Source organism: Hippocampus bargibanti, linkage group LG04 (assembly GCF_051943395.1).
Source record: "Hippocampus bargibanti isolate YZ-2025 linkage group LG04, ASM5194339v1, whole genome shotgun sequence".
Taxonomy (NCBI): domain Eukaryota; kingdom Metazoa; phylum Chordata; class Actinopteri; order Syngnathiformes; family Syngnathidae; genus Hippocampus; species Hippocampus bargibanti.
In genome coordinates, this window is record NC_142737.1 from 29,645,267 (window position 1) to 29,767,162 (window position 121,896).

The 121,896-nt window shown below is 43.8% G+C and overlaps 5 protein-coding genes across 7 annotated transcripts in view; 1 reads left to right on the forward strand and 4 right to left on the reverse strand.

The window, feature by feature from the left end:
* araf (A-Raf proto-oncogene, serine/threonine kinase) overlaps nt 1–11,091 on the reverse strand; it is a 41,025-nt gene extending 29,934 nt beyond the window's left edge. Inside the window, exons 1-6 of one of the 2 annotated variants that reach the window (XM_088995037.1) lie at nt 10,848–11,091; nt 9,834–10,040; nt 9,071–9,174; nt 7,094–7,196; nt 6,836–6,993; nt 16–99 (exon numbers count right to left, since the gene is read on the reverse strand). In XM_088995037.1, coding sequence (XP_088851163.1) covers nt 16–99; nt 6,836–6,993; nt 7,094–7,196; nt 9,071–9,174; nt 9,834–9,941 — 557 coding nt within the window. In that variant the 5' untranslated portion in view covers nt 9,942–10,040; nt 10,848–11,091. Of the gene's footprint in view, nt 1–15; nt 100–6,835; nt 6,994–7,093; nt 7,197–9,070; nt 9,175–9,833; nt 10,041–10,667; nt 10,769–10,847 lie in introns of those variants that run through there. The other variant, XM_088995038.1, reaches the window with a different exon arrangement.
* Nucleotides 11,092–11,258: 167 nt separating this feature from the next.
* Nucleotides 11,259–22,521, reverse strand: imp4 (IMP U3 small nucleolar ribonucleoprotein 4). The gene is made up of 9 exons (XM_088995039.1): nt 22,456–22,521; nt 21,908–22,016; nt 21,748–21,831; nt 21,546–21,655; nt 19,570–19,702; nt 13,942–14,096; nt 13,756–13,850; nt 13,549–13,622; nt 11,259–11,704 (listed from the first exon to the last, which is right to left on the reverse strand). The coding sequence occupies exons 1-9, from the start codon at nt 22,456–22,458 to the stop codon at nt 11,592–11,594; spliced, it is 876 nt and encodes a 291-aa protein (XP_088851165.1). The 5' UTR covers nt 22,459–22,521; the 3' UTR covers nt 11,259–11,591.
* A 21,962-nt stretch (nt 22,522–44,483) lies between these two features.
* rabl6b (RAB, member RAS oncogene family-like 6b) lies at nt 44,484–91,007 on the reverse strand. 2 transcript variants are annotated; one of them, XM_088995061.1, is made up of 17 exons: nt 90,858–91,007; nt 84,344–84,704; nt 83,686–83,820; nt 83,269–83,316; nt 79,999–80,028; nt 79,581–79,633; nt 79,337–79,425; nt 68,670–68,810; nt 68,174–68,279; nt 67,970–68,073; nt 67,509–67,891; nt 65,777–65,924; nt 57,480–57,683; nt 49,384–49,636; nt 48,851–49,034; nt 45,064–45,122; nt 44,484–44,971 (listed from the first exon to the last, which is right to left on the reverse strand). In XM_088995061.1, the coding sequence occupies exons 2-17, from the start codon at nt 84,471–84,473 to the stop codon at nt 44,789–44,791; spliced, it is 2,250 nt and encodes a 749-aa protein (XP_088851187.1). In that variant the 5' UTR covers nt 84,474–84,704; nt 90,858–91,007; the 3' UTR covers nt 44,484–44,788. The 2 variants fall into 2 exon arrangements, with proteins under 2 accessions (XP_088851187.1, XP_088851186.1); XM_088995060.1 differs by lacking the exons at nt 79,999–80,028; nt 83,269–83,316; nt 83,686–83,820; nt 84,344–84,704; nt 90,858–91,007 and adding an exon at nt 79,729–79,780.
* On the forward strand, nt 58,768–61,174 carry LOC148899658 (uncharacterized). Its single transcript, XM_088995063.1, has 2 exons — nt 58,768–60,075; nt 60,136–61,174. The coding sequence occupies exons 1-2, from the start codon at nt 59,703–59,705 to the stop codon at nt 60,930–60,932; spliced, it is 1,170 nt and encodes a 389-aa protein (XP_088851189.1). The 5' UTR covers nt 58,768–59,702; the 3' UTR covers nt 60,933–61,174.
* Nucleotides 91,008–112,420: 21,413 nt separating the features above from the next.
* LOC148899659 (activated RNA polymerase II transcriptional coactivator p15-like) lies at nt 112,421–120,140 on the reverse strand. Its single transcript, XM_088995040.1, has 5 exons — nt 120,044–120,140; nt 117,543–117,612; nt 117,159–117,278; nt 115,669–115,777; nt 112,421–112,925 (listed from the first exon to the last, which is right to left on the reverse strand). The coding sequence occupies exons 2-5, from the start codon at nt 117,609–117,611 to the stop codon at nt 112,846–112,848; spliced, it is 378 nt and encodes a 125-aa protein (XP_088851166.1). The 5' UTR covers nt 117,612; nt 120,044–120,140; the 3' UTR covers nt 112,421–112,845.
* Between the last annotated feature and the right edge of the window lie 1,756 nt (nt 120,141–121,896).

Consider the following 121,896-nt stretch of genomic DNA (forward strand, 5'->3'; position numbering starts at 1 on the left):
GGTCTGCAAGCTTACCCAGCAGGCTCTGGTGTAAATGGTATGTTACTCTGTGATGAATTTTCTGGCAATAGTATCTGAGGATACTCGTCTGTACAGGGACTTGATTACACCCATCCAAACGAGTAGAGAAGAATGAGACAAAAGACAATAGCATTAAACCGGGGTGGGCTCTAACATGTTCACACTGAACTGCATGTGAATTTCTTGAAATTGACTATTTCACAGAAACCGAACCGCTTATCCGCACAAGGTTCGTTCCTGTGTTTGAGAAGCCGGCGGGGTTCACCCTGAACTTGGAAAGCAAGGATTTAAATAATGATGAGAATAGCAATAAATTAAATTTGGAGGGTCGTAAACAGTTGTACGCTTTTTATTAATCCACTAAATATGGCATTCGACTAAGACACATTGTGAAGGACATAGACAGATCGGCGATCCGTTGGGTGTTTATTTTTACAAACTGGTTCATTTTAATGCACTTAAAATACAGTACATGTTCCACTGAGCCTTCTGTTGCAGTCACCAATTGCGATTGAGCTATTCGCCAGATCATTCTGGCCGTAAGTAGTGCCTAAGAGCAGCCCCCTCCCTCCCCCAAAAAAACCACCCAATTTTATCACAATATTAATCTAAGTTGCATTTTTATCATGTTTTATCTTCCACATACATTGTCCATATTTTGAAAACCTAACCTAGTATTCAGAGTACAAAAGACATGGTTTGTCAACCAACTGTACATTGGCGGATGGCAGAAAACAAGTTCTTCAACGATCCATCCATTTTCTGAAGCACTTTTCCTGTTGAACTAATTTTAAATCCATCCGCTTGACGTTGAAGTTGCAAGCTAACACGAAAAGACTGTCTGCCATTCTAATAAAGTGAGACAAGCAATAACGTTAACAAAAACAAAGGCGTTGGTTGACAAATCACAATTTCATATAATGCTGAACAGCTGTATCTAACAGTCAACAGCAGCTAAATATTCTGATGAGCCAGCCGCATAGCGCGCACACACACACACACGCGCACACACACGCACACGCACACACACACACATCTTGAATACAGTGGAGTTGAATATGGTGTATATGGGCTTCAAGTAGATATGTCATACGCAATTCTTTCAGACACTAAATTACGGCTTTGGTGCCAGCATTCCAAGCCGCTGCAAGTATTATCGGTCATGGCATCTTGGACAGAGATTCCACAAGCTAGTTCACAAGTGTATTGGCCTGAATATAAGATGGTTGTTTTTGCATTGAAATAAGACTGAAAAAAGTGGGGCTTATATTCTATCTTGCTGGCTATCTAGCTAGCTATTTAGCTGGCTACCTCGCTAGCACTTTATTTGCTATGTATTAGCTATCTAGCTGGTTCGTTAGCTATTGAGCTAGCTAGCTGTTAGCTATGTGGCTGGCTCATCAGCTAACTAGCTAGCTATTAGCTATCTAGCTAGCTATCTATTAGGTATATGGCTGGCTCATTAGCTATCTAGCTACAGTAAAGTCTCGTTATATCGCTATCGGATATATCGATAGTCCCGGTTATATCGATACTATTTCTATGCACGCACGGAGAAAATTACATGCAAACAGGGTCGGATATATCGATAGTCCCGGTTATATCGATATTTTTTCCGACTCCCTTGAATATCGATGTAACGAGACTTTACTGTATTAGCTATATAGTAATAAAATTTCAAAAAAATTTCAATTAGTATAGCAGTCCTCAACCTTTTTTGCCCACGGACTGTAATGTCAGACTATGTTTTCAGGGACCGGTTTTTACGGTGTGACGGACAAACAACAAAATAATATGATGCGACGTGCATGAAAACGGTGGTAGTATCAAAACATATTCATAAACACAAATCATGCACAAATCTGCATGTTCTGCAGAGTGGGCTTGGCATGATGAAATCTTATACTGTCAATTAAATGAAGCCTTCTTTTTCTTGAAAATCAGAGGCTCCTTTTCCTTCTCCTGGATGGGCCTTTCCCTTTCACATTGTAACTTTCAATTTTGTTTTATCGTATTTTTCGGATTATAAATCACAGTTTTTTTCATAGTTTGGTTTGCTACAACACCCGCCTCACCCGTAGAGCCATCCGGATCGCTGGCGATCCCACCCACCCCTCCCACAGCCTCTTCAGCCTGCTGCCATCGGGTCGGAGACTGCGGAGTCTCCGAGCCAAGACCAGCAGGCTCAAGGACAGTTTCTGCCACCAGGCAGTCCGGAGACTCAACTCCCTCCCAGCCCTGCCCAGCCTGCCCCTTCCCACTGCCACACTCAGCGAACTCTGAGTACACGCTAAATGCTGTACGATCATCCTGAACTCTATTTTTTGTTATTTCTCATTAGACAAGACCTCACTTCAACCCTTTCTAGTTGTTTGTTTTTGCAATTACGACATTACGTCACTTTATGTACGTCACTTCCTCACTTTACATATGTCACTACCTCACTTTACATACGTCACTACCTCACTTTCCATACGACACTACCTCACTTTACATACAGAAATTACATGTATTGTCTGTTGTCAATTGTATGTCTTTTTTAGCCACCTTATAAGTGCCTTGCATGTCTTGCACGCTGGGTCCGAGAGGACATTAATTTCATCTGTGCTGTATGTCATGCATATTAGCATATTTGACAATAAAGCTGACTTTGACTTTGACTTTTTTTGGGGGTGCGACTTATAAATCGGAACGACTTATATATGCTTTTTTTTATTACGGTATATCATTTCACATGTTATTTTCACATTAAACCGCAAGAGCGCGCTCCAGGCCTGTGCTGAAACATGTGGTGTTGAAACATCTGTGAGCCGTCAAAATCCGTGAGCGCAGAGACAGGAGCCTACACATTTCTATAAGAGGTGTTACAGGGGAATCCGTGACCCGTCAGTATCTCATCCCTGCGGTCGCGGTTTCTGGAGGGTCAGATTTTTCTGTAACACCTGTTATTTATAAACAACACTGAGAAGGGCTGAATAAAAATGGCACCGAAAAGAAAGTCATATTCTGCAGCTTACAAGCTGCAGATAGTGAAATATGCAGCCGAAAACGGCAATCGAGCAGCAGAAAGTTTGGAGTGAGCGAAAAACTTGTAAGGGACTGGCGAAAAGCAGAGGTTACGCTTACTGAAATGAAGAAAACAAAAAAAGCTAATGGGGCGGCCCAGTAGTCGAGTGGTTAGCACTTCACAGTGCAGAGGTCGCCGGTTCGCGTCCCGGTCCGGCCTCCCTGTGTGGAGTTTGCATGTTCTCCCCGGAGCCGCGTGGGTTTTCTCCGGGTCCTCCGGTTTCCTCCCACACTCCAAAAACATGCATGGCAGGCAGATTGACCACTCCAAATTGTCTCTAGGTGTGAGTGTGAGAGTGACTGTTGTATGTCTTTGTGTGCCCTGTGATTGGCTGGCAACCAATTCAGGGTGTCCCCCGCCTCGTGCCCGAAGACAGCTGAGATAGGCTCCAGCAACCCCTGCGACCCTAATGAGGAATAAGCGGCACGGAAAATGAGATGAGAGATGAGAAAAAAAGCTAATCGCGGGTGAAAAGCTAGGTGGCCGCAGTTGGAGGAACGAGTTCACGCATGGGTGCTTGAACAACGTGCTGCTGGGAGAGGTTTGTCAACGGTGCAGTTGCGTCTCCACGCCCAAGTCGTTGCCAAGGAGATGAATATAAACGGCTTTGCAGGAGGACCTTCTTGGTGTTGCCGCTTCATGCAACGCAAACGCCTCTCTATCAGAAATCTCGATCACAAATAAATTTTCCCCAAAAATGCGACTTATCCTCCAGTGCGACCTATATGTTTTTTCTTCTTAATTAAGCATTTTTTGGCTGGTGCGACCTATAATCCGGAGCGACGTATAATCCAAAAAATACGGTACTCATTTCACTATTTCCCAGATTTCATTTTAGTGGTAACCGATAAGGCGACCGAGAAATGCACAATCACCTCTGCCACGAGTGACATACTGCAGATGGGTGTAAAAGGGGATGAGGTCATTTTTCAAAATAAAATGTCTGGAATATATAAACGGAAGTAATGTAATTAATTTATTTTTATGTGTGGCTCGGTACCAAATGGCCTGCGGACCGGTCCGTAGCCCGGGGCTTGGACACTGCTGATTTAAGGTGGGGGCATTTTTAACATGGTCATTTTCACCCAAGGACAACAAGAGGGTGAAAAAATGATGTACAGATGCTCCCCACCATTCGAACGATACATTCCGAGCGGTCATTTGTAAGGTGAATTTGATCGCAAGTTGCTTCAGTGCTATATTTTGTATGGAATGTATGTTTAAAGGACAACCGACGTCTCAGGACAAGTTGTGTCCATAATTTGTAAAATGGCTTCAAATGACTTCTACTGAGCGTATTTTACAAAGATTCCACCGCATATAGCTATATCTTACGTTTTAAGACTCGCGCTGAATATTCCGGAAGTCTTGTTTTTGAGTTGGTGACGAGTCCGTATGTGACGTCACTGAAGGAACACCCCTGACCGAAAAAAGGGCACATTGTGCACGTCAATGTATTTTGCTGTGCTTGTTTGGTCTGAAAACATCATGTTGCACCAAAACGAGACAGAAGAGGGCGACCAAGCTCCATATAAGGAATTTATCAGCCTGTGGAAACGGCTGATTAATTCCTCACAGGGAGCTTGGTCGCCATTTTCTGCCTCTTTTGTGAGGCGCTACATTGCAGTCCAGATGCCTCAAAATGACACGGAAGGACTTCTTTAATCAATTGCAAACATGTATGCTTTCCTCTTCAGAACTACTATTTGAATCATATTCATAACTCGATGTGTAACAAGAAAGCATATTCTCCGAATCTGAAGCCATTGTTTTGATTCTACAGCAATGCAAGACGTCTTGGCGTGACGTCACGAACTGGGGGCGGGACTTTCTGAAAATGCCCAATTCGCAGCTCAGTTTTTTGCAGATTTTGGACACTCTAAGTTATTTTTATTGGTGTTTTGCATTTGAATAAAAATATCATACTGCGTGTTTTGGGTATTTTAGATGCTATAAAACGTTTTTCTGATGTCAGTTAAGAAACAAAAAAGTGACGTCGGTTGTCCTTTAAGTCAAACATTGAATGGGGAAGTATACAACACGGATGCTCGAAAAGCCGTAAAATAAATTCACACCTACTGTAGTATGATGACATATTTGTGTCTTCAGTCAGCCATTACTGCATAAAATTACATTTTGTAATGCATCGCGTCCTCCTGGAGCGTCAATTGGGAAGAGGATTTCCTCCCCGCCCACATACTCTACACAGCCAATCGTAAGCGAGCTCGGCGCCTCCTCCTCAGAGCATTAACTGAAGAGGGATTTCCTACCCACATACTCAGCCAATCGCAGCCAATCGTAAGCGTGCGCGGTGGATTGGGGCTTAAACTCATTGGCTACACTTCAGCATAGCGCTGATTGGTCAGCCTTGGTGTTCGTTGTGTGAACATCCAGCCCTTGAAACCTCCAATGTGTCTGTGTGCGTGCGCGTGAAGCACAGTATGCAGCCAATCGCAAGCGAGCTCGGCCGAAAAAAAAGGCGCGCAATACAAAATCTGACTTGCGGCATCTCTGTACATTTTTTGACATACTGTACTAGCAAAAATGTTCGGATGTAGCGTAACGTCGTAACTCGAATGTTCATAAATTGGGGAGCCTCTGCATATCAAATGACCTGGACGACAGTGATGATGACGTGCTCAGAGAGGAACCAGCAGAGCCAGAGGATGGGAGTGAGGACAGCAACACTGAACACAGCATGGGGGAGGAATAATGTTCTATCATTACAGATCTCAACTACTCTAAGTTTAACCAGTTTGCATTATTTTATTTTAATCTTTTTCCTGAAAGGACGACCAACACTTCCAGACAAGTTCCGTCCATAATTTGTAAAGACACTTCAAATGACTTATACGGAGCACATTTTACAAAGATTCCACCGCATATAGCTATATTTTACGTTTTAAGACTCGCATTGAATATTCAGGAAGTCTTGTTTTCGAGTTGATGACGATGCCCTAAGTGACGTCGCGGAGGGAACACCCGTGACCGAGAAAGCGACACACAATGCATTTTGGGTACTTTTTTTGTCTGAAAACACCATGTTGTTCGCGAAATTAGAAGGAAAACTACAAAAGTAACGCGATGGTGAATTGTTGTGTGTCACAGCCAATTGCGGTAACACACAAAAAGAAGGTGTAGGTTTACACAAATTCCCAGCGGACAAATCAGCCCATTTCCAATGGAGCTTGTGCGCCATCTTGTGCATTTTCTGGGCGCTACATTGGAGTCCAGATGGCTCGAATTGATACGGAAGGACTTCTTTAGTCGATTTCAATGCTTTCCTCTTCAGAACTATTTGAATCATATTCATAATTCGGATGAGTAACGAAAGCAAAGTAAGAAAGCATCTTCTCCGAATCTGAACTGTCTGAAGGCAATGTTTTGATTCTGGAGCAAGGCAGTGTGTGACCAATAGTGATGTCATGAACAAGGGGGCGGGACTTTCTGAATCTGCCCAGTTCTGAGATCATTTTGTGGCAGTTTTGGGACACTTTGTCATTTTTATTGGTGTTTTCCATTTGACTACTATAAAATGTTTTTCTGATATCAGTTAGGAAACAAAAAATTGTGTCGGTTGTCCTTTAAGATTTGTTTCAAGACTACAGTTACAATTATACTTCACTTTTATGATTAATGCAATTATTGCAATTGGTTTGTTTTTAGTTCATCTCTCTCACAGATATATATACACACACTTTTTTTCTCCAATCTGACCAGCACTTTTACTGAATTGAAAAAACTCACCGCTGTTTGCTTACTGTGACCATGTCCACGCAAACAGTAGGTACCTTGCTACTGCAATGCTGGTGAAATTTGTATCCACATGTCTGACATCTGAAGGCATTAAATAAGAACTTGCGACAAAAATCACAGTAAGCCAGCTTGAAGAAAGTTTTCCGTACCTGTGCAGAGTAAAATTGGATTATTAGTGCAGAAAATGAAAATTTATGTGCAAAAAAAATATTAAAACAAATCAAGACATCAGCTTTCCCTGCCACTTACATAGTTGTGCATGGTCAGGGGAATGTCATCCAGGACCTCGACTAATAGCTCCTCTCCAACCAAAGGAGTAATGTCCGTGTCCCAGTCTGTCAGTCTCTTCCGACTGTAAGAGTAATTAAATGACAAGAAAAACAATGAGTAGATTTGTGTACCACATAGACCCGGTAGTCAAGTGGTTAGCACGCCAAATACACAGTTCAGAGGTTGCAAGTTCAAATACTGCGCCGGCCTATGTGGAGTTTGCATGTTTTCCTTAATGTGGAGGGACCCGGAGAAAACCCACGCAGGCTTATATATATATATATATATATATATATATATATATATATATATATATATATACACACACACATATAAACATACATACAGTAAAGTCTCGTTATATCGATACTATTTCTATGCACGCACGGAGAAAATTACATGCAAACAGGGTCGGATATATCGATAGTCCCGGTTATATCGATATTTTTTTCGGACTCCCTTGAATATCGATATAACGAGACTTTACTGTATATATATATATGTACACTGCGCCCTGAAGCAATACGAACTGTCATCGCGTGGGCGGCATCGGGGTGGCGAGAACGCGTTGGCGGCATCGGGATGCCGAGAACGCGGCGGCGGCATCGCGCCGGCATTGGGCCTGCCGCCGCATTCTCGCCGCAGCAATGCCGCCGTCAATAGATGGATGAAAATACAGTAAAGTCTTGTCATATCGATATCGGTTACATTGATAATACTGCTTATTACGATACTATTTTCATTTCCCGTGCACATTTCTAGTCTTTTTATGTATAATTAGTTCCGTTTAGTACGATTCATGGTTATTACGATAATCCGGTTACTACGGTGCTCTTTTTCATCTCCCGCCGGCCATTTTGCTATGTTTATATCGATACAAAAGATTAAGGTGAATCGATATTTGCTTAGGGGTTTCTATACAGTACCACCATTATCGAAATCTGTATCGGTCGCGCCGTTGGTCGACTTGGTCACATGACTTGGTCACGTGCTATAGCGGGTCGGTCTTTTTAATGACAAAACGTAGCAGTTATCACATACAGATACAAACAGGAGCTGTTGTTACGCCACAGCTCAGTCTCTCGAACGCCGTTGTCTGGGCCTCCCAAGCCCCAGTCACGTGACCAGCTTCCGCGTTTTGACCCGTCTTACCGAGCACAATAAAAAAAGCGTAGCAGAGCTTATATACAGTACTTTTGTTTGACACCAATTTCAACCACGGGGAAACGAAAGAATTGTGATATCCAAACAATGTACAAGGCAATCGTGGCTGTGGAGGACAATCCAACAAGCAAATCCTTCATCGCGAAAGAGTTGACGTGCAGCAGAATACTTCAACGTAAGTAATGTAAATGTTGCAGTTTTTGTTTTCCATCCATGTATTTAATTGTGTTTCATTCAGATATCTTTATTTTTCATGTTTGTACATGCTGGCGTTCGTGGTTTTGTGTGAATAGAACGTGAGGATTTTGCATTGTTTGCAGTTTTTGAAAGGAAATAGTCATTAAAAAAAGTGTAAAGGCGTTGTTATTTTATGCATAAGTTTATTTTTCACTTCACTACTGTACAAAAAGCATGCTAGATACGCAATGCATGAACTCAATGATAAAATTAAATGCCATGTCAAAGATCCTCCATTTACGTATTGCCCCCCCCCCCCCCTTTAAATGCAGTTCGGCGCAGGACGGATATATCGATAGTACGGTTATATCGACATTTTTTCCGACTCCCGAGAATATCGATATAACGAGACTTTACTGTACCGTGAAATAAAAGCCAGACTTCTGAACGTTCGTCTCAAATTCATCTTTCGATCTGAAACCCAGATGTCTTCAGCATACCACAGTAATAATGGAAGTGACAATGCCTTTAGTGGGTTTGCAATTCAAATCAAACATTTCGTAGCCCGTTTTGCTTATGTATGTCAAACTTTTGCACAACATGATGCGAGCTTACCCTTCGAGAAGGCGGAATACAGCACAGCAGTCTTGGCTTAAGCCTCTCACTTTAAGTGCTTTATCTAGACTCTCATACACCGTCTGTCCTTGGCGAACATTCACCTGTGAAACGGAGTCCGCTTTTCAATAACAAAGGCAATGTATTTTAAATTCAGAATCACAATCATCTTTATTGGCCTAGTATTTAGAATACAAGCAATTTGTCTCCGGTAGTAGAGGCTGCACTAGTATCAAAAAGGCCATGATAATTAAGTGTGGAAGGACATTCCGTGATGCAAGTGTACTCGTGTGCGGTTGTACAATTTTATCTTGAAATTTCTTATCTTTAAACACCTTTTGGAAATTGAGTCCATATGAAATAGATAAATTCCCCGAACCATTTTCTAAACCTGTCAGTCAGTCCCGCTACCATGCCTCAATTCAAGTCCACGAACACTAGGTTGTGAGGCAAACACGCTCACCACAATATAGTGCATTATATGAATAAATGTGACAAGACGGGATACATTGAATTTAATTATAAATCAGAAGAGGGGAGCATGATGAAAAGTGCCACCTGCCAGACCAAATGCTAATTTTCACACTCATTGACAAAATGACAGATATGTCAAACTTTGTGTGAGTAATTACACTTAAAGCCTGCCAGTTCTTGCACAGTGGATGATCACTAATTCATTTGTGGTAGCATTAGTTTATTTTATTTTTACAGATGGACAAAACAGAGTGAATGATAAAGAGCACAGTTGAGTCACTTGTCTCACCACAGTCCTTTGCTTGTTGGGGAGGTAGACTCGGATGGTGCCCCCACCTCGGGGAGGATCCTCCGGACTAGTTTCTCCTGAGGAGGAGTAGGAGGATGTGGAGGACATGACGAGAGGATCAGGAGGGGGATTCTATACTTGAGACCAATACCTCAGATTAGAGTCATTGGGCCGTGGATATAAAAGAGTAAATTGGTTAGTTGCAACCTGCAAGAAAATAAACAGGTTCAGTTGTGGGGCTTGGCAATACATACCGGTATTCGTGTTGAAAAGAGCAAAGAAGCAAACAATGGATTGTTGAACATGCCCATTTTATAAAAGGATACCAAATCATTATGGCCAACAGTGCAAACGTGTGTATGCGCGTCTATGGGTGTGGGGGGCATGATTGCCTTTCTCCAATGGGCTGTACAGTACTTTGAATAGTCGGAATAACAGTTGAACATGCAATTACTGGACTCGCGATACGTCGAAGCTGCAAATTTAGAAGTCACAATGGAGTGACGCTAACGCGATGTGATTTTAGCCACTTAGCTTAGCGTTGGATTTGTCTCCTGTCTGTCTGACAATTGGAAGCCATGTTTCTCTTTACTGTGCCACTTAATCAATTTTTAAATGCTTGGCCAAATAGTTCAGCGGGCAATGGCAATTTACAGCATACGGTCGATGTTAATCGAGCATATCCAAGTGTTAACTTTGTTTGGAACGCAGTTGTCACTTGACTTAGCCGTGACTGTAGTGGAAGAGATTATGTAGCTACAAAATGGCTAGGGTACTTTTCAGCTATTCGTTAGCAGCCCAGTCTAGTACGTCTGCGAACTTCGGGGGTTTTACCAATGCGTCGGCTCCCGAGCTTTTACTTTCTCCACTTGTCTGTAACTTGGCCTTGTTCCGTCGTCATCCAAACCATAGCACATACTTGTTCCGAATTGTGTCTATTTGGAGTGTTAACAAATTGTACTCACGTCGCCAAAGATGTATTTTTCAAGTCAAGATATAAATTAAAACTCTTACCTGAGGCGGCCATCTTGAACTCTCGGATCTAAAGTCGAATCTGTCAAGAACTTCAGGGAAAGCGGAAAAACCTCAGAAATACTCTTTTCTCATTGGCCGCGGCTGTCGCTGCTCCCTTTCATTGGATACAGCGGAGATGGGCATTAACCAACTGCTCAGTCATGTAAATGAAACCTACTACACAGAGCGTCAAACTGAAACCTGCAATTTACAAAACGACAGTGGCGAGACCGGGGAAAATATATAAAACGTTGCCTACTTTGCATACTGTATGTTTTGTACCTACTGCATCACAATGGAATTCTCCTGGCCTATGTTCTCAACCGTGGTAAACACTTTTAATCTAAAAAATGATAGCTATAAGTGAGGATTTAAGAAGCAAATACAAACAACAACAGGGACTTTATTTAAAAAATAAATGTACTTCTCCCAGCTGGCCTGGGAACGCCTCGGGATCCGCCAGGACGAGCTCAAAGTGGCTGGGGAGAGTCTGGGCTTCCCTACTGAAGCTGCTGCCCCCCGCCCGGATAAGCCGCAGAAGATGGATGGATACATTTACAGAATTGAATGTGCACAGAAGTGTGTGTGTGCGTCTCCACACGAATATCATTGCTTGACAAATACTGACATCTACGGTGGACAAACCAAAACTATATTGCTCTTATGGAAGCTCACCAATGACACATTCGACAAGAAATTGTTTACAAGAGTTCAAATGTTAGATTATCGTCAAGATTCATGAAACTATTGAACACTGAGAAATCTTCTTTTCTTGGACGTGTGTGTAAATGCGTGGTGTCGCCACTCAACATCTGATGTGTTGTCATTTTCCAGGGTGCCCAGTTTGATCATATATACTATGAAAAGAAAAGAAAAAGAGGATTTAACATCAGAGAACACTTTCACATGTAAATGTCAAATAGACAGCAAGACAAAAAAAGTTCCAACTGAATGAACTAAATTTGTTTGTACGGGGCCGAAGTGGAACCCGTTTTCAGGACTTGGACTTCCATGGCGCAGATAAGCTCAATTGTGTCCAAAATATTTTAACAAAGATGTATAATTTTACTTTGAATTAGATGAGAACCTTTATTCGTCTCCCATTGGAGAAATTCCCAATGGCTATCTTCATATTGCCCTATTCAGATTTTTGTGGCACACATGCACACCAAATCACAATGTCAATTGACATGCACCAAAAATGTGGCATAATGCTGATGGGCGTGAATATGCTCCATGTGTCAGGGCTGTTGTTTTTATCTCATACCACTCAGACCGCATGAGGATTCATGTTTGTAGTGGGACTAAAGTCAAACATAAAGACAACACTGTTACATAAAATAACCTAGTTCACAGGGTGAAATAAAATTGAATTAAGCTGCAGTCTAAACACAGCTTTTGAGCATCCATATAAAATACCATTCCCTCCAACTTTGATATTCATATTGTATTTGACCAAAAAATCTAAATGATCAAGAAATAGGCTTACAAGATCACATTCAGTATTCATTTGAACAAGGATGAGAACAGTTACAATGGTCACAGGGAGGAAAAGGGACCATTAGTGAAGTGGGATGAGACACTTTACATTCAACAAGGTGGCTAAATAAAAATTTAAAGGGGAAGTCAATCCCAAAATTAAGCATTGATGGTAATGGAATTTGAATTAATGAATTCTGATCAATTCCCATCAGTTTCACCTGTTTTGAAATTGTGTTTTGTTCTACATGTACAGTGAGTGGTGTTCATATGATTTGTGTCATGGATATTATTTTACTTGTATGCTCAACTGTGTTTGATTGAGATGCCATCCAACATGGATCGTTTCGTGTCTGTTGTAATTAGTTATTGTACCAGCAGCGATACTAAGCCGTTTTTTTTTCTTTTCATGCAAATACATCACACACTTTTCTGCTGTGAAATGTAAAGTTCTCCACTGCGAGACTAAGAAAGGCAAATCCATCCATCCATCCATCCCAAACACATCCTGTTGAAAGCATTGCAGTTATCTGTCCTGGTCATGTTTTAGACCAGGGGTCAGGAACCTTTTTGAGTAAGAGAGCCGTAAAAGCAAAATATTTAGAAATATTTTTCTGTGAGAGCCGCACACGCACATGATTGGTAAAAATCCAGCCAAACTATTGGAATGTAAGTCAACTTGCCAGGTCCATACGCGAAGTTACTGCTAGTTAGCCTGCATTCTGCTCATTAGCTTGCATGCTTGCTTTCTGCTGTCTCTCGTATATTGATGCTAACGTAGCATGGGGATTTTCAAAGTGCCATTGACATTCGACTGTTTCATCAATGATATTGTTTCATTGCAAATTAGAATCACGGCAGAACCGGTTCTCTACAAAAAGGTGAATACTTCGGTCCATTCAACCGGAAGTGTACAATACTTTACATCTCTTTTTCCTTGTCAGGCTTATTCAAAAGGGGGCATTTACCTGTTTTGACATCAACGTAACCTAAGTCTTAAGTCCAACCTAAGTCAGTATCATCCAATCAAAATTGCGCTTTCAGCCAACCGCTAGGTCAGTATCATCCAATCAAAATCGCGATTTCAGCCAACTGCAGCCCAAACAGGAAATTAACAGCAAAAAAGCAAGAATATGTATTTAGCTTTATCTGTGAACCATGGGTTCCCGACCCCTGGTTTAAACCCACCCAAAGTTCAAAAGCAGGGTCGGGATATACTTACGCTTCATTTCAAATCTGGGCCCTACTTCCGTCAGTTGTATGTTCTTGTGGTCTGTTTTTTTATAGGTGTGATGTCTGTTGAAAAAAAAAAAAAAGGGGGGGGGGTGCGAATTTTACAGAGCATATGGTATATCCATTTACTGGTATGCCTTCTTGTCGCACATGATTCAATGCAGTCTTTAAAATGAGATGACACATTCACACTGACCTGAAAGAGATAAAGTCCTCTTGGTTGGCAAATGTGATTACACGCCTACTGTCCTCTTTGGGCACAGGAAAGAGATACTTCAGGATAGTGGATACCTGTGCGTGAAGGAATAATTAAGCGAGATCATGAGCAAATGGTGAGTGATTCTATCAGTGGCATGCGAACAGAGCGTGGTTGAGTACTCACCCGCTTGCCAAGCCGTGAGGTAAAGTTGTTAAATATGAGATGTGGGTAGGCCTCAGACATGGTGCCTATGTCTGGGACATCGTGCCTCATTACCACATTATAAAGTGTGAAATAAGCCGTGGGTCCAAATGGCAGGTGGCACACCACAAGGCCATCTGCAAAAATAGATGTAACTTTTATTCACGTCCGGTTGATATTGAAAAGTTTTATTCCAAGCCTTATTTTGTAAATTAGGTTCAGCCCACAGTGCTTGGAGGAAAAAGACTGTTGAATGGAAATGGAAAATGAAATTATGACAAATTATTTGCTGCCATACTTGCCAATTGTTTTTAAATTTTATTGTTACAAATGTAGACATTTCTGTTGCTGAGCATAATTTACCAAGAATTTGATTGGATTTGGATTGGATTTGCCTTTATTAGTATCGCAGTGGAGAAATTTACATTTCACAGCAGCAAAGTTATGAAAGAAATGAATGTAGAAAAGCAAAAGATTGATGAAAGATTGATGCACTAGAAGAGGTGATAACGATATGGCCAGTGTCAAGACATTTACTATACTATACTAATTTAACACTGTGATTACCTACAATTTAAGACTACTGTCTTCCCAACACAGTAAAGTGTAGGGCAGGGGTGGCCAACCCGAGGCTCGTGAGCCACATGTGGCTCTTTGGCTGCTTCAATGCAGCCCCTGGGCTTTCACACAACGTGTGTGTGCCTCTTTGCAGTAACATGATAAAAAAAATGTCCCCTCATCTCTGACTGGTTGGCCACCCCTGGTGTAGGGGTTGAGGTCTGCTATAAAGACTATAAATCCCAAAGAATCGAATACACCCCTACAAAGATTGAAAACGGTCTATAGATGCCATGAGATGGGGGGCAAAGCAATTTTTCCCCTCAAAATTACACTAACAAATTCAACATAGTTCCTTGACACTAAGATGACGTCAATGTTATTCTTTTCATGTTTCTGTGTGCGCAGAAACACTGCAAATAGCAGTATTTTCAGCAATAGAGAATATGTTAAAAAACTGTAAAAATGTAAATTTAAGAAGTATGGATGTGTCTTGGAGAGGTGGCGGTGGTGTTCTTGACTGGGTTATTCAACAAGCTCTTAGATTGTGAACAGATGCCTGAAGAATGGAGACGAAGTGTACTCGTGCCCATTTTTAAGAACAAAGGAGATGTGCAGAGTTGTACTAATTACAGAGGAATAAAGTTGATGAGCCATACAATGAAACTCTGGGAAAGAGTAGTTGAAGCCAGACTAAGAGCAGAAGTGAACATTTGTGAGCAGCAGTATGGCTTCATGCCAAAAATGAGTACGACAGATGCAATGTTTGCTTTAAGAATGCTGATAGAGAAGTACAGAGAAGGTCAGAAGGAATTGCATTGTGTCTTTGTAGATCTGGAGAAAGCGTATGACGGGGTGCCCAGAGAAGAGCTGTGGCATTGCATGAGGAAGTCTGGAGTCACGGAAAAGTATGTCAGAGCGGTGCAAGACATGTATCATGACTGTCAGACAGTTGTGTGAAGTGTGCTGTTGGTATCACTGAGGAATTCAAGGTGGAGGTGGGACTCCACCAGGGGTCAGCTTTGAGCCCCTTCTTGTTTGCTATGGTGATGGACAGGCTGACAGACGATGTTAGACAAGAATCTCCTTGGACCATGATGTTTGTAGATGACATTGTGATCTGTAGCGAGAACGGGGAACAGGTGGCGGAGAAACTAGAGATGTGGAGATATGCCCTGGAAAGGAGAGGAATGAAGATCAGTCGCAGCAAGACGGAATATATGTGTGTGAATGAGAGGGATCCAAGTGCAAGAGTGATGCTACAGGGGGAAGATATAAAGAAGGTGGAGGATTTTAAGTACTTGGGGTCAACTGTCCAGAGCAATGGAGAGTGTGGAAAAGAGGTGAAGAAGCGTGTCCAGGCAGGCTGGAGCGGCTGGAGAAAAATGTCAGGTGTGATGTGTGATAGAAGGGTTTCAGCTAGGATGAAAGGAAAAGTGTAAAAAACCATGGTCAGACCAGCTATGATGTTTGGACTGGAGACGGTGCCACTGAAGAAAAGACAGGAAGCAGAGCTGGAGGTAGCAGAGCTGAAGATGTTGAGGTTTTCTTTGGGAGTGACCAGGTGGATAGGATCAGGAATGAGTACATTAGAGGGACAACTCATATTAGAGGCTTTCGAGAGAAAGTCAGAGAAGCCAGACTGAGATGGTTTGGACATGTCCAGAGGGGAGAGAGCGACTGTATCGGGAGAAGGATGCTGACCTTGAACTGCCAGGCAGGAGACCGAGAGGAAGACCGAAGAGGAGGTTTATGGATGTGGTCAAAGAGGACATGAAGGTAGCTTGTGTGAGAGAAGAGGATGCACAAAACCGGGATAGATCGAGGACATTGATTCGCTGTGGCGACCCCTGAGGGGAAAAACCGAAAGGAAAAGAAGATCGATATAACCGATATCGATATAACGAGACTTTACTGCATATATATATATGGCCTAAAAGACCAGTAAGTAGGCCATATATATACACATGTGTATATATATATATATATATATATATATATATATATATATATATATATATATATATATATATATACAGTAAAGTCTCGTTATATCGATATTCAAGGGAGTCCGAAAAAATATCGATATAACCGGGACTATCGATATATCCGACCCTGTTTGCATGTAATTTTCTCCGTGCGTGCATAGAAATAGTATCGATATAACCGGGACTATCGATATATCCGATATCGATATAACGAGACTTTACTGTATATATATATATATATATATATATATATATATATATATATATATATATATATATATACAGTAAAGTCTCGATAGTCCCGGTTATATCGATATTTTTTCGGACTCCCTTGAATATCGATATAACGAGACTTTACTGTATATACATATATATACATATATATATATATATATATATATATATATATATATATACACACATACATATACATACACATATACATACATATATCCATCCATCCATCCATCCATCTTCTGCCCGTGTTTTTGCCTCGGCGACCACAGAGGCTGCATTCCACTTGGCTAGTCGATACGTGTCAGCTGTCTCAGGAGTCCCACAGGCTATATAAGCCCGGTAGGACTCCTTCTTCAGCTTTACGGCATCCCTTACTACTGGTGTCCACCAGCGAGTACGGGGATTGCCTCCACGACAGGCACCAACCACCTTACGGCCGCAACTCTGATTTGCCGCCTCAGCAAGGGAGGTACGGAACATGGTCCATTCGGACTCAATGTCCCCCACCTCCCCCGGGACATGTGTATAGTTCTGCCGGAGGTGGGAGTTGAAACTCCTTCTGACAGGGGATTCTGCCAGACGTTCCCAACAAACCCTCACAACACGTTTGGGTCTTCCAGGTCGGACTGGCATCTTCCCCCACCAACGGAGCCCACTCACCACCAGGTGGTGATCAGTTGACAGCTCCGCCCCTCTTTACTCGAGTGTCCAAAACATGAGGCCGCAAATCCGATGGTACAACTATAAAGTCAATCATCGAACTGCAACCAAGGGTGTCCTGGTGCCACGTGCACATATGGATACCCTTATGTTTGAATTAAGTGTTTGTTATAGACAATCCGTGTTGAGCACAGAAGACCAATGACAAGACACCACTCCTGTTCTGATCGGGGGGGCCATTCCTCCCAATCACGCCCTTCCAGGTCCCACTGTCATTGCCCACATGAGCATTGAAATCGCCCAGCAGAACAAGGGAGTCCCCAGAGGGAGCGCTCTCCAGCACACCCCCTAAGGTCTCCAAAAAGGATGGGTACACTGAACTGCTGTTTGGTGCATATGCACAGACAACAGTCAGAACCCGTCCCCCCACCTGAAGGCGGAGGGAAGCAACCCTTTCGTCTACTGGGGTGAATCCCAATGTACAGGCGGCGAGTCGGGGGGCAATAAGTATGCCGACACCTGCTCTACGCCTCTCACCGTGGGCAACTCCAGAGTGGAAGAGAGTCCAACCCCTCTCGAGAGGGCTGGTACCGGAACCCAGGCTGTGTGTGGAGGCAAGCCCAACTATGTCTAGTCGGAACTTTTCAACCTCGTGCACCAGCTCAGGCTCCTTCCCTGTAAGAGAGGTGACATTCCACGTCCCCAGAGCTAGCTTCTGCAGTCGAGGGTCGGACCGCCAGGGTCCCCGCCTTTGGCTGCTGCCCAGCTCACATTGCACCCGACCCCTCTGGCCCCTCCCATGGGTGGTGAGCCCTTGAGAAGGGGGACCCACATTTCCTCTTCGGGCTGAGCCCGACCGGGCCCCATGGGTGTAGGCCCGGCCACCAGGCGCTCGCCAACGAGCCCCATCTCCAGGCCAGGCTCCAGAGAGAGGCCCCGGTGACCCGCGTCCGGGCAAGGGAAAACTAGATCCATTTGTCTTTTTCATCATACGGGGTCTTCTGAGTCGTACTTTGTCTGGTCCCTCACCCAGGACCTGTTTGCCATGGGTGACCCTACCAGGGGCATGAAGCCCCAGACAACCTAGCTCCTAGGATCATTGGGACACACAAACCCCTCCACCACGGTAAGGTGACGACTCATGGAGGGGACATACATACATATATATATATATACACACATATATACATATACATATATATATATATATATATATATATATATATATATATATATATATATATATATATATATATATATACACATATATATATATATATATATATATATACACACATATATATATATACACATACATATACACATATATATATATATACACACATATATACACATACACATATATATACACACATATATACACATACACATATATATACATACACACATATATATATATATATATATATATATATATATATATATATATATATATATATATATATATATACAGTAAAGTCTTGTTATATCGATATTCAAAGGAGTCCGAAAAAATATCGATATAACCGGGACTATCGATGTATCCCGACCCTGTTTGCATGTAATTTTCCCCGTGCGTGCATAGAAATAGTATCGATATAACCGGGACTATCGATATATCCGATATCGATATAACGAGACTTTACTGTATATATATATATATATATATATATATATATATATATACATATGGCCTAAACTACCAGTAAGACTTTAGTTTGCTGACGAAGTTTCTTGGATAAGAAGCGAAACGTCGACACCTTCAAAGAAGTACAGATGACGGCTGAAGAAACCTTTTCATCCATTCAGTCTCGTGACTGAAACCTGCTTGCTGATTCGCAGAAAGACGGCTTATCACTTCCGCATCTCATCTATGCACATTGATTTGCCAAACGAAGACTTTAATCGCTTCCTACTTTGCAGCCATTCAATAGACCCACTGTGCCTTTTCTTTTGTAGGCAGCCTGACTACATTACCGTAAAATGACACACATGAAAAAACATGGACGACAATATAGATGACAATATGAATTAAACTCTAGCAGAATTACGGTGGAGTGGAAAACGTGAATATAAAACGTGAATATACAGTATCCTTTGTGAAAATAGTCCTACCATTCTACGTCATCAATGACAGTGAACTTTGAAGAATAAAAAAAAATCCAACCTGGCTGTCCTCTGGTTTCATGAATGATGACGAGGTCAGTAACGTTGTTGGCTTTGGAGGCTTGCACCAGCGTCGCAATCTCATGGTTTCCTCTGTTCATGCGTTGAGCTGAAGGAAACATCAACTTCACCTCCTGTCCGAAAAGAGCAGAAGATATTTATGTATCAAAAGACGTCAAGGAAAGCACTACTCACCAGCCACGGTTTTCACCAGATAAGTATTTTGTGGTGTTGGTGTTAGTGTGGGCTGTTGTCGCCAGTCGGTACAGAACTGCCTTATTATTTGTGAATGTTATAGTGACAATCCTATACTAGCCGAATAACATGAATAATCCTCTGATTGTACCCTAAAAGAATAACACGGTTCATTTACAAGAACACTCCAGCTCATTGAGATCGCACCATCATGCGGCTGTTGTACCGCAGATGGAATGGCCTGCATTTTCTCCATTGATCTCTGAACAGCGTGACACATTGTCATCGTCATCAAGTTGTATAGATGCTCAAGCACTCATAAGTTATTTTGTTGACATTTTTGTTGTAGTGTACACACTATTGTTGTTAACTTGTTTCAATTAATTGTTTGAAATTAGAAAACCCCCAGCGCAAATCCTTCACTTAAAGGACAACCGGCGCCTCCGGACAAGTTGTGTCCATAATTTGTAAAATCACTTCAAATGACTTCTACTGAGCGTATTTTACAAAGATTCCACCGCATATAGCTATATTTTACGTTTCTCGTACGACTCGCATTGAATATTCAGGAAGTCTTGTTTTCAAGTTGATGATGCCTGACGCGACGTCATGTCTGGAACGCCCCTGACCAAGAAAGCGACACACAATGCATTTTGGATACTTTGTTTGGTCTGAAAACTTCACGTTGATCCGTGTTGATGGCAAAAGTAGAAGGAAAAAACATAAATTATGTGATGGTGAATTGTTGTGTGTTGCACCAAGACTATTTGATACTAGTTGACACAAATTCCTAGCAGACAAATCAGCCCATTTCCAACAGAGCTTGGGCGCCACCTTGTGCATTTTCTGGGCGCTACATTGGAGTCCAGACGCCTCAAAATGAGACGGAAGGACTTCTTTAATCGATTGCAAACATTTATGCTTTCCTCTTCAGAACTATTTGAATCATATTCATAACTGGATGAGTAACAAGAAAGCATCTTCTCCGAATCTGAAGCCATTGTTCGTTTGCAAGGCAAGACGTCCTGGTGTGATGTCACAAACAAGGGGGCGGGATCTTCTGAAACTGAAACTTTCTGAGGTCATTTTGAAGTAGTTTTGGGACACTAAGTCAGGGGTGTCCAAAGTCGGTCCTCGAGGGCCGCTGTCCTGCCTGTTTTCCAGCTCACCCAGGAGCAACGCACCTGATTCAAATGATCAGCTCATCAGCCAGCTGTAAAGCAGCATCAAAATGGTCCTGATGATTTGAATCAGGTGCATTGCTCCTGGGAGAGCTGCAAAACAGGCAGGACCGACTTTGGACAGCCCTGCTTTAAGTCATTTTTATTGGTGTTTTGCATTTGACTAAAAATACATGTATCAGCCTGCGTGCTTTGGGTATTTTAGATGTTATAAAACGTTTTTCTGATGTCAGTTAGGAACCAAAAAAATGGTGTCGGTTGTCCTTTAAATGTGCTACTTTCATGATATGATATCACTGTACCGTGAACTTTTCCCATACATTTCACTTGGAAACCAAATATCCCTGACTTTTTATAAGGAGTTTAATTCAAAATCCAGAAGTAAAGAGCGGTTATTGTTCTTAATGGTAATTACCACTAACAAAGGAGCTGATAAAGAAACACAGACTGGACATAATGCACGCCAGCATGAGGAACAATTAATTTTCATTAATATTTCAGACTGCAATCTGAAATTCTCACTCTGACGATGCCACTAAGATACTTTGATGCAACTAAGCTACTTTGCATGTGCATGCGTTAAGTAGTTTAGGAGCCAAACCTTAGCAAACATTTTGAGTCTTGAACTTGGATCTCTGGAAGTAGTGACAAGGACTTTTGGATCTTCAACTCCAGCCCATTTGTACTCATCATCCATATGTGAGCTGACACCTGACAGAAAGAAAATGATGTAACATAAATGAATTGGATGAATAGTGTATAAGCATGAGAAATGTTGTTATTTGCATGAAAGCAACACGAACCTTCTGCACCGCCATCGTCATACTCCAGAAGTTTCTGGAGCTGCAGTGCATCTCTACGTACCTCAGTTGGAAGCAGACAGTTTTCTACAGGGTGGAAAAAATGTGAGGTCGATATCACACATGACACATGTCGTTTCTAGGAAGTGCAAACCATCCATACCATCGAGGGCACCCTTCAGCTTCTGTTTATTCTCTTCAATTGTTCGCAGCCTGTCTTCTTGTGCCTTCCTGTACAAGTACTCCCGCCTCAGTCTCACCTCTCTACGAAGCTATCAACATCGCATCAAATGGAAAGGAATATTAACATCGCATCAAATGGAAAGGAATATTAAAAATTATGGTCGTTTCGACATTGCTTGTAATCTACATTTCATGCCCGCGTGCCCACAGTTCGCCATCTCGCCATTCAAATAAAACGAAATAAGTGTTTTGATCATGACGCAAAATCACAACAGAAAACCAAGAGTTTTCCAACTAATTATCAGTAACGTGTTGTTGTCTACGACCGAAGTCGCCAACGTTTTTGTCCCAAAAACCACACGAGTAGCTAGGTTATGGTACAAGCACGACAGTCGGAGACGTTCACAGACAATACGAAACACACCAACACCCTTTTCTACTCACGTAAGCTTTGGCATTGGCACCAACTTATTCGCAAAGAGACCCGAATTTCACTATTCAAAAATGAGTGAGCGAGAAAACCCTTACCATGTTTATTTTTTGGCCGCAAAGTAGCAGCGAGTAGTTCCCACGTGGAAACGAGCGCAACAAACAACGTCGTTCTTCATTGGCTAAAATCGGAGCCAATAGGAGTATTTGATAGTGGTATACGGAATTTGATTCCAAAATAAGAGCGAAGGTGGGTGGGGCGACACCTTCAAAGTTAAGACAGCTCGGTCGATTCCGGCTCTGTCCAATTTTTGGCCCAAGGGACAGCAATCGAAATGTTGAAAAAGGCATACAGTAGAGAACAAACAAACAAACAATAAGCACCCCAGGACAATCAAAAAGAACAATGGGCCAATAAAGACCAGAACAATAAAACTAGAAATAAAATTATAAATAATAAAAAAGCCGATCAACTCAACTGTGAATGTGATTTTAAACAGATGGGTTTTCAGGTAGGATTTGAAGTTGGTAAGAGAGTCAATATTTCAGATGTTGGGTGGAAATGAATTCCAGAGTTTGGGAACAGAGCAACTGAAAGCTTGTCATGATCTGGTTGGCGACCAACGGGGGGCGCTGTCGGCCCCGCCTGCACCTGCACAGGTGCTGGTCGTCCCGATTCAGTTTGGCGACCAACGGGTAGCGATGTCAGCCCTGCCTGCAGCCTTGCAGGTGCTGGTCGTTTTAATCGCTGACACTTAAAAGGACACCCGGCACGACCATCCGGTGTCGGTTCATTGTTTGCTGCATGTTTGTTGCATGCATTGTGTATGCTGTGCATGTGTTTGTTTAACCTTGGCAGACTTTTACTTTTGGTCTTCTTTTGATACTTTGTATTTTTTCTGTTCAGATGATTTTGATGTTTTACATTTTGTTCCGGCTGACCTTTATTTTAATACAATTTGTCAAACAACCTCCTGCTCCCTCCTGCCTGCTTTTTGGGATGCGCACCTGTTGCGTCACACGCGTGTATGATTTTGAAGTGCGCCTTTCAACCCTTTCATGTCTTTCAATTCCTTGATCTCCTTGATGTGCGTATCACCCTGACGCATAGCACACGCTTGCAAATTGTATAAAAAGAGCTATCGCGGGACAGAGAGATTTGGGCGAACCACGGGGCAGAATCACATCAGACTCATCTCGGACTCAGACCCAGACAGACGCACCGCTCGCAGAGACCTGCTCAGCATCGCACGGAGTTTCACAGCACGACTTGCTCGACTCTACGCCACGATCAAGCTCTGCGCATCATCTGCCTGGAAGATCTGACAATGAACCTACTTACAAATAAAGAGAAACATCAAACTCTTTACACCCGCCATCACCACCTCGCAAAACCTGACAAAGCTCTGCACCCCACCGTGTTGAGATGGGCAGGGGGCACACAGAGGTGGAGGGAGGATGAAGATCTGAGGGACTGAGATGGAACGGAAATTTGAAGGTCAGACAGATGGGGGGCAAGGTTATGGGTGACTTTAAATGTATATAGAAGTACAGTGAGACCTCAACTTACGAACTTAATTGGTTCCCAGACAGAGTGTGTAAGGTGAAAAGTGTGTATCTCAAAAAAAATTCCCATGGGAATCCATTAAAATGGGAATAATCTGTTCCCGGGTTTCCATAAAATATACTTTTCAACTAAATAAGCCTTAAAACTACACACAACATACCTTATTCTATGTATAATAAATGTGCTATTGTATTGTAATGAAAGAAATACACTGCATTGTATCATAAAGTCACTTTATTTACATTTGTGATGGTCATTTATGGCTTGATGTAATGGTATTGGAAGTCAAAGGTCAAAGGGAATTGCTGTTTGGAAAGAGAGGTGCATTACATGACGACTGTAATTAAAGAAATAAACTGTGCTGTAAAATAAAATTTTATTTACCTTTTTGATGGTCGTTGATAGCTTATGGAAGGAGAGTCACCTTCCATAAGGACTGTTGGTAACTTAACCTCTGGTTCTGTTCGGTCGTGTGCTTCCGCCAAAGATCATTCCGCCAGCCGTGGTGGGTGTGTATTATGAAAATAGTGCTTATTATAAGGTTTAATTTTCATAAATTTGACGTTTGTAAGACAAAACGTTTGTAAGTTGAGGTGTTTGTAAGTTGAGGTCTCACTGTATTTTGAATTTGATTCTGGGTTTGACAGGGAGCTGGTGGAGCTGCTGGGGTAATGTGGTGAAAGGAGTTTTTTTTTTGTGATGATCCGGGCTAAGGAATTCTGAACCAGTTGGAGTCTATGGAGAAATTTTGATAGACGGCGAAAAGAAATGAGTTGTAATAATCGAAACAGGAGGTGACAAGAGTGTAGACAATGATAGCGGTGGTGTGAGGGGTGAGAGAGGAACGGAGACGATAGATATTACGGAGGTGGAAATATGCGCACCGGGTTATGGTATTTATATGGGAGTAAAATGATAGTGAATGACTAGATAGCTGTCAATGATGACACCCAGCGTCTTGACCTGATGGAAGGGGTCACAGTGGAACTATTAATAGTGACGGAAAAATTGTAGGCTTTGCGTATATGGTGGGTTTGGTACCAACAAGGAAAAGTTCAGTTCAGTTTAGAGGAAGTTATGGAAAAAAACATTTAATTTCTGAGAGGCAGTGTGAAAGGGATGAGGGTGGAAGAGAGGTAGACTTGGGTGTCATCTGCGAAGCAGTCAAAGTGTATGCCAAATTTACAGGGAAAAAATTGCCAAGGGGAAGAAGGTAGGTAATAATGAGAAAGGGTCCCAGGACAGAACCCTGGGGCACAGCAGAGGAGAAGGGAGGACTGTGAAGTGTAGGAGTTGATTTGGATGAACAGAGAGCGGCCAGTGAGGTAGGAGTGAAACCAGCATAGGGGGGGTGTGAGTGATGCCTGTAATCTGTTGAGCAGGGTGGGGTGGACAATGGTGTTAAAAGCTGCGGTCGAGTCGAAGAGGATGAGAATGGAGAGTAAGCCTCCGTCTGCTGCCAAAATGAAGATCGTTAGTGATTTTTATGAGGGCTGATTCTAAACTGTGGACAGAATCCAGACTGGAATTGATTGCAGAAATTATTGTGAGTGAGGTGAGAGTGAAACTGAGCAACACAATGTTTACAAGAAGTTTAGAGATGAAAGGAAGGTGAGAAATTGGGCAGAATTTATTGAAATCATTGGAATCTGAGCCATTTTTTTCATGATTAGAGTGACAGCTGCAGTTATGAGGGGGGGAGGTACAATTCCAGTCGATAACGAGGAGTGAAATATGGTGGAAATTAAAGAAAGCAGAGAGGGTAAGCAGGATTTGACCAGGACTGCAGGGGGGGGGGGATTCTTCTTGTCTTCTGACAAGAATAATTGTTGGATTTGGTGAGGAAGTCTGAAATTATTTGTCACATTCTGAACGAGGCAGAAACAGGTATAGCCTCATTGGAATGAAACAATTTGCTGGATCCCCAAAGTAGTCGACAGAGACAGTAGATCTGTTTAAGAGTTTTAATGCCGTGACGAAAAACGCACTGAGCGAACAAAAACAAACTAAGGGCGCTGGTCCTACAAACGAGGACCAGGAGTAAAACAAATAAACAAGCACCGAAATGAGAGTAGGGGTGTGCAGGGGTAAAACCAACCCACATACTCAACAATCGGAACGAACGCAAGAACGCAAGTGTAAATACTCCAAAAAGTCACAGATGACTCACGGAGGGGCCTCGGATAGGGGCTCGCACATGCATGCGCAGCAGAAAAGAATTTACCCTGGGCAATGGCAGTGGCGCGACATGTCAATTTACCGACGATCCAACGACCGAATGAATCCCCTTAAATACCCAGTGAAATAATGAGGTGATTGGCAGCAGTAGTGTACAAGCGGGGAGGCGCAACCTGCTGCCGAATCCGAATGTGACATTATTGAAGGATGAGTGAGTTGAAAAGAGGATAACAGTTGACAATGTTGCACTATGTACAGTTTTTTTTCTCTTATGGAACGGTTTTGCACATTTACATTTGCACAGTATACAGTTGACATTTTTATTTTGTTATGCTTAGAATATCTTGTTTTCTATCCTTTCACCCCACCCCAAGCGGGTACAGAGACTGGAAGGACTTTCCAGTTCTTGCAGTAAAATATCACAAGACCACCTCAGCGGCCCAAGAGGTAAAACAAATCCTGGGGGAGTAGAGTCGTTAAGCTGGGAAAAGTCTCCAGAAGTTTGCCAGGTCTCATTTAGATAGAGAAAGTCAATATTACGGTCTTTGAGGATGTCCTGGATTAGACAACCCTTCCCAGTGGCCGTGGGGATGTTGAGTAGGTGATGTTGCCATTGCGAGGAGCATTAGCTGACCTAGCCACTAGGTGGTCCACGGAAAGACCATTTTTTCTGCGTGGCTGGCGGAAAGAGGACCACAAGGAGGTGATGTCCTTGGAGCCATCGAGGTGAAAGCCACGACGAGACCCACGGTGAATGTACCTCCAGGAAGGCCAAAGAGCGATTTCTGGGAAGTGGAGTATCGCCGGCAGCAAGCTCGTCCACTCGGAGCGGATTTTAAGTAGGTCCGCCACCAAGTATTAGAGTAGATCTTTGACAGGTAGATACAGGAGCGACATGATACTGCATAGCAGTATCGCCCAGATATAGGCAGACTCCCCAGAAACCTTTATCAGCGGGTACGGATGGGTAGAGATGATACGCGCCCTCATCTGTGATCCGGACAAACGATTGCAATCATGAGACGATTGAGACCTAAAATGCAGTGGGATCGGATTGTAGAGTCCTTCCAATGAGTGTAGAGTTCTTCCAATGATAACAGCCAACCGTAAAAAATAAAAAAAAAAAGCTAAAAAATAATTGCGGGTGAGCAGTGGCACCCAGACGCACCAGCGTTCACTCAATTCCGAAGCTCAAAAGAAAAAAAATACAGCAATTTATCGAGTCCGGGCGGACCCATCCCTGACACCTCTTCATAAAAGTGAGTGCAGTCAGGCATAAAGGAATTGAATTAAGCTTTGAAAATAAATCAAACAAATAGAAGTTGTCCTCTACTTGAGACCAGGAATGACCCAAACCTACTGTCTTGCTTCAAGTACAAGACACCCTCCAGGTGTCACAGCTCCTCCCTCCTCCTTCGAGCAATCTCTCAGTGTCACGCCCAAACAAAGCGAGGAGAAGTCTCATTTCCTTTGAAGTGAAGTAATTAGCTGGATTCCTAAACAGCAGACATAGGCAAGCGTACCTTAAAAAAAAGGTTTATTTGTCTGTGTAACTACGCACCAACAAAAAAAAAAAATAAAGCGCTGGTCAACATGGACCAGAAAATACAAAATGCAATTTAAGAAAAAGGCGCTTGCACAAAAGGCAAAGAGAAAAATAAACACACGACTACAAACGAGATAAATAAACTATTCACGATCAATTAAGAGCACATGATTCAAAACTGCAGAAAAACAACGGACAGTAAGCTGCACAAAATCACTATGGCAAGAACAAGAATACCAGACCTGGGCACGAGCAGTGGCGAAACGAAACAATTCACCGGCAATCCAATGTCCAAATGACACTCCTAAAATACTCGGTGAATAATGAGGAAATTGGCAACAGGTGTTACAAATAGGGAGGAACAAACCCGCCACCTGCCACCAAATCTGAACATGACCCTCGTGGGAAATAAATAATGTCTGCCACACTGGCCTGAACTTGATTTAGCAAGTAATGTGCAGTTGCTTAACACTAAACAAGTCAGTAATCAACAATTTTCCTCAACTTCTCCACATGACCCTGTTCACCGTGGACAAACCATGGATTAATCCCGACATAAAAGCCGGAAAAGAAGGAAAAGTGAAGGGCTTTTGGGTCGGGCAACAGAGAGGAACTAAAGACCGTGCAGATCCAACTGAGGAGGAAGATCATCGAGGGGAAGAAGGCCTACAGGATGAAAATGGAGCATAGCTGCAAGCCAGCAATGTCGCTGGCGTCTGAAAGGGCCTGAAAAACATCTCAGGCCACAAAAGCCCAGTGACATTGAACGAAAAAGACAAAGACTGGGCAGATGAACTCAACCGCTTTTTCAATTGGTTTGACAAGACGCCTGTCGCCCCCAGCCCACAGTCAACTCCACCCATAGCTGCACCTGCACCAACTCTCACTGTGGACTTCCCCCCTGCCCCTTCTCACGACTAGCTTCCCGCAATGAACAACTGCCCTCCCAACCGTTGCCACACTCTCAGCAGCCACTCTGCCTCCTGGTTCCTGCCTGTCTGTCACAACTGCGCAGGTGAGGAACCAACTGAGGAGGATGAAAGTGAGGAAGGCAGCAGGTCCGGACAACATCAGTTCCCGACTCCTCAAGAGCTGCTCCGCCCAGCTGTGTGCCAGTGTCCAGCACATGTTCAATCTGAGCCTGATGCCGGGCAGAGTTCCACAGCTGTGGAAAACGTCATGCCTGGTCCCAGTACCCAAGATTACCAACCCAAAAGAGCTCAACAGCTACAGACTGGTGGCACTGACGTCTCACCTGATGATGACGCTGGAGAGACTCATCCTCGCCCGCCTGGGACCGCTGGCAAGCTCATCGCTGGACCCGCTACAGGTTGCCTACCAGCCCAGCATCGGTGTGGAGGACGCCATCCTCTACCTCCTCCACTCGGCACTGCTGCATCTGGAGAATGCTGGGAGCACGGTGAGGATCACGTTCTTCGATTTCTCCAGTGCCTTCAACACCACCCATCCAAATCGACTGGGGGAAAAGCTGCGGCATGCCGGAGTTGACCACCACCTCACATTTTGGATTACAGATTACTTCACAAACAGGCCACAGTACATGAAGGTAAAGAACTGTGAGTCGGACAGGCTTCTCTGCAGCACTGGAGCGCCGCAGGTGACAGTCCTGGCTCCATTCCTGTTCATCCTCTACACCTTCAATTACAACACATCTTGTTTTTCTATCCTTTCACCCCCCCCCCCCCCCCCCCCCCCCCGTCCACCCCATCCCCTTTCAAATTGCTGCTGTGGACTGCAAATTTCCCCATTGTGGGACAATGAAAGGTTTTCTGATTCTGAAACACTGACTAACCTGCATGGTGCAAGTGAGCAGACCACGCTCAATCACATAAAAGGTGGTAAAGACAAGAAAAGGCCAGAACATGCTGCGCCAACTGTGAAAGTAACGAACATTATCTTAGTCAGTGTACTGAAGTTACTAAAGTCTCCAACTGACAGATTAAAGAGTGGATACGGGTTAACAAACGCGGTTGGCGCTGTGCACATGCCCACTTAGCTACCCACTACACTAGGGGTGCTCATTGCGTCGATCGCGGAGTTAGTACTGGTCGATCGCAGTGTGACAGTAAAAAACATTTTGTCAGCCTATCAAACGTCCCGTCACTTGATTGACATACAGGGCAACCATTTAGATGACAACTGAATTTTGACCTTTAGGTCGCCATGCATGCGTAAACAACGGCGCTAAACGCAGCAAAATTTACAAGCTAGTCAGCGAATTCCCTCAGATTTTAAGCCCTTGCTAAAACATATGGTGATCAAAATGAGTGAGAAAGCTGGACCAAGTAAGGTGACAAAACATATTACTTTCATACGGAATGGGAAAATGTGGAGCGCCATTGTCGGACTGTTCATGGAAAATATGACATTGACTTCCCACCGAAAAGCCAGCTGAGAAAGAGAAAGGTGGACGAACTAAAATCCCAGTTGTCCGGACAGCAGTCATTTTTCACTCAACATACTTCAAAAGCGAAAGCCGCCACCAAAGCATCGTTCCGGGTGAGTCACGCCATTGTTAAAAACAATAAGTCATTCCAAGACGCAGAGATGCTAAAAGAAGCATTCGTTGAAGCAGCTGACTCCTTGTTCCGAGACTTTAAAAATAAGGCCGAGATATTATCTTCAATCAAAGCTCTGCAGCTGTCAAGACATACAGTTACACGGCGCTGTGAGGCCATGGCTGAGGATTTAACCCAGCAAATGTGGAAAGACATCTGAGATTGTGAGTGTTCTCACTGCTGAAGTCCAGGGCTCATGGACAGTTCTGGAACTTACTCACAGGGGGAAAGTACCCCAACATGAGGAAATGTGCTACCTCCAGTACTCACTGCTGAAGTCCAGGGCTGATGGACAGTTCTGGAACTTACTCAAAGAGGAAAAGTACCCCAACATGAGGAAATGTGCTACCTCCTTGACTGCATTATTCGGCTCCACTTATTTATGTGAGTCAGCCTTTTCCTACATGAAGATCATGAAGTCCAAATACCGTTCCACCATGACTGAAATCCAAAACCAACTACTAAATTTTCCCAGGGTTGATATGGAGGTGACTCTGCTGGCGCCAGTCCACAAAGTCCTTTGCCAGTCCCCTGTACTCCCGAACATCTTCCTCTGTAATGAGGCAGACAATCCCAGAGTCATCAGAGAACCTGAAGTCCGAGCTGAACAGTAATGGAGCCAGGACAGTACCCGTGGCGCGCCGGTGCTGTAAAGAAGCCTGTCTGATGTGCGTTGGTGTTCCACTCCAGCATGGCGCAGCTTGTCACCCAGTATGTTGCGCTGGATAGTGGCCGCTGGATAATTTATGCAGATAGCACTGCAAAAATTGAAGAACGTGATCTTCACAGTGCTCCCAGCATTCTCCAGGTGTAACAGCATTGAGTGGAGGAGGTAGATGCTGGTGTCCTCCACCATACGGATGCCAGGCTGTAGGCAAACTATAGCGGATCCAATGATGAGCTTGCCAGTGGCCGCAGGTAGGGGATGATGAGTCTCTCCAGCGTCTTCATCAGGTGAGACGTCAGCGCCACTGGTCTGTAGCTGTTGAGCTCCTTTGGGTGGGGCATCTTGGACTCTGTGACCAGGCATTACGTTTTCCACAACGGTGGGACTCTGCCCAGGTTCAGGCTCAGGCTGAACATGTGGTGGACAATGACACACAGTTGGTCGGAACAGGTACAGAGGAGTCAAGAACCGATGTTGTCCATACCTGTGCCCTGCTCACCTTCATCTTCCTCAGCTGGTTACTCACCTCTCTAGTTGTGACAGACATGTAAGAACCAGGAGGCAGATTGGCGGTTAGGGGTGTGGTGTCAGTTGAGAGTTCAGTTGTCTTTGTTGCTGGAAGCTGGTCATGAGAGGGGGCAGGGACGGGCGGTCCACAGTGATTGTGGGTACAGCTGCAGCTAGCTACTGGTGGTGATGCGAGAGAGAGGGCGACAGAAAAAGCGGTTTAGTTCATCTGCCCAGTCCTTGCCCTTCTCATTCAACGTCACTCGCCTTTTGTGGCCTGAGATGGTTTTCTGGCCCCTCGAGACACCAGTGACATTGCTGGCTTGTAGCTGCCATTCCATTTTCATCCTATAGGCCTTTTCCCCCTTTCTGATCTTTCTTCTCAGTTGGATTTGCACGGCCTTCAGCTACGTGAAAGCCCTTTTCTTCTCCTTCAGGAGGGCGTTCATGTCGGGGATAATCCACGGTTTGTTGCTGGAGAAACACCGCACAGTCCTTGTGGGTATGGTTATAATATTTATGTAAGCTGTGATGGTGTCAATGAGTGAATCAATGTCATCCACATGAACCTCCTGGTTGACTCAAAGCAGTCCCGCAAAGCCTCTTCAGCCTCTGTGAACAATCTTCTGACCATGCAGGTCATAGCTAGTTGCCTGTGCACCAAGGGTTTGCAAACAGGCTGGAGATACACCTTATTGTGGTCTGCTCTTCCAAGATGGGGACGGGGTTGGGTCCTTCGCATTGTCATAAAAAAGTCCAAAATGTTATTGTCTCTGGTGCCACAGGTTACATACTGTGTGAAGGTTGGGTGGAAGGACTGCAGGGAGACATGGATGAAGTCCCTAGAGATGATGAGCAAGGCGTTGAGGCACTGAGGCACCTCTGATGTAGTCGACGTCAACCCAGTGAATCCGAATAGCTTGCTGGGGGGCGGCCTGAAGTTTTGTATCCAAAGATAGACACTGAGGTGCAAGCGTTGGCAACTCTCTCAGGTGCTCGTTGACTAATTCTGATCCAGGTACATTGGGTGTACCTTCCTACACCGCAGATCAGATAGAAATGGCTTTCTACCGCAACAGAGCTCTTGGAAAAGGGAGTTGTAATGCTAGTAGACCCTTAGGTGCTCAGAGCTTCATGGCCCATTGGACAAGTGACTAAGGTTCATCAAAGTGATGACGGATGTCAGCTGGGGTGGACATTAAAGATCATTCGTACACCCGCCCTGTCACCCGTCTAGTGTGGTTACCTGCTTTACCCTCCGGAGAAGATTAGACCAAGTGATAATTTAGGAAGTCTTTGTAATAGAGCTAATGTGCCTTACACATTTGGGGGCAGTTGTAACAAAGGCTCAGCCCGCTCCTGTGTTTAATTATCACGAGATGTTTGTGTTGTTACACTTATGTATCGCATTATTGCTTGGGAAAGCAGAGACAAGGGCCTCACATTGACCAATATTTCTTACGAAGTCAGACGTCAAATCAGTCGAGTGAAGCACAGTGACGCAAGCTCTACAAGAACACACCAGATGCTATCTTTGGAGGCTCATGAGGATTGTGTGGCAGAATAATACCAAAGACATGGCAAACGGCCGGAGGCGTACTAATTTCCAAAGAGAAGGATGCGGCAGACATTAGTCAATTCCAGCCAATTAGCCTTCTCAACGTTTTTTAGTGTGTCAGCACGGAGACTTTCCACCTACCTGGAGAAGAACAAGTACGTTAATGGGTTGAAAATGATCGTTCGTCCCTGGTTCATGGGTGTTGATTGCAGAGGATGATTAAATCAGCAGGAAGCCAGGTGTTGGACAGAATAAGTTAGTTTAATTAATCTTGTAGACAGCAGGGGAATCGCCGGGTGTCGGCTGAGGAGGGACAGAAAGGAAAGAGGAAGAGGCGCGGACTGGGAAAGCATTTATATGACGGACAGGGTGCGACGCCATAGGATGTGATGTAATGGGATGTGACATCATGTAAAGGCAGGCAGGATGACGTATCAGGAAGTCCAAACCAAAACAAACTATGCGAAAGAGATGTTTAAAGATGTTCGTATAACAAATTACCCCAACATACGTTGATACATCTCTACAGAAGGCTGGCATCCCTGGGTTCTTTGGTTGCTTGGAGCACACCAGTATGATCTGGCACCAAATCTAAGCGGCAGAGAAATACAAGAGAGATCTTCATGTCATCTTCCTCGACCTGGCCAATGCCTTTGGCTCAGTTCCTCATAACCTTCTCTGGGAATCCTTCAACTTCTTCCAGGTTCCATTACCCATTACTACCTTGGTAAAAGCCTACTTCGGAGACCTGCAACTGTGCTTCACAACACCTGACTTTACAACATCATGGCAGCGTGTAGAAGTCAGCATCATGGCAGGTTGTACGATTTCACCCCGGGCCTTCACAATGGCCATGGAGGTCAACATCAGGGCCTCAAGGTGGGTGATGCTGTGTGAGCGAACCAGGAATGGGATCCACCTCCCACCTATCCGGGCATACATGACCACCTTGACCACCACTGCAGCTTGCACCAGGCGGCTACTTGGAAAATTGCAGGAAAACATCAAATGGGCCCGGATGAAAATCAAGCCGAACAAGTGACGCAGCATCTCAATATTCAAGGGAGAGCTAAAAAATGTGAAGTTCTGCATTGGTGCTGACCCAATAACAACGGTGTCTGAGGAACCGGTCAAAAGCCTGGGCAGGTGGTACAATGCAAGCCTAAGAGACAAAGATCAAGTGCAGCAACTAAAGCAGGACATCAGCAAAAGTCTGGAAAACATCAACAAGACTCCACTGCCAGGGAAGCTCAAGTTCTGGTGTCTGCAGTTTGGACTTCTCCCTCAGGTAATGTGGCCATTCACAGTCTATGAGGTCCCACTCTCAACGGTGGAGATGGAGCGAGCCATCACAAGATATGTGAAAAGATGGCTTGGTGTTCCACGCTGTCTGTCCAACATCAGCCTCTATGGCAAAGGGGCCCTTGAGCTTCCAATCACAAGCCTCACCGAAGAGTACAAGTGCTCGAAAGTGAGACTTCAGATGACCCTTACAGACTCCAGATACCGGAAGATCAGTCAAGCTCCACCCCCACTATCAATTGGACGGAAATTCACGCCATCCATCGCGGTGCAGCAGGCCACAGCAGCCCTAAGGCACAGCGACATTGTGGGACCCGTCCAGCTCGGACGAAGGGGCTTTGGCCTTACAAACAAACCATCTTGCTGTAAGGCCTCAACATCTGAAAGAAGGAAAATGGTAATGGAAGAGCTGTGCCGCAAAGAGGAAGCTGAAAGAACTGGGAAGGATGTCTCTCTTGCCAAGCAGGGACAGTGGTTGGAAGGCCTGGAGAAACGAAAGCTCAGCTGGTGGGATCTCTGGGAAATGGAGGCAAGCAACATCAGCTTCATCATCAGAGCTATCAATGATGTGCTCCCATCTCCAAAAAAACCTCTACCAATGGTATGGCGAAGATCCAACCTGTGACCTCTGTCCAACTCCAGGAACTCTCAAACACATCCTGACCGGTTGTAAGACCAGCTTCACACAAGGTCGCTACACCTGGATGCACAACCAGGTCCTTAAGAGTTTGGCAGTTGTCCTTGAGAGCAAGAGGAATACCATGAATTCCTTGCCCATGAGAGCCACCACTTCCAGCACAGCACCATTGACTTTTATCCGAGAGGGAGAGAAAAAACCCAGCCATCCTCCTGTAAAACTAGAGGTTGGACAGCTATCCAGGGCCCGGGATTGGAAGATGCGGGTTGACATTGGCCAGCAAATGTTTTTCCCAGCGGAGATTGCAGCCACCACCCTATGACCAGACTTGGTGCTCTGGTCCCCTTCACTCAAGGCTGTCTACATCACAGAAGTTACAGTCCCGTGGGAAAACTCAGTTGAAGAGGCCTATGAGCACAAGAAGCAGCGCTACACAGAACTCGCAGTGGATGCGCAGCAGCGAGGATGGAAAGCCAAGGTCTATCCCATTGAAGTTGGATGCAGACGGTTTGTGGCTTCCTCTACCATCGAACTGCTAAAAGACCTGGGCATCCATGGACAGGCTCTGCGGCACACATTTAGATCACTCTCCGAAGCGGCAGAAAGAAGCAGCCACTGGATCTGGATGAAGAGAAAGGACCTTTGTTGGGCTCATAGGTCAGCAACCTAAGACCCCCCCCCCCCCCACCAGCTTCTCAACATCTGATTTGGCATGGGACACTGGTGAGCGGTTAAGGAGTTAAGTGAGAAACCTACGTCAGAATTTTTAGATTAAAGTCAGAATTCTGAAAATAAAGTCAGACTTCTGAGATAATAGGACCGTGCCAACTTTATATTTTTTCTTTGCTAGCCCCAATCCTCTTGCGTAAAAATTACAGGGACTTGTGATATGAATGAATGTGCAGGCGTTACTTGAAAGAATAATGGCTTTACTTTAGACATTGACACACAAACAAGGAACAAGACACACGTTTCATTCATTTTTTGTTGAGGAAAATGTGCTCTGTTTGTACCCAAGTTCTACACTTCATCTTTTAAAATATCAGCAAGTAGGAGACATTAAAACGAGGTATACACTGTGTTGTCACAGTACAGTGATACCTCAGCTTACGAATGTAAGTTGTTCCCAGAAAGTGCGTGGAAGGCGAAAAGTGTGTCTTCCAAATATTAATTTGCTGTAGGAAACCATTAAAATGAGAATAATCAGTTCCCAAGTCATCATAAAACATAATTTTCTCCGAAATAAGCCTTAAAACTACACAAAATATACCTTATTTTATGTATAATAAATCTGCTCTTGTATTGTAATTAAAGAAGTAAACTGTACTATATAATAAAGTCGTTTTATTTACCTTTGTGATGGTCATTGATGGCTTGGCGTGGGAGGAGGTGGGAGGGAGGGAGTAACTAGGCATCTGTTTCCAAAAAAGGCCAGTTTCATCAGAATCAGAATCATCTTTATTGCCAAGTATGTAGAACACTCAATGAATTTGTCAGGCTTCTTCACCTCTTTTCCACACTCTCCATTGCTCTGGACAGTTGACCCCAAGTACTTAAAATCTTCTACCTTCTTTTGGCCTGTACAAGTGCATCAATACCAGGCGTCATGTCCTGACTAGCGGACACTTTCAGATTGCATTTAAGTGCTTGTTTGTGAGCTTTGAACACATTTTTGTTTTATTGATATTCATTACTGAGAAGATTTGAAGGTAGGTTGTTCCAAGCATGCACAAAACTTTAACAGCCAGGGCTGTTAATTTGGGGTACCTTGGTAGTAGGTACTGATAAAAATTTTGCAGACCTACGGAGGTAGGTCCTTCAAATCTGCATCACATTGCAAATCAATTATTTCTAGCTGGATTTCGACCGGTAGATCAGAAGCTTTAACTGTGAAGGGTGAGCAAAAAAACTGACAATTCTGTCTCAAGTTCACCAAATACAAGTAACGTCTGACTTACGGTCTGACAAAACGGTCATAAATCAAACGTTCGTAAATCAAAATGCATTCAAAATGGCTCACGCAAGGGTTATACGACAGGATAGTATACAATGTCAATCTGTTGTTTTTAAGCAACATTTTCTATTGAATACTATTATATACCAACATGTTGACAGTTCATTTATAAATCTTATAACTTTGTCTTTGTGACTTTGTGTCGTTTAGAAAAAAATTATATTTCGTATTATCGATATTTATTACTGTGTCAGCGCACACGCCTTCTGCTGACCCAAATACGCACGGATTCCCACACATGCGCGCTGTTGAAAAATCACTCTCCCTGCTAACGGAGAAGCCAGAACATGTCGCCCAACACACACGCTCGGACTGAGGCGGACGCCAAAGCAAAAAAGTTCTACCGGTTGCCCTCCCCCCGGCCGTACCTAGCGCCGATGTGCGGCCCAACCCAGCCACCTCGTCGCGCAGCAGAATGAAATGTCTCAAAGAGGCGGCTGCGCTGACCATGAGCCCAACGCGCCGTTTGCGTCGCGGTAATCCCTCCCGCTCGAGCGCCGATGCCTGGGGGCGGGGCCACGGCTCCCCGCTTCCAATGCTGTCAATTCCTTCATCAGGACTAAAACGGGACGCTGTCAACTTGTATTGTACTTTGTATTACCCTGGACTTTCTATATCTTTGCTGCTCGGTCCGAAGCCCCCTCGCCACAACCCGTAATCCTTTCGGGATTGTACCTTTTCTGCACCACCGTGTGCGAGTTGCTTTTCACCATTGGCGTAGTATGCGTGTCGGGTTTCCCATTGCCCCCCCCCACTCGTCGTTTTTGGTATTCTTTATTTTTGATTATTCCCCTGGTCCTCTTTTTGGGACCAGCACTTTGTGTTGTCTCTTAATAAATCATTCTGCTCGGACCTCTATTTCTGTCGCTTGCTTGGGGATTCAGACATTCAATTTCGCTCCGACGAGTTGGCTGCTCTCTGCCTAGTTCGGAACGTGACAGATGTAAACAAGAAGGACCATTTCGAATCTGTATTCTACTAAATGCATCGCAAAAACGCTGCACAGTTCAACAGCGTTGCCGGCTGTAGCGGTGGCAGCGGTGGAATTAAAAAAAAAAAAAGGTCTGCCCCTCACGGTCGTAAGTACGGGGGGCCGTAACTCGCGCCGGTCGTAAATCGGATGTTACCTGTACCTGAAAACGTTTCTCAAACTCCCACAGTAATCCTGCAAAGGTGGTCCATTTTTCATTGAGAATTCTACACTCTTTAGCTACTTTTCTCTGTTAGGATAATGACATGTTCACTAATAAGGGTGTTGAAAGACCACGGTTGAAAAAAAAAAAAACAGTTGTTTTCTTCTACGTTGACGAAACAGCACCACTCTGCCCCCAGTGGACAACAATTGAATTGCATCTCATTAAAAATATGATTTCCATGTGCTTCGTGCAATTTTTCCACTTTTAATATATCCTTATCAAACCTCATTGGAGGCCGGTTCCGGCCTGCGGGCCGTAATTTTAACACATCTGCATTATGCACAGGTGTCGAACTCCAGCCTCGTAAGCCGCCGTCCTACATGTTTTCCAAGTCTCCCTGTTGCAACCGATTCAAAGGAACTTGGAAAACAAAAAGGACGGGAGTACACACTCCGCTCCTCGAGGATCGGAGTTTAACACCTTTGAACACTATTCACACGGGTTATTGTAATTTGTATCATTTTAGGAGAGATCTGCTCAAAATGATTCCAGACAGGAGTTGTGAACGGTTCCACTATTGCAGAACAAATCTGATTTAAGATGCGAGTTGTGTGTGTCAGTGCCACATGTGAGCTCATTTGTTAAGAAAGTTATATTGTATCCTCATTTTGTGCAAAGCTGTAATATTGAGCGGAACTGGCAACCCACCTACAACGCGACATCACATGCTTTGACAGCGATCAAAGCCAGTCTGTGTATGATAGTGATGGGAATTCCGGATCCTTTCGGAGAGCTGGTTCTTTTGGCTCGTCTCACTAAAAAGAACCGGCTCTTTTGGCTCCCAAATGGCTCCTCAATGTTTTTGGTGCTTAAATTAATTAACTACCAAAAATCATGTAAATTGTGTGAGCAATGAATTACTCATGCAACAAATACACTATATCAAATATGTTTATTTATATGGCTTTATTTATAAGTGCACAGAGTGTCAAGGTAACGCGCCTCGTCAAGCATGAGAGATCCCAAAAATCAAGGAAATGAAATTGGATGGTTTAAGTCCTGGTACAAATTCCCAATTCGATCACTAGAAGGGGACAGAGTGATTCTAATACAGCCTGAAGCCAGCGCAACAAAACCTGAGTCATGTTTAACTGGAATATGAAAAAAAGCATCTACCAAATAAAGCATGCCAAAGTCAATGCCCTATAAAATCTCCGGGGAAATTACCAGGAGCTACGGAGAGATTCTGAGGATCTGAGAGCTAGCAGGCGAGATGTGACCAACGGCACAGACTTCAGGCTCAGAGGGGGAGAAAATCCTCTGTTCGACGAGTTAGCTCTCCACCTGGTCGATTTCTTATCCCTTTTGGTCTCATCAGAGTTCCTTAGAAAAAATATAATTTTAGTTTAGCCAAAATTGTGGATTTATAGTTTTTTCAATTTATAATTGGATACACCGTGAAGACCCCAAGAATATATTTTCTGAATCCTTTGACCCACCCACGGGATGGGTTTTCTCCGGGTCCTCCGGTTTCCTCCCACACTCCAAAAACATGCATAGCAGGCAGATTGACCACTCCAAATTGTCCCTAGGTGTGAGTGTGACAGTGACCGTGGTACGCCTTTGTGTGCCTGTGATTGGCTGGCAACCAATTCAGGGTGTCCCCCGATTATGTGAAAAATGAATTACTCATGTAAAAAATACACTATATAAAATATTTTTATTTATATGGGTGGATTTCACTAATTTGCTTTTCATTTTAATAATGCTATCATACCAACTAGTAAAAATATACAATTGAATGATAATTAATAACCGCATAATGCGATAACATTTGTCCACCTGTCTATCCTAACGTCCCCCCCCCCCCTTCTCCTCACTGTTGCGTGTGTCTGTAATTCTCTCCTTCCTCCTCTACCACGGATATCGACCAATCACGTGCGGCTTTAACCGAACCTTGGGGGCGGGGAATAGAGGACAAAAAAGTCGACTCCTATTTCCGGCTTCTTGTTAGGAACCGGCTCTCTTGGTTCACTTCAGAGAACCAGTTTTAAGAACCGGCACGTTCCTACTTCTACGATCTAAACAAAAAGGACCATCTCAAGTCTTTATTCCCCCAAACGCATCGCGAAAGCGCTTAAGATCTCAACATCATTGACGCTCCGGTGCGCCATTTTATTTTGAACTTTCGAGTAGGTGACGATGGAAAAATCCCATCTCGCTAGGCATTGGGCGTATCCACATGCGTTCCGAGGCTTTGGGCATGGCCACAAGCGAAATCGACTCACGCATCGAAACGCGCTTCGCAAATTGTTTCACTTATTCAGTCGGCACACACCTCGGAACCTCGGCACAGTCGGACACATAATGGGCAGATGGATAGATGTATACATCGATAAAAAAAACTACACTGAGTCAGACTCATTTAATATATTTTACTTGCCATTAAAATGAATGCACCAAAGATTGGATTGAGTTAGTTTGATTCCTATTCAGTGCATGATAATATTGGTTCATTTTTCAATGTTAAACGCTAATAGCAACAATCTAAAAACAAATATGTCTGTGTAAGCTCTCAGTCGTACAGGAGTGCTTCATCGATGAAAAGGTTTCTTCAGTCATCATCTGTACTTTTTTAAAGATGTGTCGGACGTTTCGCTCCTCATCCGAAAAGCTTCGTCAGCGAACTTTTAGTTCATCAATATAAAAATTCATTAATAAAATGAACTTTTTTCATATTTTCAGAAAGCAGTGTGCCGTGGGATTCTTTCAATGAAAAAAATTGACGTGGCTCGAAAAAGATTGCAAAACAATGGTCTACAATCATGGTGAAGGTGCCAGTTCACGGCAAACACGAAAACAAACGTTTCTATGGGGATATATAGGTGTGTATTTATTGAAACAAACCAAACATTGTAAAACTCACACAGTGTAAAGTGGGAACAGGTAATAGGGAAGGTATGAAATGATGGGATTTATTTAAAAATGCTGCACTGTGTATGTATTTTGTCATCTAATAAGATAACTGGCTTCAAGTCATTTTTTGGAGGAAATTACTCTCCATAGTCCATTGTGCAAATGTTGCAATGTTTGAGAGTTAGGCAGTGATGTTATCGGTATGACAATTTGGAAGAAATCTGATCGCCGAAAAAAATAAAAATAAATACAATTTCAAACTGCATGTCAGTCCGACAAAATATGTCGGGAGAAATTAACTTGCATCTTTCCAGTTTAATAAATTCATGGAATATCAGTAATACTACTACTACTACTACTACTAATAATAATAATAATAAATACATTTCATTTATAAGCGCCTTTCAAATCTGTCAATGTCACTTTACAGTCACAGGATCAGTTTTTCTGCGGGTGAGCAGTGGCAGTAGCACGCGCCAGCGTTCACTCAACCTAGAAGTAACTGAAATAAATAGAAAGCTTATTTTATTTTAAACAGATTCTTTTCAACAGATATCTAGCTAGATAGCCAGCCAGCTTGATAGTGAATAGATAGCTAGCTAGCCAGCCAGATAGCTAGCAAATGAGAATAATAATAATACATTTAGTTGATAAGCACCTTCAAAACTCTCAACGTCACTTTACAGTCACAGGTAAAGTTCTGTTTTTCTGCGGATGAGCAGTGGCAGTCACACGCGGCAGCGTTCACTCAGCCCACAAGTAACTCAAATAGATAGTGTCATGGAATATCACCTTTCGTTTATTTTTTTATCGTTTATAAACTCTTCTCATTTTACATACAGATTTTATGCTTTGCTTGAAACCAAGTTGAGCATCTATATTCAATTAGATGGAGAGAGAAAAAAATGCATAAATGCTGTACAGTTTCAGCTTTGTTGGGAATTTTAAACATACAGTACTTGGTAAACCAACAGAGGGTAAACTTGGAGTGTGAGAGATGAGCTCGAAACTTTAAGAAATGCTTCTTTCTCATGCTTCACAGCTGGACAACACAATCTTCAGATACATTTCATTTCTGTTATGGGCAGCCAATCTGGCTTGAAAATGACAGCAAAGCAACAGCACAGTATGATGTCCTAAAACGAATGGAAACAACACCGTTTCAAAGGGGGAAAACATTGCACTGTACATAGTGACATGTAAGAAGATGCATTGCCTTTTAGTGTTTTTACCATCATACATCATCAACACAACCAGACCGTGTTGTAGCAAAACAAAACCGTCCAGTCAGAACATTGGTACAACATGCAGAAACAGATCAGCACAATAAAACAAGTGTAGCAAGTCATGGCAACCTGAAAATCGTTTTCATCAGTGAGTCTCCCAAGCAAATGCGCTATTTTGATGTCAGATTATAGTAACTTACAACGGTTTATGATAGCAGCACACACACTCGTTCATTGTGATATCTGTTGAGGCATCAAAAGAAAACAGATGTAAACAGTGATTTTTTTTCCACAAGATGCGATGCGTGACAAATTATCTGGAACTGCAGTTTTGTTACATTCACAATGATCCCGTTTTAGAATTTTGTTGGTCCAACAAGAGTCTATTTTTGAAATGTGTGAGGAGTCTCACTCTGGGAACTTCATTACATGAGAGACATTACGTAAAGTCATGACAAAAACATAGGGTGGTCTTTCTGACCTTTGATCCAATCTAACCAAAACCCCTTGACTTGGATATACAGTGATACCTTGGCTGACGAACTTCATTGGCTCCCAGAGTGTGTAAGGCGAAAAGTGTGTATCCCAAACATTAATTTCTCATAGGAAACCATTAAAATGAGAATAATCCGTTTCCAGGTCCCCATAAAACATAATTTTCTACTTTGTAATTTTCTAAGCCTTAAAACTACATAAAATATACCTCATTTTATGTATAATAAATGTGCTATGGTGTTTTGATTAAGGAAATAAACTGCACAGTATAATAAAGTCATTTTATTTACCTTTGTGATGGTCGTTGATGGCTTGATGGAATGGAGTTGTCACGGTTTGCGAGGTGGTGATGGCGGGTTCGGATCCCAAAAAGCAGGCAGGAGGGAGCAGGAGGTTGTTTGACAAATTGTATTAAAATAAAGGTCAGCAAGAACAAAATGTAAAACATCAAAATGATCTGAATGGAAAAAATACAAAGTAGCAAAAGAAGACCAAAACTAAAAGCCCGCCAAGGTTAAACAAACACGTACACGATGCATGCTGCAACCAAGCAGCAAACAAACAATGAATCGGCACCGGATGATCGTGCCAGGTGTCCTTTTAAGTGTTATTGATTATAACGACCAGCACCTGCGAGGCTGCCGGCAGGGCTGACGTCTCTGACGTCGCCAATCTGATCGGGACGACCAGCACCTGTGCAGGTGCAGGCGGGGCCGACAGCGCCCCCCGTTGGTCGCCAACCAGATCATGACAGGAGTGGCCATCTTGAGGAATGATTCCTTGTAAGCTTTGGCAGCTTTATCGTCAGAACTGGCTGCCTCACCATGACGAATGACACTATGAATCCCTGTACAACGCTTAAAGTTCTCGAACCATCCATGGCTAGCCTTGAAATCATCAATGGATGACGAACTTCCAGGTTGCCTCTTGACGATATTCGAGTGAAGTTGCCGTGCTTTCTCTGCGATAATTTTACCTAGTTCCTCATCAATTGTGTTCTGTTTAGCTGGATTGATAGCTTTTTGCATCAAGTGTACAGATGGCTTGTGCGGGTTATTTGTGGAGCCTGATTGATGCGATATTTTAACCTTGCAGTCTAAACTGCCTTTGAACTATTAAAGTTGAAACTAGTACACTAGTTTATTTTCAGCTCTGTATTTCTCTAACCCCCGACCCCTTGCTGCATTCTTGACCAATCATGTGCGGCTTTAACCAAAGACTCGGGGTGGGGAATAGAGGACAAAACAAAGTCAGCTGCCATTTCCTTGTTAGGAGAACGGGCTCGTTTGCCAACGACACATCACTCATTCTGGCACTCCTTGTGTATCCCGAAAAATATTTCATATGCCAAGATTGAATTCTTGTGAATTTAACGTTCGTAAGCCGAAAAGTTTATTAGCCAAGGCGTTCGTAAACCGATGTATCACTGTACAATAAAACAAATCTAATATTTGCTGATTGGCGTCTGGACAATGTTACCCAGTTGAACTCAGTAGTGGAAGGTCACAGGTTGTACAGATATGCAGTCCAGTTTTTGCCTTCTGTTCTTTTTTTAACTTTTAAATTGTAAATGTGGGTAAGGAGTGTACCTTTGCATGTCAAGGCAAAGCAGTATAATGACAGAAAGAACAGGGGAAGCATTTGTGACTTCAAGCATGCTGGCAAACATTATTGCAACAACACCAAGATTCTGACAGAATGGTCATCCTGATCCTAGTGACAAAACTAGACGTGGATTTTTTTTCTTGAAGAGAAACAAATAGCCACAAATGTCCACACACAGCACAAAAAATATTTCAAAAAAACAGACATTACAGCTCTACTGAACATGAGTTTCCCGCCTCCTTGCCAATTCTAAACGAATGTAATGAGAGACCCCAGAAAAGTGCAGCCGAGGAAAACTTGACCAGAAAGAATAAACAGGGCTGCATTCAGAGTGTCCAATTATACCTGGTGATTGTTGGTAACCTCATGTATTGCATTTTGTATGGCTTGGGATACACCTTAGTGCACATACTGTACAAGTCAGGGAGGGAACCAGGTTGTGATGTCACTCCTTGCCACTGTTGTACCCAGGTTTAGTTTAAACATAAACGGGGGCATCTTATATTTCTTCGTAATCGCCATCATCTCTTTTGGCGGAACTTAAACCTCCTCCTAGAAAGTCTTCAAGCTCATCCACTTCTGTCTTTTTGGTCCTCGATTTCTTCTTCTTTTTCTCTTTGTCGTCAATGTCATCTTTTTCCTTTTTCTTGTGTTTGTGTTTCTTCTTACTGTTTTCATCCTCCTGAGAGTCAAACATCAAAATTGAATCAATGGCTTAAACTGAAACAAGACCAAACCATTTGCATCAAGAGGTAAAATCTGCGGAAAATTCACCTCTTTACTTTTCTTCTTTTTTTTCTTCTTGTCTTTGGAGGACTGTTTGCTTTCTCTCTCTGAATATGAAAAAACATCAATATTATATGTGTAATATACAAGGATAGTGTCAATTGACGGAGCTTCTTACGCTCATCAATCCACATGTACTGTATATTAAAGGACAACAGACACCTGTGGACAAGTTGCGTCCATAATTTGTAAAATCACTTCAAATGACTTCGCCTGACCGCATTTTAGAAAGATTCCACCGCATACAGCTATATTTTACGTTTTAAAACTCGCGCTGAGTATTTATGAAGTCTTGTTTTCGAGTTGATGACAATGCCGGAGTGACGTCGCTGAGGGAACGCCCTTGACCGAGAAAGCGACAAACAGTGCATTTTGGGTAACACCATGTTGATTGCGAAAAAATTAGAAGGAAAATAAGAAAACTACATAAATAAATAATGCGATGGTAAATCGTTGTGTGGCAGCCAATTGCGGTAACACACATAAAAAAAGTGTACGTTTACACAAATTCCCATTCGGACAAACCAGCCATTTCCAACGGACCAGAGCAGTATAGCGCCAGCCGAGGAGCTGCCTAGAATGCGCGAGTCCCCGCTCGGATAACCGCTGTCATCCTTTCAGCCTGACTATGGGTAGAAAGTTGCTTCAAGTGGTGAAAGAAAGCAATCGTCATAATAACGGAGTAAACCTGTCGGACAAACATTCAGCTGCTGGAACGAGGATCTAACCGGAGTTAGCGATGGATTACCGCTGTCATTCATACTTAAGTTTGTAACCCTTTATCTTGAAAGTTTTAAACGTTTTGCATGCCCAACCATTAAATAATCTGCATTGATGTTGACATCTTATAGCTCATTATTTGCATTCATGTCCTTATATGCCACAATCCACATATCACCCAAGTTGATGCTATATTGCTTATTTACAGGTCTTCATATATGCCTCATATGTCGTGTCCTTCACCAGTTTTGTTGGTTTGCTTACACGGCTCGAATTGATACGGAAGGACTTCTTTAATTGATCGCAAACACTTATGCTTTCCTCTTTAGAACTATTTGATCCTTTGTTATTACTCATCCAGTTATGAATATGATCATAACTGGATGAGTAATAACAAAGGATCTTTTTCCGAATCTGAACTCTCTGAAGCCATTGTTTTGATTCTGGAGCAAGGCAGTTTGTGAAGGAGTATCCTAACAAGACGTCACAAACTGTGGGCGGGACTTTCTGAATCGCTTCAGTTTTGAGCTCATTAGTGGCAGTTTTGGGCAACTTAAATCATTTTTATTGGTGTTTTGCGTTTGACAAAAAATATCAGCCTGCGTGTTTGGGGTATTTTAGATGCTATAAAAAGTTTTTCTGATGTCAGTTAGGAAACAAAAAAATTGTGTCAGTTGTCCTTTAAGTGACTTGGGGTCTTGTTCAAGAATGAGGGCAGGAGGAAGGGACAGACCAATCGGCGGATCGGGGCAGTGTCTGCTGTGATGTGAACTTTATATTTGTCGGCCGTGATTAAAAAGTATGTAGAACACACAAGGAATTTGTTTCATATATATATATATATCATGAAGGATTCCTCAAAGGGTGCAGTTCCTTCCAACTATCGGCCAATAACCTGTCTCTCCACAACATGGAAGCTCATGTCAGGCATAATTGCGGCTAAGATAAGTGGACACATGGATCAATACATGAGCAAAGCACAGAAAGGCATTAGTAGAGATACTAGAGGTGCCAAACATCAGCTGCTGGTTGACAGAACAGTCGCTCAAGACTGCAGGTCCCGACATACCAACCTGTGCACAGCCTGGATTGATTACAAGAAAGCATATGACTCGATGCCACACACATGGATCAATGAATGCTTGGAGTTGTATAAGGTCAACAGGACCCTGAGAGCCTTCGTTGCAAACTCGATGAGGATGTGGAAAACCACACTTGAAGCCAATGGCAAGCCACTAACGCAAGTGTCCATCAAATGTGGCATATACCAAGGTGATGCACTCTCCCCACTGCTGTTCTGCATAGGACTGAACCCCCTCAGCCAGATAACCGCCAAGACAGGCTATGGATACCGCCTCAGAAATGGAGCTACGATCAGTCACCTCCTCTACATGGATGACATCAAGCTGTATGCTAAGAGCGAAAGGGACATAGACTCCCTGATCCACACAACCAGGATCTACAGCAGTGATATCGGAATGTCATTCGGGCTGGAGAAATGTAGTCGGATGGTGACTAAGAGGGGCAAGGTAGTTCACACTGAAGGGGTCTCACTCCCTGAAGGAACAATAGCAGACATTGAAAACAGCTACAAGTACCTCGGTATACCACAGGCCAATGGCAACCTCGAATTAGCAACAAGGAAAGCGGCTACGACCGAATACCTCCAGCGGGTGAGGCAAGTCCTCAGAAGCCAGCTCAATGGCAAGAACAAGACCCGGGCAATAAACAGCTATGCCCTGCCAGTGATCAGATACCCTGCAGGAATAATAAGGTGGCCAAAGGAAGAGATTCAGACCACGGATGTTAAGACCCGAAAACTCCTCACCATGCACGGAGGGTTCCATCCCAAGTCCAGCACCCTGAGACTGTACACAAGCCGTAAGGAAGGAGGCCGGGGACTAGTGAGTGTGAGAGCCACTGTCCAGGATGAAACATCCAAGCTCCATGAATACATCAAAGAGAAGGCTCCAACGGATGATGTACTCAGAGAATGTCTCAGTCAATGGGGAACAGAGGATGAGGTGCTGGAAGAGGGACAATCATGGGAGGAAAAGCCCCTACACGGGATGTACCACCGAACCATAGCAGAAGTGGCTGATCTCAAGAAGTCCTATCAGTGGCTAGAGAGGGCTGGCCTAAAGGACAGCACAGAGGCACTCATCCTGGCTGCCCAAGAGCAGGCCCTGAACACCAGAGCCATAGAGGCAGGGATATACCACACCAGACAAGACCCAAGGTGTAGGTTGTGCAAAGAGGCACCTGAGACAATCCAACACGTAACTGCAGGGTGTAAGATGCTGGCAGGGAAAGCCTACATGGAGCGCCATAACCAGGTGGCTGTATATATATATACAGTGAGGACAAGCAGAAGCAAGCTATTCAGGAGTTGTCATCTGAGGGCGAGGAGGAGGAGATGGCTGCAGCATCAAGTGCAGGCTTTTACTGAACAGTTCCATCCAGAAAAGGTGGCTATGAGAATCATCAACATGATGAATGATAATGTGATGCCTCAGTTTCGTAAGACCTTACAAGTCAGAAAGCAACAAGTGTCAATTAAGAGCCATCAACGACCATCACACATGTAAATAAGTAACTTTATTATACAGTGCAGTGTATTTATTTCATTACAATACAATAGCACATTTACTATACATAGAATAAGGTATGTTGTGTGTAGTTTTAAGGCTTATTTAGTTGAAAATTATATTTTATGGAGACCTGGGAACAGATTATTCTCATTTTAATGGTTTCCTATGGGAAATTAATTTATGGGGTACACACTTTTCGCCCTACACACTCTGTCTGGGAACCAATTAAGTTCGTAAGCCAAGGCCCCACTGTACTATATAACTTGTCCGGAGGTGTCGGTTGTCTTTTAAGTGAAGAGCTGACCTTGATTGTATAGTTTTGCAGAAAACTTCACATTTGCAAAAAAACATGACTGTCGCGGAACGTTGAGATTTAACTAGTCAAAGTCAACACTATTGGTTCCAAAGCAACAATACTGCACAAGCAATGGTAACGACATATCCGAATTTTTCTAACATCTTGCCTTCTTGCTCCTCACTGCTCTCTTTGGTTGCTGAAGGTTCTTGGATGCCAAGGCCAAAGAGGTCGGTAAGGTCCTGTTGTTTAAAGGAGATCACAGTGGAATTCACCGGTTTTGGCACCTTGGCTGACTGTAAGTCATCATCTGAGAGGTCAGATAGAAGTTCATCCCTTGCAGCGAATGGACTCTGAGGACAACAAAACAGGCTAGTGTTTATGACCAATAGAGACTTGATTGATTTCTTTCTTGTTATGCTGGAAGAAGAAGCTAAATCATTGACAGTAAAATGTCAGGATTGACAAGTGGATAATTTTCACAGATGAAGCTTGGGTTGATTTTTAAACTGCTGAAGCCAAGTCACCGTCATGTTTTACAACTGTAAATCAACTGATTCTTGCTTCCTTATCCTGCCTATGAATAATCAGCTCTTTGGTGACTGGATATTTCCAGACAAGTTTTCATACAACCTCGTGTTCATGGCTTTTCACGGTGTTGGATGTCTAAGGATGTGCATCTAAAATAATTCTAACACCCACCTTTGCAATTTTTTGTGCATCTGATGCTTGCGACTCAAAGTCAGGGTCATCCATCACAAAAGATAGCATCTGTTGGGCCACAGGGCCCTCAGGGTCTGTATCAGAGTCCCCAGCAATGGACGCGACTCCTTTCTTTTTTCTTTGCTGTTGGGTGGGCTGTTCTTCTGTTGGAATTAAAGTAAGGAAGATGGGTGGTGTGGTCTGGTCTCGGAGCTCTGCCATCTTAGATGCCATGTTTGGGTTGGTCATGCAGCTGAAACCAAGAGATTTGGATAAAATATGTCGTGGCTCCATGGACACACACTTCAGACGAAAGCCCGCCTCAATTCGGTAGAATGGTAATACTAATCACACATCAGAAGAGAGAAACAAGGGATGGAGAAACACCACATTTTCTTCACAAAGACGACTAGTATGAATACCATATTTTTGGGATGAGAAGTCACTTGTTTTTCTCATAGATTGACTGCTTCCGGGACTTATTTTCAGGTGCGACTGACATACATACACATATATGTATATATACACATATATGTACACACACACACACACACACACACACACACACACACACACACACACACACACACACACACACACACACACACATATGTATATACACATATATATACACACACACACATATATATATATATATACACATACGTATATATATATATATATATATATATATATATATATATATATGCATACATATACATACAGTAAAGTCTCGTTATATCGATATTCAAGGGAGTCCGAAAAAATATCGATATAACCGGGACTATCGATATATCCGACCCTGTTTGCATGTAATTTTCTCCGTGCGTGCATAGAAATAGTATCGATATAACCGGGACTATCGATATATCCGATATCGATATAACGAGACTTTACTGTATATGTATATATGTATATATATGTATATATGTATACATATATATGTATATATGTATGTGCCTCGACTGGGATCACCACCTTATCGTGGTGAGGCACTTTGCGCGTCTCCGTGACCCCGAGAGCTATGTCGGCTGGAGTCTTGTACTCCTGGCAGGGTCACCCAAGCCGAACAGGTCGGAGGGTAGAGGCCAGACAAAGAGTGATCCCAAATCCGCACCCAGGGGTAGGCGTAGGCGGAGTCCAACAGATCGGACCACCGGCAGCCCCTTGCAACCGCACTCACCTGAAGGTCGTCTCGAGTCTTCACTCTTGCCACTGGAATACAGTGAGTGCGGCCAAGTATGTGGGGGAAGGAATTGCGCGCCCCGTCCCTCACACTAAATCCACTAGTAGCGCAGGTTTCAGCTTCCACCATATAAGTCCACTGGCGATAGGATAAAGTGACGGGGGCAGGTCATGGATGTGACTGGAAGCTTCTAGCTTGAATCCTACACAGCGGCGGTACAGGATTGATGGTCGTTGCGAAGATGGGATGGAGCAACATTATCCTTCGGCAGCATCCTGTGCGTCTGAGCAGCCCTATTCAGGGTCCGCACTGCTCACCCCTTATAGGGGAAGGGTCTAGAAAAGGTGACCTAAACATTGCTTGTTCCACCACACCTGGGTGGCCCACCGCAGCCACCAAGGCATCCCCCCTCTGCGGTCGAAAACGAAATATAATCAAACCCATGACTATGAACCTGGCTTCCTGGAATGTTCGCACCCTCCTCGATGCTCGAGACGGGATGGAGAGACCTCGAAGACGAACTGCCCTCATCGCACATGAGCTAAGGAGGTACAACATCGATATTGGCGCACTCAGTGAGACTCGGTTCTCAGGCGAGGATTCACTCACAGAAGTTGGTGAAGGTTACACCTTCTTCTGGAAGGGTCTCCCAGAGAATGAGCGAAGACTCCATGGAGTTGGCTTTGCTGTGAAAAGCAGCTTACTCAGTAACATCCCCGAGTCCCCCCAAGGCATCAGTGAACGGCTTATGACCTGGCGTATTCCCCTGGTAAAAGGTCGCTTCGCAACTTTAATCAGCGCCTATGCTCCCACCTTGGATGCTGACGATAACACCAAAGATGCCTTCTACGAGTCCCTGGATGCTACCATATCCAAAATCCCTGCCTCTGATAAACTTGTTCTGATGGGTGACTTCAATGCCCGAGTAGGTACTGATGCCAGGCTCTGGAAACAAGTAATCGGAAGGCACGGGACGGGGAAAATAAACAGCAATGGCCTCCGACTCCTCACTCTGTGCTCTGAGCATCAGTTGATTGTAACTAACACCATCTTTCAGCTGAAAAAGAAATACATCACATCATGGATGCACCCCAGGTCCAAACATTGGCACTTACTGGACTACATCATCACAAGGCAACGAGACCAAAATGATGTCTGCATCACGCGGGCCATGCGTGGGGCTGAATGCTGGACTGATCATCGGCTGATCAAGTCCAGGCTCAAGCTGAGAATTCGACCTCCTCATAAGAAACAGCAGCCCCAAAGGCGTCTTAACACCAGGGCCCTGGAGTCCCCAGAATGTGCAGCCAGCTACCGCCACAAGCTGGCAGAGGGACTTGCCAGCCTGGACAACGACACCAGTAACGGTGACCTTGATGTTGAAAGCAGGTGGAAAAAATTGAGGACAACAATTCATCAAGCTGCCTCTGAGACCATCGGCTTCACTCAGAAACGTCATCAAGACTGGTTCGATAACAGCTCAGCTGCCATACAGGAGCTTCTGGAAGCCAAGCGTAAAGCCCATACCACACTTCTCTCCAACCCTCATTCTCCACTTCTCCTCTCTCACTACAAGGCCATCCGTGGTGAAACACAGAAACAGCTGAGGATGATGGAGAACAAGTGGTGGCTCAGCAAGGCCCAAGAAATCCAGAGGCATGCAGACAACAACAACACACACGCCTTCTATGATGCTGTAAAATCCCTGCACGGCCCACGAAGACAACACATTGTCCCAGTTAAATCTGCAGACGGTTCTGTACTACTGAAGGACAAACAGCTAATACTTGAGCGCTGGGCAGAGCACTTTGACTCCCTGCTCAACCAAGTAAACCCTTCAGACACATCTATCCTTGACTCCCTCCCAGAGCTTCCAACAGTTCCCTCCCTTGATGAACCTCCTCAGTTCACAGAGGTCCTCTCTGCAATCCGGAGCCTTAAAAACAACAAAAGCCCTGGCCCTGATGGACTTCCAGCTGAGGTCTTCAAGAGCGGCGGTTATCTCCTGACACGGAAGCTTTACCACCTCATCTGCAACATCTGGCAAAACGGGACACTTCCTCAGGAATGGAAAGACAGCAACATTGTCACCATTTACAAAAGGAAGGGGGACAAGTCAGTCTGTGGCAACAGCCGTGGCATCTCCCTACTTTCTGTTGCTGGCAAGATTCTTGCAAAAGTAATGCTGTTCCGTCTTACATCGCACATTACCGAAGACATCCTCCCAGAGACACAATGCGGCTTCAGGAAGGATCGAAGCACTCTGGACATGATCTTCGCTGCGCGCCAAGTTCAGGAGAAATGCAAGGAACAAAATAAGGACCTCTATATCACCTTCATTGACCTTACAAAGGCATTTGACACAGTTAACCGTGACATTCTCTGGACCATACTGCAGAAATTTGGCGTCCCCTCCAAATTTCTTGGCATCCTAAAACAGTTCCACAGCGGCATGCAAGCAACTGTACTTGTTGGTGGCCAGCAATCTTCCCCGTTCCCTGTGGAAGTCGGGGTGAAGCAGGGCTGTGTACTGGCCCCTGCTATATTCAACCTGTTCCTGATGGCAGCTACGCTCCTCTTCCATAAGTCCATCCAGGAAGGTGGCGGCGTACAAATCCAATTCCGCCTGGATGGTAACCTGTTTAACATCAGACGCCTACAGGCCAAGACCAAGACCCTGATCAGCGGCATCCACGAGCTACAGTATGCAGATGATTGTGCTCTGCTGGCCCACAGCCCAGCTGCCATGCAAAATGCCCTTGATGCCATGTCCTCCGTCTACCGATCACTCGGTCTCGTGATCAATGTAACCAAAACGGAGGTCATGGCAAAAGAGAGTTCTCCAACCCCAGCGTTCACCCTCAGTGGCACACCCCTCAAGGTTGTCCAACAATTCAGCTACCTCGGCAGCATTCTAACACCCTCCTGTCTAATTGATGATGACGTCCAGGCCCGCATCCATCAAGCCTCCAAAGCTTTTGGCAGATTGCGTACTCGTGTGTTCGAAAACAACCACTTAAGAACTCCAACAAAAGTCGCAGTCTACCAAGCAGTGTGTGTGTCCACGCTGCTATATGGCGCAGAAGCCTGGACCGTCTATCGACGCCATGTGAGACGCCTTGATGCATTCCACATCAGGTGCCTCCAACGAATTCTTGGCATCACCTGGCAGGATCGTGTTCCACACACCGACATCCTTCAACGCACTGCCTCCACCAGTATCGAGGCCATACTGGCAAAGAGGCAACTTCGGTGGGTTGGACATGTCATCCGGATGCCTAGCTGCCGCTTGCCTCGACAGGTGCTTTATGGACAACTCTTGTCAGCGAAGAGGAACCCTGGTGGTCCTAAGCTGCGATACAAAGACCAGCTTAAACAGACTCTAAAGAACTGCAACATCAAGCCCAGCGATCTGGAGTCTGCTGCAGCGAACAGGCCACTGTGGCGCTCCTTATGCCACGAAGGGGTGACACAACTTGAAGACAAGCGCACCCAGAGGAGGATCGTGCGGCACGAGCAAAGACACCTCTGTGCTGCTTCAGTACCGCCTCGCCAGCCCGGTCCTGGCCTCACATGTCCTGAATGTGGCAGGATTTGTGGCTCCAGAATCGGGCTTCATAGTCACCTACAGTGGCATCGCCGCCAGCGCCAATAACCACTGTCCAATACCCCACAAAGCAATGGAAGCGACGTCATCCTCGACTTCGATGGACTGCCAAGAGAGAGAGTATATATGTTTATATATGTATATATATATACAGTAAAGTCTCGTTATATCGATATCGGATATATCGATAGTCCCGGTTAGATCGATACTATTTCTATGCACGCACGGAGAAAATTACATGCAAACAGGGTTGGATATATCGATAGTCCCGGTTATATCGATATGTTTTCTGACTCCCTTGAATATCGATATAACGAGACTTTACTGTATGTATATATACACACACACACATATATATATATATATATATATATATATATATATATATATATATATATATATATATATATATATACATATATATATATATATATATATATATATATATATATATATATATATATATATATATATATACACATATATATATATATATATATATATATATATATATATATATATATATATATATATATATATATATATATATATATATATATATATATATATATATATATATATATATGTGGGTCCTTGGGCAAGACCCTTCACGCTAATGCCTACCTCATACAAGGATGAGAGACAATAAATGGAATGACATGCCGGGTCAGACGTCGCCCGGCCAAACAAGGTTTGCGTCGGCTGCTGGGGAACCAGAGCACCTTGATGAAAAATGGGCTACTGGAACAAAGCGGAGATGGACGAGATGCGATAACATGGCTCTGTTGGAATGCTACTACTCAAGCAACCCTAGTCAGAGGGGTTACATGCGGAGAATGGGGGCGGAATGGTTACTTCGAAACCCACAGTCACGGTTGACCACAAAACAACTAGTAGCTCAGTGTTCCAATATGCACAAACGGCAATTGCTATCACAATTTGAGATTGATGAGGTACAACACAAATTCCGAGGTGAAGGGCCCCAGGCTGCCACATCAGAGGAAGAGTTTCAACCAGAGATTGGGAGGCAAGCCCCAATGAATGATGAGATTGGGAAGCCAGCCCCAATGAATGAAATGCTGAGCGAGGCAGCAACTGACCTGAGAGATAAGAACATGGCAAGAATGAAAACTGGGAAACTAAGAAACCGATTACAACGGCTCTGTGAAGTACCACCTGAAAGTCTCATGGAAACTGTGAATGTAGCACTGAGAACGATCCTGACCGGAACGATCACGGAAACCAATGAGCTGATATACGCCTCTTGGCTACAAGAGCAACCATGAGAGCCACGAGATTCATTACCCACCATGGAAAAGACGGTTGGAGGCTAAGATCAAGGCGGCTCGGAAAGATGTGAGTCAATTGACGGAGACCCAGAGAGGTGTGAATAAAAGGCCAATACCCAAGAGGTACATGCAGATAACCATACCTGAAGCACTCGAAACTGCCAAACAAAGGCTCCAGGCCATCAAATGTGGCATATACCAAGGTGATGCACTCTCCCCGCTGCTGTTCTCTCGTTTTGCTATGGTTGAAGACGGTAGCAATATGGCATCTGCCACGGGAGTTGGTCACGCGACCAAGTCACGCGACGGATGGTGACTAAGAGGGGCAAGGTAGTCCACACTGAAGGGGTCTCACTCCCTGAAGGAACAATAGCCGACATTGAAAACAGCTACAAGTACCTAGGTATACCACAGGCCAATGGCAACCTCGAACTAGCAACAAGGAAAGTGGCTACGACCAAATACCTCCAGCGGGTGAGGCAAGTCCTCAGAAGCTAGCCCAATGGCAAGAACAACACCCGGGCAATAAACAGCTATGCCCTGCCAGTGATCAGATACCATGCAGGAATAATAAGTTGGCCAAAGGAAGAGATCCAGACAACAGATGTTAAGACCCGAAAACTCCTCACCATGCACGGAGGGTTCCATCCCAAGTCCAGCACCCTGAGACTGTACACAAGCCGTAAGGAAGGAGGCCGGGGACTAGTGAGTGTGAGAGCCACTGTCCAGGATGAAACATCCAAGCTCCATGAATACATCAAAGAGAAGGCTCCAACGGATGATGTACTCAGAGGGACAATCATGGGAGGAAAAGCCCCTACACGGGATGTACCACCGAACCATAGAAGAAGTGGCTGATCTCAAGAAGTCCTATCAGTGGCTAGAGAGGGCTGGCCTAAAGGACAGCACAGAGGCACTCATCCTGGCTGCCCAAGAGCAGGCCCTGAACACCAGAGCCATCGAGGCAGGGATATACCACACCAGACAAGACCCAAGGTGTAGGTTGTGCAAAGAGGCACCTGAGACAATCCAACACATAACTGCAGGGTGTAAGATGCTGGCAGGGAAAGCCTACATGGAACGCCATAACCAAGTGGCTGGCATAGTCTACCGAAACATCTGTACGGAGTATGGACTGGAAACCCCAAGGTCAAAATGGGAAACACCTCCCAAGGTGGTGGAGAATGACCGAGCAAAGATCCTGTGGGACTTCCAGATACAGACTGACAAGATGGTAATGGCCAACCAACCAGATATCGTGGTCAAAGATAAAGGGGAAAGGAAAGCCGTTGTCGTGGATGTAGCGGTCCCGAGTGAAGGAAACATCAGAAAGAAGGAACATGAGAAAAATCGAGAAATACCAAGGGCTCAGAGAGGAGCTGGACAGAGCCTGGAAGGTAAAGGTGACAGTCGTGCCTGTGGTGGTCGGAGCACTCGGGGCAGTGACCCCCAAACTCGACGAGTGGTTGCAACAGATCCCGGGAACAACATCGGATATCTCGGTCCAGAAAAGCGCAGTGCTGGGAACAGCACGGATACTGCGCAGACCCCTCAAGCTTCCTGGCCTCTGGTAGAGGACCCGAGCTGAAATGGGGGACAGACACCACCCATGGGGGGGGTGAGACGAGGATTTTTATATATATATACTGTATATACTGTATATACACATACATACACACATGCACGCACACACATATATCAGAGCTCGGAAATGTATTCAAATTCCTGGTTCCAAATAGTGCATCGCAAGATTAACTCTGAAGCCCAAATACCACCCTGAGAGGGTATTTGTTCCAAGAGGAAGAATGTACAGCCTTTCCATTAATTTCTAATACATTTTCAATACTTTAATAAATACATACTCACATACTGACATAATATATGAATATACGGACACATAGACATGCATTTATTCGCTGAGTGCAATTATTTTTAGTTTATAGCCATCTTACACTACTTGTAATAACATGCATTATTCTATCAAACATACATTTGGTGATGTAACAAGCCTTACGTTTTCAATTCAGGTTCGCTGTCCAGGTCCTTGTCCTTTTTCACAGAAGGGACTACAAGTATTTGGTCCTCCTCATCACTGGTCAAAATTATATCTTGACTGGGAGGTAATGTTTTCGGCTGTGGAAGGTTGGGCTCTGTATCATCAGGATCAAGTTCATCCTGGAAACCAGACACCATTGGGTTTCCTCTGTCGTCACACTCACTAGGATAGAAAACAAACTAATAACACGTACTGTATATTGTGCATGTCTACAGTCATGTCATGTAAAGTGATGGTTGATGTACATTTATTTTCCACAAACATGCTCTACATCAGAGGTGTAACATTAATTGTTATGGCCGGCCACATTGTAGATTACGTTTCTTGGAGGGCCATTACGACTTTTGTGAAACCATTTAAATGTTTAATCCCTTCCACATATTGCATGCACAGTGCACAACAAATTGATGAATAGCTTGGTTTAAAAATCAGAAGTCAAAAATAACAACGCTTATTGTGTATTACATCTGACAATATGTTTTTTTTGGGTTTTGACTTGAGCATGCATCAAAGTCAAAGTCAAGTCAAAGTCAGCTTTATCATGGACCTTAACATGCGTGATTTACTTTCGCGGGCACATGAAATAATGTGGCAGGCCAGATCTGGCCTGATCTGTCTTGACTTTAACACTTGTGCTCTCGAGTGTTTTTCAAACCCTGTGCCATGAGATTGTCAGGTGTCTCATGGGAAATCCAATATGCATGCCTATGACATTGTAATAATGTTGTACTCTTTTATCCAGGTAGGGAGCAGCACCTAGGTAATTGTCTTATCTTTCAAGACAAACTATTTGGGGTGCGAGGCCACACAAAGGAATGTACAGTATCTTTTACATTGATTTACATTTACTGGAGATGCCACCAGGCAGTCAGGAGACTCAACTCCCTCCCAGACCTGCCCCCTCTGCTCCTTCCCACTGGCACATTCACGGAACTCTGAGTACACGCGACACGCTGTAATATCATCCTGAACACTATTTTTTTCGGGTTTTTTCTGCAAGGCCTCACTTCAACCTTGTTTTTTGCATCACTACACTATTTTGCTGATCCAATGTAGCCACAAGGGGGCACAAGCCAGTGTCTTGTTGTGCCGGTCCCAAGCCCGGATAAATACAGAGGGTTGTGTCAGGAAGGGCATCCAACGTAAAAAAAATTGCCAAAACAAATATGCGAATCAAACCTCTGAATCCCATACCGGATCGGTCGAGGCACAGGTTAACAACGACCGCCATTGGTACTGTTGACCTTCAGGGTGCCAGTGGAAAATGGACTACAGGAGGGATGTGTGCCCGGAGGAAAAGAGAGAAATGGAACGCGAAGAGTATAGAACTAAGAGTAGGAACTTTGAATGTAGGAACAATGACACGTAAAGGTAGAGAGCTGGTTGACATGATGCAGAGAAGGAAGGTAGACATACTGTGTGTCCAGGAGACCAGGTGGAAAGGGAGCAAGGCTAGAAACTTAGGGTCAGGGTTTAAGTTGTTCTATCATGGTGAAGACAGAAAGAGAAATGGGTTGGGGTTATCTTAAAAGAGGAGTTTGTTCGGAATGTCTTAGAAGTGCAAAGAGTATCAGATAGAATGATGAGTCTGAAGCTAGAAATTGAAGGTGTGATGTTCAATCTTGTTTGTGGGTATGCCCTACAAGTAGGATGTGAGCTGGTGGAGAAGGAGATATTTTGGTTGGACTTTGATGAAGTCATACAGAACATCCAGAGAACAAACAATTATTAAACAACAAAATCCTTCTTTAAACCGGTCTGGTGGGGTGAGGTTCAATTTGGATCGTTCATACAATAGCCTGCTTAGGCAAAACAGGTTAGGCAACATTCGTTATGCTGATGAGGTGATACCGGTGGGAGTGGGGGAAATAGGCCAGTCGTTAGTCAGGAATGTAGGAACAATCAGTGGGGCCACAGGGATGGATCCTCTCCTCCCCCAACCTGAGAGTAGTGACCTATCATAGCTGTGTCCTATGTAAATAGGGCCGATACGACCAGTCAGACTTTAGTTCGCTGACGAAGCCTCTTGGATAGGAGGCGAAACGTCCGAAACCTTCAAAATTGTACAGATGACGGCTGAAGAAACCTTCTCATCGAAACATCCAGAGAAGTGAGAGGGTTGTAATTGGTGGAGACTTCAATGGACATGTTGGAACAGGAAACAAAGATGATGAGGAGGTGATGGGCAGGTTTGGACTCCAGATGAGGAACGCTGAAGGACAGATGGTAGTTGACTTTGCTAAGAGAATGGAAATGGCTATTGTGAATACTTTCTTTCAGAAGAGACAGGAACATAGGGTGACCTACAAGAGTGGAGGCAGAAGTCCACAGGTAGACTACATTTTGTGTCGACGGCGCCATCTAAAGGAAATCAGTGACTGCAAAGTAGTGGTTGGTGAGAGTCTAGCCAGACAGCATAGGTTGGTGGTGTGTAGGATGACGCAGGCAGTGAGGAAGATGAAGAAACCAAAGGCTGAAGTGAGGACAAAATGGTGGAAGTTGAAAAAGGAAGAGTGTTGCATGACATTTAGGAAGGAGGTAAGACAAGCACTGGGTGGGCAAGAGGTCCTTCCAGATGACTGGCAAACTACAGCGAACATAATCAGAGACACAGGTCGGAAAGTACTTGGTGTATCGAGTGGAAGAAAGGTAGATAAGGAGACTTGGTGGTGGAATGGGGAGGTGCAGGAGTGTATACAGAGAAAGAGGTTAGCAAAGAAGAAGTGGGACACTGAGAGGACGGACGAGAGTGGACAGCAGTACAAGGAGATGCAGCGCACTGTTAAAGTAAAGGTGGGAAAGGCCAAACAAGAGGCCTATGATGTCTTGTCTGCTCGGCTGGACAGCAAGGAAGGTCAGACTGATCTTTACAGGCTGGCGAGACAGAGTGACAAAGATGGTAAGGACCTGCAGCAGGTTCAGGTGATTAAGGATAGATATGGCAATGTATTAACAGGTACCAGTAGTGTGATGGCAAGATGGAAAGAGTACTTTGAAGAATTGATGAATGAGGAAAATGAGAAGGAACAAAGAGTAGAAGACGTGACTGTTGCGGACCAAGACGTAGCAAACATTAGCAAGGATGAAGTGAGGAGGGCGCTGAAGAGGATGAAGGGGGGAAAGTGTCTTGGAGAGGTGGCGGTGGTGTTCCTGACTGGGTTATTCAACAAGATATTAGATGGTGAACAGATGCCTGAAGAATGGAAACGAAGTGTACTCGTGCCCATTTTTAAGAACAGAGGAGATGTGCACAGTTGTACTAATTACAGAGTAATAAAGTTGATGAGCCATACGATGAAACTTTGGGAAAGAGTAGTTGAAGCTAGACTAAGAGCAGAAGTGAACATTTGTGAGCAGCAGTATGGCTTCATGCCAAAAAAAAGAGTACGACAGATGCAGTGTTTGCTTTAAGAATGCTGATAGAGAAGTACAGAGAAGGTCAGAAGGAATTGCATTGTGTCTTTGTAGATTTGGAGAAAGTGTACGACAGGGTGCCCAGAGAAGAGCTGTCGTATTGCATGAGGAAGTCTGGAGTGACGGAAAAGTATGTCAGAGCGGTGCAAGACATGTATCATGACTGTAAGACAGTTGTGTGGTGCGCTGTCGGTATGACTGAGGAATTCAAGGTGGAGGTGGGACTTCACCAGGGGTCAGCTCTGACCCCCTTCTTTTTTGCTATGGTGATGGACAGGCTGACAGACGATGTTAGACAAGAATCTCCTTGGACCATGATGTTTGCAGATGACATGTGATCTGTAGCGAGAACAGGGAACAGGTGGCGGAGAAACTAGAGATGTGGAGATATGCCCTGGAAAGGAGAGGAATGAAGATCAGTCGCAGCAAGACGGAATATATGTGTATGAATGAGAGGGAGCGGCCCAGTAGCCGAGTGGTTAGCACACCGGCTTCACAGTGCAGAGGTCGCCGGTTCGCGTCCCGGTCCTGTCTCCGTGTGTGAAGTTTGCATGTTCTCCCCGGATCCGCGTGGGTTTTCTCCGGGTCCTCCGGTTTCCTCCCACACTCCAAAAACATGCATGGCAGGCCGATTGACCACTCCAAATTGTCCCTAGGTGTGAGTGTGAGAGTGACTGGTGTATGTCTTTGTGTGCCCTGCGATTGGCTGGCAACCAATTCAGGGTGTCCCCTGCCTCGTGCCCGAAGAGAGCTGAGATAGGCTCCAGCAACCCCCGCGACCCTAATGAGGAATAAGCGCTACGGAAAATGAGATGAAATGAGATGAATGAGAGGGATCCAAGTGAAAGAGTGATGATACAGGGAGAAGAGATAAAGAACGTGGAGGATTTTAAGTACTTGGGGTCAACTGTCCAGAGCAATGGAGAGTGTGGAAAAGAGGTGAAGAAGCATGTCCAGGCAGGCTGCAGCGGCTGGAGAAAAATGTCAGGTGTAAAAAAGTGTATAAAACAGTGGTGAGGCCAGCCATGATGTTTGGACTGGAGACAGTGCCACTGAAGAAAAGACAGGAAGCAGAGCTGGAGGTAGCAGAGCTGAAGATGTTGAGGTTTTCTTTAGGAGTGACCAGGTCGGATAGGATCAGGAATGAGTACATTAGAGGGACAACTCATATTAGAGGCTTTGCAGAGAAAGTCAAAGAGGCCAGACCGAGATGGTTTGGACATGTCCAGAGGAGAGAGAACGAATATATCGGGAGAAGGATGCTGAATCTTGAACTGCCAGGCAGGAGACCGAAAGGAAGACCGAAGAGGAGGTTTATGGATGTGATCAAAGAGGACATGATGGTAGCTGGTGTGAGAGAAGAGGATGCACAAAACCGGGATAGATGGAGGTCATTGATTCGCTGTGGCGACCCCTGAAGGGAAAAGCCGAAAGAAAAAGAAGAAGACACTACTTTACTGATCCACGCGCAACAAATCCAACAGACATTTAAAGCTTCTTCCCCCAAGCTATTAACTCTTTGAATAGTAGCCCAAATGGAACTGTATACTGCGTCTTTGAAATTTTTTGATGATGATACGAGTGCAGCGTGTTCTACCGGAAACAAATTCCTTGTGTGTTCCACATACTTGGCAATAAAGATGATTCTGATTCTACACCAGACATGGGCAAACTACGGCCCGCGGGCCACATACGGCCCGTTAGGCTTTTCAATCCGGCCCGCCGAACTTGCCCAAATTATAGTACAAACAGTGTCTAAAACTCATGACAAAAAGCTAGCGAACAACAGGGCAGATAACTGAAAAGTTGCCTGCCCCATTTTTCCCAACTTGAAGCAAAATGAGACCAATCCCATTAAGAAACATTGTCACAAAGTATAAAGTTTTTTTTTAAATCAAGAATGCACCAACTACAAATGCTACCTTGCTTAATTTACGGCAAATGCGCATGGCTGTAAATTTTGCTACAGTAGTCGATTGTCAAGGTGGTGCACAATGCAACGTTTGCATTGATTCCTGCGAGCCACTAAGCCCCTTTCATAAGTTTCACGTACACTTTACAGTCACGGTTTAATTTAAATTTACGTTTTGTAGCGTCACATATGTTGTTAGCTTCTTTTGAATCTTTCTTCTAGTTTGAGGTTCTGTGCATCTATTTTGGAAAATGACATGCAAGTGCACGACTTTGTAACGCTTGCGAAAGTCCGGAAGAAAGAAGCAGGCTTCTGATTGGCTGCCGAGCCGAGTATGCAAATTTCAACTGCAGGTAGTCTATGTTTGTGTGCTCGGCGACGGTACACGTGTATTGTTAGCGCGTGAAGGCGAGAGCGTCAGTGAGGAGTTTGTTGAGCGCGCGGTCAGGACAAACCATCTATGATTTGGCGGAATTTAACACAAGTAGGTATTATTGAGCTTGAATATTTCGTTGTGTAATAATATGTTTTGAATGTTGAAAGTGATTCCATTTTTCAATAAATGTTGATTTCTTTAACTTTGCCCCTTCGATGGAAACTTAAAAACAGACGCAATCTTGATAAATCACAGTGCATATGTTATTTTAATCTATTTCCATTTCCTCCTCCAAGTATCTGCGAAATAGTCTGTAAATGCCATATCTTGCATATTCCTTGAGACAAATTTATTAACTGATCAGGGATATTTTTCACATTTGAAAGACAGTTAATAAATTGGGTTGTAGTGTTCTTACTGTGCTATGAGGTTTGTACATACTACATTTAAAGGACAACCGGCACCATTTTTTGTTTTTGTTTCCCACTGACATCAGAAAAACGTTTTATAGCATCTAAAATACCCAAATCAGGCAGGCTGATATTTTTAGTTAAATGAAAAACACCAATAAAAATGACTTCAAAATGAATCCGGAAATGGTCAGTTTCAGAAGGTCCCACCCCTCTGTTCGTGACGTCACGCCAAGACGTCTTGCCTTGCTCGAGAATCAAAACAATGGCTTTAGATTCGGAGAAGATGTTTTCTTGTTCTTGTTCTTCTGAAGAGGAAAGCATAAATGTTTGCAATTGATTCTAGGAGTCCTCCCATATCAATTCGAGCCGTCAATGACAGCAATGTAGCACCCAGAAAAAGCAGAAGATGGCGCCCAAGCACCGTTGGAAATGGGCTGATTTGTCAGCTGGGAATTTGTGTCAGCGAATATCAAATACAGTAAAGTCTCGTTATATCGATATTCAAGGGAGTCCGAAAAAATATCGATATAACCGGGACTATCGATATATCCGACCCTGTTTGCATGTAATTTTCTCCGTGCGTGCATAGAAATAGTATCGATATAACCGGGACTATCGATATATCCGATATCGATATAACGAGACTTTACTGTAGTTGTCTTGGTGCAACACACAACGATTCACCATGGCGTTATTTATGTGTTTTCCTTCTAATTTCGCCATCAACACGGATCAACACGGATTAACACGAAGTTTTCAGACCAAACAAAGTACCCAAAATGCATTGTATGTCGCTTTCTCGGTCAGGGGCGGTCCAAACGTGACGTCACATGGGGATCGTCATCAACTCGAAAACAAGACTTCATATATTCAGCGCAAGTCTTAAAACGTAAACTATAGCTATATGCTGTGGAATCTTTGTAAAATACGCTCAGTCGAAGTCATTTGAAGTGATTTTATAAATTATGGACATAACTTGTTCGGAGTATTTCTGGCCCAAACACTCCCTCCAAATGCTCCTGGCCCGGCCCCTCTGTCAAATTTTAGAACCCAATGCGGCCCGCGAGTCAAAAAGTTTGACCACCCCTGTTCTACACTATGCCACTTTACATACGACACTATCTCACTTTACATACGTCAGTCACTACATCACTTTACATACGACACTACCTCACTTTACATTCAGAAATTACACGTATTGTCTGTTCTCAATTGTCTGTCTTTTTTAGCCACATTATAAGTGCCTTGCACAATGGGTCCGAGAGGACATTAATTTTATATGTGCTGTATGTCATGCATATTAGCATATTTAACAATAAAGCAGACTTTGACTTTGAATTGCACTCTAGTCTCACACTCTTAGTGCACAACAAAACCTAGTCAGCGCAATGAAAGTATTGCTTTGATCCTCTCCTCTTTCATCTAGAACTGTTTCATGTCATCACAAAGAGGGTACAGCAAGTCCTGAAGAATGAATGTCTCTCTGTGTCTTTGTTTTGTCATATTGTCTCTATACTGTCATATTATTTGTTATTTAGTTTTTTTTTTGTGTTCTTTTGACTTCAAGACGGCGCCGCGAGAGTGGCTGCCTTTCCAGCAGCTCATGTATTTCGTTTTTCTACTTTCATTCCTTTCATCACTTTGCTGCTGTGAAATGTAAATTTCTCCACTGTGAGACTAAAAAAGGAATATCCAATCCAATCCAAATAAATTAGAAACGCAGAGTTATTTTTAGTTTTTTTCTTAGTTATTTTACTTGACAAAAAATGAGTGCACCAAATATTGGATTGATTTTGATTTGATACGTATGTGTAGTAATAATTCATGATTTTTCAATGTTAAAAAACAAACAATACAACACTTGTTAAAATAAGTGGTGTCCCGCGGGGAAGTTTCAATGAAAGAAACGTGCTTTGTCTCGAAAACGAAATAAAATCACTGCTCTCATCATACCAGAAAACAGTCACAATAATATCTAAATAAATGACACTTATCGTGCATAAATTCCATCATAACTTTCATTCCTTTCATCACTTTGCTGCTGTGAAATGTAAATTTCTCCACTGTGAGACTAATAAAGGCATATGCAATCCAATCCAATAACCAATACTCCCCCAAAACCAACACTTTATGTGCTCACCTGTCACTGTCCACTGCTGGAGGTGGCTGAGGCATTTTTGCTTTTGACGGCAAACTGTCCTCAAGGAAACTCTTATCCAGTCTGTCATCTGGCACAAAGTCATCCACGTTTTGTACGAGAGTAGGACACACTGGTGCAAGAAGGTCCTCTGAGGAAAAAATTGCAGTCGCTCACGAGTAAGATAATAATTACTGTCCAATCTCTTCTGTTGTTGATCATGTTAAAGACTTCAATTGCGATACCAAATGTGGCAATGAAACAATGACATCACATGACATTCTAATACTTGAAATCCCTGTGCGTATTTCAAGGATTTTGAATTTTTCAACGGCTCAGGCGAAAGCCATGTGACTGCGCTATACTTGTGTATATAAACGCTACACACTCTTGTACAACTGCCAGGTTTTTATGATAACCAATAACTTTCATAACTTTGCTACTGTGAAATGTAAATTTCTCCACTGAGAGACTAACAAAGGCAAATCCAATCCAATCCAATGAAAGCAAGGTAAACAGTTAAACAAAATGTTCCTTCTATTCATAATAATAATAATAATAATACATTTCATTTATAAGCGCCTTTCAAAACTCTCAAGGACACTTTACAGTCAGGATATTTTTCCTGCGGGTGAGCCACACGCGCCAGCGTTCACTCAACCAAAACTGTATGTAAAAATGTTTGCCAGATGGGAAGTAAAAAAAATAACTGAGATCATGTGGTTTGTGTGCACAACCTCTTTGCAGAGGATGCGGTTATGTTCACAATCAACCACGTTAAGTGGGATTCAGGACACCCTTACCACCATATCAAACGGCTGATTCATGAAACAATAAAGTTCAGATGTTGTGACATATTGTCGACACAACTTGCAGCACAAGCCACAGGATGTTTCTACGGCAATGCTAGGATCTCACAGTTCAAATGTATCACTCGGGATGATGGAAGAAAATAACTAGCAAGGCATTAACAATAACATGGAAGTTAGTGACAGTCGGCAACAATTGGAAGTGTCACCAAGAACAGGACCACCCCTCCAAAATTAGTGAAAGAAGAGGAGAATATCTGGTCAGGGAGGCTGCAAAGAGGCAGACAGCAACATGAAAAGAGCAGCGGAAGTGTACTAATACTAGTAAATGCTAAAATAGATGAACGTGACTTGGCGTTAATCAAGGGGACTTGAAACGGTCACAGGCATGTGTGCTGAATTCTATTTAATGTGTTTGAATGTTCCCACTTATAAGCGGGATACGCACTTTTCCAAATGCTTCTTAATTTTAATTTTGAATACCCACCCACACACCCCTTAAAATGTTTCCCCCAAACATAGTTGTACATTGTATTATTTTGTAAACATTAGTAAATTATCTTGAACTCATTTTTGTTATTTGAACATGGGTGTAGACTTTGTATAAGATTTACATGCAACAACAATATATTTTAAAAAGCATAAGAAAAAGTTCTGGTTTCCCAATTTTTAACTTAGCTTAATCAGACCTGTGCTGCTGTGAAATGTAAATTTCTCCACTGCTAGACTAATAAAGGTAAATCCAATGCAATCCAAAGCCTTTTAGCAGTCAGCCAGCTGCATTGCAATTCCGGTGTTCATATATGCCACTTAAGCTTTTCATCCAAGAATTAATCACAAAAGAATAAACTTGCCTGAAAAGGGTCTCTTCTACCCATTTTGCAAAATGCAAAAACAAAATGTGTTGTCATGTAGTATAGTCATACCTGATGCGCCAACAGAAGCCTCAGGGATGGGCGATGAGCCAAACCAACGAGACATGAAGCTGCGTTTCTGGGGGGCCGATACTGTTGTGACACAGGACTGAAGGTGCTCTGGTGATTGAGCTGAAGACTTTAATTCAGCTGAAGGCGAGGCTGCTCTGCCAACGGCAGCAGCAAAAGCTGGAGGCGAGGGAGGCGACACAGAGGGCGACTGTGGGAGTGGCTGCGAGGGGATCACGGGTTGAGGTGTGCTTGGGCTGGAGTTTCCTGTGGAGGCCCCACCAGGAGGAACAATGGGGGACTGGGAGCCTGAGGAGGGACTCTGACCGTTGGCTGGACCAGGTGAGCCATAGCCCTTATTGCGGGACTCCAAGTTCTCCAAGAAACTAACAAAATGACAAAGAGGTTACAACAGTGACACAATGAAGACAAATAGCAGAAGAAGAGAGGACATGAGATTGTACATTTCATAATTTTGATCTTCTGTCTCCTGCTGCACACAAAGCTCTTCTAGGGTGGCATCCATGTCCAACTGGTTTGTCTCCAGTTGCCTCAGAAGGGTTTCTCTCTGCACACACAAAATCGCAAAAATTAGGATATGGGGGTGCATACAGGAACAACCATCAAATCACTTGGACTACTCTGAGCAAACAAGGAGAGCAGATTACCTGGAGTTGTAGGAAGGGGATGTTAAAAAACCTGTGCAGATACTTTAGCCCAAAGCCGTTCTTCATTGAAGATTCAGCATAGTGGATGTAAGATGATCCCATTGGCCTAGAAAACAACGTTTTAAAGCTGCATTTGGAGCTTCCAAATTTTTCAAACGAACAACACATGACATTTGAGTTTTCATTCGGCATCATATAATAATTAATCATTTTATGCAAACCAGAAATACGTGTGTTTTAAGAAGAGTTCAGCAAAATAATTCCAAGTGTTCCCCTTTTTCTCCACTCGGGGGAGTAAAACATTGATGACAATCACTGGAACTGCTCTCTTACACTCGAGGTAGGGTACAGGGAGGTACGTAGTTCACTACTGACTGCAGTTTAGCCCAAACTGACTTTAAGTGGGCCTTTCCATCAACATCTACAAAATTTGAGCTTTTTCTTTTAGATATAATACTAAACAAATAGAATGTGGCATTTGGTAAGAGATGATTACCTATTCAATCCAGCGATTAGCTCCCTGATGTCATCAGGAAGGATGACCCGATGCTCACCCATGTCTCTGTGGTTTCCCAGCACACACACTGGTACATGTGTGGGAACTTTGGGAAGTTCCTTTAAGATGTAGTTAAACGTCCTGAAAATATATAGGGAAGACTTCTCAGTATTATATTTTTGGGTTTGCCAACCAAACAAATCCAGTAGAAACCCATGTGTCAAAACTGGAGTTACCGTATTTTCTGGACTATAAGGCGCACCGGATGATAAAGCGTACCGTCAATGAATGACATTTTAAATCAGTTTCCATATACAGTAAAGTCTCGTTATATAGATATTCAAGGGAGTCCGAAAAAATATCGATATAACCGGGACTATCGATATATCCGACCCTGTTTGCATGTAATTTTCTCCGTGCGTGCATAGAAATAGTATCGATATAACCGGGACTATCGATATATCCGATATCGATATAACGAGACTTTACTGTACATGGTGCACAGAATTATATGGTGCAACTTCAATGAATGACGTTGAACTTTTCCATATATAAGATGCACCACATTATAAGACGGTAATTATACTAAACATGTTTCAACCACATGTATCTGATAAATCGGAGGGGTGGGGGGTGGATAGCATGTCAGTGCTGTTTAGCTTCTATCTACAGGGCCTGTTTTAAACAAATGCAGTTTGCTGGCAACTTCAAAAGGCAAGCAGTACAGTGAGTACAGTGAGACTTTGGCTTACAAACTTAATTGGTTCCCAGACAGTGTGTGTAAGTCATTCGTTCCCAGGTCTCCATAAAAATATAATTTTCAACTAAATAAGCCTTAAAACTACACACAAAATACCTTATTCTATGTATAATGAAGGGCGGCCCGGTTGTCGAGTGGTTAGCACACAGTGCAGAGGTCGCCGGTTCGCGTCCCGGTCCGGCCTCCCTGTGTGGAGTTTACATGTTCTCCCCAGAACCGTGTGGGTTTTCTCCGGGTCCTCCGGTTTCCTCCCACACTCAAAAAAAACATGCATGGCAGGCAGATTGACCACTCCAAATTGTCCCTAGGTGTGAGTGTAAGAGTGACTGTTGTATGTCTTTGTGTGCCCTGCGATTGGCTGGCAACCAATTCAGGGTGTCCCCCGCCTCGTGCCCGAAGACAGCTGAGATAGGCTCCAGCAACCCCTGCGACCCTAATGAGGAATAAGCGGTACGGAAAATGAGATGAGATGTATAATGAATGTGCTATTGTATTGTAATGAAAGAAATACACTGCACTGTATAATAAAGTCACTTTATTTACATTTGTGATGGTTGTTGATGGCTCTTAATTGACACCTGTTGCTTTCTGACTTGTAAGATCTTACGAAACTGATGTGATCATGTGAGGTGACAGCGACTCATTGAAATGTCCCAGTATCGGTGATTAGGGGATCAACACGCACACCTCATTCGTGTTTCTCAACGATCTCCTTCTTCTCCTTGACTGTAATTTTGTTTTGTGTCTTCTTCGGCTGGCGGGGGTCGGGGGCGGCGGCCCCGCCCTAGCTGTCAACTGGCACGTGACAATTTCGGTGTCATTAGTCACGTGAAAGCATCGACTAAATAACACCTTTGTGGCTTTTAGGCGAAGGATGGTAGGAATGTTGGATGGTGCCGGACTACTAGTGCGTTGCGGTGCCAGGTGTAGAATTTAAATATAAAAAATAGGTCTGGTGGTCATGGTTGTATGAACGGGTGGTCGTAACTCACGCCGGTCATAAGTTGGATGTTACCTGTACTGTCAGCAGCAACCGACTCCCTTTCCCCCGTAGCAGAAGTAGTGCATAACCCCAGCCTCTACTGTAGCACCCGATAATAGGTGTGCCTCATATTTGGAAAACTTTTACATATTTATATATTATATTTCTAAATATTTTTTCATTCATGCATTTTGACCACCAGAAAATACAGTACTTTAAAATTACAAGTACTATGACTAACTCCTGGGACCTCAATATTAAATCTTTTCCTTTCGGCTTTCAGCAAATCAGTGTCCTCCATCTAACCCTGTTTTATGCATCCTTATCTCTCACACCAGCTACCTTTACGTCCTCTTTGACAGCGTCTACAAACCTCCTCTTAGGCCTCCCTTCCTTTTGGTCCCCTGGCTGGCAGTTCAAGGCTCAGCATTCTTCTCCCAATGTATTCAGTCTCTCCTCTGGCCATGTCCAAACTATTTCAGTCAAACCTCTCTGATTTTATCTCCAAAACTTCTACTATCTAGAGAGTTGTCCCTCTCATACAATTATTCCTGATTCTGTCCAGCCTGGTCACTCCCAAAGAATCAGAATCAGAAAGCCTTTAATAGTCCCACAGTGGGGACATTTGCAACTACAGCAGCAAAATTGAAAGGGGTGGGGGTGGGCGTTGAAAATAAAAGTACTGGCACAAAATGTTTCATCAAAGGAATTGTACATATTACAAAGTACAAAAATACAATTAAAAGCATACGATATATGTAACTGTATTTACTGCACATGGCTGTGTTATTTACAATTTATACGTGCAGGTTTTTATTTTATTTATTTACTTTTTTCACGCGTGTTTGTTAAAAAGCCTGGCAGCAGTCGGTAGCAATGAGCGGCTGTATCTCTCCTTCATGCAGCGCGGGTGTAATAGTCTCTGGCTGAAGGAATGGCCCAGTGCTGTCAGGATGGGCAGGAGAAGGCGGCTCCAAGCATTCTCACAGTACTCCCAGCAATCTCCAGGTGTACCAGTGCCCAGTGGAGCAGGTATGCTGTGCTGGGAGGCAAACTAGCGGGTCCAGTGATGAGCCCGCCAGTGGTCGGAGTTGGGCGAGGACGAGTCTCTCCAGCGTCTTCATCAGATGAGACGTCAGCGCCACCAGTCGGTAGCTGTTGAGTTCCATTGGGTGGGGGATCTTGGGCACTGGGACCAGGCATGAAATTTTCCACAGCTCTGGAACTTTGCCCAGCTTCAGGCTCAGGTTCAACGGGTGCTGGACAATGGCACACTGCTGGTTGGAGCAGGTACCGAGGAGTGGGGAACTGATGTTGTCCGTACCTGTGCCTTCCTCAACTTCATCTTCCTCAGTTGGTTACTCCCCTGTGTGGTTGTGACAGACATGTAGGAACCATGGTTGAGGATGTGGCGCCGGTTGAGGATGTGGCGTCGGTTGAGGGTGTAGCGTCAGTTTAGAGTGTGCCGTCGGTTGAGAGGGCAGTTGTTTGTTGCAGGAAGCTGGACAGGAGATGAGGCAGGGAGGGGAGGTCCACAAAGAGAGTGGGTGAAGGTGCAGCTACAGGTGGTGTTGACGTTGGGGCGACAGACAACTGGTCAAACAGATTGAAAAAGCAGTTTAGTTCATCGGTCCATTCGTTGTCATTCTCATTCAGTGTAACTGGGCTTTTAAGGCCTGAGATGGTTTGCAGGCCCTTCCAAACACCAGTGACATTGTTGGTTTGTAGCTGCTCCTCTAGTTTCATCCTGTAGGCCCATTTCCCCTTTCTGATCTTTCTCCTCAGTTGGATCTGCACGGCCTTTAGCCCCTCTCTGTTCCTCGACACAAACGTCCTTTTCTTCTCCTTCAGGAGGGCCTTCATGTCGGGAGAAATCTACAGTTTGTTGCTGGAGAAACACGCATGGTACTGGTCAGTACGCTGTTTCACAAACGTTTATGTAATCCTTGATGGTGTTAGTGAGTGAAACAATATCCTCCCCCTGAAACCCACTGAATAGCTCCAACCTGATGACTCAAAGCAGTCCCGCAGAGAATCTTCAGCCTCTGTGGATCGTCTTCTGACCATGCGGGTCACAGCTGGTTGCGTGTGCAGCAGGGGTTTATACACAGGCTGGATAAAACAAATCCAAGATGGTATGTTATTGCAAGGAGACATGTTTGAAGTCCCCAGAGAGGATGAGTAAGGCATTGGGGGACTGGGTTTGCAGCCTGTTCACGGCAGTCATCAGGGCAACAGTCGCTACGCCGTCATTTGCCGTTGAGGGAATGTACGCCGTCACAGCTATGACGTGTGAAAATTCTTGTGGAAGGTAATGCGGCCTGAGGATAATGGATAGCTGCTCAATGTCCATGTTTGTCCAAGATGGCGCCCGAGTAGGCAGCCGCCAGCAAGTGCTCTGATGAGCCTTGCTTTTTTTGTTGTTTTTGTGTTTTCTTTTGTCACTTTGTGTTGTTGTGCGTCGTGTGGAACGGATAGGGATTGTTTTTCAGCATTTTTGACCACGACATTCATCAAGGAGGAGACTGCACTGAGCGGTTGTGCCTTTTCGGCAGCATGGATATGCCAGTACTGTGTTGAATGGGAGGAATGTCGGTGCCATTCGACTGTCATCGCTGGACAGCTCTGGGGCCATTGTGCTTTTTTTGCGCCTGTAATGGGCACCATCTTCACAGCCCCGCTTTGTTCAGTGGAAGGTCGCTGCTGTTGGACAGTCTGCGGCTGGATGGATACATTTGTTCTTTTTTGTTCTCTCATGGGCCCCGGGTCCCGACGGCATTCCTGGCCGTGTTCTGAGAGACTGCGCTGTGGAGCTCACAGATGTCTTCACGGACATCTTCAACACATCTCTGAGCCAGGCTGTTGTGCCGACGTGCCTCAAAGCCACCACCATTATCCCGGTCCCTAAGAAGTCGTCCCCCACCTGCCACAATGACTACCGCCCGCTCGCACTCACTCCCATCCTCATGAAGTGCTTCGAGCGGCTAGTTATGAACCACATCAAGGCTGCCCCCCCCCAACCATGACCCCTTCCAGTTTGCATATCGGCCCAACCGCTCTACTGATGATGCCATCTCCACTGCTCTCCACACAGCGCTCACCCACCTGGAGACCAGAGACTCCTACGTCAGAATGCTGTTCATCGACTTCAGCTCAGCATTCAACACAATCATCCCCCAACAGCTCACCGATAAACTGAGCAAACTGGGGATCAGCACCTCCCTGTGCAACTGGCTGCTGGACTTCCTGACGGGGAGACCACAGGCAGTCAGAGTTGGCGACAACACTTCCAGCACCATCACGCTGAACACAGGGGCCCCCCCAGGGGTGTGCTGAGCCCCCTCCTCTTTACTCTGCTCACGCACGACTGCTCACCATCATCACCCAGCTCCAACCTCTTCATAAAGTTTGCGGATGACACGACTGTGGTGGGCCTCATCAACAACGACGAGGAGACAGCCTACAGGGACGAGGTCAGCCGCCTGGCCACGTGGTGCAAGTACAACAATCTCCGTCTGAATGTGGAGAAGACGAAGGAGATTGTTGTGGACTTCAGGAGAGTGCGCCCCCAGTATGCTCCACTAACCATCGACGGGGCTGCAGTGGAGAGAGTGAGCAGCACCAAGTTCTTGGGAGTGCACATATCCGAAGACCTGTCCTGGAGCCACAACACGGCATCAATCACCAAGAGATCCCACCAGCGCATGTACTTCCTCCGCAAGCTTAAAAGAGTTGGAGCCCCGACCCCCATCACGACCTCCTTCTACCGCGGTACCATCGAGAGCATCCTGACCAGCTGTATCACCGTGTGGTACGGCGCCTGCACCGTGGCCTGCCGTAAGACTCTGCAGCGCATCGTGAGGACAGCTAAGAAGATCATCGGTGTCTCTCTCCCCCCCCTTCAGGACATCTACAACACCCGCCTCACCCGCAGAGCCATCAGGATCGCTGGCGATCCCACACACCCCTCCCACAACCTCTTCAGCCTGCTGCCATTGGGTAGGAGACTGCAGAGTCTCCGAGCCAAGACCAGCAGGCTCAAGGACAGTTTCTGCCACCAGGCAGTCCGGAGACTCAACTCCCTCCCAACCCTGCCCAGCCTGCCCCTTCCCACTGCCACACTCACCGAACTCTGAGTACACGCTACATGCTGTACGATCATCCTGAACTCTATTTTTTTGTTCTTTCTCCAAGACCTCACTTCAACCCTGTTGTCCGTACCTGTGCCTTCCTCAACTTCATCTTCCTCAGTTGGTTACTCCCCTGTGTGGTTGTGACAGACATGTAGGAACCATGGTTGAGGATGTGGCGCCGGTTGAGGATGTGGCGTCGGTTGAGGGTGTAGCGTCAGTTTAGAGTGTGCCGTCGGTTGAGAGGGCAGTTGTTTGTTGCAGGAAGCTGGACAGGAGATGAGGCAGGGAGGGGAGGTCCACAAAGAGAGTGGGTGAAGGTGCAGCTACAGGTGGTGTTGACGTTGGGGCGACAGACAACTGGTCAAACAGATTGAAAAAGCAGTTTAGTTCATCGGTCCATTCGTTGTCATTCTCATTCAGTGTAACTGGGCTTTTAAGGCCTGAGATGGTTTGCAGGCCCCTCCAAACACCAGTGACATTGTTGGTTTGTAGCTGCTCCTCTAGTTTCATCCTGTAGGCCCATTTCCCCTTTCTGATCTTTCTCCTCAGTTGGATCTGCACGGCCTTTAGCCCCTCTCTGTTCCTCGACACAAACGTCCTTTTCTTCTCCTTCAGGAGGGCCTTCATGTCGGGAGAAATCTACAGTTTGTTGCTGGAGAAACACGCATGGTACTGGTCAGTACGCTGTTTCACAAACGTTTATGTAATCCTTGATGGTGTTAGTGAGTGAAACAATATCCTCCCCCTGAAACCCACTGAATAGCTCCAACCTGATGACTCAAAGCAGTCCCGCAGAGAATCTTCAGCCTCTGTGGATCGTCTTCTGACCATGCGGGTCACAGCTGGTTGCGTGTGCAGCAGGGGTTTATACACAGGCTGGATAAAACAAATCCAAGATGGTATGTTATTGCAAGGAGACATGTTTGAAGTCCCCAGAGAGGATGAGTAAGGCATTGGGGGACTGGGTTTGCAGCCTGTTCACGGCAGTCATCAGGGCAACAGTCGCTACGCCGTCATTTGCCGTTGAGGGAATGTACGCCGTCACAGCTATGACGTGTGAAAATTCTTGTGGAAGGTTTCTTGTTGTTTGTTTTTGAAATACTACATTACGTCACTTTATGTACGTCACTTCCTCACTTTACATACAGAAATTACAAGTATTGTCTGTTGTCAATTGTATGTCTTTTAGCCACGTTATAAGTGCCTTGCATGTCTTGCACGCTGGGTCCGAGAGGACATTAATTTCATTTGTGCTGTATGTCATGCATATTAGCACGTTTGACAATAAAGCTGACTTTGATGGCTTGAGGAGCCCGCGATAAGAAGGAAGGAGCGTCAGCGCAGAGCGCCGATGCGTATATGGAACTATCGCGGGATGGAATTGAAGCTGATTTATGTAGGACAGGAGATGTGAGACAATCTCTTTTCGTCAATGGATGCTACAGCTGCGTGTTTGCTTTCAACATTTAGCTTGTAGTCGACGTGCACATTCCACCATGATGTCCCTGATCCACTGGTGAAGAGACGCTTTGATGCTCTCCTCTTTCATCTGGAACTGCTTTATGTAACAAAGAGGGTACAGAAAGTGCTTAAGAATGAATGTCTCTCTGTGTCTTTGTGTTGTCATGTTATTTGTTAGTTTTTTTTTTGTTCTTTTGACTTCAAGACGGCGCCGCGAGAGTGGCTGCCTTTCCAGCAGCTCCTGTGTTTTGCTTTTCTACTTTCATTTCTTTCATAACTTTGCTGCTGTGAAATGTAAATTTCTCCACTGCGAGACTAATAAAGGCAAATCCAATCCAATCCAATCCAATGTCCCGAGTGCAGTCTTTGATCTGTGCCCAGGATTGCACCGTTTGTCGTTCACAAACACAACACACAAACTCTTTTCCTCTTACAGCTCCCTGCATTTCTGTCCGAACGTACGAGTTGGAAGCTGTCCAACACAGCATCCGGAATGATTGACATACGCCACAATTCGGAAAGTAGTAGCACGCTGGCGTCTCGGTACTCCTTCTGGTGTTGTGTTAGTGCCGCTAGCTCGTCCATCTTGTTTGGGACCGGGACATTCCTCATAATGACGGACGGCAGGACATGTCGGTATCTTTTCCTCCTGCGGCGGCAATCCTTCCCGGCGCAACACCCACATTTCCTCCTCTTCAGCTTGTCGGGATGTCTGGTTTGGTGGCCACTAACCCGTGATTTCCTCGCCATGTTTGCAGCTAGTCTCGACTGTAAACAATGGAATCGCGTGAGCGAGTGGTTTCCCCGATCACAGGAGTTGCAAAAAAGAAAAAAATAACAGAGATGAGCAGAAATGAAGAAGCCCATCTCCCCCAGTATGTTTGGACTCAAAACAGGGGTATGCGCTGCGGTTGAGGCAGCCTCACAGGGGGTGCCATAACGTCGATCCTCAAAATCTTCATCTCCGCTACCTTCAGTTCTGTTTGCAGTCTTTTCTTCAATGGTGCTGTCTCCAGTCCAAACATCATGGCTGTTCTCACCAGTTTTATACACGTGTTCTTTCCTTTTAGCTGAAACTCTTCAATCACACATCACACCTGACATTTTTCTCCAGCATTTTCCAGCCTGCCTGTACACGCCTCTTTGCCTATTTTCCATACTCTCCTTTGCTCTGGACAGTTGACCCCATTGACTTAAAATCATCATTCTTTATCTCTTCTCTCTGTAACCTCATTTTTGCACTTTGGTCCCTTTCATTCACACTTGCTGCGACTGACCTTCACTGCTCTCCTCTCCAGGGCAAACCACCAACTCTCTAGTTTCTCCAACAGTTCCCTCCTCGCACTACATACAAGTCAGGCACCGCTCTGACATAATTGTCTGTCACTCCCGCTTCCTCAATATTAAAGACGTCATTATCATCATGCAGACATTTTAGCTGCAAAGCTGTGGGTGGACGTAAAGCTTCCATTTTTGTCGTTTTCTGCCGGGGGTTGTGCTCAATGTCTTTCCTCCGTGGAATCTTCCGTTCCAAGTCATTTTATCGTCCTCTTGTCTTCCAGACCACTTCTGACACCATGTGTTGCTTTGTGTAAGCGGGTTCGGTAACTGATACAACTTCTGGATAGAGTTGAGGTTCTTTATTAGGACGGCTGTGTTGGTTGGACGGAGAATGCAATTGACATGTGTGGCTCTCGTCAGACTGACTTGAAGCAGCGCGCATGCTCCTTTGGTCTTTAGCCAGGCATCACTAGTTGAACATGTAAATACAATTTGCTCATATCATTACAGGCACCATCGAAACCATCCTGTCCTGCTGCATCACTGTGTTGTATGGAGCATCCACTGTATCTTGCTATTGGTGGAACAGCTGATAAGATCTTTGGTGTGTTCCCCCCCAATTGTGGACATTTACAACTATCGTCTGACCCACCAACCCATCCGGATCGCAGGCAACCCACCCACCCATCTCACAGCTTCTTCAGGCTGCTGTCATCGGGGAAGAGTTGGTGAGTCTCCGGGCTGGCACCAGCATGTTCGGGAACAGTTTTTTCAATGCACTACCTCACTTTATCATATACAGACGCTCCCCAACTTACGAACGAGATACATTCCGAACGGTCGTTAGTAAGGCTTGTATAAGTAACCTGGTTTGTACTGAAAAATAAACATTTAATAAAATATGTCTGTGTAAGCTCTCAGTCGTACAGGAGTGGTCCATCGATGAAAAGGTTTCTTCAGCCATCATCTGTACTTCTTTGAAGGTGTCGGACGTTTCGCTTCTTATCCAAGGTGCTTCTTCAGCGAACTAAAGTCTTACTGGTAGTATAGGCCCTATATATATCCCTACTGTCCAGTGTGCCGGACACTGCTATGATAGGTCCCTGCTCTCAAGATGGGGGGGAGCAGCGGACTAATCCCTGCAGCTCCACTGATAGTTTCTAATGGTCTGACTGACTGACGACTGGCCTGACTGCCCAATTGGCCCTGGTATCATCTCATCAGCATGACTAATCCTATGTTGCCTTAACAGTCTATTGTACGAACGGTCCAAATTAAACTGCACGCCACCATTACGGTTAAGGGAAGGATTTTAACTCATTTGACGACAATGAGGTTAAAATCTTAGCGAAAGAAAATAGATGGTTTGAAAGGGGAGTAAAAGAAGCTATTTTCATAACACAACAAAATCTTTCCCTTGACCGTAATGGTGGTGTGAGGTTCAATTCATGCTGATGAGGTGATACCAGGGCCAATTGGGTAATCAGGCCAGTCGTTAGTCAGAACAATTTAAGAAAATATATGCTCTATAAAGATACAGTACGTATGAACTCTATACAATTTTTTTAAAGCAGCATTGTGGAGTATTACGTCATGGAGCCCCCTGCGCAGCTCCCTCACAGCAGCTCCTAACCCTGTTTGAGTCCCTTTCAGTCATACGATTTTGTTTATGTATTTGTCCGATTGTATTTTGTGTATTTTTATGTTAGGGAATATTGGACAATAAAGATGATCTTGACCTTCACTTTGGTTATAAGGTTGTCTGGCTGTATTGCCTGCTACATAGGCTTCAATGAATGGATATGTGTTAGCACAAATGCACAGCTTAATTGGTGCTAGAATGCTGTAGAAATTGTCATATTTATTTGTTTGCAACACATTGTAGCATAATTAGTTTACCATTTGTTATTTCAATGATTGATTCCTCTCAGAGAAAACTCACAGCCATGGGTTAAAATGTAATTATGTTGAAAGAATGCCTCCAAATCCACGGATACAGTAGTACAAAGTGCTTAGGGTGCAAACCATGTGACAGACAGAGGATTCTCACCACTGCTTGGTGATGTCAAACATCATAATGACACCATTGCAGTTCTTGTACACATCGAGAAACTCTGCATCAAGGGCTACCTCATCTGACTGCAAGACACAAATGTTGGGAATGACGAAATAATAATAATACACAAGAATAAATGTTTCCATATGATATTGACAAATGATTGGTCTCCCCCACCCCCTCAACCGAACAAGTAAGCCATTTGTTCTCCACACGACAGTCATGTGAATGATATTACCTCTTGTGGCTTATTCTCAAGTTTCAAATTGTCTCCACGCTTTTTGCCTTTGCCTGAAAGATCAAGATATCAGAAGCATGAGGCTTTTTTCGACTTAGTATATTGCTTTATGTTGGTTCAAGAACGGAGCAAGCATAGCATCACAAACCTTTCTTACAGAAATTCAGCTTACAGATGCATGTCATAGTAGTACTGTACAGTTAACATATGTCACTATCAGTCAGCTTTCTACTGTACACGTGTAGATGATTTGTGCTACTATCTACACAGAGCAAAACAAAAAAAAAACAGCACAATTTGAAGGGATAGTGAAATAGAAAACATTGAGAATGTTCTTCTCAGATAAGAGTGGAGGACAGTGGAGCATATTAACTTCACACAACAGCATTGCATTTGTACACACTACTGTGGTTCTCACCTACACCTTCAGGAAGAGGATATTTTTGGCCTGAGGTGCGCGAGGGGTATAGAAAAAAATGATGAGTTGAGAATAGGAAACAATACAGCTACCACACATGGAGTCATGAGAATCAGCAATTTAATCAATGGTGAAGAGGTCAGATTTAACAAAATGATTGAGAGCGTGACAGGCTTCAGAGCCACCACTCACCTTTGTCAACCACATCCCACACCTCCACCTTGACCACATCATCCGTAGCTGAGATATACAAATATGAGGACCACAAAGGAATTTCATTATCAAAATGCAGTGGTGAAGTGGAAATGTTTACTAGCACGCAGATTACGATGATACTCTCACACAGATTGAGTTACTGTTCTATTATTTAGAACACTATGAGAACAGGCGCTTTGCTAAGGGGGGAAAGCTAACAGAACGGGTACCAGACTAATGTTAAGTCTCACGAGTTTACCTTGATATGGAGCCACTGGAATGAATAAAGTCAACATCACACGTAAATGTGGATACATCAACAAAATAGAATCACAGACACACCGAAAAAAATGTACCATAATATTGTGTTTAAATATAAAAATAATTATAATAATAATAAAATAAAAGACCTACTTTTGTAATTCCAATGGATACTTGTGGCTTGGATCTCCTGTGTGGGGATGTATTCTTCCACAAACTTTTTGCCCTGCAGTCGATACCATAAAGTGATACAACTTCTGGATAGAGTTGAGGTTCTTTATTAGGACGGCTGTGTTGGTTGGACGGAGAATGCAATTGACATGTGTGGCTCTCGTCAGACTGACTTGAAGCAGCGCGCATGCTCCTTTGGTCTTTAGCCAGGCATCACTAGTTGAACATGTAAATACAATTTGCTCATATCATTACAGGCACCATCGAAACCATCCTGTCCTGCTGCATCACTGTGTTGTATGGAGCATCCACTGTATCTTGCTATTGGTGGAACAGCTGATAAGATCTTTGGTGTGTTCCCCCCCAATTGTGGACATTTACAACTATCGTCTGACCCACCAACCCATCCGGATCGCAGGCAACCCACCCACCCATCTCACAGCTTCTTCAGGCTGCTGTCATCGGGGAAGAGTTGGTGAGTCTCCGGGCTGGCACCAGCATGTTCGGGAACAGTTTTTTCAATGCACTACCTCACTTTATCATATACAGACGCTCCCCAACTTACGAACGAGATACATTCCGAACGGTCGTTAGTAAGGCTTGTATAAGTAACCTGGTTTGTACTGAAAAATAAACATTTAATAAAATATGTCTGTGTAAGCTCTCAGTCGTACAGGAGTGGTCCATCGATGAAAAGGTTTCTTCAGCCATCATCTGTACTTCTTTGAAGGTGTCGGACGTTTCGCTTCTTATCCAAGGTGCTTCTTCAGCGAACTAAAGTCTTACTGGTAGTATAGGCCCTATATATATCCCTACTGTCCAGTGTGCCGGACACTGCTATGATAGGTCCCTGCTCTCAAGATGGGGGGGAGCAGCGGACTAATCCCTGCAGCTCCACTGATAGTTTCTGACTGACTGACGACTGGCCTGACTGCCCAATTGGCCCTGGTATCATCTCATCAGCATGACTAATCCTATGTTGCCTTAACAGTCTATTGTACGAACGGTCCAAATTAAACTGCACGCCACCATTACGGTTAAGGGAAGGATTTTAACTCATTTGACGACAATGAGGTTAAAATCTTAGCGAAAGAAAATAGATGGTTTGAAAGGGGAGTAAAAGAAGCTATTTTCATAACACAACAAAATCTTTCCCTTGACCGTAATGGTGGTGTGAGGTTCAATTCATACTGATGAGGTGATACCAGGGCCAATTGGGTAATCAGGCCAGTCGTTAGTCAGAACAATTTAAGAAAATATATGCTCTATAAAGATACAGTACGTATGAACTCTATACAATTTTTTTAAAGCAGCATTGTGGAGTATTACGTCATGGAGCCCCCTGCGCAGCTCCCTCACAGCAGCTCCTAACCCTGTTTGAGTCCCTTTCAGTCATACGATTTTGTTTATGTATTTGTCCGATTGTATTTTGTGTATTTTTATGTTAGGGAATATTGGACAATAAAGATGATCTTGACCTTCACTTTGGTTATAATGTTGTCTGGCTGTATTGCCTGCTACATAGGCTTCAATGAATGGATATGTGTTAGCACAAATGCACAGCTTAATTGGTGCTAGAATGCTGTAGAAATTGTCATATTTATTTGTTTGCAACACATTGTAGCATAATTAGTTTACCATTTGTTATTTCAATGATTGATTCTTCTCAGAGAAAACTCACAGCCATGGGTTAAAATGTAATTATGTTGAAAGAATGCCTCCAAATCCACGGATACAGTAGTACAAAGTGCTTAGGGTGCAAACCATATGACAGACAGAGGATTCTCACCACTGCTTGGTGATGTCAAACATCATAATGACACCATTGCAGTTCTTGTACACATCGAGAAACTCTGCATCAAGGGCTACCTCATCTGACTGCAAGACACAAATGTTGGGAATTACGAAATAATAATAATACACAAGAATAAATGTTTCCATTTGATATTGACAAATGATTGGTCTCCCCCACCCCCTCAACCGAACAAGTAAGCCATTTGTTCTCCACACGACAGTCATGTGAATGATATTACCTCTTGTGGCTTATTCTCAAGTTTCAAATTGTCTCCACGCTTTTTGCCTTTGCCTGAAAGATCAAGATATCAGAAGCATGAGGCTTTTTTCGACTTAGTATATTGCTTTATGTTGGTTCAAGAACGGAGCAAGCATAGCATCACAAACCTTTCTTACAGAAATTCAGCTTACAGATGCATGTCATAGTAGTACTGTACAGTTAACATATGTCACTATCAGTCAGCTTTCTACTGTACACGTGTAGATGATTTGTGCTACTATCTACACAGAGCAAAAAAAAAAAAAAACAGCACAATTTGAAGGGATAGTGAAATAGAAAACATTGAGAATGTTCTTCTCAGATAAGAGTGGAGGACAGTGGAGCATATTAACTTCACACAACAGCATTGCATTTGTACACACTACAGTGGTTCTCACCTACACCTTCAGGAAGAGGATATTTTTGGGCTGAGGTGCGCGAGGGGTATAGAAAAAAATGATGAGTTGAGAATAGGAAACAATACAGCTACCACACATGGAGTCATGAGAATCAGCAATGTAATCAATGGTGAAGAGGTCAGATTTAACAAAATGATTGAGAGCGTGACAGGCTTCAGAGCCACCACTCACCTTTGTCAACCACATCCCACACCTCCACCTTGACCACATCATCCGTAGCTGAGATATACAAATATGAGGACCACAAAGGAATTTCATTATCAAAATGCAGTGGTGAAGTGGAAATGTTTACTAGGACGCAGATTACGATGATACTCTCACACAGATTGAGTTACTGTTCTATTATTTAGAACACTATGAGAACAGGTGCTTTGCTAAGGGGGGAAAGCTAACAGAACGGGTACCAGACTAATGTTAAGTCTAACGAGTTTACCTTGATATGGAGCCACTGGAATGAATAAAGTCAACATCACACGTAAATGTGGATACATCAACAAAATAGAATCACAGACACACCGACAAAAATTTACCATAATATTGTGTTTAAATATAAAAATAATAATAGTAATAATAAAATAAAAGACCTACTTTTGTAATTCCAATGGATACTTGTGGCTTGGATCTCCTGTGTGGGGATGTATTCTTCCACAAACTTTTTGCCCTGCAGTCGATACCATAAAGTGCTCTTTCCAGTGTTCCTATCTCCACGAATGACGATTTTCACTTGGAAGGGGGGGTTAAACAAAAACGTTCAAAATCTCAGCATGAAGAGGAAAGCTGTTTTTGACGATTAAAACTCTTGGCGAATGTCGTTGTGAGTTTGGGGATTTCAATAAACAGTGAAAAAAAATAACATTTGCCACATCTGTACACTCACAAACGGCAGGTATGCCCTTTACAAATAAAATGTGCTCGTAGTTGTAAATGTCAAACAAGGTCACCATTCTGCCATAGAAGAGGAAATTACATAAAAATGTTGCAAAGAAAATAATGTATTCAAGTTAGGCGTTCTTAGCATGTGGCAACGTAAATTCATTTAGTCCATTAAGAGATTAATGTCTAGAAGAATGGTGCAGGTGGATGCCTTAAAGACGACCAGGGGTAAAAGATACATCAAGCGAGCCATAAAAGAGCTTCCTCTTTGGATACAACTTATAAAGTACAGTACAGTACTTCATTTTTAAATTAAGATTGCTCAGCCATGCAGGTGGTATGATTTCCAAATGTAAAATGTATGAAAACTTACTATTGTACTGGACCCCTTTAGCGAAGCGTCTTTGCAAACTTAGGTTCATGGACTGCAGGCCAGCAGGAATGTTCTTGTCCCTGAGCTGGCCCGGCTCAGATCCTACCAGCTTTTTCAATGCCGAAAACATGTTTGTAATTGGTCAAAAACGAATTTGATTTTGATCTATGATATCAATGGGGGTGGAAAGTGGGTCTCTCCACAATCAAATTAGCATGTAACCTGAAGGAAATTTGCAATGTTGAGTTTTGATGCTTATTGTCAACACTCTAATCTGTTGTCACGCACAATACTATATTTGAGAAGTTGTTTTCTGGCCATTTGGAAAAAGAAGAGGTCATCATGGTGTTTCCAGTGTCATCTGTGGAGGAGATAAGAATAAAAACAACACCATCATTGATGCCTTTTCCTTCTGAGGTAAAGATTTGCATAATACATTCCCCCAAAAAACAAGAGTTAATATTCATAAACAATGGGGCTGAAGTGTGCGTCAGCAGTCGAATGTCCATTTCTGTCTGCTGTGCGTGAACATCTATGCACGTGTGTGTCTTTTGGTTTCAACCAATCAGCACTGACGCAACTGACATGACAGATCTACAAGTACAGTAAAGTCTCGTTATATCGATATCGGTTATAGTGATAATACTGTGGGTACCCTCAGTGGTCATTCAACAAATGTCAGAAAGAATAGGGAATTAAACCAATAATTCTCAAGATACAAAAAGGAGAGGAGTAGCAGTACCTTACATTGCAGGAGTTTCTGAAAAATTACAAAGAGTCCTTTGGCAACACAAAATTCCTACTTATTTCAAACCGATAAACACGTTAAGGCAAAAATTAGTGCATCCAAAAGATAGGCTACCAAATGAAAAACAAAGTAATGTAGTTTATTCCATACATTGTACGAATGAAAATTGTAAAGAGCAGTACATTGGGGAGACTCAACAAATTCTCAAAAAAACACTATCAACATCGCAGGAATAATACAAGTGGGCCGCAATCGGCAGTACATTTGCACCTAAAAGCCAGCAACCACTCATTTGACGACAATGAGGTTAAAATCTAAGCGAAAGAACATAGATGGTTTGAAAGGGGGGTAAAAGAAGTGATTCTTATAAAACAACAAAATCCTTCATTAAACCGGTCTGGTGGGGTGAGGTTCAATTTGGATCGTTCATACAATAGCCTGCTTAGGCAAAACAGGTTAGGCAACATTCGTAATGCTGATGAGGTGATACCGGTGGGAGTGGGGGAAATGGGCCAGTCGTTAGTCAGGAATGTAGGAACAATCAGTGGGGCCACAGGGAGTGGTCCTCTGCTCCCCCCAACCTGAGAGTAGGGACCGATCATAGCTGTGTCCGGCGCCACCATGGCTGGACATTAGGGATATATAAATAGGGCCGATATGACCAGTCAGACTTTAGTTCGCTGACGAAGCCTCTTGGATAGGAGGTGAAACGTCCGAAACCTACAAATTTGTACAGATGACGGCTGAAGAAACCTTCTCATCGATGGACCACTCCTGTACGACTGAGAGCCTACACAGACGAAGCGATAATACTGCTTATTACGATACTATTTTCATTTGCCGTGCACATTTCTAGTCTTTTCATGTATAATTAGTTCCGTTTAGTACGATTCATGGTTATTACGATAATCCGGTTGCTACGGTGCTCTTTTTCATCTCCCGCCGGCCATTTTGCTATGTTTATATTGATAAAAAAGATACTTAAGGTGAATCAATATTTGCTTAGGGGTTTGTATACAGTACCACCATTATCGAAATCTGTATTGGTCGCGCCGTCACTTGGTCACGTGACTTGGTCATGTGACCGAGCAATCGTGGCTGTGGAGGACAATCCAACAAGAAAATCCTTCATCGCGAAAGAGTTCGACATGCAGCAGAATACTTCATCAACGTAAGTAATGTAAACGTTGCAGTTTTTGTTTTCCATCCAGGTCGGACGGACACATTTTTCTGTACACTGGATGTCTTTTACGTTTTTGTCCAGATATATATTCTACAATAACTATTTTGTCTATGTCATCTTTTCTCATTCCACTGGGGTTGAGCTAAAGTGTTTATGAAGAGACACAAACCTCTTTAAGCCTTTCTATGTTATTTTCCTACTTGTTTTCCTTTTCTCTTCCTTTTAAACTTTGCTGCTGGGAATTGTGGATTTCTCCATTGTTATACCAATAAAGGTTAAACTAATCTAATTTAATATATGTGAGTTTCCTCTCCCATTTAAGAAACAAATGTTAATTGACTCTAAATTGCTCAAACCTGTGAAACAAAACTCTATTGTACATGTGCCGCCTGTCATTGCCTTCAACCAGTCCAGGGTATGCCGAGGCTCCAGCTAAATTCTGACCCATTAGAAATAGCAGCACGGGATGCCGTCAAGCTGAAGAAGGAGTCCTATCGGGCCTATTTGGCCTGTGGGACCCCTGAGACAGCTGACAGGTATCAATTAGCCGCGGCTTCGGTGGTCGCCGAGGGAAAAACTCGGGTATGGGAATAGTTTGGTGAGGCCATGGAAGTCGACTTCCGGACAGCTTCGAGGAAATTATGGTCCACCATCTGCCGTCTCGGGAGGGGAAAAGCAGTGCACCACTAACAACACTGTGTACAGTCAGGATGGGGCGCTGCTGACCTTGACTCGGGACATTGTGAGCCGGTGGACAGAGTACAGCACTTTGAAGATCTCCTCAACTGCACCAACACGCCTTCCTTGGAGGAAGCAGAGTCAGGGGACTCTGAGATGGCCTCTCCGATCTCTGTGGTTGAAGTCACTGATGTGGTTAAAAAGCTCCTTGTTCCTCAAGGCTCTGGATGTTGTGGAGCTGTCTTGGCTGAGACGCCTCTGCAACATCGCGTGGTAAGCAGGGTGCCTGTGGATTGGCAGACCGGGAGGAGTGTTTCCCTTTTTAAAAAGGGGGACCGGAGAGTATGTTCCAACTACAGAGGGATCACACTCCTCAGCCTCCCTAGTAAAGTCTATTCTGGGGTTCTAGAGAGAAGGGTTCGTTGGGAAGTCAAGCCTCAGATTGAGGAGGAGCAGTGTGGTTTTCACCCTGGCCGTAGAACGGTGGACCAGCTCAACAGGGTCCTCGAGGGTGCATGGGAATTCGCCTAACCAGTCTACATGTGCTATGTGGACTTGGATAAGGCATTTGACCGTGTCCTTCAGGGTGTTCTGTGGAGGGTGCTTCGGGAGTATGGGGTACAGGAACGCCTGATACAGGCCGTTTGGTCCCTATACGACAAATGTCAGAGTCTGGTTCGCATTGCCGACAGTAAGTCGGAATAATTTTCAGTGAGGGTTGGGCTCCGCCAAGGCTGCCATTTGTCACCAATTCTGTTCATAACCTCCATGGACAGAATTTCTAGGCGCAGCCGAAGCGTTGAGCGTTTCGTTTTGGTGGCCTCAGTACATCATCTCTGCTTTTTGCAGATGATGTGGTACTGTTGGGGCCTTCAAGCGGGGCTCTCCAACTCTCTCTGGAGCGTTTTGATGCAGACTGTGAAGCGGTTGGGATGAGAATCAGCACCTTCAAATCTGAGTCAATGGTTCTCAGTTGGAAAAGCGTGGAGTTCCCTCTCCGGGTCGGGAAGGAGATCTTGCCTCAAGTGGAGGAGTTTAAGTATCTGGGAGTCCCAACCCCATCCCAACCCTCATCTATGCTCATGAGCTATGGGTCGTGACCGAAAGAACGAGATCCTGGATACAAGCAGCCGAAATGAGCTTTCTCCGTAGGGTGTCCGGGCTCTCCCTTAGAGATAAGGTGAGAAGCTCGGTTATCCGGGAGGGGCTCAGAGTCGAGCCACTTCTCCTCCACATAGAGAGGAGCCAGATGAGGTGGCTCGGGCATCTGATTAGGATGCCCCCTGGATGCCTCAATGGTAAGGTGTTCCGGGCATGGCCCACTGGCAGGAGACCCCGGGGACGACCCAGGACACGCTGGAGAGACTATGTCTCCCAGCTGGCCTGGGAACACCTCGGGATCCATCAGGAAGAGCTAGAGGAAGTGACTGGAGAGAGGGAAGTCTGGGCTTTCCTACTGAAGCTGCATCCCCCGCGACCTGACCCCGGATAAGCGGCAGAAGATGGATGGGTGGATAGAATTTGTCGTAAAGAAAAAGAATGGCTGGTCATATAAATATCTGACAAATTACTATCGATATCATCAGAACTGCTATTTTGAAATGTGTATACATTTTAAGAGGAAACCTGAGTACACAGAATACTGTATCAAGCCATGGTCCACAGGCCAAATGTGGCTAGCAGGACACTAGTTAGAAGGCCCCGGCCTGGATGAGTAAGTATAATGTAACCAGCCCATGCAACGTTGTTAGGGATGCTGTATGTGTTAGCACACTCTCCAAGCACCTGCTAAATACAGATTTAAACAGAGAAAGAACACACCAGAGTGGCTGTCACCAGTCGGCTGCTCTGGAGCACCAGATATGTTTTAGTTACTGACATGCACAGATAAATACAGTCATACTTGCACACATACATAAATACACAGACACACACACACACACACACACACACACACACACACACACACACACACACACACACACACACACACACACACACACACACACACACACACACACACACACACACACACGCACACATAAATGCGCACACACAAAAGGGGAAGATTAATTCTAATTTGCTAACACAGATATAGCACTGGTACATAGTTTTCAGTTTTTATTATTGTTTTATTTAATTAAATACCAAATGTACAACAAAAACACTTTTATTATTTTCAGTTTCTGACCTTCAACCAATCACTATGTCGTGCTCAATGTCATACGCAGGCCCAGGACCCTGACTAATCTGGTACCAGCGGAAATAACACTCTTTGATTTTTTTCCATGTTATTTTGTGTTGAAAAATAAAAATTAAGATTATGGAGAACAGTAAAATATTTTATCAGGAATTGTGCCGGGTTTAGTAGAACCAAAACCATTGAAGAATACAGTATTATTTTATTCTGTTTAAAAAAAGTTTTTTGGGGGGAAGACTTGATGCAGCCCAGCTTCACTCAGACCCTATAGTGGCCCACTATAGCCTTCGTTGTAGACCCCTGACCCAGTCAAAACCCACAGGAATGGCGGAGAACATGGAAACTCCACAAGGGAAGGCCAGAGTCTGGATTTGAAACCACAAACTCTGCACTTTCAAGGAGTCGACAACAGTGCCAAAACATGCTTAACTAGTTCATTGAGGACTAAATTGTCCATCTCCGTTAATGGGAGTGGGAAGGGTTGTTTGTCTAATTGTGTTTTGCTATTGGCTGGTGATAAGTTAGTTCCTGTTGACAATTCGGATAGGTCGCCAGCATGCCTTCAACTGTAGTGAGAATAAGTGGTTAGAACAATGCGTGAATGTATACTGAGTAAAAGTCAACATCTGGACATGTTGGTATCATAGGTATATATCTGATTATGACAGTACTGTCGGTCTATATTTTCATATGTATACCATAGGGCATCCGACGTAAAAGCTTGGCCAAAACAAACATGCGGATGAAAACTCTAAAGATGGAGGACACTGATTTGCTGTGGCAACCCCTTGAAGGGAAAAGCCGAAAAGAAAAGAAGAAGACCATAGATGTATTTTTTTAATAAATATTATGGATGAGCTATTAACTCATTCACTTCCACATATGTGCATAAAATGTCTCCACTCCAGTGCCACTTGTGTCCATATCCATTTTCATGAAAAGTTCTAGAGATTGATGTGGTAAAGCCTTAGATTTGTTAGTATTATTGTTATAATCTGTGCTTTGGTTTGTTTGATTGCTGAATTGCAGTACAGGACACAATGGTCTACTTACTCTACTATAATGCGTTTACTTCGCACTTGTGTGGTACAATTAAGTTGTTGAGTAATACACTGTCTTTCATTGATTCATGCTTCATTTGCCTTTACCTGAACTTCATGTCATCTATAACATAATTTATCTTGTTGAAATCAGAGACTCCCCTTAGAAACATACAGTAAACACCTCATGTGACAATTTATTCATTGAAGACTCCTGTGGTGTATCATTACATTATCTATGACATCATCGATGAGGTGTATTGTGTGCGCGCACGCATTAACGGTACGACTATATTAACAATGTCACATTTCTCTGCTGTCTTCCCCCACCCCATTACTTGATTCGATTCTGAAATTTCAGTTAGCTGCACATCTGCTTTTGAACATAACGACCTAGCATTAGAGTTACGTGCTGTTAGCTCGTTTGCATACATTTGCAACTTTAAGATCAGAACGATAAGACAATGCGACGATATTTTTTCCAAACCACGACCGATTTTAACCAACCTCTTTTGAAAGGTAACGTTATCACCAGCCTTAGTCTCAAATAACAAATGTGAGCGAAAACAAGTCCGCACTAGCTTAGCATTCCCCTCTGCGGATGTACATTAGTAGCTCCGTTGGAAGACGACTCCTGCGAAGGCAATGGTGGGTAGGATACTCACGGTTCTCAAAGAGGAGGAAATGGCATTCAGACATATTTATTCAATCAGACATCCAATATTGTGGCTTCATTCCTTTACAGGGAAACTTGCATGGTCTCACCTAGCCATCAAACACGCGACTGAAACTCATTAGACTTCCCTTGACGCTTTCACAATAAAGCCCAAGAGGATGCGAACGAGAGTGGTACTGGAAGGCACAATAAAGCCCGAAAGGATGAGAACGAGAGTGGTACTGGAAGGCACATTGTAAGCATAATGCATTTGTTGAAGGCGGCCCCGTGGAACGTCACCCTCACATTGCAGGGTGGTCCCCCCATGCCTGTGTAGGTTTCTCAAAAAGAGAAAGGGGATGGGGGGTGCACACCACATTATATATATATATATATATATATATATATATATATATATATATATATATATATATATATATATATATATATATATATATATACAGTAAAGTCTCGTTATATCGATATTCTCGGGAGTCAGTAAAAATGTCGATATAACCGTACTGTCGATATATCTGTCCTGCGGAGAACTGCATTAAAAGGGGGGGGGGGGGCAATACGTAAATGGGGGATCTTTGATATGGCATGTAAATTTATCATTGGGTTCATTGATTGCGTATCTAGCATGCTTTTTCTACAGTAGTGAAGTGAAAAATAAGCTTGTGCATCAAATAAAAACGTCTTTACACTTTTTTGACGATTTCCTTTCAAAAATGCAAGCAATGCAAACAAAATCCTCACGTTGTTCTATTCACACGAAACCATGGACGCCAGCAAGTACAAACATTAAAAACAGTGAATGTTTCGATGAGAAGGTTTCTTCAGCCGTTTTATAAGAATCGCTTCTTTTACCCCCCTTTCAAACCATCTATGTTCTTTCGCTAAGATTTTAACCTCATTGTCGTCAAATGAGTAGTTGCTAGCTTTTAGGTGCAAATGTACTGCCGATTGAGGCCCACTTGTATTATCCCTGCGATGTTGATAAAGACTTTTTTTGAGAAGAAGGGTTCCCCCCTCAGACCAATTGTTTGTAGCATTGACTCCTCTACATACAATGTAGCCAAATATTTAAAAACTATCTTAGCTCCGTTGGTTGGTAATGCAGAATATCATGTAGAGAACACCACAGGGTTTGTAGAGAGGATCAAAGACCTCATATTGGAACCTGAGGAAACTTTGGCATCATACGATGTGACTTCTCTCTTTACATCTGTCCCAACCGCAGCAGCAGTCTCAGTGGTGAGGACGAGACTGCTGTCGGACATTTCTCTGCATGAAAGAACCAAACTTAAACCGGATCACATCTGCCAATTATTAGAAATCTGCCTTAATACTACGTATTTTCAATTTAGGGAGAAATTTTACAAACAAATTCATGGTTGTGCTATGGGCTCACCAGTTTCACCCATAGTGGCTAATCTGTACATGGAAGAGATGGAGACACAGGCCCTCACATCCTTCCCGGGGACAAAACCTAGACACTGGTTTAGATATGTGGACGATACTTTTGTCATAATTAAAAAAACAAGAAATTCAATCCTTCACAGATCACCTCAACTCGCTAGACATCAACATTAAATTTACTCGTGAGGACATTAAAGAGAACCAACTCGCCTTCTTGGATTGTAAAGTAATTATAAAAGAGGACAGAGCGCTAAAAACAGAAGTCTTTAGGAAGGCTACGCACACTGACCAATATTTACTTTTTGACTCTAACCACCCTTTACAACACAAACTAGGAGTTATCAGAACCCTCCAGCATAGGGCTAAACTTATACCAACTAGCATTGAAGGTAGAGAAAAGGAGTCAAAACATATCAGGAGAGCACTCACTAACTGTGGGTACCCTCAGTGGTCATTTAACAAATGTCAGAAAGAAAGAATAGGGAATGAAACCAATAATTCTCAAGATACAAAAAGGAGAGGAGTAGCAGTACCTTACATTGCAGGAGTTTCTGAAAAATTACAAAGAGTCCTTTGGCAACATAAAATTCCAACTTATTTCAAACCGATAAACACGTTAAGGCAAAAATTAGTGCATCCAAAAGATAGGCTACCAAATGAAAAACAAAGCAATGTAGTTTATTCCATACATTGTAAGAATGAAAATTGTAAAGAGCAGTACATTGGGGAGACTCAACAAATTCTCAAAAAAAGACTTTATCAACATCACAGGGATAATACAAGTGGGCCTCAATCGGCAGTACATTTGCACCTAAAAGCTAGCAACCACTCATTTTACGACAATGAGGTTAAAATCTTAGCGAAAGAACATAGATGGTTTGAAAGGGGGGTAAAAGAAGCGATTCTTATAAAACAACAAAATCCTTCTTTAAACCGGTCTGGTGGGGTGAGGTTCAATTTGGATCGTTCATACAATAGCCTGCTTAGGCAAAACAGGTTAGGCAACATTTGTAATGCTGATGAGGTGATACCGGTGGGAGTGGGGGAAGTAGGCTAGTCGTTAGTCAGGAATGTAGGAACAATCAGTGGGGCCACAGGGAGGGGTCCTCTGCTCCCCTCAACCTGAGATTAGGGACCTATCATAGCTGCGTCCGGCGCCGCCAGGCCTAGACATTAGGGATATATAAATAGGGCCGATACGACCAGTCAGACTTTAGTTCGCTGACGAAGCCTCTTGGATAGGAGGCGAAACGTCCGAAACCTTCAAAATTGTACAGATGACGGCTGAAGAAACCTTCTCATCGATGGACCACTCCTGTACGACTGAGAGCTTACACAGACGAACAGTGAATGTTGCAAGCGATAAAGATATCTGAATGCAACACAATTAAATACATGAATGAAAAAACAAAACTGCAACGTTTACATTACTTACGTTGATGAAGTATTCTGCTGCACGTCACGTCAAACTCATTCGCGATGAAGGATTTGCTTGTTAGATTGTCCTCCACAGCCACAATTGCCTTGTATGTTGTTCGGATATCATAATTCTTACGTTTACCCATGGTTTAAATTGGTGTTGAGCAACAGTAGTGTATATAAGCTCTGCTACGCCGTTTTTTTATTGTGCTCGCGTCAACAGGATAAACACGGAAGCTGGTCATGTGACTGGGGCTTGGGGGGGACCCAACAACGGGGTTCAAGAGAGTGTTTGAATAGAATGGCTGAGCTGTGGCGTAACAGCAGCTCCTGTTTGGATCTGTAGGTGATAACTGCTGCGTTTTGTTATTAAAAAGACCGACCCGCTATAGCAGCGACTGTGCACATGATTTTTCACGATTTTTTTATTGTGACAGAAACAGAGAAGTCGGTTACGTGACTGGAGGATCTTTAATACAGTATGGCATGTACAGTAATTTTCAAAATCATCACGCTTCAGCAGACAAAACAATAAACATTGTTGCAAAAAAATGATTGCATTCATATACAGTAAAGTACAGTGTACATTTACATAACACTGCAACAGGAAACTGCAACGCTTACATCTTCTTATGCAATTTAAAAAAATCTTCAATCTTGTTCTGCTTCCCATGTTCACCTTTTAACACTAATAATTCATTCTTGTTTAACATTTCTAAAAAAAACTGATGGATTTTCTCTGGATTCTAAGTAACATTGTACGTCCGTAACACCTTGCAACGCTTGTGTCTTTGTTGGTTCTTCATCCTCGTCATTGTGGAGATCTTCTGGGGCATACTTGGCTTTAATTTCGTGTTGGATTCTCCTCAACAGCCACGATTGCCTTGTATTTCCTTCCGAGGTCACAATTCTCTCGTTTTGCTATGGTTGAAGACGGTAGCAATATGGCATCTGCCACGGGAGTTGGTCACGCGACCAAGTCACGCGACGGATGGTGACTAAGAGGGGCAAGGTAGTCCACACTGAAGGGGTCTCACTCCCTGAAGGAACAATAGCAGACATTGAAAACAGCTACAAGTACATCGGTATACCACAGGCCAATGGCAACATCGAACTAGCAACAAGGAAAGCGACTACGACCAAATACCTCCAGCGGGTGAGGCAAGTCCTAAGAAGCCAGCTCAATGGCAAGAACAAGACCCGGGCAATAAACAGCTATGCCCTGCCAGTGATCAGATACCCTGCAGGAATAATAAGGTGGCCAAAGGAAGAGATTCAGACCACGGATGTTAAGACCCGAAAATTCAAGTCCATCCCAAGTCCAGCACCCTGAGACTGTACACAAGCCGTAAGGAAGGAGGCCGAGCACTAGTGAGTGTGAGAGCCACTGTCCAGGATGAAACATCCAAGCTCAATGAATACATCAAAGAGAAGGCTCCAACGGATGATGTACTCAGACAATGGGGAACAGAGGATGAGGTGCTGGAAGAGGGACAATCATGTGAGGAAAAGCCCCTACACGGGATGTACCACCGAAGCATAACTGAAGTGGCTAATCTCAAGAAGTCCTATCAGTGGCTAGAGAGGGCTGGCCTAAAGGACAGCACAGAGGCACTCATCCTGGCTGCTCAAGAGCAGGCCCTGAACACCAGAGCCATAGAGGCCTCCTCTACATGGATGACATAAAGCTGTATGCTAAGAGCAAAAAGGACGTAGACTCCCTGATCCACACAACCAGGATATATATATATATATATATATATATATATATATATATATATATATATATATATATATATATATATATATATATATATATATATAGGGGGCGGCCCGGTAGTCGAGTGGTTAGCACACCGGCTTCACCGTGCAGAGGTCGCCGGTTCGCATCCTGGTCCGGCCTCCCTGTGTGGAGTTTGCATGTTCTCCCCGGACCCGCATGGGTTTTCTCCGGGTCCTCCGGTTTCCTCCCACACTCCAAAAACATGCATGGCAGGCAGATTGACCACTCCAAATTGTCCCTAGGTGTGAGTGTGAGAGTGACTGTTGTATGTCTTTGTGTGCCCTGCGATTGGCTGGCAACCAATTCAGGGTGTCCCCCGCCTCGTGCCCGAAGATAGCTGAGATAGGCTCCAGCAACCCCCGCGACCCTAATGAGGAATAAGCGGTACGGAAAATGAGATGAGATGAGATGAGATATATATATAGTAAAGTCTCGTTATATCGATATTCAAGGGAGTCCGAAAAAATATCGATATAACTGGGACTATCGATATATCCGACCCTGTTTGCATGTAATTTTCTCCGTGCGTGCATAGAAATAGTATCGATATAACCGGGACTATCGATATATCCGATATCGATATAACGAGACTTTACTGTATATATATATATATGTAACGGAGTTGTACACTTAGATTATTAAATTATGAAGGAAGTGACGCAACGGCGCACAGTGTGGCACCATGTCCCGCCCATAGTTTCTAGAACAATCTCGAGGAGATTCAGGGTGAGTCGCAATTTTCTGTTGGTCTCTATTAACGCGCATTTTCAGGACAATATCTTATTCTGTTTCCCCTTTTGTACTGTCTAGTGTTATCTAATTAGTTCCCTTATTCATTTCGATTCCAGATTACTTTTTGTGTCATTATTTACTTCACGTTTTGTCGAGTGGAACTTTGGAGCACATGTGCTTTTCTATTGCGCAGTTAATCACAAGACGAAACCCATGCGACTTCACCCATCCCTTCTGCCATACTGTGTTGCAGAAATAAAAGAAATAAAAAGACACATCCACGCGTCTCGTCTTCATTAATACGGCAGCATCGTGGAGATGAAGACAGTCACTGTTGTGACACCCGTCACATTGGTGCCGTGACCCGGATCACAAATGACTCTCCACTTCGGACCGGGACCGCGATGCTGCACAATGAAGACGCTGTGCAGTCCCATCACTCGGTGGACGGTGTGTCGACCCCCGTTTTGAAAATACATGTAGTGTGTTAATTGTCTGACCTGCTGTTTTGCAATTAGTGTGTGTTTTTTTTCATGTACGTGTTTTCGTGTGTTAAGTCTAAGAATGAGCTCCTTACAAGTAACAAGTAGCACACCTTTGAATGAGTGTGTTGGTAGAGGTAGAGGCTTCCCAACCGTGTAACAGTAACAGTGTAGTGCAATCCAGAGTGGTGTAGGTTGTACAGAGGGGAATGGGCAGGTTCAAGCTGAGGCCACTTATGTTAGTGGGGACAGAGTTCCTTCCCAGACCCAGTACAGTGCATCTCCGACGAGCGCACAGACCCTGACACACCGGCGACAGATCCCTTACTCCAGTCACCTGACGTAGTTGGTCAGATGACTGACATAATTAGACAGCATTTTTGTACATCCTTGCCCGATAACCTTGTCTATTTTGCCCGTTGGCCTTTCTGTTGTCTTCCGTGTGTATGTTGCCTCACTTCTGCATAATTTAAGGGGGGTGTATGTAACGGAGTTGTACACTTAGATTATTAAATTATGAAGGAAGTGACGCAACAGCGCACAGTGTGGCACCATATCCCGCCCATAGTTTCTAGAACAATCTCGAGGAGATTCAGGGTGAGTCGCAAGACGAAACCCATGCGACTTCACCCATCCATTCTGCTATACTGTGTTGCAGAAATAAAAGAAATAAAAAGACACATCCACGCGTCTCGTCTTCATTAATACGGCAGCATCGTGGAGATGAAGACAGTCACTGTTGTGACACCCGTCACATATATATATATATAGGCGGCCCGGTAGTCGAGTGGTTAGCACACCGGCTTCACAGTGCAGAGGTCGCCGGTTCGCGTCCCGGCCCGGCCTCCCTGTGTGGAGTTTGCATGTTCTCCCCGGACCCGCGCGGGTTTTCTCCGGGTCCTCCGGTTTCGTCCCACACTCCAAAAACATGCATGGCAGGCAGATTGACCACTCCAAATTGTCCCTAGGTGTGAGTGTGAGAGTGACTGTTGTACGTCTTTGTGTGCCCTGCGATTGGCTGGCAACCAATTCAGGGTGTGCCCCGCCTCGTGCCCGAAGACAGCTGAGATAGGCTCCAGCAACCCCCGCGACCCTAATGAGGAATAAGCGGTACGGAAAATGAGATGAAAGATGATATATATATACATATACAGTAAAGTCTCGTTATATCGATATCGGTTATAATGATAAGACTGCTTATTCCGATACTATTTTAATTTCCCGTGCACATTTCTAGTCTTTTTATGTATAATTAGTTCCGTTGAGTACGATTAATGGTTATTACGATAATCCAGTTACTACGGTGCTCTTTTTCATCTCCCGCCGGCCATTTCGCTATGTTTATATCGATACAAAAGATACTTAAGGTGAATCGATATTTGCTTTGGGGTTTCTATACAGTACCACCATTATCAAAATCTCTTGGTCCCGCGACTTGGTCACGCGAGCAGCTCCCGCGTCTTGCTGTGTAGCAGACACCATTTTCTACCGTCTTCGACCATAGCAAAAGGAAAGAATTGTGACCAACAATACAATATATATATAACAAAATACAAGGCAATCGTGGCTGTTGAGGAGACTCAACACGAAATCAAAGCCAAGTATGCCCCAAAAGATTCCCATAATGACGAGGATGAAGAACCAACTGAATACACACCTATTGCAACAAAGACAAGGTGCTACGGATGTACGATCTTACTTGAATCCAGAGAAAATGCATCAGGTTTTTTAGAAATGTTAAACAAGATTGAATCGTTTGTGTTAAAAGGTGAAAATGGGAAGCAGAAGAAGATTGAAGATTTTTTAAAATTGCATAAGATGTAAGCGTTGCAGTTTCCCTGTTGCAGTGTTATGTACAATGCAATCGTTTTTTGCAACAGTGTACATGCCATACTGTATTAAAAATCCACCAGTCACGTAACCGGCTTCCGTGTTTTGACTTGTCATACACGAGCACAATAAAAAAATTCATAGCAGAGATTACGTCTTTCATTACTCCTGTAATAGCATCTGAAACATACTGTAATGCCTCTCAGCATGGCAAATGTTGCGCACAGTCACAGCTATAGCAGGTTGGTCTTTTTAATAACAAACGTAGCAGTTATCACATACAGATACAAACAGTAGCTGTTGTTACGCCACAGCTCAGTCATTCTATTCAGGCACTCTCTCGCACCCCGTTGTCGGGTCCACCCAAGCCCCAGTCACGCACAATAAAAAAGCGTAGCAGAGCTTCTATACCAGGGGTGGGCAAACTTTTTGACTCGCGGGGCGCATTGGGTTCTAAAATTTGAGAGAGGGGCCGGGCCAGGAGCATTTGGAGGGAGTGTTTGGGCCGGAAATACTCTGAACAAGTTATGTCCATAATTTATAATATCACTTCAAATGACTTCGACTGAGCATATTTTACAAAGATTCCACAGCATATAGCTATAGTTTACGTTTTAAGACTTGCGCTGAATATTCATGAAGTCTTGTTTTCGAGTTGATGACGATCCCCATGTGACGTCACGTTTGGACAGCCCCTGACCGAGAAAGCGACATACAATGCATTTTGGGTACTTTGTTTGGTCTGAAAACTTAGTGTTGATCCGTGTTGATGGTGAAATTAGAAGGAAAACACATAAATAACGCCATGGTGAATCGTTGTGTGTTGCACCAAGACAACTATTTGATATTCGCTGACACAAATTCCCAGCTGACAAATCAGCCCATTTTCAACGGAGCTTGGGCGCAATCTTCTGCATTTTCTGGGTGCTACATTGCTGTCATTGACGGCTCCAATTGATATGGGAGGACTCCTTGAATCAATTGCAAACATTTATGCTTTCCTCTTTAGAACTATTTGAATCATATTCATAACTGGATGAGTAACAAGAAAGCATCTTCTCCGAATCTGAAGCCATTGTTTTGATTCTCGATCAAAGGCAAGACGTCTTGGCGCGTCACGAACAGGGGGGTGGGACCTTCTGAAACTGACCATTTCCGGATTCATTTGAAGTCATTTTTATTGGTGTTTTTCATTTAACTAAAAATATCAGCCTGCCTGATTTGGGTATTTTAGATGCTATAAAACGTTTTTCTGATGTCAGTGGGAAACAAAAACAAAAAATGGTGCCGGTTGTCCTTTAAATGTAGTGTGTACAAACCTCATAGCACAGTAAGAACACTACAACCCAATTTAGTAACTGTCTTTCAAATGTGAAAAATATCCCTGATCAGTTAATAAATTTGTCTCAAGGAATATGGTGTTTACATACTATTTCGCAGATACTTGGAGGAGGAAATGGAAGTAGATTAAAATAACATGCACTGTGATTTATCAAGATTGCGTCTGTTTTTAATAAATTTCCATCGAAGGGGCAAAGTTAAAGATATCAACATTTATTGAAAAATGGAATCACTTTCAAAATTCAAAACATATTATTACACAACGAAATATTCAAGCTCAATAATACCTACTTGTGTTAAATTCCGCCAAATCATAGATGGTTTGTCCTGACCGCGCGCTCAACAAACTCCTCACTGACGCCCTCGCCTACACGCACAAACAAAACACGTGTGCCGTCGCCGAGCACACAGACGTAGGCTACCTGCAGTTGAAATTTGCATACTCGGCACGGCAGCCAATCAGAAGCCTGCTTCTTTCTTCCGGACTTTCGCAAGCGTTATAAAGTCGTGCAATTGCATGTCATTTTCCAAAATAGATGCACAGAACCTCAGACCAGAAGAAAGATTCAAAAGAAGCTAACAACATATGTGACGCTAAAAAACGTAAATTTACATTAAACCGTGACTGTAAAGTGTACGTGAGACTTATGAAAGTGGCTTAGTGGCTCGTAGGAAGCAATCCAAGCGTTGCATTGTGCACCACAATGACAATCGACGACTACAGCAAAATCTACAGCCATGCACTTTTACCGTACATTAACCAAGGTAGCATTTGTAGTAGGTGCATTCTTGATTTTGAAAAACACTTTATAATTTGTTACAATGTTTTTAAATGTGATGAGTTGTTTCATTGTGCTTCAAGTTATTAAAAATGGGACAGGCAACTTTTCAGTTATCTGCCCTGTTGTTCGCTAACTTTTTGTCATGAGTTTTAGACACTGTTTGTACTATAATTTGGGCAAATTAGGCGGGCCGGGTTAAAAAATGGGCCGTATGTGGCCCGCGCGCGGGCCGTAGTTTGCCCATGCTTGTTCTATAGTGTACTTTTGTTTGACACCAATTTCAACCATGGGGAAACGAAAGAATTGTGATATCCGAACAACGTACAAGGCAATCGTGGCTGTAGAGGACAATCCAACGAGCAAATCCATCGCTAAAGAGTTCGACGTGCAGCAGAATACTTCATTCCTCGTATGATTGTCCCTCTTCCAGCACCTCATCCTCTGTTCCCCATTGTCTGAGACATTTTCTGAGTACATCATCCGCTGGAGCCTTCTCTTTGATGTATTCATTGAGCTTGGATGTTACATCCTGGACAGTGGCTCTCACACTCACTAGTCCCCAGCCTCCTTCCTTACGGCTTGTGTACAGTCTCGGGGTGCTCTTAGTAACCATCCGACTACATTTCTCCAGCCCGAATGACATCCCAATGTCACTGCTGTAGATCCTGGTTGTGTGGATCAGGGAATCTATGTCCTATTTGCTCTGAGCATGCAGCTTTATGTCATCGATGTAGAGGAGGTGACTGATTGTAGCTCCATTTCTGAGGCGGTATCCATAGCCTGTCTTGGCGATTATTTGGATGAGGGGGTTCAGTCCTCTGCAGAACAGCAGTGGGGAAAGTGCATCACCTTGATATATGCCACATTTGATGGACACTTGCGATAATGGCTTGCCATTGGCTTCAAGTGTGGTTTTCCACATCCTCATTGAGTTTGCAACGAAGGCTCTCAGGGTCCTGTTGACCTTATACAACTGCACGCATTCAGTGATCCATGTGTGTGGCATCAAGTCATATGCTTTCTTGTAATCAATCCAGGCTTTACACAGGTTGGTATATCGGGACCTGCAGTCTTGTGCGACTGTTCTGTCAACCAGCAGCTGATGTTTGGCACCTCTAGTATCTCTACTAATGCCTTTCTGTGCTTTGCTCATGTATTGATCCATGTGTCCACTTATCTTAGCCGCAATGATGCCTGACATGAGCTTCCATGTTGTGGAGAGACAGGTTATTGGCCAATAGTTGGAAGGAACTTCACCCTTTGAGGAATCCTTCATGATCAGGATTGTTAGCCCTTTGGTTAGCCATCCTGGGTGAGTCCCATCCATCAGCAACTGGTTCATTTGTGCTGCTCGGCGCTCCTGGAGTGCTGTGAGTTTCTTTAGCCAGTAGGTGTAGACCATATCCGGGCCTGGTACCTGAGACTCTTTCTGGTATGTCTGTGATGGTAACTGGGTTCGGTTCAGGGAGGTTGCTGTGCTCCTTTTTCAGAATCACCAGCCATTGTACACTGCTGTTATGTGTGACCTCCTTCTCCCATATGTCTTTCCAGTATCTTTCAGTTTCCCTCCTTGGAGGGTCTTCTCTGCTGTTAGAACCCTGCCACTGAGCGTACACTTTCACAGGTTGTGTTGCGAACTGCCTGTTTATTCTTCTGGCCTCATTCTCTCTCGTGTACCTCTTTAGGCGACTGGACAAGGCCTGGAGCCTTTGTTTGGCAGTTTTGAGTGCTTCAGGTATGGATATCTGCATGTACCTCTTGGGTATTGGCCTTTTATTCACACCTCTCTGGGTCTCCGTCAATTGACTCACATCTTTCCGAGCCGCCTTGATCTTAGCCTCCAACCGTCTTTTCCATGGTGGGTAATTGGATTGGATTGGATATGCCTTTATTAGTCTCACAGTGGAGAAATTTACATTAATGTGGTAATGAATCTCGTGGCTCTCATGGTTGCTCTTGTAGCCAAGCATCTCTAGGATCACTGATGCTGAAGCGTATATCAGCTCATTGGTTTCCGTGATCGTTCCGGTCTGGATCGCTCTCAGTGCTGCATTCACAGTTTCCATGAGACTTTCAGGTGGTACTTCACATTGCCGTTGTAATCGGTTTCTTGGTTGCCCATTTTTCATTCTTGCCATGATCTTATCTCTCAGGTCAGTTGCTGCTTCGCTCAGCATTTCATTCATTGGGGCTGGCTTCCCAATCTCATTATTCATTGGGGCCTGCCTCCCAATCTCTGTTTGAACCTCTTCTTCTGATGTGGCAGCCTGGGGCCCTTCACCTCGGAATTTGTGTTGTACCTCATCAATCTCAAGTTGTGATAGCAATTGCCGTATGTGGATATTGGAACACTGAGCTACGAGTTCACGGGTCGGGAACCTTTTTGACTAAGAGAGGCATAAACGTAAAATATTTAGAAATGTTGCACACACGCACGCACACAGACAGACGCACGCGCGGTCACTTTTCAACAAAATGTCAGAATGTATTACAGTGGGACCTTGGCTTACGAACTTTTCAGTTTACGAACGAATGTTCATTTATGAAAAATTTACCTTGGCATACGAACTATTTTTCAGGATACACATGGAGCTGCCACAATGAGTGATGTCTCGTTCACAAACTAACCCGTTCTCCTAACAAGAAAATGTTGGCCTGTTTTTGTCCTCTATTCCCCGCCCCCAGTCTTCGGTTAAAGCCACGTGATTGGTCAAGACCCCAGCAGTGGGGGGGGGGGGGGGCATTAAAGAGACAGGCAGACAGAAACAGAGTGAGAGAAAACACACACGAAAGGGAGATGACAGAGTTTTAAAACAAAAAACAAAAGTGAAAAATAAAAGAAAAAACATAAAAAAGTTAGAAAATGAATAGAAAACAGTGAAATTTAGACTCGTTTGAACTTTGATAATTCAAAAGTAGAGTGTAGACTGGAAGGTTAAAATATCAATATCAATCAGGCTCCACAAACAACCCGCACAAGTCATCTGTACACTTGATGTAAAAAGCTACCAACCCAGCTAAACAGATCACAATAAGATTAGGATTGGATTGAATTTGCCTTTATTAGTCTCGCAATGGAGAAATTTACATTTCACAGCAGCAAAGTGATAAAAGGAATGAAAGTAGAAAAGCAAAATACATCAGCTGCTGGAAAGGCAGCCACTCTCGCGGCGCCGTCTTGAAGTCAAAAGAACAAAAAAAAACAAATAATATGACAACACAAAGACAATATAACACACAAAGACACAGAGAGTCATTCATTCTTTAGCACCTTCTGTACCTTCTTTGTTACATAAAGCAGTTCTAGATGAGAGGATCAAAGCATCTTTTCACCAGTGGATCAGGGACATCATGGTGGAATGTGCACGTCGACTACAAGGTAAACGCAGCTGTAGCATCCATTGACAAAAAGAGATTGTCTCACATTAATCTGTTTCAACTCCAAGCCGCGACAGTTCCACATCCGCATCAACGCTCACGCTCCTTTCATCTTATCGCGGGCTCCTCAAGCCATGCATCCATCCAGCCGCACCGACCTTTCCATTGAACAAAGCGGGGTTGTGAAGATGCTGCCCATTACAGGCGCAAAAAAAGCACAATGGCCCCAGATCTGTCCAGCGAAGCCAGTCGAATAGCACCAACATTCCTCCCATTCAAAAACAGTACTGGCATATTCATGCTGCCGAAAAGGCGCAACCGCTCAGCACAGTCTCCTCCTTGATGAATGTCCTGGCTAAAAATGCTGAAAAACAATCCATATCCATTCCACACGACGCACAACAACACAAGGTGACAAAAGAAAACACAAAAAAAAGACAAAAACAACAAAAAAAAGCAAGGCTCATGAGAGCACCTACTGACGGCTGCCTACTCGGGCGCCATCTTGGACTTGGACTGATGAATAACTAGATACAATTGTCACAGAGAAAGCACCTACAAGGGATCATTCCTCAAGATGGTGAAAGAAGCCTATGTTCCTCATCGAGTGTTTAATGCTGAGGAAGCCGGACACTCCATTCCATCGAAAAAGGAGACATTGTAGCAGTCCTTCCATCACGTCAATGCTTGTTTGGTCTGAAAACCTCGTGTTGCACCAAAAAGAGCCAGAAGAGGGCGACCAAGCTCCATGTAAGGAATTGATCAGCCTCTGGAAACGGGCTGATTCAACTGATTAAACAAATACTCAAAAAAATACTTTTATCAACATCGCAGGGATAATACTAGTGGGCCTCAATCGGCAGGACATATGCACCTAAAAGCTAGCAACCACTCATTTGATGACAATGAGGTTAAAATAATAGCAAAAGAACATAGATGGTTTGAAAGGGGAGTAAAAGAAGCAATTTTCATAAAAAAGCTCTTGACTAACGACTGACCTGTTTGCCCCTCTCCTTCCGGTATCACCTCATCAGCATTACGAATGTTGCCTAACCCGTTTTGCCTAAGCAGGCTATTGTATGAACGATCCAAATTGAACCTCACCCCACCAGACCAGTTTAATGAAGGATTTAGTTGTTTTATGAGAATCACTTCTTTTACTCCCCTTTCAAATCATCTATGTTCTTTCGCTAAGATTTTAACCTCATTGTCATCAAATGAGTGGTTGCTAGTGGATGCACTAATATTTGCCTTAACTCCTGCAATGTAAGGTACTGCTACTCCTCTCCTTTTTGTATCTTGAGAATTTTTGGTTTCATTCCCTATTCTTTCTTTCTGACATTTGTTGAATGACCACTGAGGGTACCCACAGTTAGTGAGGGCTCTCCTGATATGTTTTGACTCCTTTTCTCTACCTTCAATGCTTGTTGGTATTATTTTAGCCCTATGCTGGAGGGTTCTGATCAGCTCAGCTGTGATAGGTCCCTGCTCTAAGGTTGACAGGAGCAGAGGACTATTCCTTGAGGCTACGCTGCTTACTTCTATTGTCCTGACTGATCAGGCCACTTGTAGACCAGACCATCTACAAGTGGCCTGATTGTCCCATTTGGTCTGGTATCACCTCATCTGCATAACTAAACCTATGTGGTAACGATCTCAGACGTGTGTTGTAAGCATGATTCAAATTAAACTTCACACCACCATGGCGATTTAGTGAAGGGTTTTGCAGTTTTATAAAAATAGCTTCTTTTAGTCCCCTTTCAAACCATCTACTTTCTTTCACTAATATTTTAACCTCATTGTCGTCAAATGAGTGGTTGCTAGCTTTTAGGGAGCCATATGTACTGCAGATTGAGGCCCACCAGTATTATCGATGCATTCGTCTTTTTCTTTTGAGAATTTGTTTAGTCTCCCCAATGTATTGCTCTTTACAATCTTCATTTTTACAATGTATTGAATAAACTACATTACTTTGTTTTTCATTTGGCAGCCTATCGTTTGGGTGCACTGATTTTTGTCTTATAAGTGTTTATTGGTTTGAGATAAGTAGCAATTTTGTGTTGCCAAAGGACCCTTTGTACTTTTTCAGAACCCCCTGCAATGTTAAGTACTACTACTCTCCTTTTTGTACCTTCAGAATTTTTGGTTTTGTTCCCTATTCTTTTCTTCTGATATTTGTTAAAAGACTACTGAGGGTAACCACAGTTCGTGAGTGCTCACTTGACATGTTTCGACTCCTTTTCTCTACCTTCGACGCTTGTTGCTATTAGTTTAGCCCTATGCTGGAGTGTTCTGATAACTCCTCATGTGTTGTAGTGGGTGGTTGCAATCTAAAACTATTGGTCAGTGTCCGTGGCCTTCCTAAAGACTTGTTTTTAGCGCTCTGTCCTCTTTTATAATTACTTCACAATCCTAAAGGGCTAGGTTCTCTTTCATGTCCTCGCGAGTAAATTTAATATTGATATCTACAGAGTTGAGGTGAGAAGCGAAGCGTCCGAAACCTTCAAAGAAGTACAGAAACAGTACAGCTTTGCTGAAGAAACCTTTTCATCGCAGGGTTATGGTGTGCGTTGGCATCTCCTTCACTGGAATAATACATAATAATTCATTGAAGACAGTTCCAGTAAGAAGATTTCACAATGAGATTCGTCAAGCAGTTGGTAATTACATTGCACTAAAGTCTGGGACAAAACTCTTTCCTCTAAAATGACAACGCTCACCCCCCATATTCAATTCCACTTGTCATGCCACATCGGGTTTCCCTTTGCAAATGTGTCACGGTTTAAAATGGTAAAAAGCAAACCTTCCAATGGTATATTTATTTTTAAGACACATCGTCTTTTTTTGTTTCTTTTTTCCAAGATGGCAGTGCGTGCACACGCAGCGGCTCCTCTCTCTCCCGGCAAATTGGAGTTTTCGTGGTTATTATGTTTGTGAGGTTCTGCTCGACGTCGGCAGTTCATTTTTAAAACCAAAACCAGCTGAAGCAGAAGTGCAGGCAAGTGTAGGCTAGTATGGATTGCTCAGGGAGTCGGCTCGTCCAGCGACCCCCACTCCTCCACCGACGCCCACTCCTGCACCCAACCCAGAGTGGAGGCGCCAAAAGCGCTGTATGAGGAAACAGAAGAGGGGGAAGCGTGGAGGTATCCGCACTAGACTCGTGGCTAGCCTCCACCGGCCGACCATTCCTACCATCACGCTGGCTAACGTACGCTTGCTGGACAATAAAATGGACTACATCGGACTTATCCGCTTAACTTCCAAGACCGTGGGTCAGTGTTGTGCCCTTGTGTTTGTGGAAACATGGCTGAACGACAGCATACCGGACAGTGCCATCCAGCTAGCCCAGCTAACTAGCTTTCGGGCAGACAGAGCGCTCGTCGAGGGGGCGTAAGACTCGCGGCTGGGGACTCTGTTTACATCAGTGATGCCTGGTGCCGCAACGCTGTGGTGGTATGCAAACACTGCTCACCACTGATGGAGCTTATGGTCATAAAATGTTGGCTATTCTACCTGCCGAGGGAATTCAGTGCCATACTGATGGTAGCAGTTTATTGTAGCCACAAGGGGGCACAAGCCAGTGTCTTCTTGTGCCGGTCCCGAGCCCTCTGTATTTATCCGGGATAAATACAGAGGGTTGTGTCAGGATGGGCATCCGACGTAAGTTTTTGCCAAAACAAATATGCGAATCAAACCTATGAATCCCATACCGGATCGGTCGTGGTCCGGGTTAACAACGGCCGCCATTGGTACTATGGACCTTCAGGGTGCCAGTGGAAAATGGACTACTGTTGGTCGAAGAAGGAGAGGAGGGAGGTGTGCCCGGAGGAAAAGAGAGAAATGGAACGCCAAGATTATACAACTAAGAGTAGGAACAATGACAGGTAAAGGTAGACAGCTGGTTGACATGATGCAGAGAAGGAAGGTAGACATACTGTGTGTCCAGGAGACCAGGTGGAAAGGGAGCAAGGCTTTAAGCTTAGGGTCAGGGTTTAAGTTGTTCTATCATGGTGAAGACAGAAAGAGAAATGGAGTTGTGGTTATCTTAAAAGAGGAGTTGGTTAGGAATGTCTTAGAAGTGAAAAGAGTATCAGATAGAATGATCAGTCTGAAGCTAGAAATTGAAGGCGTGATGTTCAATGTTGTTTGTGGGTATGCCCCACAAGTAGGATGTGAGCTGGCGGAGAAGGAGAAATTTTTGTTGGACTTTGATGAAGTCATATAGAACATCCCGAGAAGTGACAGGGTTGTAATTGGTGGAGACTTCAATGGACATGTTGGCGCAGGAAACAAAGATGATGGGCAGGTTTGGACTCCAGACGAGGAACGCTGAAGGACAGATGGTGGTTGACTTTGCTAAGAGAATGGAAATGGCTATTGTGAATACTTTCTTTCAGAAGAGACGGGAACATAGGGTGACCTACAAGAGTGGAGGCAGAAGTGCACAGGTAGACTACATTTTGTGTCAACGGCGCCATCTAAAGGAAATCAGTGACTGCAAAGTCGTGGTTGGTGAGAGTGTAGCCAGACAGCATAGGTTGGTGGTGTGTAGGATGACGCTGGCAGTGAGGAAGATGAAGAAACCAAAGGTTGAAGTGAGGACAAAATGGTGGAAGTTGAAAAAGGAAGAGTGTTGCATGACATTTCGGAAGGAGGTAAGACAAGCACTGGGTGGGCATGAGGTCCTTCCAGATGACTGGCAAACTACAGCGAACATAATCAGAGACACAGGTCGGAAAGTACTTGGTGTATCGAGTGGAAGAAAGGTACATAAGGAGACTTGGTGGTGGAATGGGGGGGTGCAGGAGTGTATACAGAGAAAGAGGTTAGCAAAGAAGAAGTGGGACACTGAGAGGACGGACGAGAGTGGACAGCAGTACAAGGAGATGCAGCGCACTGTTAAAGTAAAGGTGGCAAAGGCCAAACAAGAGGCCTATGATGTCTTGTCTGCTTGGCTGGACAGCAAGGAAGGTCAGACTGATCTTTACAGGCTGGCGAGACAGAGAGACAAAGATGGTAAGGACCTGCAGCAGGTTCAGGTGATTAAGGATAGAGATACGTCTGTGTAAGCTCTCAGTCGTACAGGAGTGGTCCATCGATGAGAAGGTTTCTTCAGCCGTCATCTGTACAAAAGTGAAGGTTTCGGACGTTTCGCCTCCTATCCAAGAGGCTTCGTCAGCGAACTAAAGTCTGACTGGTCGTATCGGCCCCATTTATATATCCCTAATGTCCAGACATGGTGGCGCCGGACACAGCTATGATTAAGGATAGAGATGGCAATGTATTAACAGGTGCCAGTAGTGTGATGGCAAGATGGAAAGAGTACTTTGAAGAATTGATGAATGAGGAAAATGAGAAGGAACAAAGAGTAGAAGACGTGACTGTTGTGGACCAAGACGTAGCAAACATTAGCAAGGATGAAGTGAGGAGGGCGCTGAAGAGGATGAAGGGGGGGAAAGGCACTCGGGCCTGATGATTTACCAATCGAGGTATGGAAGTGTCTTGGAGAGGTGGTGATGGTGTTCCTGACTGGGTTATTCAACAAGATCTTAGATGGTGAACAGATGCCTGAAGAATGGAGACGAAGTGTACTCGTGCCCATTTTTAAGAACAAAGGAGAAGTGCAGAGTTGTACTAACTACAGAGGAATAAAGTTGATGAGCCATACAATGAAACTATGGGAAAGAGTAGTTGAAGCAAGACTAAGAGCAGAAGTGAACATTTGTGAGCAGCAGTATGGCTTCATGCCAGTACGACAGATGCAGTGTTTGCTTTAAGAATGCTGAGAGAAGTACAGAAAAGGTCAGAAGGAATTGCATTGTGTCTTTGTAGATCTGGAGAAAGCGTATGACACGGTGCCCAGAGAAGAGCTGTGGCATTGCATGAGGAAGTCTGGAGTGACAGAAAAGTATGTCAGAGCGGTGCAAGACATGTATCATGACTGTAAGACAGTTGTGAGGTGTGCTGTCGGTATGACTAAGGAATTCAAGGTGGAGGTGGGACTCCACCAGGGGTCAGCTCTGAGCCCCTTGTTGTTTGCTATGGTGATGGACAGGCTGACAGACGATGTTAGACAAGAATCTCCTTGGACCATAATGTTTGCAGATGACATTGTGATCTGTAGCGAGAACAGGGAACAGGTGACGGAGAAACTAGAGATGTGGAGATATGCCCTGCAAGGCAGGAGACCGAGAGGAAGACCGAAGAGGAGGTATATGGATGTGGTCAAAGCGGACATGAAGGTAGCTGGTGTGCGGGAAGAGGATGCACAAAACCGGGATAGACGGAGGACATTGATTCGCTGTGGCGACCCCTGAGGGGAAATGCCGAAAGGAAAAGAAGAAGACTGATGGTAGCAGTTTACATCCCCCGAGCTCAATTAACAACAGGAGCGCGGCATTAAATGAACTCTACGAGCACATCAGCGAGCAACAGACAGCCCACCCAGATGCTTTCCTTATCCTGGCTGGCGATTTCAACCATGCCAACCCGAAAAGCGTGTTTCCACAACTTCCTGGACACATTAACTTTCCGACCAGAGGTAACAACATTCTGGACAATGTTTTCACCACACACAAAGGAGCCTACAAAGCCTACCCCCTCCCCCACCTAGGAGCTTCGGACCACTCCACTATCATGTTAATGCGCGCATACAGGCCACTTGTCGAAGTCATCAAACCAGTCAAGAAGCAGATAAGGGTGTGGTCTGATAGGTCGTCAGAGGCACTCAAAGACTGCTTCTCCAACACTGACTAGTGTCAGTGTGTTCAGACAAGTGGCCACCTACAACAACACCACAGACCTCCAAGAGTACAGACTCTGTTACCTCCTACATGAGAAAGTGCATGGATGACGTGACTGTCACCAGATCTATCACCATCCGGGCCAACCAGAAGCCGTGGGTGACGGGTGAAGTCCACAGGCTCCTTAGGGCTAGGAACGCTGCCTACAAAGCTGGCGATGAGCTGGGCCTGAGGACAGCCAGGGCCAACCTGTAACGTGACATCATGATGGCCAAGAGACAGCACTCCAGAAAGATCACCAACCACTTCAGAGACACCAGGAACCTGTGGCGTGGGATACAGATCATCACAGACTACAAGTCCTTTCCACAGATCTGCGAGAACTCCACCACTCTGCTGAACCAGCTGAACGACTTCTTCGCCCGCTTCAAGGCAGACAACAGTACTCCAGCACAGAAGACCCCACCACCTGCCGGCGACCAGGTGCTGACACTGTCCCAAGACAGCGTGAGGCGATCCCTCAGAGGGACCAACACACGCAAAGCCCCGGGTCCCGACGGCATTCCTGACCGTGTCCTGAGAGACAGCGCGGATGAGCTCACACATGTGTTTATGGACATCTTCAACACCTCTCTAAGCCAGGCTGTTGTGCCCACGTGCATCAAAGTCACCACCATCATCCCGGTCCCAAAGAAGTCGTACCCCACCTGCCACAACGACTACCGCCCAGTCGCACTCACTCCCATCCTCATGAAGTACTTCGAGCGGCTAGTTGCTCTCCACACAGCGCTCACCCACCCGGAGACCAGAGACTCTTACATCAGAATGCCGTTCATCGACTTCAGCTCAGCATTCAACACCATCATCCCCCAACAACTCACTGACAAATTGAGCAAACTGGGGACCTCCTTGTGCAACTGGCTGCTGGACTTCCTGACGGGGAGACCAGACAGTCAGAGTTGGAAACATCACCTCCAGCACCATCACGCTGAACACGGGGGCCCCCCAGGGGTGTGTGCTGAGCCCCCTCCTTTTCACTCTTCTCACACATGACTGCTCACCATCATCAACCAGCACCACCCTCTTCATCAAGCTTGCGGATGACACAACTGTGGTGGGCCTCATCAACAACGATGAGGAGACAGCCTACAGGGACGAGGTCACATACGACACTACCTCACTTTACATTCAGAAACTACATGTACGTATTGGCTGTTGTCAATTGCACATCTTTTTTAGCCACGTTATTAGTGCCTTGCACGCTGGGTCCGAGAGGATATTAATTTCATCTGTGCTGTATTTCATGCATATTAGCAATTTTGACAATAAAGCTGACTTTGACATCGTCACAACATAGAACTAACCTTATAAACATAAATATTATTTTTTCCCCGTTTATAACTGACATACTCATTGGTTTGTGAATATATATACTAATGTACACCAGATAACTTCCTCCCAGCAAAATGGTTCTGAATTTGTTGATGTTCAATACATTACAGTGAAGGGATTACATGTGTTGAAATGGGTTCTTTCAGGGTAATCTGGTTTCTTAATAGTCACTTCAAGATCGAATGTACTTTAGATATGGCTGTCCAAATGATTATAGGTAGTGCACTGTCTTTCATGGCCTGACAATATATGTGCATAAATTTCACCAATTAACATTTCTTTATTTTATTTTTTTAATTTAATGGGTTGGAAGGATTTGACCCAAAGGTATTAATCATCAGATATAAACGGAATCAATCATCACTGCTAATTTAAGGAGAAACAAAGATTTGGGTTTTATGACAGTAAACTATGAACATGAATTCACACATGAGCAAAACTTGAATTCCAATCGCCTGTCTTAGTTTTACTATGATTTGTAATGTGCCACAATATGATGAGCAACTGCCACTACACAGTTCAAAAGGTACACAGCTCTATAAACTCAGCATGGAAAAACAAACAAAAACAACAATGGCACAGCACTAATACTGAACCGTCACAAATGAAATATTTTATCAAAGTCGGTTACAAAAGAATTGTGGGCTTTTTACAAAATCAATTAGCCAACATTTTCAAAGTTTCCAAGGATTACTTATATACTTTTAATAGCGTCATCAATTTCTGAAATCTGGTCCTTCAGTTGGTTCCACTGCTCTGGATTCAGGGAGATGCCTGTAAGATTTGGAAGAGAGAGTGAGAGACAGAGACAATGAGAGAGAATGAGACAATGACAGTGGGGTGCTATTTGCTGTAAATATATGATGCCAGTGAAGTTTAAAATAAACCTAAAAAAACTAACACCCACAAAAATGTTGCCGATATTACACGTAATGTAGACAACAGTGTGCACTTTAAGACACCCAGGTCCCTTCATAATGAATGGCGTACTCTCATATTGAAAATTGTAGAGACCAGACACAGAATCAAGCTGCTCCTATACCTATATCAATCCCACACCTCAACCCAATTGAAAACCTGTGGAGTGAGCTATTGGGAGCCCAGCGGAGTGGACCCATGCCACCAGATGATGGAGAGCTATTGCAAAAAGAGAAAAGTTCGAAGGAGCCTTTTGTGGTTTTCTCCCAACTTCCATCCATCCATCCAATCAAATCCATCCATCCGATTTCTAATCTATTTGGGTGTACTGGAACCCATTCCAGCTGTCTTCGGGCAGTCGACAGCGGATACCTTGAACTGATTGCCAGCCAATTTCAGGATGCAAATTAAAATATTTTCACAATCAAACCTAGAGACAATTTAAAGTGGTCAATTTATCGATATGCATGATTTATTTATTTAGCAGGGAGTAGGGGAACTATGGCAAACACATCTTTACCAGGGGGTCCAATATTTAATCAGAAAAGTTGGTAGGTTTGGAGTTTACTTGTGACATAACCAAGAGACAAGTTAGATGTAAAATAGTTGGAAGCAATGCTGAATTTGGCCGCTGAAGATGGTCGACAAGGCTAGTCCCTGACAGTGAATTACCATTCAATGGACCTGTGTCACACTTAAGTGGTGAGAAAGTTACTGCTGTAAGTTTTGAGTCATAAAGCATCTGCATTGTGGTGGCTCGGTGATCCAGTGGTTGCCACGCTGACTTCACAGTGCAGAGGTCGTGAGTTCAAATACCATTTCGGTCCCCCTGTGTGGAGTTTGCATATTCTCCCTGGGCCCACATGGGTTTACTACGGGCCCTCCGATTTCCTCCCACATTCCAAAAACATGCATGGCAGGCTGATTTAACACTAGAAATTGTCCCTAGTTGTGAGTATGATGATCATTGTTTGTCTGTGATCCCTGCGATTGGCAACTGGTTCAGGGTTTCCCCCACCTCCTGCCCGAAGAGAGGTGGGATAGGGTCAGCATGCTCCACAACCCTTGTGAGGATAAGTGGATCGGGAAATGGATGGAAGGATAGGCATCTGCATTGTGAAGTATCTTCTGTTTGGTTTGCTTTGCCTGAATCTGAGCAGTGAGGATTCAACATGGTGCCATGTTTTTACGTGTTTCGACCACTCCAAATTTATCAGCTTGCTAGGTTCTTTCCTGTGTAAAGCCCTCTTCAGACCACATCAAATATATTGCGGTGTTATATTGTCTGCATTGTGTAAATGACTGAGGGTTTTATGAGTGTGTTATGCGGCCTGTATATTTTGGCTTTACGGCAGTCGTGCTTGGAGTCGACACCCTATAAGTACTTCTCACTGCTCTTCGCTGTGACTGTTTTTCAGCATATCTTCCAACAAGAGTATTTTGACAGAGGTGGTTGTGTCAACCCAACTCACTGACAAGCTCGGGACGTGCACCAAAGCTTGGCTATGATATCATATCGTGGAATGGGAGGCCGCTTCATATTTCCTCAATGTAAAACCATGTTGTGTTTTGCTTGACAATCAGTCATGTGACTAAACCCTGTCCACTGACTAGGTGAAAATTGCTGTCTATGCACTAGTTTCACTGTTGTTTTTTTCAAGACAGTATGAATGATGGACAATTTAAAATTGCATAGGTAAAGGACAACCGAAGTCACTTTTTTGGTTTTTAACTGGCATCAAAGAAACGTTTTATAGCATCTAAAATACCCAAAACCCCCAGTTCGTGACGTCACGCCAAGACGTCCAGCATTGCTAGTGAATCAAAACAATCGCTTCAGATTCGGAGAATATGCTTTCTTGTTACACATCCAGTTATGAATATGATTCAAATAGTTCTGAAGAGGAAAGCATACATGTTTGCAATCGATTAAAGAATTTATTTGTGCCATTTTGAGGCAACATTGGGGAAAATCTCTCACCCAAAAAAAGAGGCACAAAATGGCGACCTCCTGTGGCCACTTCCATTTCCACAGGCTGATAAATTCCTTATATGGCGATTGGACGGCCTCTTCTGGCCTTCTGGGTGCAACACGAGGTCCCCAGACCAAACAAGTACAGCAAAACACATTGACGTGATGGCAGGACCGCTAGAATGCATCTTTTTTACGGTCAGGGGCCGTAACAAGACTTCCTGAATATTCAGCGCAAGTCTTAAAACGTAAAACGTAAAACGTAAAATATAGCTATATGCGGTGGAATCTTTGTAAAATACACTTAGTAGAAGTCATTTGAAGCCATTTTACAAATTATGGACACAACTTGTCCGGAGACGTCGGTTGTCTTTTAAAGCTCATGATAATGTCAAAGGTGATTTCTATTGCCCACCCTCGTGCGAATTGTCCAGCAGGATTAGAATAATGATTCTGATAATGGGTGGATCGATGTAGGACAGATTCATTCCATGCATTGTAGCGATAATTCATGTAATTCTTGTCAGGAATATGAAGGTGCCACAGCATGATTTACATATCGTCACCATGTGGTGCAAGAAAACAACAACAACAAACAAACAAAAAGCATCGGCTTGCTTGATTTACCTTTTTTCCCAGGCTTCATATCGCCATCTGGATTCATCCAGTACTCTCTGATGTCGATCAGAACTTTACCTTTGAAGTCACGGACGGAGACATATCTCATCCTTCCAATCTGTAAAAAAAAAAATCTCAACTTGTCTTCAATATATACAGTATACTTGGGTTTACACCACCTTCAACAATTCACAGTATAATTCAAGCTGAATACACGAAAGAGCTGTGATGGAAAATTCTTTTGAATGACAAAATCAAATGATTTTATTGAGCGACGTTTGTGCAATGAAACTGTTGGAGTGGAGCAATACGTCTGTGTAAGCTCTCAGTCGTACAGGAGTGGTCCATCGATGAGAAGGTTTCTTCAGCCGTCATCTGTACAAATTTGAAGGTTTCGGACGTTTCGCCTCCTATCCAAGAGGCTTCGTCAGCGAACTAAAGTCTGACTGGTCGTATCGGCCCTATTTATATATCCCTAATGTCCAGCCATGGCGGCGTCGGACACAGCTATGATAGGTCCCTACTCTCAGGTTGGGGGGGGGGGGGGGGGAGCAGAGGACCACTCCCTGTGGCCCCACTGATTGTTTCTACATTCCTGACTAACGACTGGCCCATTTCCCCCACTCCCACCGGTATCACCTCATCAGCATTACGAATGTTGCCTAACCTGTTTTGCCTAAGCAGGCTATTGTATGAACGATCCAAATTGAACCTCACCCCACCAGACCGGTTTAATGAAGGATTTTGTTGTTTTATAAGAATCGCTTCTTTTACCCCCCTTTCAAACCATCTATGTTCTTTCGCTAAGATACGACCAGTCAGACTTTAGTTCGCTGACGAAGCCTCTTGGATAGGAGGCGAAACCTACAAATTTGTACAGATGACGGCTGAAGAAACCTTCTCATCGATGTTGGAGTGGAGTTAGTCATGGTTTTGCTCAAATTAATGACTAGTGAAATTCCATAAACTATATTGATAGTTTCTAACAGCAATTATCTTTTCAGTTCAAAGACATTGAACATTTGCACTGGAATGTACAGCAATGAACGAAATAGAAATAAAACATACTGTTTAAAAAAAGCACATTAAAAATATTAACACAACACAAACGGGCACATCTTATGTAAGATAAGATATCCTTTATTAGTCTCACAAAGGAGAAATTCCCAAATAAAAGCAGTAACCGCAAAATAAAATAACTATATGTTTACAACTCATCAGTGTAATTATTGAGCATATTATTATTTTCTTGAAATAAAATTGAGTCGTCAGTAATTTCTCTTATATGCTGAACATTGTGTAATGCCAGACAGAAAAAAAATGAAGTGTTTTTCTATTGGATGGCAAAAGGTGTAATCAGCCCATGCTTCCAACACTTTCCATTCATCCAACAGATGTCACCATGGCAAACATAAAAAATAAAAAATCCAATTTTGGTCCCCTCTGTACTTTTTGTATCCTTTGTGGACTCAGTGGCTGCAGATGCTGAATACACTCACTTGGAACATGTTGTCGCCAGTGTCATTGCTGCCTTTGGAAGTCCCGCCAGGTTTAACACCGTCTCCTGCCTTTGGCTTCTTAACTGGTTTCTCTGGTGCATTTGACTTCTTTTTCTTTGCCTAAAACAATAATGTGTTCTCAAATGGTGACACTTTAACTAACATACATACATGCATACACCCATGCAAACATACACACGTGCGCCAAACAGACACACACACACACCGACAGACACACATATATACATTGGGAAATTGTTTCTAGGGTATTCAGTGAGTGACATTGATACGAAACTGCCACCAAACTCCCAAATGGCAAGTAAAAAAATATAAATAAATAAAAAAAAACACAAAAAAATACCCCTCCCCCCAAAAAATACAAACCTTTGTTTCAACATCACTATCAGAGTCGCTTCCAGATGAGGAGGAGAGCAGTTCCTTTGACTTTGGCATTCTGCAGAGAAGGATGTATATTCTAAATTTAAAACTGGTGCTTGAACCATCAGCTATAATGTATCCTTCGTGAATGCAGTGCAATACACATGTAAACAGTATTTAATAATGCAATTAAATTGAATTACATTAACATCAACTTTAATTCAACAAAAGCAAAGAGAGTTATAAGCAGGTTGTATTGCACAAAACCTACCAGCGTAGAAGAGAAGTCAACTTTGGCTACATTCCACGTTTCATACACCACAGTCTAAGTCTTAAAGAAATCGAGGATGAACAGAGCCAGGTTTTTTGTTAACTGAGTTTGAGACTTTGTCCTCGGCGTGCCCTACTGTCGGTCGTAGTCGGCAAGTAATTCAGGAACTGGTCACAAGTAGATTGCCGAGGCGTATGGATGCAGTCCTCCAAGCTCACGGGAGCCATACACGATATTATTTATTTAAGGCATCATGACTTTATGTTCTGATGTTATTGTAGCATATTTGTGTATTCCAAATTAAATATATGTATAATTTCTACATTATTTTTGTATGCGACAAGACTTTTGTCCAAGCAAAATCTGACCTTTCTGTCCTAATTAAATAATAAAACTCAATGAATGATACACAACTTTATTTTGGTATAAGCATAATATAGATGACTTTGCCTTTCATATAAGCCATTTCTGATTCCAATAGATCAACTACAAGTTAAGTTATTATTTGTTGTTCCTACAACTTGGATAAGCGACAAGACTTTTGTCGGGGACTGTAGGTTCCCGATGCCTATCCCAACTAATAATTCTTCTCTTTGCTCTTGTCCTTAAAGGACAACCGACGTCTCCGGACAAGTTGTGTCCATAATTTGTAAAATGGCTTCAAATGACTTCTACTAAGCATATTTTAATAAGATTCCACCGCATATAGCTATATTTTACGTTTTAAGATTTGCGCTGAATATTCAGGAAGTCTTGTTTTTGAGTTGGTGAAGAGTCCGTACGTGACATCACTAAAGGAACGCCCATTACCGAAAAAAAGACGCATTGTCGCGGTCCTTCCATCACGTCAATGTATTTTGCTGTAATGTTTGGTCTGGGGACCTCGTGTTGCACCCAAAAGCCGCCAGAAGAGGGCTTCCAAGCTCCATATAAGGAATTTATCAGTCTGTGGAAACGGAGGTGGCCACAGGAGGTCGCCATTTTGTGCCTCCTTTTATGTGAGAAATTTCCCCTCAATGTTGCCTCAAAATGACAGGGAATAACTTCTTTAATCGATTGCAAACATGTGTGCTTTCCTCTTCAGAACTATTTGAATCATATTCATAACTGGATGTGTAACAAGAAAGCATATTCTCCGAATCTGAAGCCATTGTTTTGATTCTCCAGTGATGCAAGACGTCTTGCAGTGACGTCACGAACTGGGGGCGGGACTTTCTGAAAATACCCAATTCGTAGCTCAATTTTTTGGCAGATTTTGGACACTTTAAGTCATTTTTATTGGTGTTTTGCATTTGAATAAAAATATCATACTGCGTGTTTTGGGTATTTTAGATGCTACAAAACGTTTATCTGATGTCAGTTAAGAAACAAAAAAGTGACGTCGGTTGTCCTTTAAACAACTGCACACCACTTCACATAGACAGTCATTGACAATGGAGAAAGTTTCCTATAGACTTGGCTTTAAAATGTCAGAACTTTCTTAATTACAAACGTTTAAATCCTGTTTTTAATTAATTATTATTATTATTATTTATTTTTGCATTTTTTTATTAATCCTCAGAGGTCACTGCTGATAACATTGTATTACCTGGATAAACGAGCATCTCTTCTAACGGCACCACAAACTCCGATCTGGCAGTACCAACAACGTTTCCCAAATTTTTTTAATTACATCTTGATATGCCCCCATTTTAGAAAGGCGGTCTAGCGAGCTAAGCAAGAAATTTTGGTTTGGTACAAAGCTGGCCAGTGCTTTGCTTTAAGCGTGTGGAATTTGAAGTTGAACGGCTGCACGTTATTATTCTTATTATTTTGTGTGAATGCATTCGCAAATACATCTGTGTAAGCTCTCAGTTGTACAGGAGTGGTCCATCGATGAAAAGGTTTCTTCAGCCGTCATCTGTACTTTGAAATAAGTAAACGAATTTTCCCCCCAAAGAATCTACTCACCATATTGTAAAGCACTAAGGAAATACTGAATACATACTCAAGCGAATTAACCACGACGACTGTATCGATATAAACGTTTCAAATATTTTTGCCATGTGGGTCAATTTCTAATCATAATTCGCCACCATGTGTCGGCCTAGCTCCAAGTGATACCATACCCCTCGCTAGTAAATATTTATCAATATAAAACAGGTAAATTAAATCTTCCGCACGACTAGATATTAAATCAGGAATCTTAGAAAAACACATTGGTCTAATGCAGGTTTTCAAAAAATGGGATTCTTACGTGACTTTGTAGCCGACTAGTTCTTATGTGCAATGTTTTGTCTCCGGTGAAATTGGTTCGGCTTCAAATTCTTCTTCTTCATTGAGATCTTTATTCTTCGTGTACTGGGTAAATGATCTTACTGGTTCGTTACCGCCACGGATGGAGCTGGAGTGCATTACACGTCATTGTCACGCACGTTAAAGTAGGTACATCATATAATCCTGCTCAAAACATTTAGTATCCGTTTTCTGTGAACAACTACCACATTAATCCAAATCTATGTCTTATCTAAAACATGCGAAGAAGCCTGTCAATTGCATGCAACATTTCCCAGGTGGTTAGTTGGAGACAGTCTAGCAACTAAACAGCTGTGGAGGAACAGATGTGTCAAAATCCCTAGATAGAAATTGATTATTCGTTATTTATTTCATCCACAAATTTCCTGAACTGCTCCTATTAACCAGGAATTCGGCATTTGTTCAATAATTTTCCCAATCTATTATCCTTATGTGTCAATGCATATAAGTATTTAATTGTTTCACTATTTGTTTGTATTTTGCATGATTTACATTTATCTCACTTCAAACTGAAATGGGCTGGACCTTTACTGACAAGGTCACATACTGTTGTGTTAGCCTACCTTCTTTCTTTTTTCCCCAGACATGGATTAACAGAAAACACACGTATCTTTTGATCAGCACCTCCCTGTGCAACTGGCTGCTGGACTTCCTGACGGGGAGACCACAGGCAGTCAGAGTTGGCGACAACACTTCCAGCACCATCACGCTGAACACAGGGCCCCCCCAGGGGTGTGTGCTGAGCCCCCTCCTCTTCACTCTGCTCACGCACGACTGCTCACCATCATCACCCAGCTCCAACCTCTTCATAAAGTTTGCGGATGACACGACTGTGATGGGCCTCATCAACAACGACGAGGAGACAGCCTACAGGGACGAGGTCAGCCGCCTGGCCACGTGATGCAAGACGTCTTGCATTGCTGGAGAATCAAAACAATGGCTTCAGATTTGGAGAATATGCTTTCTTGTTACACATCCAGTTATGAATATGATTCAAATAGTTCTGAAGAGGAAAGCATACATGTTTGCAATCGATTAAAGAATTTATTCCGTGCCATTTTGAGGCAACATTGGGGGTAAATGTCTCAAAAAGAGGCAGAGGAAAATGGCGACCTCTTGTAGACATGACAGTGTATTACGTTTCCGCAGGCTGATAAATTCTTTCTTCTGGCGCAACACGAGGTTTTCAGGCCAAACAAGCATTGACGTGATGGAAGGACTGCTACAATGTGTCCTTTTTTCCGGTCAGGGGCGTTCCTTCAGTGACGTCACGTACGGACTCGTCACGAACTCAAAAACAAGACTTCCGGAATATTCAGCACGAGTCTTAAAACGTAAAATATAGCTATATGCGGTGGAATCTTTGTAAAATACGCTCAGTAGAAGTCATTTGAAGCCATTTTAGAAATTATGGACACAGCTTGTCCGGAGACGTCGGTTGTCCTTTAAATTCACTGAAAACCTATATGCATAAAATTTGAAACACTGTGTATATCAGGGGTGTCAAACATACGGCCCGCGGGCCGGAACCGCCCCCAAGGAGGTTCGATCAGGCCCGCAGGATAATTTGAAAGTGGAAAAATGCATAAAAGACATGGAATTAATATTTTTAATTCACTGCAATTCATGGATTATCCGCTAAGGGGCGTACTCTTTCCATCAGAGTAGAAGACACACCGCATTACTGAGACAGACGGAAAACAGCAGACGGTGTCAATGCGCCATCTGATGCTTGTTACGACGTTGTTAATACCTTGGTCTCTACCTCTCTGCTACACCCTCATTAGCCAAAAT

Excerpts from the sequence above, each read along its gene's own strand:
- imp4 (XM_088995039.1), bottom strand. Across the intron at positions 13,851-13,941 it reads CCTCACGGCTTGGCAAGCGG|GTATCCACTATCCTGAAGTA; the intron begins GTGAGTACTCAA and ends CTTCACGCACAG. Across the intron at positions 11,705-13,548 it reads GCCCAGATTTGAAATGAAGC|TATATATGATCAAACTGGGC; the intron begins GTAAGTATATCC and ends TTCTTTTCATAG.
- LOC148899658 (XM_088995063.1), top strand. The coding sequence starts at position 59,703 with ATGGGCAGGTTTGGACTCCAGATGAGGAACGCTGAAGGACAGATGGTA. Across the intron at positions 60,076-60,135 it reads GGAGGTAAGACAAGCACTGG|GTCGGAAAGTACTTGGTGTA; the intron begins GTGGGCAAGAGG and ends TCAGAGACACAG.
- rabl6b (XM_088995061.1), bottom strand. The coding sequence starts at position 84,473 with ATGTTTTCGGCATTGAAAAAGCTGGTAGGATCTGAGCCGGGCCAGCTC. Across the intron at positions 68,074-68,173 it reads TCCCCTTCCTACAACTCCAG|AGAGAAACCCTTCTGAGGCA; the intron begins GTAATCTGCTCT and ends TTGTGTGTGCAG. Across the intron at positions 45,123-48,850 it reads GAGCAGTGAGGAGCAAGAAG|AGAGAGAAAGCAAACAGTCC; the intron begins GCAAGATGTTAG and ends TTTCATATTCAG.
- LOC148899659 (XM_088995040.1), bottom strand. The coding sequence starts at position 117,611 with ATGCCAAAGTCAAAGGAACTGCTCTCCTCCTCATCTGGAAGCGACTCT. Across the intron at positions 117,279-117,542 it reads ATAGTGATGTTGAAACAAAG|GCAAAGAAAAAGAAGTCAAA; the intron begins GTTTGTATTTTT and ends TTATTGTTTTAG. Across the intron at positions 112,926-115,668 it reads TATGAAGCCTGGGAAAAAAG|GCATCTCCCTGAATCCAGAG; the intron begins GTAAATCAAGCA and ends CAAATCTTACAG.